This window comes from Monodelphis domestica, chromosome 2 (assembly GCF_027887165.1).
Source record: "Monodelphis domestica isolate mMonDom1 chromosome 2, mMonDom1.pri, whole genome shotgun sequence".
Taxonomy (NCBI): domain Eukaryota; kingdom Metazoa; phylum Chordata; class Mammalia; order Didelphimorphia; family Didelphidae; genus Monodelphis; species Monodelphis domestica.
This window is the reverse complement of record NC_077228.1, coordinates 501,549,812-501,693,990: the sequence shown is the minus strand read 5'-3', so window position 1 is coordinate 501,693,990 and position 144,179 is coordinate 501,549,812. Positions and strand designations below refer to the sequence as shown.

Here is a 144,179-nt window from a genome sequence, read left to right as displayed (position 1 = left end):
TCAATGAGGGAAAAGCATACACAATCAATAAGTTATAGATATCTATCCAACCCTACAGGAAAGTAGGATGGGAAGGAGGTAAGAGAAGGTGGGGGGACTGGTAGAAAAGCCATCAAGGTGGGGAAAGTGGTTGTCAGAAACTAAACAGGGGTGAATATGATGGAGAGTAATACACAGAAATCATAATGGTACAAAAATTTTAGATGTCTCTAATAAAGGCCTCATTTCTCAAATACATAGAAAAATGAGTCAATATATAAGAATGCAAGAAAAAAAATAATAGTACATACCTCCCAGATTTGTTTTGAGGATCAAATGGCATATGTAAAGTGTTTTATTAACCTTATATATACAAATATAAAATACATTTATTTATATATAATGGCATGTTATATAATATAAATATAATACTTATTATGTGTATGATTATTATTTATTAGAATTTATGGACAGAAATCACCTTACTATAATCCTATGACTAACAGAAATATTACTAGCACTTATCTCAGTGCCATTGGCTAATGTTGAATGAATAAACCTCCTTTTAGGGTAGCAAGGGACTGAGAGATAACCTAAGTATAAACCAGTTCTTAAGAGCAAAAGTAGCTCTGTTGCTGCTGCTGCTCCAGTGTCTTCACTTGAGGTATGGATCCTGGGCACGTATAGAAGCATTGAGCTAAGGATGCAAAGCAGTGTAAAACAATTATTGACTTTAAAAATAGAAAGATTCATCAAGACATTGTGGTATGAAGACCAGGAGGCCACTGGGTATGGGACACGGGTTAAAATCATGGAGGCAGAACTAAAAATAACCTTGAAAGTCATCTAGTCCAAATCCCTTCTTTGACAGATGAAGAAGGTTCAGTGACTTCTCTGATACTATGCCAAAGTGTTCTATGCCTGGTGGTCTGAACCTGGAAATAGCCATCTTCCCACTGTTCACCTGCCTTAGAGGAATGAGTGCCAGATTGAAAGTCAGAGAACTTGGGCTCACATTCTAGCTCAGCTACATATTATCTATATGGCTTTAAGTAAGTCACAACCTTTCTTGGCCTCAATGTCCTCATTTATAAAGTGAGAGCACTGGACTAGGTGTCTTCTAAGGTATCTTCTAGCTCTTAACTCACGATCCCATGACTTACTATATGAACATGGCCAAGTCATTTACCTCCTAGATTCTCAGCTATTTCATCTGCAAAATGGAATATCAGTAAGCACAATTGTTGATTTTTTCTGTCATTTCAGTAATGTCTAACTCTTTGTGATCCCACTTGGGATTTTCTTGGCAAAGATTCTAGAGTGGTTTGGCATTTCTTTCTCTACATTGTATTATAGAAAAGGAATTGAATCAGATTTAGGTGACTTGGCCAGGGTCACATAGCTTCATGCCTGAGACCAGATTTGAACTCAGGAAGATGGGTAAGTCTTCTAGACTCCAGGATCTGTATTCTATTCACTGCTCTACCTAGTTTCCCTAGTAAGCACAAAACTATCTATTTGTGTGAAGAAAGTGCTTTGAAAACCTTGAAAAACCATATGACTGTACTTTATTAGTGTCATCTAATCAATATCCTTCATTTATAGGACCTTAGATAACATCACTGAGTCTAACCATCTTGTTTTCTGAAAAAGGAAACCAAGAGCCAGGGAAATTCAGTGATCTAGCCAAGAACATATGACTAGTAATAAGAGAGATGAGATTTTTAAACTAGGTCCTCTGCCTCCATATCGAGTGTCATTTCCAAATCAGGTGTTTTGAATCTAATTTCTGGCTTTTCCCAAAATATCACAGTCTCTTGATCTGGTATTTGAAGGAAACATAAGTTTAGATCAAAGGAAATGTTCTTGGGGAAGTGGGGCTAAAAGTGTAGCATATATAGAGAATAGTGAGATCAGACTGGGATAGCAACAGTTTCCCTTGTCTTCAATTTAATTATGTACACATGTTCTGTTTCCCTCTCCTCCAACAGAATGTAAACTTTTTTGAGGGAAGGATTGTCTTCTTTATTGTTATTATTATTTTACCTTCAGACTTTATCAGAGTGCCAACATGACCCTTAGTCTTCTTCAGGAGTTCATCATCCATAAGATATTTCCTACCTGTGGGTATTCCCCAAGGTTTTCTTGTGGACCCTCTTCTCTTCTCACTCTATATTTTCTCGTTTAGTCACATCATCTACTCCCATGTGTTTAACTATAAGCTCTATGCAGACAATTACTGAATCTCCATATCCTTCCCCGGTATTTCCCCTGACCTTCATCAGTCCCTCAATTGGAGTTGCCTTTTGTATGTGTCAGATTCAGTATCTGGAAATATCTCAAACTCAGCATGTCTAAAACTGAACTCATGATCCTTTCCCCAAAACCCACCCCTCTTTTAACATTCCCTGTAGAAGACATTTAACATTTATGTAGAAGAGATCATTGTATAGTTGGAAAACTTTGAACCTTTGAACCACATTCCCCAGAATTCCTTTTGCATTTCTCAGCATCCCTTTCCCTGCATCCTCACGTTTGAGTGGTTGCGTGATTGGTTATAAGTTTTTGGGAACTCCTTCCTCTTCCTCTCTTTCTTGCAGCTTAAGTGAGTTAGCTCCCTTTTAAATCTATTTTTTTAAATTTTAATAAATCTTATATATGTAATACTTGAGTTATTGTATATTAATTTTAATTCTCATAGCATTATCTTTCCAGTCTCCCAATTTCATTATCCTGAATGATAATTACTCATCCTATGAATCCAATCAGTTGCCAACTCTTGCCATTTCTAACTTCATATCAGTCTCCTTCTCTCCACTCCTACAACTACCACTGTAGGTAATGCCCCTCATCATCTCTCCTCTCTGCCTCAACTATCTCTCCACTCCATCCAGCTTACACCCGTCTGCTTGTGATTCCCCTGCTCAATCAATTCCTGTCACTTCCTATGATCTCTAATTTTTCTGCTTAGATGATATGGTCTAACACATCCACACATGGAGTCTGGGATCCCACCAAACCTGCCTTCACTCTCTTCGATGGTCTTCCCCCATAACTGGAGTGCACTTTTACCCAACCTTCATCTCAGAATTTCTCTCTTCCTTTAAGATATAGCTCTGACACCATCTTCTGGATGAAGCTTTTCCTGACCTATCAATTACTAGTGCCCTCTTCCCCAAACTCTTTTATATTTAACTACTTTGTGTGTATGTGTATATATATATATATATATATATTTCCATTATTTTTATTTTATGCTTTGTATATTTTATATGTAGATACACTAGATAGAGCACCAGGCCTAAAGTCAAGAAACCTCCTCTATCTGAGTTCAAACCATGCTTCATACACTTACTAGCAGTGTGACCCTGGCCAAGTCATTTAACTCTGTTTGTCTCAGTTTCCTCATCTGTAAAATTACTTGGAGAAGGAAATAGAAAACTACTCCAATATCTTTGCCTAGAAAACCCTGAATGGGGTCATGAAGAACCAGACACAAGTGAAACAATTGAGAAACAGTAATATTTTTATATGTACTTATTTCCTACGTTAGAATGTAAGTTCTTTGTAAGTTGGACTTGTGTCATTCTTTGTACTTATATCCACAATGGCTAGCATAATACTTGGATCATAGTAGATAGCACATAAGCACATCATAAATATTTGATTGATTCATTATAGTGAATAGATACACTTAGAGTCAGAAAAACCTGGGTTCAATATCTGTCTCAGACATTTCCTAGCTGTGTGACCCTGGAAATATTACCTACCTTTTTTGGACCTCAGTTTCTCCATTTGTAAAATGAAGGGGTTGAACTGGATGGCTCCTAACATCCCTTTTATCTCTAAAATCTATGATGCTGTGATTCTAAAAGACTGAATTCTACACATCCTAGTTGGAGGATGTCATCTCCAGGTTAACTGTTAGGAAACTTGGGTTCCATTCCAAGCCTGACACTTAAAACAAACTAATATATATCTGAAGCTTTGACCCTTGCTTCTGACCAGATCATAACAGTGTCTGAATAAACGGGCAAACTTCACAGACTTCCAGATTCATTTTTAGGTTTTCATCTTCCCCAGAAAAGTGACATGGCCTCTTGTCCCCAGAGGTTCAGAGAAGACTCACTTATTTGCTTTCTATACCTTCAAAATCCCTGTGCTATATATTCAGAGAAAGAGAGAGTGAGAAAAGGAGGGAGGGAGTGTGAGAGGAGGGAATGTGGGCAGAGAGAAGGCTAGACAAGAGAAAAAAGCAAAAAAGAAAGTCCATTTTCCCCTTCCATGCACTTCTATTTCCACCAAGGAAGCTTAGATTCAACTGTACCCATTTTTTTTCTTTCAGCTCCCAAGTCATCCAGGCCATTTCCCACTGGCCAAACCCTGCCCTTCTGCAGCAGCTCTCTCCTGCAATCTGAGTTCTCATGGGTTTCTTTGTGATCAGAGCTACTCATAACAGGACCAAGAATTTTCCCCCACATATCCCATCCTGACCTGCTTCATTCCACTGGGACCCAAATCCTGCAGTCAGTGACAAGATGCTTTGTCTGTATAACTGCCTGGCCTGATTGAAAGTCCTCAGGACGGGGGCTTCTGATGTAGCTCTTCCTGGAAACCGTTGCTATGGAACATACTGGGATGTAGCATTTACTGTCAGAACTAATGAAAGTCGGTGGAGAGCTATTAAGAATTTTTTCCCTCCCCCTTGTGCATAATTCCTCATGTCAGGGAGTTTTCTTTTCTTTCTTTCTTTCCTCTTCTTCTACTTCTTTTTTTTTGTTGTTTGTTTTGTTTTGCAGATGTTAATTGCTGGCTCATTGTCATTCCAAGTCTTTCCCCATCATCTCAACCCAATTTGTGTTCTAAAGACTAGGAAGCCTGGACCTTTCTTCTCCTTAAACCTGATGATGGAGAGGCAGCTCCTTGCCCCATTGCTACTACTACTACCTTCAGGGATAGTGTGCTCTTTGGAGGAGGGAGGATGTGACTCCTTTTGTCTGTATATGTCTACATGTGTTCACAGATGACTAAGTGCCTTTTCACATAGATTAGGATAATTCTGTGGGAAGGTTCCTGTGTCCTTCTTGATGGAGACATTGGGAGATCCTTGGATGACCAGCATGGCGCAGAAGACACAGCAAGGTCCCCTAGGAGCTCATCCCAGTTGATATTTATAGAAAAGTAATTAGCTCACTTTATTCATACCACTTGAGAGTAGAGAAGGGAAAGGAGGAGACAATTGGAAAATCCTAGGTGGGGGTAAGCAACGTGATTGAACAACCATGTGCGTAAGGGAGGGGGAAATCCCATAGCTGAAGTTCCAGTCAGTCATACCACTACCCATTATCTAACAATGGCATTTCTTCCATCCATCCCAACATGATTAAAATCTGAGATGAAGTGCCATGGCTAATTGGTAGGGTCTCCCCAAGAACAGACATAACTATCTCCACCAATCACCTTAAGCTTAAACATATTTTGCTTCTCAGATTCTGATATGTGATGAGAGAAGACAGGGTTGAAAGATGATGGGACATGGACATGGAATATGTGCTGTAAAGTTATTTGTTTAGCGGGAAGACATTGAAACAAAGCCTAGACATCAAACTCCATCTTTACTCACACTTAGACCAAGATCTTCTACAAAAAAGGGAGGGGATTGGGGGGATATGAATGGGGATGTAGACTCTAAATTAACATCCTAGTGCAAACACCAACAACATGGAAATGGGTACTGATCATGGACACATGCAATACCCAGTGGAATTGCATGTTGGCTATGGGAGGGGTGTGGGGAGGGGAGGGAGGAATAGAAAATGATTTTTGTAACCAAAGAACAATGTTTGAAGTTGACCAAATAAAAAAATAATGTCAAAATGAAAATAAAATAAAATAAAATTTTAAAAAGGGAGGTTTGGGAGTTCACAACAGGCAGCTTTCGTTGGCTACAAAGTTCTTGAGGTAGGAGAAAGTGTGGTAGTATAGAAAGAGCATTGAATCAGAGGACTCTGATACTACCTATATGACCTTAAAAAAGTTATTTAAACTCTGTGCTCTTGATTTCCTCGTCTGTAAAATTAGATGAGGGCTACATGGCCTCTGAAGATTTTTCCAGTACTAAATCTATAATCTCATGATCCCAAGGGTATAGAGTGTCTAGTCTAGGAGATATTTATGGGAAGAACAGACCACCCTCTATCCTAAGGATAGAGTGCTGGACCAAATGATTTCTATTTCTAAGATTCAAAAATCGAATGAATTTATTTACTTCAGTAACCAAGAAAAATACAGACCAGGCCTTCATCAAAAGGCCAAGATAATAGAAGACCCCTTCTACACCTCCCCTATACACACCCCAAGGCCATGAGAGATTTGGGGTTATGGAGGCAAAATGAAGTGGAGCCTGCCCTCAAGGAATTTATTTTCCATACGTCTCAAAGATAACACATACAAATATAAGTGTATTTTCAGCCCTGACTTATTATATACTCTACCAAAACTCTTGCCTCAGATATTTTCTTTTAAGACCATGGGGTTTAGAACACCACCTTTTTCTCTAGGTCTGAATATACTGAAATTTTCTGTTTGAAAACTGTATACAATTTCTTTAAATGTGGTTTAAAAAAAGTACAGAAGCAAAGCAAAAAAAAATACAGCAACAATAGTGATCTCAAATGGAAGACATAGTTCCTTTGGAAACAAGCAATGCATTTAGAAAGATTTGGGGGCCTACAGAAGTTGATAAAGGAACCAAGTTTTTTTGTGATTTTCAGATTCCTGATGGGAGGAGGTGTTAAAGAGAATCAGCAAGATTGACTATCAGATAAACTCATGACTAGAAAAATATGGTCACACAGTGTGGAAACTCACATGAAGGGTCCATCACTTTTTTGTTTCTTTTTCTCTTCTTTGCTCAACATGATCCAGAGAAAATATGGTTTCTTGAGTCTTCCAATTGGTAGGGTCTTTCCTGCCCTTCAAGAAAGCATGATAGATGAAGGAGAAATAGTGGTGCAGGGAAATAAGTGTCAGATTTGAAATTAGAACATTTAGGTTCAAATCCTATCTCTCTTACTACTTTGTGATCTTGACAAGCCCCTTGACTGTTCTGGGACTCATCTGCTTTATTGAGGGGATTAGACAAAGTATATTCTAGCAATAAGGACCTATGATAGTATGAGATCATATAGAACATTTTGTTTCCTTCTTTTCCCCATATCATGTTAATAACTCAATAAATATTTGTTAACACCTTCTATGTACTGTATATTGTTATGATACTTGGGAAAGGCCAAGTTAAAACAGTCCCTGCCCAGAGCTTACTTTTCCTGAGTCTTGGAGAAGATAAAATACATATAAGTATATATGAAATATTTATAAGTAAATTAAAAGTAATTTGTGGGGGGTTTCTCATAGTTGGGGAAATCAAGAAAGACTTTATGCAGGATATAGTTCTTAGGCTGTGTTCTGAAGGAAAGGAGGGATAATTATATATGCAAGTGGGAAATGGTACATGCCAGGCATGATGACTAGCCTAGATGGAGATGGAAATGCAGTATGAGATGACTAGCAAGTGAGCCAGCTTGACTAGGTCACAGGGTATGTAAAAGAATAAAAGTAATGTGCAATAAGTCTGGAAAAATAAACTTTAGTCAGGCCATATAGGGATTTCTATCCCAAAGAGAGGACTTAAAGACAGTATGAATCCACAGAAGATTCTTAAGCAAGGGGCTGATTTAGGCAGACCTGTGCTTTACTATGATTACTCTGACAATTGTGTGGAAGATGGATGGAAAAGGAGAAAGATTGGATGTGAGGAGAGTTATTGCAGTAGTTCAGGGGAGAAATGAAGAGGTCATGGACTGGAGTAGTAACTTTATGAATGTAGAGAAAAGAAGAGAAAGAAGAGATGTTGTGGAGATAAAGATAATGGATATGTAGAATAAAGAAGAAGGGGAAGTCAAGAATAATTAATTCCAAGGTTGGGAATCTGGGTTCTTGGAAAGATAGTGGTATTCGCCAAAAAAGTAGGAAAATTCAAAAGACCACTATTGGGATAGTAAGAAAATCAATTCAATTTTGGACATCAAACAACAGGTAGTAAATACACAAAAGCCCATAACAAATGGGCTTTTGTTGCATTATAATTATTTTTGCATGTGTCAATCATCCTTTAAAAGTCTATGCCTGAAGAGGGCAGGAATAACTTCTTATCTTTCTCTGCCTCTGTTTCTCTAGTTCTATGACATTTCTTACTATATCTCTATATCTAATTATTTTTGCTTGTACCATATCCTCTTACTAGATTCTATGTCCTAAGAGGGCATAAATAACTTAACTTTTTCTCTCTACTTTTCTGTCTTTCTCTCTCTGTTTCTGCCTCTATCTTCATATTATGCCTCTTTCTCAGCTTGGGGAAAAGATAAATTTTAATGTCAACTCAAACAGGTAATATAAAAGGAATAACAAGCAGGGAAGAATGGGAAAGGAATATGGGAAAAAGGGGTCCCTGTCTCTATCTAAACCCTTCTCCCTCCTCAAGTTTGGGGGAACTCAGCCTTTGGCAATCTGAGCCCCCTGAGAGAAAGTCAGGTTGACTCACCCTGGGTTTGGCCCCTTGGCCACAGTTCAGACTTAGGGCAACAGGAGCTGAGGTAGAGTCTGTTCAGGTTTCTCTTCATAAAGTCCCTTCAATTGGGAAGTGTTGGGAGGAAAGATTTCCAATCACCAGCAGAGAAAGTGGGTAACCCTCAGGAGAAAGTCTTTTCCCACCTTCTGTATTTGACTTCTCAAGATTGAGAGCAACCAACTCCTCTACCAGCTCCAGTCTTCTCCTCCTCAAGATTCCCATCTCCTGGGGCCCCTCCCATGTTGAGGTGATGAATTTCACACACTCTCCAGCCTGGTACTTATCATATGTGCCAGCCTCTGCCACATAATTTTTTCTCTCTACTTTCTTGTCTTTCTCTCTCTGTTTCTGTCTCTATCTTCATTTCTGCCTCTTTCTCTTTCTTCTCTACTTCTTTCTCTCTGTCTCTCTGACATCTGTGCCTCTGTGTCTCCTTCCATCTCTTTCTCTCTTCTGTCTTTTTCTTTGTCTGCATCTCTGGTATCTCTGTGTCTGTCTGTCTATTTCTCTCTCTCTTTCCCCTCTCCCAACTGTCTAACCACTTTTCAGTCTCCTTTGCTGCATCTTCATCCTGGACAAGTTCACTAATCATGAGTGTCCCAAGAGTCTCTATCCTTTCTACATACAAACCCTCTTATGTGGTGATTTTATCAGTTTCCATGTGTTCAATGTCATTACTATACATGGGATAGCCAGACCTACATATCCAGCTGTAGGTCTCTCTAATGCCTATTGGACATTTCCAGTTGGATGCCCTAAAGGCATTTCAAATAAAATATGTCCAAAACAGAATTAATTGTCTTCTTTCCTCCTCCCTCAAACTTATCCTTCTTCTGGAATCCCTTGTTGCTATCAAGGATGCCACCATCTCCTAGTCAACCATGTGTCATCTTTCACTATTTGTTTTCGTTTACCCCATCTATCAATTCCCTTCTCTAATATTGTTCTTTCTACTTCCACAATATCTCACAAATATATCTTCTTCTCTCTACTCACCCTGCTACCACATTAGTAAAGAATCTCACCAGCTCTTATCTGGACAGGAGGAAATAACTTTCTAAATGGCTTCCCTGCCTCAAATTTCTCTCCATTCCACACAGTTCCCAAAGTGATTTTCTTTAATCCTACAACTGGTTATGTTACCCCCCCCACTCCCTATTCAGTTCTCCAGTGGTTTTGCATTTTGTCCAGGATCAAAGATAAATTTCTCTCTTTGACATATAAAGCTCTCCACAATCTGGGCCCTTCCTACCTTCCTAATCCTTCTTCAATATTGTCCCTTTTCATGAACTACTCTGTGCCCCTGCCATACTGACCACACACTGTTCCACACACAAGATGTTAAGATCCTGTCTCCTTGCTTTGCACTATCTGTCCCCCCAACCCCATGCCTGGAAAATTCTTCTTCTTTACCTCTGCCTTTTAGAATCCCTGACTTTATTCAGAACCCAGCTCAAACTTCATCTTTATAGGAGGCCCGGCATTGTTCCCCCTTCTGAGGTTCTCTTCTATCTATTCTGTTTATATTTTGTTTGTACTTTCTTCAAAGTATGTCTGTCCAATTGGAATATAAGTTCCTTGAAGGGAGGAGTATCTATCTATCTATCTATCTATCTATCTATCTATCTATCTATCTATCTATCTGTCTGTCTGTCTGTCTGTCTATCTATCTATCTATCCATCCATCTATCTATCTATCTATCTATCTATCTATCTATCTATCTATCTATCTATCCATCCATCCATCCATCTATCTATCTATCTATCTATCTATCTATCTATCTATCTATCTATCTATCTATCTATAGATATATGATTTTCTTTGTATTGTCATAGTTTAGCACAGCCCCCATCACACAGTAAGCATTTAATCAATGGCTGTTGATTCCAAATTTAAAAGGCTTAATATTACCTTTCCTTAGAGGGTCTGGAAGGAGGTAATTGAACTTCTATCCTATTAAGGAGAGGATTAAAGGCTGAATGAAATTTGTCTATAAGGGTTTAACTTAACTACCCTGAAAAGCTTAAATGCCTAAGCCAGAACCAAAACTGGGAGTCTCGTGTAGGATCAGGGAGCTGTGGACTTTTAGAAAAGTTTCCAATCAAATGAAGTTTCATTCCTGCTTCAGCCTGAAAGAATTGGGAAAATTCTAAATAATTAATGATAAAAGTTGAAAATTTTGGAGTTCTTTGATACCACTTAGGTATATATTTCTCTATATCTTTTGAGTATCACATGTTATAATAATATTATTTAATTCTGAAAGATCATAGACCTAGGACTTAAGGAAAAAGTGTTAGGAGACCAATGGTCTCCTTTTAGAGCTGAGGGAAGAGGGATAAGAATTTGATTAAGTTCTTTCCATTTTATCAGTTAACTAATTAGTAACTGGTAAAAAATATCTTTTATTACATTAAAAAGAAGGGATTCTGTTAATTGGAAAACAAAATTCTCTTTAAATATCTGCTAAATTTGTTCTCATCTTTTTGTCTTTCTATCTCTCTCTGTGTGTCTCTATCTCTCTCTTGTTCTTTCTCTACCTCTGTGACTCTGTTATGCACACCATTGCTAAGCCCAATCTTTTTTTAACCCTGCATCTATTACCCAGATGCCTCCTAGGTTTTCTCTAAGGAAATTCAAAAACTTGATTTCAATTATATTGCATATTCCCCTTCCTCCCAACTTCAATGAAATTCACTTAAAATAGTATAAAAGTATTAGACTTGGAATCAAGAGTTCAAGTCCTGTCTCAGAGTCTTCCTTGTGACCAAAGGCAAGTTTCTGAATTCCTTCCTGCCTCAGTTTCCTCATCTATAAAAGGAAGATAATAATAACCGAGACTTGAGGATTAAAGGAAATTATATAGCATGTGTACATGACTATATGTATATATTACATGTAACCACACATATATGGAGGTATGGCTGCAAACCTTTAATAAAAACTATGAAAATGGTAGCTATTACCTAACATTATCCAAGATAACCCTACAGGTGAAAAGGTTTGTGTAGAAGACAGGGGGATGGAAAGTCCCACACGCTTTATCTTGGTGAAAGGGAAGAGAAATGGTTAAAACTGTGGTAGATTTAATATAAGGCCCCCATCCTGTTTTCTTTCTTTCTTTTTTTGGGGGGGATTAAATAGCACTATTTCCTCCTACCCATCCCTTGCCTCCCTGAGTCAATACTTATTGCCCATCCCCACCCTCCCAATAAATAAAAATAAAAGCACATAGAGCAAGGGATTGCTGTCCTAATTTGTTATCCCCTAGGGCCAGCTCTGCCTGGCTCCACTGTGAACCTGATAACAGCTACCCAACTGCAGGCACAGTACCCAGCCAGACACAAACAGGGTTCGCAGGGTTGGCCTTGGAAAGCTGTTTTCAGAAAGTGATGGCAAACACTGCCCTGCTTCCTCCCCCCATCTTGTCCACCTTCCACTGCTTCTGTTTCTAACAAGTTGAACAGAGAATTTTTTTTCCTGTGATGGTGCCAAAGAGCCAAATCACTTCCTGCAGAGCAGAGCAGAGGGACAGATAGTAGGAGTCTCTGGCCAGGTGCTGGATGGGATGAGATGGCTGGGATCTGCTGGGAAGGCAAAGGAATAAGTCCCCAGCTCTTCTCCTAGGTTTTGGCTGTGTGGTCCTCCAGTCCACCCCAGGCCCTAGCTCAGCTGAGAAAGTAAAGAATGATGTAATCATCCTGGGAGAATTTAGGGCTTATTCTAGAGGACCTCCTTCCCTCCCATCATCCATCACTCTCTTCTACTCCATCCTAAACACCCTAACTAAAATACGTATTCTTCAACATTCTGTCACTGTTATGAAAACACAGAGTTGTCAACATGACAGTGGAAAAATGCAAAGAATGGAACGAAAAGATCAGAGAGGAGGCATACAAACAGGGCAATTTTGTCACTCCCTTGTTAAATTTGATGCATGCTTTAAACAAAGCTGTATTAACAAGTTCAAGCATTTATTCAAGCCTTTTTCTTTTCTTTTAAAAATATTGGAATGTTTCTCTGTGTGTATTTTGTGTGTGTGTTTCCTTTTTTTTTTCTTTTTAATTCTTGGAATGCTTGTTTCCTAGGGATTAAGTTCATGATAAAAAAGAAAATTAAAACAATCCCCCCCCACAACACACACACACACACACACACACACACACACACACACACACACACACACACACACACCTGTGGAAGGAGATTTAAAATCATTATATACAACCACTCTCCCAGTCTCAGGATCCCCTTTGTAACTATGCTTCTAGTTTCTGCTTGAATACTTTCAGTGACAATGGACCTCACTATCTCACAAAATGGTCTAATTCAAGTTTCAGATCTAAATTGTTAGAAAATTCACTTTTACTTTGAGCTAAAATATGTAACTTTCACACCTGGAGTGTTAAAGCCTAAGAATTCGAATCAAAGGACCTATGTTCAAATCTCAGCCCTGCATTCACTATGTAATCTTGGGTGAGTCAACCCTCCTGGGGTCTTGATTTCCCCATTTGTAAAATCTGAGAGTTGGACTAAATGATTTCTTGCTTGTGTGTGTTTTCTTAGACATCTTGCTTCTTCTGGAGCTGAGAGTCTTATAAAGACCAAACAAGGAGGTGCCTACTGAGGTTTTTATAAAGTGAGTCAGAACCCTCTGGGCTCAGTAATTATTTTGCTGTCTTAAACGTTCTGCCAACTCCATAGAAATTGATGAGGCAAGGGCCCTCTGACATTGACAAGCCCCTGGATCCCCTAACTCTCGATTTCCTGGAGGCAAAAACTGAGTGCAAAAGGAACAAATTTGTATTGATTCTACCCCTTCAAATACTCCTCCCCATCCTCCCTCTCTCCCATGCCTACTAACTCCCACTTGGTACAAAGCAGATCATAGCAAACTGTTCCCTTCAAATGCCCTTTTCATCTCATCATCCCAGCTCTGATCCAGTATCTCCCAAGACCTTCTAGGCACTTTCTCAGTTTCCTGTTGCTTTCACCTACTCTCTCCCCAAAGCTCCTGGGTGAGGGGTCCAGACCATGCATAATAAATGCTCCAATTAAAGAGAAAGTCACAGTTGTAGCTGCAGCCCCTGGCTGTGCAGAAAATCAGGCTGTGACTTAGGTCAGTTTATCTCCTGCAGGTTAACCTATCCTAAAACACAGTTCTTGACAGGATAGCCCCCTGGACTTGAGCCTCTGCGTCTCATCTCCCTGAGATGGCTTTGCTCCAATCTGGAATTACAAAGGCAAGTCCTCTTTGTACAAGAGGGTTGGCTAATGAAGTTGATTGGTCAGCCTGGACTGTGTGTGTGTGTGTGTGTGTGTGTGTGTGTGTGTGTGTGTGTGTGTGTGTGTAAACATTCAATAATAAATATTTTAATTGAGTTATACCATGAATATAGATAGGTAGAAATAGATTATAGATATGTCATTCTACAAATCAGCAAAGTTTAATGAGTGCTATATTTGTGTCAAACACTGTGCCAAGTGCTGGGGATACAAAGGAAGTTGAAAAAAAAATCTTTGCCCTAAAGGAAACTATATTCTAATATATAATGTTCTGGATATTTGCAGTGCATATAAAATATGTATGTGCATATTTCTGTATATTTATATTATAATTATACACAATATGTGTTGTTCAGTCAGTTTTTAGTCATGTCTGATTCTTCATGACCCCATTTTGGATTTTCTTGAGAAATATACCAAAATAATTTGCCATTTCCTTCACCAATCTATTTTACAGATGAGGAAACAGGCCAATAGGGTTAAGTGATTTGGCCAGAGTCACAAAGTTAGTTAGAATAAAAGGCAGGATTTGAATTCAGGAAGCTGCTTTCTGACTCCAAGCTCTGTTCTCTCTCCATTTTACTACCTAGTTGCCCCATATTATGTTTTTTATATATGGAGAGAAAAAGAGAGAGAGAGAGAGAGAGAGAGAGAGAGAGAGAGAGAGAGAGAGAGAGAGAGAGAGAGAGAGAGAGAGAGAGAAGAAGAAGAAGAAGAAGAAGAAGAAGAAGAAGAAGAAGAAGAAGAAGAAGAAGAAGAAGAAGAAGAAGAAGAAGAAGAAGAAGAAGAAGAAGAAGAAGAAGAAGAAGAAGAAGAAGAAGAAGAAGAAGAAGAAGAAGAAGAAGAAGAAGAAGAAGAAAGAAGAAGAAGAAGAAGAAGAAGAGGAGGAAAGGAGAAAAGAGAATTATTTATTTGCATATCTATGTACTTGTCTTCCTCCCAAAGAGGCATGTATATTTCTTCTTGACAACAGAGACTATTTCCAATTTTACTCATATTTCATTCATATTTCTTCGCACCTAGCACAATCTTAGTTACTTAGCAGTCTCTTAATAAGTGACTATTGACTTGAATTGAACTGCGGTTAGGGGGTTCTAGTGACTATTCAATGCTAAAAAGGTAAGGTTCATCAAAATGTAGGATTTGAATCCAGGTCCAGTGGCTTAAAACCCAGTGTTCCCAACCATTAAGCATAAACTCAGTGAGGTGCACTGTGGTAGGGGCTGATGGAGGTACCTAAAATAAGTCCTCTGCCATCATGAAGCTTACAGTCTGGCTTACAGTTTACAGGGGACTATGCCTCACACAACTCATACACAGTGGCATGTGCCAAATTTATTAAAGAAAAAAGTATCATTCTCTGCATGAGATTATCAGTAAAGGTCATTGCTGACTGGGGGAAAAGGATAAGATTTTGAATAACAGGTGGCCTTGGGACGGGATTTCAAATGACAAGGATAAATTCAGCAGCAGGTTGAGGAACAGTGTGGGCAAAGTAGAAGAGACAGAAAAGCACAGGGCATGCTGGGGGAAGATCAGGTTTGGCTAAAGTACAGAGTGTATGGAAGGGCCATGGATGAAGTAAGGATTATGGAGGCTCTGGAAAGTCGGTGTAAAGAATTTAGACTTCGCTTGGTAGGCAAGCAACATTCTTTTTTTTTAATTTTCAAATCCAAATTCTCTCCCTTCCCCCTCCCTTTCCTCCCCCGTCCCTGACAAAGCAAGCAATCTGATGTAGATTTTACATATGCAACCATGTGCAACACTTCATAGGCAATTAGAAACTCTAGGAGAGCTCTGAATAAAAGGAAGCCAGGGGGTCCATGGATAAAGAACACAAATCTTCCATCATCAACAAACTACTGTAACTGGTTTGTCAATGGTCACCAATGCTATCTTTTTCCCACTAAATCCTTATGTTCTGTCTTAGTATCAATACTATGAATTGGTTCCAAGGCTTCAAGAGTGGTAAGGGCAGGCAATGGGGGTTAAGTGCCTTTCCCAGGGTCACACAGCTAGGAAGTGGCTGAGACCAAATTTGAACCCAGGACCTCCCATCTCCATGTCTGGCTCTCAGACCACTAAGCCACCTAGCTCTCTCCTACCAATGCTATCTTAAAAATACACGTTGGTGTGTTGGTGTAAAAGATGGATTGAAGAAGTAAGAGAGTAGAGGACTAGTTATAATTTCATTGGAATTACATCAAGATGTGGCAATGTGGATCTCTGTTCAGATGGTGGCCGTGAGAATGGAGAAAAGAATTATGAGTTATCATTAAGGCAGAAAGGACAATACTGAAAGGCAGGAGTGGGCAATATGAAGCCATGAGGGAAAGAAAAGAGAAAAAATAAAGCCAAGTATTGAAAATTGGAGACTTGTTGAATGACACCACTGAGATGAAGTTACAGCATGAATCTTGGGTATGTGTGTGTATATGCACATGTGAATGTGTGGGCATCCTATTTCCTCCTATTCCATATACACTCACACATTGTATGTATATATACATATATGAGTTATGTATGTGTTGAGGGTTTAGGTAGGATGTCCAGAGAGGGGCATCTTAAAGGCAAGGGATGGAATTCATGAGGAAGAGTAGGACTAGAGACACAGACTTGGGAGTCATCCTTTTAGAGATGACAGGGAAGCAAATGCTATGGGCAATGGGCAGAATTGCAGAGAGAAATTTAGGTTTGATGAACAAATTAATGAATCAATGGATCTTGCTTTCTATACGCTAAGCACTGATGACAGAAGCAAATGTATTATTGGACTGATCCAAAAGCAGAATGATGCTTTTCAGGAAGTAATGGATTCCCTCTCAGTTGAGTTCATTGAGAGAAGGGGTGACCACTAGTTGAAGATATTGTAGAAAATCTAGGTTTGGTCTAGATTCAGTGATCACTGAATTCCCTTCCTATTCTAGGATTTTGTGAGTTTAACAAAGAGGGTTAAGAACAGAACTTTGGATAACATTAACTCTCTTGGGTTGAGGAAAGGATGCAGGGTCACCAAATGAGAGAGAAGGAGGATGGTTATGGAAAAGAAGTAAGCTTTCAGTAGTCCAGGTTTATCTTGACTAATACTAATTCAATAGCCTCCTAATGAGTTCCAGTCTTTCCCTGTCTTCAATCTATCCTTCACATCATTGGCAAAGTAATTATCCAAAGACAAAAGCCTAGAGCTGGGAGATGGTGTGTGGTATATGTTCAGTTGGTTTCAGTTGTGTCTGACTCTGTGCGACTCCATTTGGGGTTTTCTTGGCAAAGATACTAGAGTGATTTGCCTTTTCCTTCTCCTGCTCATTTTATAGATGAGGAAACTGAGGCAAACAGGGTTAAGTGGCATGTCTAGCAAATGGGCAATATACTGGAAGGATCAATCAGTCAGCACAACTGAGGCAGAGAATGTGTGATAATACAAGGAAATAAAGTAAACACTGTGTTGCTGTTAGTGTCCAAAAGTGAGCCTTTAGCCAGTCCCCATGGGAAAACATCAGAATGAAAGCCCCTCATCCATCCCTCCAGGGTTATTATTTGACAAATGAGTTCACTCTCATATTTGATTTGTCAGGGAGAAGCAGAGGAAATGGACTCCAGGCTTCTTTTGTTATTTTCCTTCTCCGAGTTGCAACCTACCATGCTTCTCTGGGAGACCTAATCTCTGGCTTCCTCTAGAACCTAAATTATAGATGGCAGAATCCTAAGCAGTTTTCAGTTACCACTTAGAACTGACTGATACATAGGCCAAGTCAATAATTGCTTATGATATGTAGTTTCAGACATGAAGCTGCAAAGTTGTCACATGTTGGTGAGCAAATCATGAAAGCTTACCTTGATCTTTTCCTTTCTTTCCTTCTCTAGTGGAAGATGGTTTTCCCTGTCTGAACCCAAAGATTTCAGGGGCCATAATCCTCCCACAGATAGGTGGCCCAGTGAATAGAGGACCAGACCTATAGTCAAGAAGGCTGAGTTCAAATCCAACCTCAGACCCTTATTAATTGTGTGGCATTGGACAAATCACTTAACCTCTCCCCATCGTGGTCTCCTCATCTATAAAATGAGGGTAATAATAAACCTACCTCCAAGACCATGTTTGGCACATAGTACGAATTATATAAACATGAATGATTATTATCACTATTATATCTATTATCTCTGGGATATCTGTTCTGAACAGCCAACCAACTACTCTTTCCATTTGGGAGGAATTGAAAACTACAAGGGACAGTGAGGACCATATAGGAGGCAACTAGGTATAATGGAAAGAAGACTGAATGAATCTGAAGACCTTGGTTTGAATCTCACCTCAGGTGCTTTTTACCTATGTGATCTCAGGCAAATTGTATCACTTTCCTGGGCATCAATTCCATTATCTGTAAAATGAAAGGGAGGCCCCTTGAGATACCTTCAGGATCTGTGATCCTCATTCATCCCTCTCACTTTTAAGCTGAGAAATCTTGGACCCAGAGAAATTAAGGGATTCATTCAAGGTCATCCAAGGTAGTAATTGTCAGAAGTGGGATTGGAACCCAAATCCTCTTACTCCAAATGCTTATTCCAAATCCATCCCACTCTATACCTCCTAAATCTAATGAACACCTCGATGTCCAAAGCAGTAAGCCTGCTCCCAGACCTTTTCCAAGTTGCAGTATCTTGAGAGATCTGAAGCAGAGAAGTTGGTTTTTAACTATTTTATCCCAGCTTATCGGTTCATAACAGTTCTGACACAAGTCCCGAGCCATCAGGAGCACGGAGCTTGTTTCTATAAGCCTCCATTATTTCTCATCTACTCCATGGGCATCAGGTTTTCGACAGACAGGTATCTGGCACTAATCTCTGAGTGAGAAATCTCTGCTAGAAAAGGAGAAGATTTAATTCCTGAAGGACTGGATGAAATATATGGCTCTCTTGTCAAACTAGGAATGTGAAAGGAACCTTACCCCATCAGTTTAATAAGCCATAACTCCTGACATGGATAGTCAAGGAATGATTTAGGATGTTGGGAACTTGAAGGGAAAATTTAGAACTTTTTAATCTTATTTAGGAAAATTTAGAATTTAGATTTCATGGGACCCTGAAGGGAAAATAAAAAGATAACCCTTCAATCCTGCTTTAAAAAAACATAAAAAAATCTCCCCTTTTGTTCATTGATGCTTAAAGACATTCCTTCACAAAGCACACATCCTTTGTTCTATAGTTAGAAATAAGGTTTATTCAAATGTGTCTAAGAAAAGGAATGTGGTGTTTGAGATAACCCTGAAGAGCAAATTGTGTATATCAGAGCCCTTCTAGGATCATAGACTTATAGCTGTATGAGACAAAGCTTAGGCATGGTTTAGATTGCCCTCCCCACCTACCATTTTACAGATGAGGAGACTAAGCATCACAGAGATAAAATGACTTATACAAGGTCACACACTTATTAATGTCAGCAGTAGAATTTGAACCTAAATCCTATAACTCCAGTATCTATGTATACTTTGATGAGATAGCTAGATGGCACAGTGTATAGAGTGCCAGTCCTAGAGTAAGGAAGACTCCTCTTCCTAAGATAGAATCTGGCCTTAAACATTTACTAAGTGAGGAGCTCTGGGCTAGTCATTTAGCCCTGTTTACTGCCTCCACTTTTTCATTTGTGCAATGAGCTGGAGAAAGAAATAGCAAACTACTCCAGTATCTTTGCCAAGAAAACCCCAAATGGAGGTCACAAAGAGTTGGACATGACTGAAATGACTTAAACAACATCTTTTGATGGGGGGGGGGGTGATATGAAGTAATTAGGAGATCACAGAGAGCCTCAAAATATAGATAGGGTTAGAGAAGAAAGGTGGGCGTGTTGAAGGGAGACAAGAGATTCTCAGCCTGGGTTTCTTGGGAGCTCAAACATCAGTAGACCAAGAAGTCAGGAGGTCAATCAAATAAGGTGAAAGGAAAAGGAATTTGTTGGAATGCTAAAGAAGACTACTTAATGGTAGTAACTCTAGCTTCCTTGGGTACAGATTGGTTTGACCTGTTTATAAATAAATTCTCTCTCTCTCTCTCTCTCTCTCTCTCTCTCTCTCTCTCTCTCTCTCTCTCTCTCTCTCTCTCTCTCTCTCTCCCTCTGTGTGTGTCTTTGTTTCTCTGTCTCTTTCTGTCTCTCTGTCTCTCTCTTTCACTAATAATCATGCCTTAGTGTTTTATTTTAAGCAGTTTGCACTCTAAGGAAAGTTAGGATGGGTGCCACTTATTTCTATAACCTGGCAATTTTAATTAGCCTCCGATAGGCTTTGCTCTTAATAATGATATCTGTTAGAACTTTGGGAACAATGGTAGCAATAGCTGGGAGGGAAGCGTTGGAATAAAGGAAAAAACTGGATTGAATTAAAACAAAAGAAGAAGAATCAGGAGTGGCAGTAAAGAGAAAAATTGGTAGGTAATGAGAATAAGAGAGAAACTGGACCAAGGGATGAGAGAACATTTCAATAAGACAATGAGAAACATATAGAAAGAAGGAGAGGTCTTTGGATTGTTGATTTCTAACTAGAAAGGACTTTAGGGGCCATTTAGACATTATTTCATCAGTCCATTCATAGATGGGAAGGGACTTTTGGAGTTCTCTAGCACAAATTTTATGTTTTACAAATTGCATATTGTTCCTCCCATTAGATGGTAAGATCTTGAAGGCAGAGTGTCATTTGTCTCTTTTTGTTTTTCCAAGGCTTAGCACAGTGCCTGGTACATAGTAGATTATTTTTTGTTTTAATCTTAGCTTCTGTCTTAGAATCAACACTATGTATTATTTCTGAGGCAGAAATAATGGTAAGGCCCAGGCAATGGGGGTTAAGGTGATTTGTCCAGGATCATACAGTAAGGAAGCATCTAAGCACAGATTTGAATCTAGTACTTTTCATCTCTAGGTCTAGCTCTCAATCCACTGAGCTTCCTCATACTAGGTTCTTAATAAATGTTTATTTATTGATTAACATGAGTTTCTCCTTTACAAATGAGATTAAGCAACTCACCGTCATGCAGGTGTAAAGTAGCAGAAGTGAGATTTGAACCCAGGTCTTACTGAGTGATTCTTTCAAGGTCATTTCAGATGTCAGGCTCTATATAAGGGCTGTTTTGCCACACTGGTTCTTTAAAAGTAGATGAAGATGAGGCTGTTAAGTGGCTCAAGGGATTAAGAACTAAGTCTGGATATGAAGATCCTTAGTTCAAATCTGTCCTCAGACACTTCTAGTTGTGTCACTAATTGGCTAGCACTTACCACTCTTCTGCTTTGGAACCAATACACAGTACTGATTCAAAGGTGGAACATAAAGGTTTTAAAAATGTTGATGATGAAGTGAGAATTTAGGGGCAAATACAGATAGAGCTGGTGATCCTCACTACCCTTCTCTAAATCTATCCTCCTCTCCACCACATCTTAGAGAGAGATCAGAGATTCTTTCCTTCTTTTCATTCAGGCATCCTCAGTGCCTAACATAGTGCCTGGCATCCAGTAGATGCTTAATAATTGGGTGTTCACAGATTGACAAGTTGATTCCCGATCTCTGTACTTTTTCTGCATGCCTGTGCCTGAAATGCCCCCATTGTCCCTGCACTTTCCAAAGCTCTGGCACAATCCTCTCTAGGAAGCCCTCGCCCCCACCCCTGGACCACTCCAGTCTACTGTGATCTTCACCTTCTGCTCCCAATTCCTATACTACTCATATTCGCCATTTGGCAAGTAGTCACATGACATCTATTAACCTTGTCATGAGGTTTACAGAAGAACTTTTATTTATCTCCCATGTGGTTAGCTAATCCTCCACTAAAGTCCCCTTCTCATGTCTCTCCTCGTCATAGGGTTGACCAAGGGTTCTCGAAGATGAGCCAGAAAAGCTTTCAGTGCATACCCAGAGATTAACTCTATGCTTGCTTCCCATGGAGCATCCCAGATAAGCCCAAAGAGGCTCTACACTAGGAAAGCTTAATGGAGATAAAATCATCAATGAGGATTACTCTGGGAGCTCATAATCATCATCATCATCATCATTATCACGGCAACAACTCACATTAATGTAGCACTTTGAAATTAGAAAAGTGCTTTATATTGATTATTCTACTTGATCTCTCACAACATCCTTTTGAGATAAGTACTATTATACTCCTGCTTTTCATTTGAGGAAACTGAGACTGAAAGAGGTTAAGTGACTTAGTCAGGGTCATACAGTATGGAAATATGATGCAAATTCAGGGCTTTTTGACCTCCTATCCACTCTGCCAATACTACAAATATTTAGAAAGGTGGGAATTTCACAGGCAGGAGTAATATGTCCCCAATCAAATGATGAAGCCTTGGAGTGTCATCACTTGATTCTTTCCAGGTAGATGTTTTCTGCCCTATCCCCAAAACTAGACTGTAAGCCCTCCAGAGTCAGCTAACTCATGGGATCCCAGGATCAAAGTTCTGGGGCTGAAAGGAACCTTGGAGGCCATTTAATCTACTTGGCACATTTTACAGATGAGGAAAACATGGGGCTTGTGGTATGTCATTAGGCTTTCCAAAACTATGCAAGCTGAACCAAGCTTAAAAGGTTTTGAGTCCAGAATTGGTGGAGGGAGATGCAGGGGCATCTAAGGAGTACCCCTTTTTCATTCAAGACAAGGTAAGACCTCATGGGAAAGATAATACCTACTCTAACCTCCAAGGGGAGGGTAAAAAGTACTTTCCAGTTCTTTGATATTAAAACCAATCAATCAAGTAACATTTATTAAGCAATTATGTACAAGACACTGCAGGAGCTATAAAGAAGTTTTAGACCAATATCTACCCTGGGGTTTAGTTGGGGAAAACAAAATAAATACACATGGGAGCAGACACAGCAATACAAGGCTGACTTCAATGAAATGCCAAATCATTGACAGACACAGTAAGTTCCATAAGACTTTCAAGGAAGCAAAGATCATCGCAGACTTGTATAATCATGGTACCAAGGCACAATTCTTCTAACTCTGCCAGGTAGCTAGGTGGCATCATGGATAAAGAGTTGGGCTAGAAATCAAGAAAGCCTGGGTTCAAATATAGGCTCAGACACTTACTAGCTGTGTGATGCTGTTTGCTTTGGTTTCCTCATTTGTCAAGTGAGCTGGAGAAAGAAATGTAATCCACTCCAGTATCTTTGTCAAGAAAATCCATAAATGGGGTCACAATGAGTAGGTTTGACTGAAATGCTGGAACAATCATGGAAGGCCCCAGAAAAACTATGGTTCTAGAGCTGGGCTTCAAATGATAGCTAAGAAAAAGATAATGCTTGATGAGAAAAGGTGTTTATCTATCCAAGCCTAGTGTCAAGGCAATTGCTCCTCTGATAGAGGAACCCTGGACCAGCTTGTTGGGTGAGTGTCCTAGATGCCCACTCTGATGTCAATCTCAAAACATTAAGACTATCTTCTAAATCGAATCCAATTCTGTGTGGATTTATTAAGCACTTTACTATGCTTTAAGCCTTAGAATACAAAGATAAAACTAAAAACAGTCTTGGCCCTCAAGGGGATTTAGCACATAAACATGTAAATATGTCCATGACAATTGGAGAAGAGAGAACACTTCTAACTGAAGGAATCACGAAAAGCTTTATGTAGGAAATGCCACATGAATGGGACACTTGTGAAAGAAGCTCAGAATTCTAAGTAGAGGTAAGACATTTCAGATATAGGGATGGGGGACAGAATGACAAGCTTAAGGGAGAATAAGTAGACAAGACTGACTGGAAATAAAAATAAAATAAAAATAAATAAAAGCATGAAGGTGTAATAAAGCTGAAAATGGCATCCAGAGTTACTGTGTGGATCATGAATGGTTTAAAGGGATGAGCTGAGAAGTTCCATTTTTTTTTTCCTAGAGATAATAGGGAGTCATTGGTGGTTCTTGAGCAAAGAAGTAATATCAGTCTTGGCTTTTGAAGGATTATTCTTTCAGTTTTGTGAATGATGAATTAGAAAGGGGGAACAATAGAATCTGGGAGTCTAATTGGGAGGCTGCTACATTAATGCAGGTAAGAAGTGATTAGGATCTGACCCAGGGATGTGGCTGAATGAGTGGGGAGGAGATGATTCTTTCTTTACAGATGGTTAAGAAGAAGGAAGCATCCACTAATTTATCTAAAAGCTTCCTGAAGTATTTTTAGCATTGTGTCTTAGCAGTACATTACCTGTGTATGAAAAAGGCTAGAGACAGCAGTCCAGATTACTACTCAAGACAACATATTGCCTCACCCTCTTGAAGGGGAGAAGGTCCTCTCCGCAGGCGGCAGAAATGTTGAATGAGAAATGGCGAGAGGGAGATGAATCAGTAACATTTCCTTAATTTCACATTCTTCAATTTTTTATCAATCAGTGATTAATAGGAGTTGCTTTTCCCCTCTAATCCATTCTCAGAAGAGTTTTTATAATAACATGTTGGAAAGGTGTGGATAAACGGTGTTATGTGCCCTGGTTTATAATGCACTTTGTAACATCTGCGATTATGCATTCCAATATCATCTATCCCAGTCTCTATGGCGGGTTATGACACATCTCATCATAATTCTAAAAAGCAGTTGCTATTAATCATTCATTCATTATTAAAATACATTGTATTCATTTCGGGGGGCGATGTGCAGCCTCTGAAACAGACATTGACATTCAACATTTATCCAGAACATCTATATTCCACTGGCCTCAGCTATTCCCATACCACCATGATTGCTTGCTGTCCTTCTGCAAGTCCTGGTGGGGGAAGCAAAGAGTCTTCCAAGCTTGGACCAGAACTATGATTTCATGGGTGTGGGAGATTCCCAGTGAATTCTTCTAACAATTAAGATTGGTTCCTGCTCTACAATTTATAATATTAGGTGGCACTGGAGCATGTAGTAAAGAGGACCTGAGTTCAAGTCTGACCTCAGGCACATACTAGTTTTGTGATCCTGGGCAAGTCACTTAACCCCCTTTGCCTCAATTTTCTCATCTGTCAAATGAGCTGGAGGAGGAAATGGCAATATATTTGCCAAAAAATTTTTTTAAAAGGCCCAAAAGGGGTCACAGAAAGTCAGACATGACTGAAATGATTCCACATCATTTAACCAGTTTTCTTGTCCAAGGCCATACTCAGTATGCATTAGACTTGATCTCAAGCCTTCTTAACTCTCATTGCTAAACCTTAAAGGCTTTCTACTCTATAAAAGGTAAATGGACACATAATGTTGGTTCTTGTTGTCAAGGGTAGAGTCCAAGTCTCCCAGGACCCAAGTACCACTTGTTCTTCTGTGACCTCCAATTCCCCTAGCTGTGCATCTTTCATACAGGCCACAATTAGCCTTGGAACTGAAATTTCCTCTGCCCTGAAGTCCAATTCTGACCCTGTCTTCTAAGGAGAGTATTGCATTTTGAATGTGAAGACTTGGGTTCCAGTCTTCCCTCTTCTTCTACTACCTAAGTGACTTCAGATATATAATGGAAACTCTCTGGAAATAACAGCATGTCATAAGGGAAAGAGTGCTAGATTTGGAGTCAGCTTGAATCTTCTGTCAGATATAAGACTGCCTAATGAAGGATACAGGATCCAATTCAGGATTTTTAATAAACGGGTCAATAAAAGGAAGGAGGGTCATTCATGCATAAGACAGTAAAGGCTTAAGCGGTGTGAGGCTTGGAAAGTCACAATCTAAAAGGACTTCAATTTCTTCATCTGTACAATGGGAAAATAAAATGGTGCTATGGATAGAGTGCCATTCTGAAGTCAGGAAGATTCATCTTTCTGAGTTCAAATCTGGCCTCAGACACTAATTACAGGACCCTGGGCAAGTCATCTAACTCTGTTTCCCTCATTTTCCTCATCTATTAAATGAGATTGAGAAGGAAATGGCAAACAGTTCTAATATTTTTACCAAGAGAACCCCAAATGGGGTCAGGAAGAGTTAGACATGACTGAAATGACTGAATGACAACAATAACACAGAGTTGTTGTGAGGTGTGAATCTTAAAACTGCTCAGATTCTATTTCATAAGATTTGATTAAGCTATTCCCCATTTTTAACAATGGAGGTAATTGATCAGGAATGTATTGAGAGCTTTAAAAATTACTCCACCCTGCTCAGACAGTGCCTTAGGGGAAAATAAAGTTGTAAAATTCCTGATTGAACAATAAAAAGTCCTCAACTCATACTTATAGTGAAGCAAAAACCCTAAGCTAGGTCTATTTTTAGATCTAATACAAAAGGGTGCTAAGTACCTATAAAGGTTAAATTAGTCACTAAAAGGTCAAGCAACATACAAAAGGCAAGCTTAACAAAAGAGGTATGAAATACTCAGAAAATATAATATACCCAGAGAAGGTGAGAACTAAAGAGTAATGAGAACTAAGAACGGGCAGTCCTGGGAAAAAGCATCTACTGTGATTGGTAGATGTGAAAATTTAGGGGAGGTGACACAAGAGAAAATTATCTTTAAAAGGAGCTCTCTGAACTCAGTTCAGAAGGCAGGAGTTCAGAGGAGGGTCTCTGAACTTAATTCAGGAGTTGAGGAATTCAGTGAAGGATTGGAGATTGCTTGGGATGATCTTGTGGTGAGTGATAAAGACTGACTCACTCTCCCTTAAAGCTCAGGCTTAGACAATTTGGCTTGGGCCCTTTCTATTATTTTCTCTCTCTCTCTCTCTCTCTCTCTCTCTCTCTCTCTCTCTCTCTCTCTCGCTCTCTCTCTCTCCCCTTAATTCCTTCATTTGTATTAATTAAAATCTCCATAAAACCCAGCTGGCTTGGGTATTTTCATATTTGGGAATTTTCCCATGGCAACTACTTATTTTTTTTAAACCCTTACCTTCTGTCTTGGAGTCAATACTATGTATTGCCTCCAAGGCAGAAGAGGGGTAAAGGCTAGGCAATGGGGGTCAAGTGACTTGCCCAGGGTCACACAGCTGGGAAGTATCTGAGGTCAAATTTGAACCTAGGACCTCCCATCTCTAGGCCTGGCTGAGAGCCACTGAGCTATCCAGCTGCCCCTGCGACCACTTATTTTTAATATAAATCAAGACACTAAAATTATCTTTGCAGTTTGGCTGAAACCTTTACAGTTTTGTCAATTTACAGTCTTGGCAAAACCATATTTTCACGGTTACAGAGATTCAAATGAGCCTTGACCATGAAGCACTTTGCAAAACTTCAAGGGCCATATAAATACTAGTATAAAAAAATAATAATAATGATAATAATTATTATTATTTATTGTTAGGACAAGGTACTGGACCTGTGATTTCACTGGTCTTGGGAGCTCCCAAAAAAGGAAATGTCTTCTACTGATGCAAGTTAGTATCTTCTCTCTTACTTAGAGTCTTAGAGAGCTGCGTAGACCAAGGTTTCTCAAACTGTGCCATAAGAAACTTAAAGACTCCAGATTTTTTTTTTAAATGAAACATGTTGCTTACTTAATAAACTCTGCAGTCTGTGAGTTGTAGTAGTTGGCCACTATTTTCATTAGTCATAGCTAACAATCACTTCATCTGTCCTCTAACCAGCCAATTCAATTAAATCCAACGAATGTTTAAGTGCTCACTATTTAAAAGGTGGCACAGTGGATAGAGTGGCAGGTCTGGAATCAGGAGAGCTCATCTTCATGAGTTCAAATCCAGCCTCAGTCATTCACTAGCAATGTGATCCTGAGCAAGTCACTTCACTCTGTTTGCCTCAGTCTCCTCATTTGTAAAATGAACTGGAAAAGGAAATAGCAAACCACTCCAGTATCTTTGCCAAGAAAAACCACAAATGAGGTCTTGAAGAGTCAGACACAACTAAAATAACTGAACAAGTATAAAAGGTGTGGTAGGTCCTGGGGATACGAAGTCAGAAATAAAAAAGGCTATGTCCTTATGAAGCTTATATTCTAGGATGGGAACTTGATCACATGTATTAATATATGTAAGTATAAAGTAATTTTAATGATGGAGAAAAAGCATAAGCATTTGGAGAAATCAGGAAAAATGGGATCATTTAGGTGGCTCAGTGGATTGAGGGCCAAACTCAGACATAGGAGATCCTAGGGTCAAATCTGGCCTCAGACACTTCCTAACTGGGTGACCCTGGGCAAGTCCTTTAACCTTCATTGCCTAGCTTTTACCATTTCTTCTGCCTTAGAACCAGGAAAAACCTTGAATCATAGGTGACACCTGAAGAGGTGACATCCACTATACCTGGAACAACTTTGGGTCAATCTTTTTCTTGGTGGTACTCTCAGAAGCTTCCCTTAGGCTGAGTGGTCAATTCCTGGTTTCTGAGGTATGCCAAAAAATGGCATAGGGAGAATCCAGCTGTCAGAATGTCTCGCAGATGTCATCCCAACTAGAAAAGGGGATGGGAAAGGATTCTGTTTGAAATATTCTCATCCAGGGAATCTCTCCTCTATTCTCAAAGATCATTGAAAAGGAAACTTTCAACATTTTCATCAACCACCTCTTTAAAGAGTTATTGGCTCTTCCCATTTGAACTTGCCATTTGCTCAGAGGATATTGGATTCATCTGATAGAAATTGATACTGGAATTCACTTCACTCATCATGGAGGTGGAGATCTACTGGTATGGAATATTACTGTCAGACACAGTTGAGGTGATGAGTAATTTCTGTGAAATTATTTTCTCTTATCTCTCTGAAGTTGGGCTTTTCCAAAAAGATGGATGTAAAGAGAAAGGGCATCCCAGGCATAGAGTTTGGTACCCCTAAGTTTTCCAGAATCAGAGCTAGAAAGGACCTCAGGGGCTGTCTAGTCCAAACCATATCTGATCAGCAATCCTTGATGGAGCATCACCATTTGATCCTCCAACCTTTGAAGGTCTCCAAAAAAATACTCCTATTGTCTCTTAAAGCATCCCATTCTTCTTATAGAAATTTTATAGTTGGGGAAACTAAGGCATGGAGAAATGAAGCAATGAATGCAAATTGTAGTGGCAAAGGCACATTTATAACTTGCAATACTGAAATGACTGGTTTACTTCCTTGTGTGGGAGTCATTCTACTTTAGCCTACCTGATGTGAGGTTTGGGGTCAGCCTACTGTGCCTGCAGTGTAGGTGAAACAGAATTAAATTGTGATGTATCTTGTGTTACTGAAAACATGTTTTACACTAGTGATATCAAGTTAAAATAAATGGAAACCAAGAGCAGCCCAGAAGGGAAAGGTAATTGCAAAAAGTAGCTTAGATGGAGGAGAAAGGGAGACTGTATAGCAAGAAAAAAAAATTCTGGAGCTTTGTTTACATTTTGATGTATAGTGGTAGTTTATGGAATAATTGTATGTGCATGAGCCACTGGTATACCTTGTCCACTAATTGCATCCCAGGGTCATTGCTCTGCCTCAAGTAGCGCAGAAAATAATTCCTGGGAAGTACTCAGGATGAGAGTTCCATCCTCTATACCTGGAATAACTTTGGGTCAATCTTTGTCTTGGTAATACTCTCTGAAGCTTCCCTTAGGCTGAGTGGTCAATTCCTGGTTTCTGATGTATTTTGGATGCTAATCATTAGCTCATCATTAGCTAGTCATTAACAGCTGAGACAGCAGCAGGCTGGGGAAAGACCTGTTATCTTGGGCTACAGCTGCCAAAAGATGGCATAGGGAGAATCCAGCTGTCAGAATGCCTCGCAGATGTCATCCCAACTAGAAAAGGGGATGGGAGAGGATTCTGTTTGAAATATTCTCATCCAGGGAAGCTCTCCTCTATTCTCAAAGATCATTGAAGAGGAAACTTTCAACATTTTCCTCAACCACCTCTTTAAAGGGTTATTGGCTCTTCCCATTTGAACTTGCCATTTGCTCAGAGGATATTAGATTCATCTGATAGAAATTGATATTGGAATTCACTTCACTCATCATGGAGGTGGAGATCTACTGGTATGAAATATTATTGTCAGACACAGTTGAGGTGATGAGTAATTTCTGTGAAATTATTTTCTCTTATCTCTCTTATCTCTTCTCTCTCTACTCTTCTCTCTCATCTCTTACAATTATGGTGACCAGAAGTGAAGCTGAGAACTCTTAATTCTCTCTGAGTAGATTAGTTTGAAAAGAAACCATGTTTCTCCTGCCAAGGCTTTTCACCCCCTGCACCCCAGAGCTGCCACCTTTGCTGTGGATCCAGCCTCCGGCTGCTAACTTCCTGGGTGCTCATGCCTTTCCTGCCATTCCTACCTCTCCTGTTCCTCTTCCTGTTGCTGCTGCTGGTCCATTCTCCAGAGTCTGGGAAAGTATAAATTCCTTTTTTCCCTCAACATTGCCAACAGCTGAGTGCTGGCTGGATGCTTGCCTTGGAAACTCTTGTGTTTCCCTTAGACATCTCTCTCACTTATTTTTCTTATCTCTCTTAAATCTCTCTTTCTCTCTTATCACTCTCTTATCTCTCTCACTCATATCTTATCTCTCCTTCTCTCTTATCTCACTTACCTCTCTTGGTTATCTTATCTCTTTTACATTTCTTATCTCTCTTTTACGTCTCTTTATCTTTCTTATCTCTCTTATCCCTCTTATCTCTCATCTCTCTTAACTCTCTCATCTCCTTTATCTCTCTCTTATTTCTTTAATCTCTTTCTATCCTTCCCTCCCTCTGTCTCTTTGTTTCTATCATTCTTTTTTATAAATTATTGTTTCAAGGAATAGCTCACTGGGTAGGGAAGGAGGAGGAGGGATATATTTGGAAATGAAGGTGATATTTTTAAAAAGTAAGATTGTTTTAAATGGTGGCCATTATCTCTTCCTCATGTTTTGCAAGAAGGCTCTGATCTACTTTATGAATATCTTCTAGCCTCCCTACTAAAACAGACAATCAACTCACTTGGGTTTATTATTATCTGTGTTCATTTCTTAATTTCTTTACCCCAGATGATCTTGCCCTCTTTTCTCCATATAGGATCAAGAACTTAGAAAGTATATTAAAAAACATAATCCTCAACTTCCTTATTTTGGATATGAGGAAATTGAGACCCAGAGAGGTTAAGTGACTTGTCTCAAATCACACAGGTAGTTAACATCAGAAATAGGATATGAACCCAAGTTCTTTCACTATATAGACAGTGCTTTTCATACAACTTTCATGTTTTATTTCCTGATAAAATGTAAGCTCCTTGAGAGCATGATCTCTCCTTTTGGTTTGTCTAATTCCAGCACTTTTTTAGTGCCTGGATCATGAGAGAGAGTTAATAATTACTTATTAGTAGATTGAGGAATTAAAAAGATGCCTCTTCCCAATATATAGCAAAATGTTTCTAATGGCATATTTGTAGGAGAGAAAGGAAGGAAGGAAGGAAGGAAGGAAGGAAGGAAGGAAGGAAGGAAGGAAGGAAGGAAGGAAGGAAGGAAGGAAGGAAGGAAGGAAGGAAGGAAGGAAGGAAGGAAGGAAGGAAGGAAGGAAGGAAGGAAGGAAGGAAGGGAGGGAGGGAGGGAGGAAGAGAATAACACAAAGAACATATTGATTGGGGTCTAGATCATAGATTTAGGATTTGTAGTGATCTTGCAAGTCATCAGGCCCAATTTCAGCATTTTGCAGATTAGGAAACTGAAGTCCAAATAGGTTACATTAATTCCTCAAAATCACAGAGGGAATAAGTGAGAAAGAAAAGCCTTTTGATTCCAAGTTCCTTATTCTATCCACTTTATCAACTGGCTACTCAAAATTAAAGTAAAAGTTCTGTGCCTTCTACCAGTACACACACAAATACAGTTCTTTCCTAATTTGCCTTAACCTTCTCATTTCTGCATGAATTTTCCCAAAATATAGGAGGCTCAGCAAAACTGAGCAAATTGAAAACAGATTGTCAGCAAAACAAACCAAAGCCAGGAGAATTTCAATCAAATTCCTCCAACAATTTTTTTTATAATTACTGTCTGATGGCCCTGTGTATACAATATCTCTCTGCTCTTAAGAAGCTTACATCTTACTGGAGAGATGGATAAATATAACAAATAAAAAATACATAAATGAAAAGTAATTTTACAAGAAGGGAAAAAAGTTTTACAATGGTAAAATACAAATTACACAAAAATAGAAATTGATCAAAGAGACAGCAAAAGAGAATTTCTAAAACTCTGTCTCTCCTTTCTCTTTCTTGTTTTTTCTATCACTTTTTAAAATTTCTTTTTTTGTATAATTTGTATTTTACCATTGTAAAACTTTTCCCTTTTTTTGTAAAATTACTTTGCATTTACTTATTCTTTTTAAAAATTTTCATATTTCTTCCCCCCCTCCAGTTATAGGAAGGGGGGGTGGAGATTGAAGGAGTAGGAGGCTCAAGAAAGATGGCATCTCTATTGTGTAAGAAGGAAGCCCCATACAGGAGACATCATTTATACAAAGATGAGGAGACTGGAGATTGAATGTCAAGCACAAGAAACAGCTAGCAATGTTGTCTGGCTGAAAAGAGAATATATAAAGGTGAGTAATATGAAACAGTACTAGAAAGATTCATAGTCAGAGGTCAGATCATGGAGGACATTAAATGCCAAGCTAAGGACTTAAATACCTAAGGTATATATGCTATATTAAAAAATCTACAAAGGTTTTATATTTAAAGATTTTGTACTAAGGGTAATTGTGAGCCCGTGAAGATTTATGCCATGAGTTTGAATAAATGAAGTTTTTTATTCATTGTCCAATCACTCCTTTGAAGTTTAAACAAAAGGTTGATCAGATGGTTACTGGTATTTATTTATTTATTTAACATTAAATTAAGAAGCATCTACTATGTGCCAGGCACTATCTTTAGCACTGGCAATATTAAATGTGTAAGTGTATATTTATGGAGATGCTTGTATAGATAATATATATTGCAAGTTAGTGTGGTTCAGTCTTTTCCAGTGGCTTCCAACTCTTTATAACTCCATTTAGGATTTTCTTGGCAAAGATACTGGAATGATTTGCCATTTCTGTCTCCAGTTCATTTTAAAGATGAGGAAACTGAGGCAAATAGGGTTGAATAGCTTGCCCAGGGTCATCCAAGTAGTAAGTGCCTGGTCCAGATATAAATTCATGAAGAAGAGTCTCCCTGACTCCCAGTCCCTCACTCTATTCCATGATGCCAACTAACTGCCCATATATGTACATATACACATATGAGTATTTCTACATGTGCATAAATGGTCTGGTGTGTGTATACATACACATGTTGGACAAATTGAAGTGGGTTTATTTCTATATTTCTAGAATAGTTACACATTCATTCTTGTATAAATACTTTGTCTCTGTCTCTCTGTCTCTGGATCTGTCTCTCCCTCTCTCTCTCTTTACCATATGTTGACTTGTCTGTACTCAGAGTTTAAAGGAAGTCAGAACTCCGAAGAAAAGTAGCTTAAGTAGTTGCATCTTCTATTTAAAAGACTGTTATTTACTGAAGAGATATAGACACTAGAACTGTTGTCTAATTGGACAAAGAGCTTTTGTTTGATCATAATCTGAACTCAAAAAGAAGAGCAGAGAAAAAGGTAAAAGGACCGATAACAGAACTTCATCAGCTAATCAGCTAAGTTCCATGGCTATGAGAGGGAATTCATTCTCACACTGGCTCAACATAGCTTAGCATTGGAAGCACCTATTCATATCTTTATTTAGAAATCCTGTCTATTGAGGAACTTCTATCAGACAGTTCCTACAACTGAGAATTTCAATTAATTTTACAGTTCTAAATTTGTGAGTTACTTTGAACCCATGGATTTTCCTTATTTATGGGTCTCCTTGGCAGGTTTTTGAGCATGCATTCTCCTTATTCCCATAGATATTGAGTGCACTGATGGAAGGATGTGATGAAGTTTAGATAGAGATTGTGATGAATTTGTTACTTAAATTTTGCTTTTATACATGAGTATCAGAGATATTTCTTTTGCTTTATTTAGTAAGTTGTCATGTTTAAGACCTAAAAGTGTTTCTATTATGAATGGCTTATGGTGAAAATAGAAAGATATCTTAAGGGCTTTACATGTCAGAGCAACGAGTAGGGGATGTATAACCCCTTAGAACAACTTCTGTAGGTTTTTTTTTTTTAAGCCAGACTATAGAGTAAGTAGATATTCATGCCGAAATAGGATAAGCCAAGTGGTTGTTTTAAAAAAAAATTAAAAGAAGGAAGGGATAGATGTAGTCCCGAGGGGAGGCTTAGACCCCAAGGTATGGAGAAGGGGGAAGGAGAGGAGAACCCCCTCAAAAAACAGGATTCAGGGGAGACAGTAGCTGTAACGGGTTGGCTCAGAGAGAGGAGAGGGGGTTTGAAGATTTTCCCCCTTCTTTCTTCCCTCCTTAGCCAACGCTGCTCTCCCCAATTCACTCTTGTCCCTCTTGTTCCCCCTCCACTACTTGAGACCGAAAGGTCTCCCCTTGATCTATTCACTGACACTCAGCTTGGGGAACAGATAACTTTAATGTTAACTCAATCAGATAATACAAAAGGAATAACAGGCAGGGAAAAATGGGGAAAGGAAAGTAGGGAAAAGGGGGGTCCTTGTCTCTATCTAAACCCTTTCCCTTCCCTCCTCCAGTTTAGGGGGAACTCAGGCCTTGGCAGCCTGAGCCATCTGACATAAAGTCAGGTTGACTCACCCCTGGGCAACAGGAGCTGAGGTAAAATCTGCTCAGGTTTCTCTTCAGAAAGTCCCTTCAATTGGGAAGTGTTGGGGTGAAAGATTTCCAGTCACCAGCAGGAAAAATGGGTAACCCTCAGAAGAAAGTCTTTATCTACCTTCTCTCTTCCACGTCTCAAGACTGAGAGACCCTCACTGCTCTCCCACCAGAGTCTTCTCTCCTCCGGAAATTCACTCCTGGGGCCCCTCCCCTGTCAAGGTGATCAATTTCACATACCCTTCAGTCTGGCACTTTTTCTCTAGTGCCAGCCTCTATCACATGGTGAGGATACCAAATCCAATCAATCAATATTTATTAGGTACCTACTATTTAGCAGGTATTGTGCTAAGTGCTAGGATACAAAAGATAGCCTCTGAGCTCAAAGACCTTACAGTCTCATATATAAATATATATATACATATATATACACACACATATATACATATACATATGAACATATATATTTATTTAAAATACACATTTATATACACATGGTAGGAATAATTATCTGTGGATACATATATACCTGTAGGTACATGTGTGTATATGTGTTAATATACAATTTATATTTATATATTAATTTATAATTAAGAATTATACATCTAATTATAATTATATACTAATTAATAAATATGTTAATATATAATGTTAATATGTTTGTACATTTTTATTTATCATGGTAGGAATAGTTATGTGTGTATACATATATACTTAAAGGTATATATGTATATGCTAATATATAATTTATATTTATACATCAATGAATATAATAATGTTAATATCTATACATTTATATATAGATGTATACATAATTATATGTGTATACATATATACTCTTAAGTATATATGTTAATTTATGATATATTTTTATATTTATATATACATGTTATGATAATTATGTGTATACATATATACTTAGAGGTATATGCAATATATTTGGTGGATATAAATAAGTAAATACAAAATGTATTCAAGTTTCAAGAAAGATCATGAACAACAGGAAGGATCCCAGAAGGTCTCATGTAGAAGGATGCCCTTGATCTCTGCTTTGAAGAAAAGCAGAGATGCTCAGAGGTGAGAAAGAAAAGCACATTGGAGATCATTTATCTAACATCATCATAATTGGGAAAACTGAGACCCAGAGAGGGTGAGAAATTTGTCCTTAGATTTCACTCCAAATTCATCCTTGTTTCTGCTGGACCACAATGTGGAGAAAGTCTGGACAAAGGCGTAAAAGTAGAACATGGAATGTGGGGGAAAAGAAAAAGCTCAAGGGCTTCTCAATCAGAGAAGATATGAAGGGGTATAATAGACAGATGGTTAGCAGAAAGGACAAGTGGGAGCCATGATTGGAATAGATTTAAATTCTAGGCTGAGGATTTTGTACTTCATCCTCAAGTCAATAAGGACTATATAGCATACTGCAGGTGCTCAATAAATGTTAACCAGTTTGGGTGCTAGATCTTTACATTATGCACCATGACCAGTGAAATGAATGGACTTTAAGGTATATACTGAGGCTAGTGTTTGGCAGGGAATCAAATTCTGCCTCTTACATTTGCTAGCCATTATATGAACATGGGCAAGATATTAAACATCTATGTGCTCTAAAATAGAAATGATAATAAAATAGAAATAATAATAATGCCTAACCTATGTGCCTTATGTACAGGGTTAGTGGAAGGTACAAATGAAGTCATGTATGTCAATTACTTATTGGAAAGAAATATGTATGTGGCATCAAAGGAATAGGGTTCAATTCCTATCTCTGTTATTGTCACTTTGTGACCTAAGTCAAGTCAATTAAACTTTATGAACCTCAGTTTGCTCAATTATGAAATGGTGTTAGATTAGCTGCCTTCTGACTTTAAATTTATGATACTCTATAAATAACAATCTAGTCTCCTTCAGAAAATGTTAAATATAAAGAAAAAATGAAGGACTCCTTGGTAAGAGCAACCAAAATGTTGAAAGGGAAGAGAAACATGTCCTCTGGGCAATGGTGCAAAAAGTGGGATGTGGTGAGCCTGGATAGGTGAGGACTTAAGGATGCTGAGACAAAGAATAAAGGACATTGGGCTGGAAGTCAAGAAAACTGGCTTTTTAGTGCTAGTTCTTCTACTTAACAGCTGAATGACCTGGAGCAAGTCACTGATGTTCCCTGGAGGAATCCTCTGAGTTCCCTTCCATCTCTAGGTCTTAATTTCTTTTTCTGCAAAATGGAGATAACAGCTATCATGCCTCATTCATGATGTTAGCATGAGGCTTAGTTGAGATTGTAGATATAAATTCATTCTTTAAAAAATGAGAACTTGTCAGGCTTTGTTATTATCGTTGTTGCCTTTAAAGGAAAAGATGGCCTTTAAGAGGGCGCTAAGACTTTCATTTGTCTGAATAGAGGAAACTGGACAGATGGAACACAATTCAAAACCGTGACCCAGCGATGCTCCATTTCTTCAGGTGTTTGTAGCACCAACAGGTCCTGGGATCCCAGATAGAAGGCCTCGCCATCCCACAGAAAAGAGAGCAGGCAGTTTCCATCCCTACACAAGTTCCAAACGGGTGTCTCTCCATGGGTTTATGGCCTCATGCAGACAATCAGGTGGGCCTTTATTTTTCAGGGAAGATAAATTGGCAACAGCTGTTCCTAAAAGACTGGTTAAAGGACCATCATTTAAAGCAGCAGGGCCAATCAAAGCAGGGGTTTTGTTCCATTAGCTGCAGAGTGCCTGAGAGCCAGGTGATGGCTCAGGTACCTGGACCACCAATTTCATCCGAAGTATCACAGGGAAGTATACAATTTTTTTTCTCAGTTGAATGAGAAATTCCATTGTTAATTATGATTCATTTCTTCTCCTTTTCCTCCACAGAGCAGATCCCTAATCAATGCTTTTCAACAAATTCTCTGCCACCCACTGAATGTAAGAACCCCAACCCCACTCCATCTACTTTGTGCCCTAAGCTAAAAGAATAGGACATCCTTTTCTCTAAGACTGCCTAATTTTTCCAGCCTTTCAGATGACTAGCTGTCCACTAAAAGTGATTAGGAGAAGGCTCCTTCACAGGGAAACAGACACTCAAGCCCTGGACCCATCCAGCACTCAGCCCATGGTGATTTTATCTTTATTTCTGGGGTCTCCCTCAGCCTGACCTAGTTTCCGGTGTGCTGAAAAATGAGCAGTGATTTTGGTTGCTGCAACAGCCTTTCAATAAATAATTAAGAGGACTTAAAAGGATCCGATATTTGGGCTGGGGTGTAACTAGGGGAGGGAAGTTCAGGTACCACCCAGTATAGGGCATCCGAGTACCATAATAATTTCTTTAATAAAAAAAAAAGATATTGGAGCTTGCTGCCTTAGACTGACTGCAGGGTATCGACTAAGAACCCCTTGCCCATGACCAGCAATTGCAGAATGGCCATGGAGCTGGGGTACAAGCATTAACCTTGAGAGGGATAGGGGTTGTCAGCACCAGGAAAGTGGACAGAGGCTTGGGGCACTGTGGGCAGTGTTCTGGACCACTTGTGGGATGATTACCCCTCCAGGTTTGTAATTACACAGAGTATAAAGTGCAGTGTTAGCAACTTGCTAAACACGAGTGACTGCAAAGGGACCAGAGGAGTTCTGCTGAGACAGTCCATAAAGAGCATATACAAGGCTGTTGGGGAGGAATGGCCTGAGACCTGGTCCAGGCCTCAGATTTGTGTCTGGAGCTCACCAGAGTGCTGGACAATCTGCCCCCTGACTCCTTTGTGTGAGTTATGGGGCTTCCTGTGGGTTCCATTTCTGGAACATTAACACCCCAAAGCGGAAGTGCTGCCTGTGACTACACTTCATGTGTGCATGGAGGGATAGGGATCCACATTGATCTCATTGGTCTGTGGATTGTGGGATTATACTGACTGAGAAACCAGAGTGAGTGATGATCATCAGGATCTGCCCAGACAGGGAAATGGCAAGTATTGACCTCAGCCTCTTCTGTGTAGCAGAACCTGCATATGTGATTAGTTCTAATGAAGTCTCTGTCTCTCTGTCTCTGTCTCTCTATCTCTGTCTCTCTCTCTCTTTCTCTCTCTCTCTCTCTCTAAAGTAAGACTATGAAAGCAGGGAGAAGCCATCCCAGAAGCCCCAGCTGTGCTTCATGGACATGTCCAGCTGGTGTTGATGTTATCACACACAGCACAGCAGAAACTGGCCAGTTCCTATCTCTACATCATCAGGTGAGGAATAGACTTTACTTCATCCCTTAGGAAGAAAGCACAATAGATAGAACAGCCTAGGCAGGAAAAGAGACAAGGTGACAATGCTGGCTAATGCCCTGTGCCTGAGATGCAGGCTACCAAGAGCTGAAGCTACAAAATCCAGTGTCTTCAGAAAGCTTCATTGTCCTAACCTTCTGCAATTCTCCTTTATCAAAACTATCCATGCACAAATTAACCATTGATGTTTCCTTTGAAGACAGAATAGACTTAAACAGCAGCAAGAAAGAATCTAGCTTAGGACAAAGGAAAATTAGCTTGGGATGTGCTCCCAAGATAGAATTTCCTTCTCCAGAAAAGTGATGTGCATTATTTTTGTTGCTTTGTTTTTTATTTATTTTTGTTGTTTTTATTGATTTTTATATCACCTTTATTTCAAATTATGGTCCTTTCCCCTACCCCCAAGCAAGTCAACTCTTGTAACAAAAAAATTAAAAAAGAAAGGGAGAAAAAAAGTAGTTCCTGAATAATTAACTATCTCACCAAATGATACTGGAAGTGTATTCAAGATCTCTCTCCTCAGCAATGAAAGGGGGTAAGGTACATGTTCAATATTTCCTCTATTTCTCTCTTGCATGCTTCAATTTACACAGTGGTAGTCCTTATGCACATTGCTTTCCTGGTACTATTTACTTCATTAAGCATCAGTACATCTAAGTCTTCCCATGGAGAAGAGTTACATTTGAGATGGAAGGAGGAAGAAGAAGCAATAGCCATTCCCTTTGTCTGGGAAATGTTGGTTTTCTCTCAAAGTCTTAATGAGGTAGCTTATAGCTTTATCATTTCTTTTCCTCCTTCTCTATCCTACTGAGTACTCCAACTCTAAGGCAAGATCTGAATCTGGTATGTTCTAAGGGAAAGGAATTGGTTCAGAAAGCACATTTGATGAGGCAATTTTCACTGACTTTCTGACAGGTTCATCCCCACTATGTCCTATTTCCCTACACTTCCATGCCCCAGACTCCCAAAATGCCACAAGCCTTCGAGAAGGGCCAATCAGATCCTTATAGCCATATGCCTTTAGTATGACAAGGTCCCATCTGGCTCTGTCCCTCTCCTAAGTACAATCTTTAAAAAAAAGTATGATTGACCAACTTCAAACTTCAGTCTTTAACTACAATTTCTCCCTGCTTTTATATGCTTGCTTAAGGCAATCCCTGAGCAAGAGAGACTGGTGCTCTCCTCAGGCAGCAGTCGCTACCATCCTTATTCCCAGTGTTCTTTATTTTGACACAACTTTCCTTATTAAGGCCCTCCAAGCAATTAAGAATACTTCCTAAAAGCTACCCTCCTAAACAGTAGCCCCTTTCTGCTTCTTATGAATAATAATTTATTTTTTATCATATTAGAGATTCCTACAAATTGCACTCCTATCAAGATACTGTTTTCCTTCATTAATTCTGAGCTCTGCCTCCTTGTTTCAGCTGAGGTTCTTTGCTATCCCCACATAACAACTTGCTGAGTCTCTTCTCTGTAGCCTGATATGATATTTCTCCCATAGATTCCCCTTTGGATTCATAGTTTCATATTTCAACCATGACTCTGTCTTTTTCAAAGCTCTGATTTAAAATTCACTTTCTAAATATCCAAAGAAAATAGTAAAGTGTTTTACTATTTGACTCAGAGTTTTCACTGGCAGATCCAAGGAAGTAAAAATATAAAGAAAGATCTCATTTCCACAAAAATAATTAGAGCAGTACTTTTTGTAATAACAAAGAACTAGAGGTGGGATGGGGAGTGGTTGCCCATTAATTCAGGATTGGATAAACTATTTGTGCCACATGAATGAAATATTAGTGAATTATCATAAAAAGTAGATATGAAGACTACAAAAAACTCTGGGAAAAAAATGAATTGATGCAAAGTGAAGTAAACAGAACCAGGAAAATAACCTACATAATAGTTACAGCTATATAAATGGGACTAACAAGTAAAAATAAAAGACACTGAGTGTTAAATAATTATAATGATCAAGTTTGGCCCTGAAGAAGAAATGAGAGAATTTGCCTCTTTTCCTTCTTTGCAAAGGTTGGAGTTTGGAAGATGGCATATGCTATTAGAATAGGTTGATATGTTGGTTACTTTTGCTGAACAATTTTTTCCCTTCCTCTTTTTCATTCTTTGGCAATGTCTCTTTTAGGATGGACCAGAGAAAATATGTATTTGGGAATAAAGGTGATATAAAAAGATATCAAAAATTGTAAAGAAAAAATAACTTCTTTATGAAGCTTGCTTTGAATAACTCTACTGGGCATAGTAATAATGATAGATGACATTTATATGGTATGGTAAGGTTTGCAGAGTGCTTTATAAATTGTATCTCATTTAATCCTTACAACAACCCTTTAAAATAGATACTATTATTATCCTCATTTTACAGATAATGAAACTGAGACTGAAAGAATAGGTGATTCACCCAAAGCCACATAAATATCTGAGAGAGGATCGGAACTGAGGTCTTCCTGACTCCAAATTCAGCACTATGTCACCTAACTGCCTTATGGCATCACCATAAGGACCAATGGAGAAGTCTGACGGTGTCCTCTGAATTCATCTTCAATATACTCTCTTCAACAGAGACTAAACAATTATCCCAATTAAGGTAAATTCCACTCTAGCCAGTTTCATCCTATTCAGTGTTTGTGAGCTCAAAGCCAAGGTCCAGATAGGTATATAGCTTGTTAGGTGTATTCATCATACAGCTAATTGGTGGCAGAGATAAGACATTTGAGTTCAAATGCTGATTTGTGCACTAAATTTAACTGTGACCTTGAGCAACTCACTTACCATCACTGTACAGTCAGAGATTTGTACTAGATTATCCCTAAGCTCTTTTCCAAAACCAGAATTCAATGATTTTATGATTCTAGCCAGATTTTAGCATGGATATCTTTGTACAAATCTGAGTTCATGTCTGAAAAAGTGAGGAAGCACCATACATGTTCTGAACCACTTTGTGTTTACTACATTTTGAGTTAGGAACTTTACAATGCAGACTGCCAGAAAATTTGGTCAGAAATGAATCTGGTTATGTTTCTGGTTCTTAACCTGTCTAGCTAATTAACAAATCCATAAGCCATTGGTTATAATATTGAGGGATTGAACTATAGGGCCTGGAGTTAGGAAATCATCGTTGAGTTCAAATCTGACATCAGACAGTTAATAACTTAATAACTCTGGGCAAGTTACTTAATCCTGTTTGCCTTGGTTCTTCATATATATATATATATAAATAAGCTGAAAAAGGAAATTGCAAGCTACTCCAATATATCTGCCAGGAAAATCCCAAACAGGGTCACAAAGAGATGGACACCACTGAAAATGAATGAACAACTATAGTTTATGTGTATAGCTCTTTATGTATATACACAGATACATATAAACACACGCAGATATATACATATATGAAATTTAATATTGAAGCAAAATGTCTGCTTTGTGTCCACTTCTGATTTTTTTTGATTCTGAGTATTTATAAATGTTTGATTGATTTTTTAACTTTTATCATTGCTCACTAACTCACTACCCAGTAACCCACCAATAGAAGCCTTTTCTTGAAACAAAACTATAGTCAAACAAGGCATTAGATACATATTAAAATATTCAGCATACTCCACACCTCTAACCAATTACCTCTTTGCCAAGACAGGCATCATGCTTCTCTAATAGTTTTCTGAGGTAATGAATAATCTGTTGATCAGTGTTCCATTATTGTTCATTCATTTTCAGTCTTGTCTGACTCTTCATAACCCCATTTGGGGTTTTCTTGGCAAAGATACTAGAGTGGTTTGCCATTTCCTTCCCAAGCTCATTTTACAGATGAATAAACTGAGGCAAATGGTTAATTAACTTGCTAGTAAATATCTGAGGTAAAATTTGAACTCAGGTCTTCCTGATGCCAAGCCTGGCACTCTATCCACTGCACCACCTAGTTGCGCATTGATCAATGTTCAATCTTTTGAAGATATATTCCTTTACAGTATAGTGGTCTCCATGTAAATTATGCACATGGTTCTGGGCATTTCACTTTTCATCCTTTCATATGTCTTCCTAGATCTCTCTAAATCAGGTAATAATTAAGAAATCATTTATCAAACACTCTTTAATAGGTACTATGCTGAATCAAGGCAGAGCTGAAATCATCGGCTTACATTCCAATACAGAAGGTCGTAAATATATTCATAGACACTCTCCTATGGCAGTCATAGTAGGGAGAATCCATAACTCTATGAAGCTTGCACCTGATCTCCTTGTTACCCTTTATACCTTGTTGCCTTTCTTGAATCAATCCAAAGAAGAACATGTCTTCTTGTTGATTCCCCAAAATAAAAGAGTACCTAGGAGCAGTGAAGCTGGTCAACAATGCCAACTAAAATAGAGAAATCAGGAATTTAGTAAAGGCCATTATATTTGACTAGTAGATCATTGATAACTGTGGAAAGAGAATTTTCAGTTAAAGGATGAGGTCAGAAACAGGTTAAAGAGGGTAAAAAAGTATGAAGAGAGGAGGTAGAGGCATTTAGTATATATGTTTTTGTCAAAGTGTTTGCTCAAGAAATGGGTGAGGGAAATAGGAAAATGGAAAGGATGGTTGGATCTAGTAGGTATTTTTAATGCAGAAAGTTGATAATATTCACAAATGAAATGATAGTCATAACTTCTTGTGACATAAAAGTATTTTATTATGTTCACATACCACAAATTGTTCACCTTTCTCCATGTGGCAGGCATTTATTTTGTTTCCAATTCTTAGGGACAACAAAAAGTGCCACTATATATAGGGATTCTTTCCCTCTTGATTTGACCTCAGTGGAATATAAACTTAAAAGTATTGCTGTGTCAAATAGTAATCACAGGTTGGTTATTTGGGGGCAGAGGATATTGAAAAATTGTCTTCACCAAATAAAATAGTTCAAAGTTTCACCAACAGTGAATGAGTATGTCTCTTCTCCCAAAGCCCTCTCCATCATTCGCCACCTTCTATTATCTTTGTCAATTTGATGGATGTTAGGTGTAGATTCTGGGTTTCAATTTGTATTTCTTTTATCAGTGATACATTTTCTTGTGCTTATCGATAGCTTGTATTTCTGCATTTGAAAACAATTTGAACCTTATCCTTTGATAATATATCTACTGGAGAACAACTTTCAGCTGTTATAATTAAGTGTACAACTACAATTCGACCTACACTTAACCAGAATATTTTGGAAATTCAGTGCTATGGAGAATTTTGTATTCTGCTGAACTAAACCAAAGAGTTTATTCCATTTCAATCTTTAATAACAGAAAATCAAAGTTTATAAACTGGATGATTCCATATTCCTGCCTTAGTAAATAGAATGCCATCTAATCTGTCTTTCAATTATAAGTACATAATGCATGCCTTAAACACTGAACTTCATTCTCTTATATACATTAGTGAATCAGTAGAAAGTGGATTATAATGTGGGAAAATCCTCTGGGTTTTCTGATGTAAACTTCCTTTGTTCAACAGACTCTCTAATCCTTAGTTCTGTTCTGTTCTTATATGTTTTCTCCCAAATCCTCCCCCCTCAGTATGTAGAAATGGCTATATTTGCACTTTTCTAAACTAGAAACTCCTGGGATCCTAACTAAATTAGTTCTCTGTTTGTGACCTCAAGAGTGGGAATCTAATCAGCCCTTAAAAGGAAAGACCATTACCCTCAAGGGGCTGCTAGTTGGCTCAGTGGATTGAGAGCCATGCCTAGAGACAGGAAGTCTCAATATATAGTATTGATTCTAAGACAGAAGGTAAGAATTAAAAATAAAAACTTCTCAGCATCTCTGAATGAGGATCATCAATGACAGTTCAGCTTTCATGACCCTTGACACTTCTTGGATCCTAAAGGCAGCCACGAAATATAGACCTAGGCGTCTCAGAGCATGATGGATTCTTTTTTTTTTTAATTCCATTATCTAAAGAAAATGGTACATGCATCTCCCCGATTACTGGCACATCTAGCTATATCTCTGTCTCTTGACATTCACACCATGGCATAGTGCTGGTCTATCTTCAGTGAGACTGTATTTGTGAGTAGGGAAAGTTTTGGAGGGAGTAGTCCAGCCCCAGTAAAATGTGGAGGGGAGAAGTACAGGGAACTGCTTTAATTTGGATTTGTTAGTCCTCAGCCTAGCATAGAGGAAGATCAATGAGTCTGCCTAGGATCTTTCCCTTGTATTTGCCTATAGATTCCTTGGGCATGTTTAGTTCAACTATAGAGCCTTCCTTTTGAGACTTTCATTTAAACCAAAAGGTTTAACCTTTCTTATGCCAAAGACCTCTTTGACAATAGAGTGAAACCTATGGACCCCTTCTCAGAATGTTTTTCTGTAATTGAAAAAAAAGACAAATTTCAATGGGAAATTAGTGAAAATAATGATGATTTCCTTATTTTTCAACTTCCTAGACTCTCTGAAATATATTGACCTGAGTACCCCAGATTAGGAACCCCTGCAAGTTTAAACATGCCAAATCAAAGTTCAGCAGTGACTGGTTGGGCTAATTCTTCTGGGAATCCCATTTGATTCCAGCAATAGAATCTAATGGAAGGTCTTAGAGACTGGAATGAATACAGATAGACTGTCTCCAGGACAGATCCTAGAAGCCATTTTCTGCTTTAAAAATTTTCTTATCTCAGGATGAAAACAATCAAATGAGAGATATAACAAATAATTAAAGTGAAATCATAAGTGGAAATGTTTTATTAGCCACAAGACTCTTATACAAATGTAAGCTATTATTATTTCACACATAGAACATGAAAGTCTTCCATATAGTCATGCAAAAATTTCTATTAATCACTTGACATGGGCTCAATGATTTGGAAATCCCAGTTACTGCCAAGGAAGCCATGGCCCCAGTAGAATCCCAGACGCTTGCTATGGCATTCAGAGCCAATGCCACAGGAGCAGAAAATAGCTTTGGATGAAGCAGGATTGAGAATGAACGTGGACAAAATGATAAAGTTGTCTGGATATCCTAGATGTTCCAATTTCCCTGTTTTATGCCTATATGGGATCATACTATCCAAACATCCCATTTAGGCTACCAAGCACCAACCCTTTAAAAGAATATTCTCAGGAGGCAGCTAGATGGCTTGGTGGATTGAAAGCCAGGCCTAGATATAGGAGATCCTAAATTCAAGTCAGACCCTGGATACTTCCTAGCTGTGTGACCCTGGGCAAGTTGCTTTATCTCCATTGCTTAGCCCTTTTACTGCTCCTCTGCCTTGGGATCAATACATAGTATTAAGTCTAAGATGGAAAGTAGAGTTTTTTTAAAGCATCATCTCACCAAAGAGAATGAAAGCACTTTGATACTCATGTATCCATTCTCTTCTTTCTATCCATATGGCGAATATCTAAAGTCAGACTTTCATTAGTGCTCATCTGAAACATTGCAATGGTCTCCTAATTGGTCTCCCTGTATAAAGTCTCTCCCCTTTCCAACTCATCTTCTATGTAGCTGCCAAAGTCATTTCCCTACAGTGCATTTCTAACCATATCCCTGTTCTCAGTAAACTTCAGTGGCTCCCCATTGCCTCAAGAATCAAGTAGGAAGGCTTTGATTTTCATTTTGCAGTCTTATTTCAATCTACATCCCTAGCTTTATTATACATCGCTCCCCATCACATGCTCTGTGGTCCCGTCAAAATAACCTTCTAGATATTCCTCCTACATAGTTATCTTGGTCCTTTCCTATATTTGTACTGGTTGTCCCCAATGCCTAGAACACATTACATTCGCATTCCCTGCTCCTCACAAGGCAATTTCCTTCAGATCTCTGCTCAAGGGCTAATTTCAGCATGAGGTCTTTTCTGGCCCCTCATTCTTCTACCCCCACTGCTGGTTCCTCCTCCTGTCCCCAATCACCTTCCATTTGTTGAATATACTAATATATATCTATATATCTATATCTATATCTATCTCTCTATATATGAAGCACTGGAGGGGGCCAAAGAGCCAGACTTGATGCTAGTAATGCCTGAATTTAAATCCCATTTCTGACCTTGGGCAAATAATCTCTCAGTACTACATGCAACTTTCTAAGACTATAAATTACAAAGAAAGGCATTGCATTGGTAGGAAGAATTTCCTCACCTGAGGGTCTCCATACTGATGAAATCATTGATCCAGTCTCTGTCTCCTAATTATATATGTATATGTTGAGAAAGGCATTATGGGGCAGTGGAAAAAAGTTGACCCAAGAAGATCTAGGCTCCGCTACCCCTGATACATGCTGACTGTGTGACCCTGGGCAAGTCAATCTCCTAGTGTTCTAGGCAACTAAGACTAGAAATTTCCAAGCAGGTGACCACACTGAAGGAGTAGAAGGATTCTCCTGCACCAATGAATTCCCTGGTCCAGTCTCTTTGATAAAGGTTATTGCTGCCAACAATGGGGAAGTAGGCAGGTAGAGATAACAAATACAGGAGAACTTTGGAAGGGAGGCAACTGAAGATCTCTCTTATCCCTGGGTGTTTTCCGAAATGGAAAGGGAAGAAGGCCTGATCTCTTATAGCTCCCTGGCACAATTCCTCTGGCACCTTCCTTCTTATCTGAAGAGCCAGTGTCTAGCCCTGGTTGAAAGAATCACAGTCTCTGATTTGTCACATTCAAGTGTGAGAGTGTGTGTGTGTGTGTGTGTGTGTGTGTGTGTGTATACACTTCTGTGTGTGTGTGTGCCTGTCAGGGGAGGGGCGAAATGAAAATAAACGTCATAAACACCAGCAGAGGCAAACGAGGAGTTATTTTATCTCCTCCGCACAGAACATAAACCCTGCCACGGCTGGGGCCCAGAGCTTTATTTATAGCTTGTGGAGGGTGACAGCATCCCAACAGGGAGGTGCCCAGTCCATTCTCCCTTGGGTCCTGGAGGGGGGAGGAGGGGTGAACAGAGTGAAAACACAAGCTGCAATGAGAGAGATAAATCAATTTTCATCTGAGCAATACTCCTGACACCAACCTGACAAATCAATATATTTTCTCCATAATGGAGTCACTAAAATGGCCAACAAGTCATCTGGAAATAGGGGGAGGGGGGAAGACAACCTCATAAAGAATATTGCAAAGTAATAGAATATCCAAATCTGAATTTCAATTATACACCTCCAAGGACACACTAATACCTTCAATGGAGTCCATCAAAAATTCATAGAGACAGACTTCAGTGCTTCAGCTCACAGTTTCTCTCATCCTCCTGAGCCATAATCATTCCAGGTTGTTGAACACTGCCAAGGAGTCATTGCCATCTTCCCAAGGGAAGCAGTGTGCTGTCTGGGATGGTCACCAGCAAAAGAGCAGGTGCAGGCTCCACTATGGGGAGCTGGCCCTTTGATAGAAGCTTATACAACCAATCTGGGCTCAACCAATTTCAATCCTTTGGGCCATCTGGTAATAGATGCTAGCCATGCTCATTTGGTGCCTTTAAGAGTATTGAGATGATTCTATCATGCAAAAAAAACTACTGGGAGCCTCCTGACTCAACCAAGCTGAGAGGACTTCCATCAGCTTTCTCTCGATGGATTATTTTTCCTTTCCTCCTCATCTTATGCATGCCAAGGGCTGTCTGGAGTTGGAGGGTACTGCCTGCAAAGAGATGAGACCCAGCTCTTGGCTGGACTGAGGCTTTTCCCTCTTCAGATGATGGACAGAGGCATTGCTCTTATCCAAGACTCTGGTTTATCTCCTTGAGTGGTGCCTCTGGCTGATGAGTAGGGATAGAAGCTACCTAGGGATGAAGTGGGAAATTCACTGGATTAAGAATCAAAGGGCTTGGATGGAATTCACAGCTCTGACATTTGGCTAGCAGTATGATCCTGGGCATGTCATTTCTCATCACTGGGTTTCAAAGTCCTTTTATATCACATGAGAATACTAAACCAGATGACTCAGAGGGAAAGTGCCATATTCTGGAGTCAGCAGATTTGAGTTCAAATCAAATCATCTGCCAATCTCTGCCTGTGTACCCAAGGTGAATTAATTTATCATTCGAGGACTTGACATTTCCTCAACTACAAATATGTAAGAGTAAGGGGGTGGGTAAGGAGATAGGAAGTGGATTAGATAACCTCCAAAGTATCTATGCCTCTGAATTTCTGATACTATGGGTCTGTGATGTCGAAAGTTTCTCCCATTTCTAAATCCTTTCAGCCCCACTGGACTTAAATACACTCTGAAATATCTCTAAATATCTCTAGATAAATATCTCTGAAAAACACAAATTGTGTCAAGAATCAGAGCAGCCTCAATTTGTGATATCAGGCAAGTCACTTAACACCTGTGGGCCTCAATTTGATCATCTATAAAATGAAGGAGGTAGTACTAGGTAGAAGAAAGGAAGAAAACAAACATTTATTAAGCACCTATTATATGCCAGTTGTTATGCTAATGAACACATTCCTTTTCTTAGTTCCTTCACAACAACCCTGACCAGTAATAACAAGATCTGTCTTACAAAGGAGAAGATGATTCCTTCTAGATCCCAATGTGGACTCCTGCTCTGCCAAGACTGGTCACTATAGTAAATAACTAATTCAGAACCAAAAGATTTCTCCAGACCAAACAATGGTGGAATTTTTTCAATGGGCTAGAGATGATCATCTCTCCCTCTCATCTCCAACCCTATGAAGTGGGTCTCTCTCTCTCTCTCTCTCTCTCTCTCTGTCTCTCTCTCTGTCTCTCTGTCTCTCTCTCTGTCTCTCTGTCTCTCTGTCTCTGTCTCTCTCTCTCTCTCTCTCTCTCTCTCTCTCTCTCTCTCTCTCTCTCTCTTTACAGTTGAAACAATTTAAGCATACAGAGAAATTACTTATCCAGGTTATCTCAGGCAAGATTTGAATTTGTCTTCCTGATTCCAGGACCAACACTGTTCAATGGCCCACCTAATTGTATAGATAGCTTCTAAGGTTCTTTCCAATTTTCAATCTATGATCCTAAAAGTCACCCTCTCTAGGCCTCAGTTTCCTCTTATGTTCAAACATGGTAGACTTTATGGCTTCTCAAGTCCTTTCTATTTCTATATATGAGATGATATGATTATAAGATTCTATGACTTCCCAACATAGAAATGACTCAGTTTTAAAAAGCATCTCAGGGTTCAGAAAGGAGCATGAAGAAACTTTATCTGCCTCAGTTGCCTGTTCTGTTCCTCCATATCAGGAATTATAGGAAGACGGGACTACAATGACTGAATGGCAAAGAACAGTTGTATGTATGGCATGCCCTCTATCTGGCAGGAAGATGAGGCCATATTTTCCTTCCCATTCAAAGGCATCCCAGTCAAAGGATCTACCCACATCCTCCAGCCCTCATCTGCCTTTTATTAGCACACAGAGTTGTTTGTGTCCAGTCTATTTAAAAAATGCCTCTGTAGTTTGGCCTGGAAACATTCTTTGGTTCTGACTGATTGCTCTCTGTAATGACCAGTCCATGCAGGACAGGAATCCACAGCAACATCAATGAAAAGATCATCTCCTCCACCCTACCCTAATCCTAAGGGTATCCTAAATCTCTAAGTTTTTTTTTTTCAATTCAGATCAACACATCTCAAGTATCTCTGGTACTTTGAATTCCTTGCTGTGGATCAGGGCAGATATATAAATTTTAGCTAAGACATAATCCCTCCCCTCAAGGAGCACACAATCTACTAGAGGGATAAAATGAAAGCACAGGTAATTGTTAGTTAAAATAATCCATGATAAATGCATCAAAGAAAGGATAAGTGAGATAGGAATGTTTAAATGATGATTAATTTAAATGATTTAAATGACGAGTGGTGGGGAAATTAGAGAAGACTTCAAGGATGGGCTGACATTTGAGTAGTGTTTTAAGAAACAAGTAAAGGAGGCAGCTAGGTGGTTCAGAGAATAGAAAGTCAGGCCTGGAGGCAGATGTCCTGGGTTCAAATCTTCCCTCAAATACTTCCTAGGTGTGAGACCCTGGGCAATTCACTTAACTTCTATTGCCTAGCCATCACTACCAATACATAATATTAATTGTGAGATGGAAAATAAAGTTTTTTTTTTAAAGAAAGAGAAATGGGTAAAAACTCAACAGGTCAAAAGGAATGAGAAGACATGAAATGGAAAATGGAAGCACAGGGCACATTCAAGGCCAGTGTGAATGGATCATAAAACACCTGGCAGGAAGTTGGATAATCTAAGACTAAAAAAGTAGGATGGTGCTAGGTTGTAGAAAGCCTTAAATGCCAGGAAAATCAGTTTAAACTTTAATCAGTAGGTTACACTGGACCATTGAGAATTTTTTAGAACAAGAAGCAATAAAATAAGATCTACACATATGAAAAATTAGTGAAGCAAGTGAGAGATGAACTATAGGCAAGAGAGAATGAAGCAAGCAATCTTGTTATGTGGCTGCTCAAATAGTTGAACAGGTTGCAAAGAAAGCTGCCCTAAGAGGAGCAGATAGATGATCAAGGTATTAGTCTATTGTGTGCACTTGCATTGTGTATGCATTGATTGATCCACTAAATCTAGCTACCCATCAATATCATTTGATGATATTGACCCAATGAAGAACCAATGAATTTTGGATTTTAGATTCTTCTAGGATTGAAAAGGATGAATAACATCTGAATGGGAGGGCTCAGTAGAGAGAGGATGAAGGAAAAACAGACAGATACAGTGAGACAGAGAGACAGAGATAGAAAAAGACAAAATGATAGAAAGGTTGAAAGATCATGCTAGAAGTGCATAGAATGACTTAGAAGGCCATAGGATTTCCCAAATAATAAAGTCTTTTTCCCAATACCATATATTAATATGAGATGCTCAGATATCTCAACAGACTTGTGGGACACTACAGCAGCTGTCTCTTCTAAGGTACAGTCCTATGTAGTTTGTCATTGTTGTTGTCCAGTCATTTCAGTCATGTCTGACTCTTTATGATCCCATTTGTTTTTTTTTTTTTTTTTTTGCAGACATAGTTGCATGGCTTGCCATTTCCCAGGACCAGGACTCTATGCACTGTGCCCCCTAGAAGCCCTTCCCTATATATTTAGAGTGTCTATTAACCCTATATACACCATTCTTGTCATTCTCATTTTTGCAGATAGGGAAATAGAGGCACAAGACGGCCAAAGTGATGCATTGCAAATTCATATTGCCATATAGTTACCTGTTAATAACTAACTGATAACAATAAAGTAGATTTCACAATGACATGAAAAGAGAATTAACTCAAATCAGAGGACCTGGATTTAAATCCTGCCTTTGAAACTTACTACCTGTTCCATCTTGGACAAGTTAGTCTCTCTGGACCTCAGATTCCTCCTCCATAAAATTAAAATATTCCTTGCAGCTCTAGAACCATGATCTAGAACTTGATTTCCAGAACCAGATTTCCTTCCTTTTTCTTTCTCCCTTTCCCATTTTTCCCAAACTTCCCCTAGAAAGGTGATGCCAAGGTCCTTGATCCCTGAATAGCCAGGGTCCCATAACTCTGGGACCAATACACCCTTAAGGATTGGGGATTGGCTCAGAAAGAATGTTCTCAGGGATGCAGCATATGCTGGCCCTGACCACATCTTGTCATCACTGCCTTTCCTCTGGGCATAGTTATACCAGCTCCCTTGGCAACACTGCCAGAAAAATATCCAGCATCTTGGGACTACAGCACCAGCATAGCTCCTGAAAGCAGAGCTACACATGAGTGATATGCCCTGGGCCTGGCCACTGGCTCCAAGCAGCTTAGCATTTACCCATAACCTACAACCCACAACCAAACCTCTGCCTCCTTACTCACCTCAAATTTCCCTCTTCCCTTTTCTCTCTCTACCACAAACCACTTGTCTTTCCCTTCTCAATTTTATCAGATGTGCTCTGGATACCCATAGATGCTACAGGAATTATTGAGTCAGTCAGCTTTTCTTTAAGGCTGTCAAAGGATAAAAGCATCCCCAGGAATTTTCTTGTATTTTCCTCTCCTCACAGACCTCGTAGTGTTAAGGTGACCTGACCAATATGTCACTCTAGACAAATACATTCCCTGAGCCTCAGTTTACAGTTCATCTATAAAATGATGACCTCAAGGGTCTTATTTAACTATAAAATTATGAACTCAAGTCACATTTCACTTACAAAGATGCCAGTCCTCTGTCCCACATGGATTTCGATCTTAGAACCAGAACCAAGTACAAAAAGGATCGACTTTACCACTACCTACATCACTCACCACCTCCTTATCTCCTTATCTCCCCCTTGTCAACATCTTCTGGTTTGGAAAATATAGAAGACCACCATGCTAAAGTGCCAGACAAATAGGTTCCCCTTAAGTCAGCTCAGTTACCAAAAAAATGTAATTTTAAGAATATAGATTTCTGAACATAGCACATCTTTAAAGCAAAAGGCATCATGACAATGTGGAAAGGGCTTTGGCCTGGGCTTCAATAAACTTGCATATTAGTTCCATCTCTGTCAAATTCCAGCTCTCCCCCCAACCACCTGTGTGACCTTAGGCAAGTCAATTAACTTCTCTGGGCTTGAGTGCCATCATCTGTAAAATGAGGGAATTGAACCAGAAAGGACAGTGAAGTCCCTTCCATTTCTACTCCATGATCCTATAACCATTAAGCTGTTCTATTTGACCTTGAACAATTTACTTCACAGTTTTATCCTCAGTTCCTCCATCTCTAAAAATAGGGAGTTAAACAATGTATCTATGGTCCCTTCCAGTTCATAGAATCAGAAAAAATAATCACAGGATTGTGGCATTAGGATGGACATCAGTGATCACTGAGTCCAACCCATACCAGAAAAAGAACACAACATATTTGACAAATGATCATTTGGGCTTTGCTAGAAGATCTCCATTTAGGGGATACCTACTACTTCCTAAGAAGCCCTTCTCACATTAATTCTGATATTTTTACTTTAAAGATCCGTGATTTATTGCTCTGGGTACCTATTCTATTGGCAGAGATCACAACTTTTTTCATATACAGAAAAGAAATTTTAACATTGAGGTCAGGTGAGATCAGAGCTTGAATCCTACCTTAAATACCTACTAGTTATAATTCCACAGGCACATTGGCTTTTTTAAACCTCAGTTTCCCTACCTGTAAAATTAGACTGCTAATGCAGTCAACATTTATGTCACAGGATTATTGCAAAGACCCAATAAGAATATATATATATATATATACATATGAATGTATATATGAATATGTGTATATATGCATGTGTATGTATAGGGCATCTAGGTGGCAGAATGGATAGAATGCCTGCCTGAAGTCAGGAAGACTCATCTTCATGAGTTCAAATCTGGTCTCAGACAGTTAATAGATGTATGACCCTGGCCAAGTCACTTAACCCTGTTTGCCTCAGTTTCTTCATCCATAAAATGACTTGGAGAAGGAAATGGAAAACCACTCCAGTATCTTTGCTGAGAAAATTCCAAATGGGATCCAAAGAGTCTGATTCAATTGAAATTACTGAACAACTACATACATACATACATACATACATGTACACATTCCATTTACATACACACATACACATACATATATAATATATTGATTAGAAAACTTTAGAGCAGGAAACAAATACTGGCTATGGTGAGGCGGAGGGGGAGCTGTGAGATGTGGTGAATTGGCCAACTCATTATTTCATTGGTGCAAAAAATTCCCTCTACTAACATAGATCTAAAACTGTCCCTGTACTAGAGTTGCCTGGAACAGAGAAGTTAAAAGATTTGTCTAAGAACTGACAGTCACTATGTATGAGAGCAGGACTATTGACCACTTCTTCCCAACTGTATTCACTGCACTCTACCAATGATGATGAGGAGGAGGAGGAGGAAGAAGAGGAGGATATCTTAATGACTTTGTTAACTGACAAAAAATCCCAACAACTATCTATCCCCCAGTGACCAGATACTCTATGAATAAGCCTCATTGAACTTGGTTTGATTGGTCTTTGGATAACAGAAGCACAGTATGCCAGCCAGCTGACCTGTACTTTCCAACTTGGTCAAAATGACTGAAATTCCTGTTCTTTTGGCCCAGTTTTTCAAACCCAGGGTCATCTCCTCTCCACAAGGATTTCAGATCCTTAGAAAATTCCCAAGATCCTATGAGGAAGGGGGCGAATGGAGTTCTGATATGTATTCAGAAAGGACATCAAGTTATAAGTTTGCCTGAAAAGGCAAAAACTCTCCAGGGCTGAGCTGGGCAGATGGGTTCGTAATGCCTGATCTGCCCTTTAGTCCCAGTCCATCTTGGCTCCCTGGCTATCTCAAAGATGATTAAAGCCCTTCAAGGCTCAATGACAAGGTAAGGAGATTATAAGAGAGAAGAGTAGAAGATGGGGATATAGGATCGTGTCTAGCTCATCATGCTGTCCCCCAGTTATAACAAGATAGTGAATAGAGCTCAGGGGCCATGTCAGTTATTAAGTAGTTATTCCAAATCCCAACTGACAACTCAGCATGATAGGTGCTTTGCTAAAAATGCCCTCACCTCCGGTTGTCTGGGCCACAGCTGAGCAACTCAGTTTCTTTAAATAATTATCTCTCATGCCAATGAGCAGGGAGTCTCTCATTCCCCTTGAACTGAAAAAGCCATTCAGGAAGAGGTAGCTTCTTCCTTTGGCATAACTGTTAAGCTTCTGTAGCTCATAGGCCTGTCTGTTTTCCTCTCCAGCACATTATCTCTGTTCCCCAGCTATGTATATTTTACTCTTGAGCTATATCTACTCTGCATCACCCTTTCACTCAGCCTCAGTAAACCAAATAGAATCAACTTCCCAGTAGATGCAAGCTCCCCTCATTCATATACTCTCCTGACTTTACCCCTAGAAAATATATTGACTGAATGGGGAATCAGAGAAAAGGAACCTTTTCTCTGTCTTGCAACATTTCTGTTGGATCTATGGGCTTTGCCAAGCTCAAGCTGCTCTAGAAGTGAAACAGCTGGGAAGATGTTTGGGCTGGAGATTTTAGAAGAGTCTAGCATGTGACTCTGTCATGGTCCCCAGAAGAGAGAAATAGCTGGAAACAAAGATCTCTACCATTTAGGAGGAGTTTTGTGAAGAGACAGTGTAGATACTGCAACTCATGGATCTGACCCTGGACAGCAGCCAGGAGATGGATGTTCTAATGGAAACTGGGAGTCAATCTTAAAAGAATCATAGGTTCACCCAGGTCAAAGGGACACAAAAGGTTAACTAGTCCTACCTTTGCCTTAGTAGATCACTCCTCAATAGAGTCTCTGAGCATTATTCATTCTAGCTAATGCTTAAAGACATCCAGTAATGAAAAACTCTTTACATTCTAAGGTAGCCTATTCAGCATGGTAGCAAGGAAAGAATTCTGGCTCTGGAGTCAGAGGAAATGCATTGAAATCACTCCTCGGATGCTTATAATCTATATGACCTTATATAAGTCACAGGCTGTTGAGCTTCAGTTTCCTCATCTGGAAAATGAGGTCCCTTCACTCTCTTTATCTGTAAGCTACATCTGGATGGCTACAGTTGTTAGCAAGAGTTTGTTTTTTTTTTCTTCCCTTCAAATCTGTCTCTCTGTGTCTCTGTCTGTCTGTGTCTGTGTCTCTCTCTCCACCTCCCACTGTGTAATTAATTTCTATACCCTAGAACTCCAATTCCCAGCATCCCATGTTCCTTCTCACACTATGTGCTGACTTAGGTAGGATATAAGTTTGGTGTAACCCTGCCTCTCTCTCTCTCTTTTGGTGATAGTAAGCTGTGGAGGTGGTGTGAAGTGAGTGGCAGGAGAATCTACTCATGTGACCTTATATTTTGGTCGATAATTACCTTTTTTCCTTTACTTCAAGTGATTATTAATAAACTTCATAAAATATAAGACTTGGAGTATTGGACATTATTCTTACACCACTCAACATTCTTAGTTATGTTCAAGGTTATCAAATAGAATAAATCTAAACTTTCTTTAATAATAATTGAAGACATTCATCAGGCACCTTCCTTATAACTTCACTATACTCAAGATTAGACATCTCCAGTTCCTTCAGTTTATAGCCATACAAACCTAGATTCCAATCCCATTGCAATTTTTGACTGCCTTCTCTAAACTTCCTCTAGTCCTTCATTGTCCCAAAAAGAATTTGTATATTTAGTCTGTTCACTAAATGTTGCCTGACCAAGGATAATGGAATTCATTCTCTTTATCACTGTTCTGGTAAGGACCCCAAGTAGGTAACAATGCACATATTCCAGTTTTTTACTATTTGTTACTTTGTTGTTAACCTGTTGATTTGGGTATTTTCTCCAGTGGTATAGATCACAAGCCATCTGTTCTTGCTCATCCTTTGAAACTCTTGCCCATATTCTCAATCCACCATAGGGTTTAAATAAATAAGCTTGTGGTAAAAAGAAACTTCTCTGTTTATTGGGGGAAATTATTATACTTGATGACCCAACCTAATATCTTGAGGATGTATTTAATGTTTGAGCTAAAATAGAGGAAATATTATAGGTAGGTCATTTGTAATTATGCCTCAAATTAAGAAATAGAATCATGTGACAAGTAAGAAAAGAGATTATTCATTTTTGTATGTTTTTAAACCTTAAAAATCTCCTTCCCCCATCCTTACTGTGAATTATGTGCCAGATGGAGAGTAATTACAACTAAATTCACATGAGAAAGAAAATGCAAGATACAACAATGTAAAACACTTATGAATCGACTTCCAATTAAGATGATAGTGTGAAAGTTTACAGAAAAGCCTAGTTCTCCCCTATATACTACAGCAAAGATATAAAAAGGACACTGGATTACATAACAGTCCCAAAATGCAAAGAGACAGCAGTAAATTCCTTCATCTAGTTTAAGAATGCACAAAAATAATGATTAGAACTATGTTAGAAAAAGGCTGCTACAAGGTCAGCCAATGCAACTGAGGCAAAAACATATGAAGTCTACAGCAACATTGTGGATACCCCTAAGAGCAGACCATAGGACCTTGGCTTAAGACACCCTATGATCACCACGGGCCCATAGCACTCAGATTACAAATGTCTCAGCAGAACTAAAAGACAGTTTCCTAAATGAAAATACCTCCAAGATCTTGGAGAGTCAATGAGATCTGATTAATTTTGTGGAAACGTGCCCATACTCCAAGTGAGATTCATCAGATGAAAGAAAAATCAGAGTCTTATCCACATCAAGGAATGAAGAAGGAGGCAGGGCATGATCCTGACACTAAGTCCCAAACTGTCAAAGACATGAATGACCAAAAGAAAATTCCAAATATAATAAATAAATAATATGGATCAGGAGATGCTCAAGAAGTCCAAGGAGAAGAAAATAATGCCACAATGACAAGTCAAATCATAGTCTCAGAAGAAAAAAAGTGAGAATGTGGGTGCTACAAGAAAGGCTGACAGAAGAAGCAAGAAATGAAAATTAAAATTTTAAGTAAAGTAAGAGCTGAGGTCAGGGGAGATATGTAAGGAAAATAAATAGTATAGAATCAAAGGTGGAAACTCTTACTCAAGTAGTAGACTTCCTGAAAATTAGAATGGTGCAAAAAGAACTAAATGACTTTACAAGATAAGAAATACAACTAAATCAAAAGATTGAAAAACATAGGAGAAAATGTAAGATACCAAGTATTTCAAGAAAAAAATCAAGGAATGATAAAATAAAAATCACTGTAATCCCTAAAAACATAACTGAAGATAAATAGTTCAAGAAATATTTCTTTAAAAACTTCCAGAGGTAGTGCTGAAATAAAACCAATCTGAAGAAATGAAATGGAATTAGCAATAATTCACTAATAATTGCCTGAAAAAAAATAACTGAAAACTCCTAGGAATGTCATAGCCAAAATTCAGAGCTTCCAAGTCAAATTGGGGAAAAAAATCTATAAACAGTCAGAAAGAAAAAGTTCAGGTACCAAGGAAACAGTGTGAGGTCCATATAAGACTTGGCAGTGACTACTATAAAAGAGAGAAAATCCTGAAGATGATATTTCAAAAAGAAAAAAAAAGCTTAGAATCAACAATAACTTATTCTGCAAAACTCAAAATAATTCTATGGGAATAGGTAGGAGAGAAGATTGATCTTTAATAGAATAAAGAACTTCCAAGCATTACTTATAAAAAAATTAAACTGAGTAGAAATTTTTAAATACAAACACTGGAGTGAGGAGAGAAAATTTAAAAATACAGAATCACAGATGATAAAAATATATAATCTTAATTATATAAAACTGAAAATTGTTACATAAAAATCAGTGAAGTTAAAATTAGAAAAGTATTAAATGGGAAAAATTCTTTGAAGAACATTTCTATCATAAAAATATTTCTTGGAATATGGTGGTCAAGTTTATATTCACATATCCATAAAGATATCTATGATATTTAGAGAATTAATATAAACAAATAAAAACACTTCCAAATAGATAAAGGATCTTAATAGGTAGTTTTCAAAACAAAAGAAGCATGCTATATAAAAATGCTCCAAATCATTAATCATAACAGAAATTCAAAGGAAAACGACATTGAAGCTCTGTATCTTACTCTGTATCAGACTGGCAAAGATAACCAAAAAAATCAAATGACAGTTGTTAGGAAGGTTAAAGGAGGACAGGCACACTTAGACATTGTTAGCAAAGCTGTGAAGGTCTGGAAAGCAATTTGGAAATTCAAGAAGTCAGTAAAGGGTGCATACTTTTTGAAATATCAATACCACTCCTAGGCCAATACCCTAGAGGAATAAAAAAAAAGAAAGAAAAGGTTTATATCTTCAAAAAAATTATAACACAACTTTTTTTGTTGTTGTAGCAGAGACTTGCAAACAATTTAAATGCCCATTGACTGGAAAATGTCTGAATAAATTATGACATGTGAGTATAATGGGATATTATAGTACCATAAGAAATAAAAATGAATGTACATATTTTAAAATAGGAGAACATTATGGTGATATGAGGAGAACCAGGAGAACAATTTATATGCCTCCTATAGCATTATAAAGAAAAGTACATGTGAAAGAATTTAAAACTATGTTCAACACTATGGCCAGTTACAACTCCAAATGACTTAGCATGAATCATGCTTCACATCATTTACCTGAGAGGTAAAGAGCTAGAAGAGTAGTCTGAGTCATATGTATGGTTTTAGATATAACCAATATGTGGATTGTCTGTATGTGATTATACTTGTTTATTACAAAGATGACTTATCTTCCCAGTTATTTTTTGGAAAGGGGCTAATTATGAGAGGACCAAGGGAAGTAGGTAGCAATAATTATGTTTAAAAGGCAGAAAACCAAGAAAAATACCAATGAATCATTAAAAAATAACAGAAGAGAGAAGAAGGAAGTTCAGGGCCACGGATGAGATGGGCTTTAACCTAGACCTACCATGTTAAAGTTGAATTTTAAAACATAATCTTTACATAAATAGAAAAAAGGCAGATAATCTATGAATAATATGTTCATAATTTCTAATAAATTTTCTTTTTTCTGTAAACAATAAAATTTTATTACTTTTGGTGTTTATTAAGTTCATAATAAAATCAATCCCTATAACATATTAGAACATTAATACTTAGAATGCTCCCTCAGTGCTGCTGTGATACCAGCCTCTCTGAGTCCATGGCAGTGAGCACAAGGAAACTTGAGAGCTTATGTCTCAAGCTTTCTATTGCAGTGATTCTGTGATGACTTCTCAAGTACATCCTCTGACATATCTTAAAAAGAAATAGAAAACATGAACTCTACCTAGCCCTGTGAGGGAAAAGAGGAGAGTGGAGAGAGGAATCAAAAAGGTGCTAATGTTGGCAACTATGTAAGACCTGAAGGAAAGGGGACTGAACCCCACTGGGCCAGTCCTATCCCCCCAAAATTTTACAAGTCGGAGGTCCAGGCCCAGAAATCCTACATTCCCAAATCTGTGAAGATCAAGCCAGATTTACAGTCTAGTCTTGGGTATATACTTACCAGGAGAAAAGAAAAGAAATGACTATGAGGAACTGTCTGAAACACTAAAGTTATTCAAAGAACTTTAATAAAAGTCTGGAACAATGAAAAATATATTATCCAAGAATAACCCCCCTTACAAAAAAAGATAAATTAATTTATCAAATAAATTTTTAGAAAGAATGAATATAAATCTGGTTTTGCTTGATTAAAAACTAGCTTCTTGTTTCTACTCTCTTTCCAAATATCTCTAATGGTAATTCTCTTATACCAGCAGACACTGAACTTTTACAGACTGATGTTGAACTTTGGACTTGCCTGCTGTATTTCTGTTTCTTTGTTTGTTCATACACAGTGAAATGGCAACAAGACAGTGACCTTCCGGTCTACGACTAAGGAGGAACCTGGCATCTTTAGAAGACGGCACCAAGAAAAAAGAATACTCTGGGATTTTGGCTAATCTCAAAGGATGGCCCATTGCACAGAGGTGTTTGATAAATGTTGAAAGGAATGAATAAAGGAAGATGCTAGTACATAAAAAATATCAAAGATATAACACAATTCTCAGTAAAAAAGTTAATATATATGAAGGAAGATGAACTAATTGAACCTAATAAAAGACAGAATTTTGTAAACTCTCCAGACAACAACAAAAAAAAAACATAAAAATTCAAGAATATTTCCAAAGAGAAGCAAATTCATTTTTTTAATTATTGGGGTAAGGGGGACTGTTAGGTGGATCAGTGGAGAGTCAAACCTAGAGATGGGATGTACTGGGTCCAAATCTAGCCTCAAACACTTCCTAGCTGTGTGATCGTGAAGAAGTCACTTATCACCAACTGACTAGTCCTTATCACTCTTCTTGGGTCTTAAAACCAAAATTTAGTATCAATTCTAAGACAGTAGGGAAGGGTTTTTTTTAAGATATTGGGGTAAATAAAGTTTGGAAATCAGAATTTTCACTGTAAAACTTTTTAAATTCTAGGAAAAAAACAATGTCTTAATGATAGAGAATTTGCCTAATCAAATAAAGTATAATTAACCAATTCAGAACAACCAAACTGAAGTAGAGGAAAATTTGGCAGAAGAAAAATAAAACAGAACACTTAAAGACACATATACACATCATTTATTCTATGCAACTCAAAGCAAATGACCTTGAAGATAGGTTGCCTAGAAATGAGTTAAGAATTGTAGGTCTTCCAGAAGAACATGCAGAAAGAAAGAAAAATAAATAAACCTATGAATACTGTAATATAGGGAAAACAAAACAAAATTGTGCAGAACTTCTGGATATAGACAGCAAAACATTAAGAGAATCCAAAGATTGCTGCCAAAAATCAATAGATAAACAAATAAACTAACAAGAATATTCCACTAGAATGAATGAAGACTGAGATAGGAAATGACTTCTAGAAATAATCTAATTAATTCCTCTACATGAAATTGTACTCAAATCATTCCAGAAAAGTTTCACACGATCCCCTCCATCACCTAGCATAGCACCTGACACAGAGCAGGTGCTTAATAATTGCTCAGTGATTGACTTATTGATTCTTTAATGATATACACGACTAAGAAGAAGATAAATGACATAAAAAATGGGCCAAGGGCATGAAGAGAGGAGGTAGGTGTTGGTGATGCTTCTGAAGAAGGCAGTGCTAATAAGGTGAACCTGCAAGATTGAACATGACACCCCAACTATGTCCTAGTAATGTGTCTGAGGTTTCCTGATTCCTAATTTGAGAAAGGAATCCAAAGTCAGTCAAGAAGTTACAGATAATTCAGGTGGAAAAAAGAAAAAGGTTTTTTCTGTGTTCTCTGACAAACAGTATTCAGCAATTCTAGTCAGGGAGATGTTATTACCAATTGGCCTTAAGCTACGGCCTTCATTCCCATTAACATCAAAGAGGGCAGACAGCTGGGGCTGAGGACAGCAGTGATTCTCCAAGGCCATGTGCCAGGTTCTCAGGAAGAGCAGTGAGTGGTAATGACTCTCTGAGTCCTGTCACCAGCCCCCCAGCTCTCTCCCAGTGTGGGCTATATTTGAAATTGTATTCAACAGATGGCCCAGCTAGTGGTTACTTTAATCCAGAATCAGCTCACTCTTATTAATGACTGAAGCACAGGAATGAGCTTTTAACATATCTCTTTCAAGGGAGAGCACCACCATTCTTCCATTTCTCCCAATTTAAAACCCAGGAGTTATCCCTTTCTCAGTATCCCTTAGAACCATGACCTGTCCAAGGTACCATCACCCCATTCCAAGTCATTTTTTAAAAATTTGTGTGTGTGTGTCTTTCCTGTACTTATGTGTCAATGATTATATAGTATCCTCCCAGAAGAGTAAAAGCTCCTGAAGGGTGGAGACTTGTCTTTTTTTTTTTGGTCTTTGTTCTCAAATCCTTTCAATCAATCAATCAACAAACATTTTTAAGCCCTTACTTTCTGTCTTAGAATGAATACTGTGTATTGGTTTCAAGGCAGAAGAGCAGGGACTTTCCCTGAGTCACACAGTTAGGAAGGATCTAAGGCTACATTGAAACCCAGGACCTCCCATTTCTCCCTCCTGGCTTTCTATCCACTAGCTGCTTGGCTCAATAAATATTTTGAAGGAACCTGTTATGTTCCAAATATTCTGTCAGACACTGAAGAGACAAAGACAAAAGTGAAATGGGGCTTGCCTTCGAGAAGCTTACATTTTATTGGAAGTAGATAATACAAACATAGAATTGTACATGTGTGTGAGTATGTGCATATATGTCCATGTAGGCACATCCACATATGTGTTCATGTGTATCGAGTATGAATGTGTATATGTTATATATTAAAAAGACAAAAAGGGATTGGAGGATAGGCAATGCTAGCACCTGGAAATCAGAGAAGGCTTCATCCAGCATAGCACTTTCTGGGACAAAATGGGCTTTTAAACTAGGTTTGTTGATTGATTGGAAAATTACCCTCTTGCCTCCTCTCTCTATCCTTCCCTAGGGGGCAAGGGGGAGCAGAATAGTCACCTATTTAACTCTTCACCAGTCTTCCTTCATATAAAACATCCCACTCCTTCCAAGAAGCCAGCAGGAGACAGGTGGGTACACAAAGGAGCTCAGCAATTGATTCATTTTAATGGTCAACTAAGTTCTTTTTCTCCCCAGAGAGGGCATGAAGCAGCAAGGCTTTCACCTCAATCCAGATAAATCACCGCAGAGCCATTTGGACTAAGTAAATGATTGTTCTCCAAAGTGAGGGTTTCCAGAGGAGTGACAATAAAGGCAGGAAGAAGTCCTGCATTCTAGGCTGGGGGAAGGTTAATGTGCTTGCTAGGGGAGGAACAGGAGATAAAGCTGAAGAAGTTTATGTTTTTTTTTGCTCTTCAAGCTGTTTCTTGGCTGCTTGACAAATGGCAGTCCAGTCTGTGTGATTGGCTAGCTTGCCCAACCATCTCACCCATCTCTCATGAGAAAAGCAGAGGTCTTCACAGAGCTGGAATGAGGGATTCTTCACTTGCCAGGAGTAGAGTGGAGTGGGAACCAAGGACAGTCAGATCATAGGTGGATTTGTGCCAAAAGAATTGGTACTAGAGGGTGCTGTGGGGAAAGAGTGCACAGCAATAAGACTCAATAAAAGTAACTCAGACCAATAGAGGACCATAAGGCTTGGTGTTGGGACAGCAGTTGACACAAGGAGGAAGCATACCCACTATCCCACCCAATACATTTATGTCAGGACCCTGGGAAAAACCTAGGTGAGCTGTAGCTATTGTCTTACAGAACTAAGTCCTAAGACACTTAAAAAAAAAGAAATTTTCCTAAATGCTAAACTTTATCCGAACATTTCCTCCCTCTGATTCCCACTTTCCTTGCCACAAAATGCAGGAATTCCATTTTTGAGGACTAGGATCTCTCTGATCTCAGGTAATATGGAAGAAGGAGGGATGGCAGAGAGGAGTTTGGCTCAAACAAGAAGAACCCCTTACTAAAGGTAAGGAATAGATGAGAGTAGAGCTTTTCCTTGACCCTATGTAACTGGAGATAAAAACAATGGAATGTGAATTTAGAGGCAGAAGTTATTTCATCAATCTAACTCCTTTTTTTATGGATAAGGAAACTGAGGCCTCAAGAGGAAAATAAAATAACTTGTGAGAAGTCACACAGGTAGTGGTGAATGATGAAGCTGGTCTTCAACCATGAATTCTCCTGCTTCAAATCCAGTATTCCGTCCATTGTACTATCTAGGCTCTAAAGACAGGTGTCCCAGGCTTATTTGTCTAGAAAGCAGAGAAGCTAACTCAAATGTTTGCAGTAACTAAGAAAACAGGGGTACACTGCCTTGAAGGAAGCTTGACGGGTATCTAGAATTCATTCCTGCTATAATTAGAGACTAAGATATGAAGACAGTAGGAAGGGTATAGTTCTTTAGTGTCTAGAGAAACTAAAGTGAGGGCTTGAATTTAAAGTTAGAATAAAGGGTCAAGGAGATGGATAAGAACCTAGAGCAGGGTTGGTGTAGGCTTTCAAGTTCATGTGCCCAAACTGCAACTTCCAGCTGCCTGTGAGTCCCCTGCATTACCCCAGAGAGTAGGGGGAGGAAAATGCTAGCTTTGGGTGGCTGGACATAGAGGAGGGACATGCTGAAATTGTCTTCAGTCACTGAGAAGGGAAATGGAGCAGCTCCCCCAGTTCCAGGTTGGTATACATGCCAATACTTCATCAACAGTGACCTAGACTCATGTTGGTGAACCTATGGCACATGTGCTATAGCATGCCAGAGGGACTGCTTCCTTCTCCCTCTCTACACATGCCTGAGGACATTTCTCCCAACACCCTATCCTTAGCCCAGCAGCCCAAATGAAGCTTTTCCTCTCTCCCCTGTCTGGGGTGAGGCTGGGGGCTCATACTTGGCATGGGGATTGCAGTATGGACATGATCTCTAAAAGGTTCACCATCACTGAGTCCTAGATTCATCTTCCTGAGTTCAAATATGGTCTCAGACACTTATTAGCTATGTGACCCTGGGTAATTCAATTTGTTTGTCTCAGTTTCCTCATCTGTCAAATGAGCTGGAGAAAGAAATGGCAAATCACTTTAGTATCTTTTCCAAGAAAACTCTAAAAAGCGTCACAAAGAATCAAGCATGACTGAAATGATTGAAAAAGATACCTTCGACTTCACTGGACCAAATCTTTTCATTTTACTGAGGCTGAGGTCCAGAGATGTGAATTAGCACTGTCCATAGTCATGAAGCTTCCTCCAGTCTTCCTGCCCCCAAAGCCAACAGACACTGAGAAATCAGAATCTTAGTAAAATTTGCTTTCAAATGTTATTCACAGTTTTAATTGGTTCCATGAGTAAAATGACACTATAAGGGGGCATTATCTTAATACAATATCTTAACTGCATGATATGACAGGCTCTGTTCTGGTTGTAGTTCATCACATTTCCAGGAATGATAAACTTAATTCAACAAGCAGTTACTTGGCATCAAATTACTAAGTGCCAGGCACTGTGTTATGCATGGGGAATTGAAAGACAAAAAAAAAACAAAATCCTGTCCCTCAAAATGTTTGCATTCTACTGGTAAGAAACAATATGTACATAGATTAGGAAGCACAAAATATATAAAAAGAACTACAAAGTTCTTTGTACGGTGGAGGGATAGGGTGCTGAGGAGCAGAATGTTAAGGGCACAGATGGAGAACAGCATCATATCATTGCTCATAGATCAGGAAACACAGCCTTCATCCTGTCCTTTCCACTAAATCAACCACAGGACCTTAGGCAAGCACTTTCCCCCACCTTCCACCCTGGAACCTTATTTTCTTCCTCTGTGAAAAGCCTAGATTAGGGGAATCTAGGTAACTCAGTAGATAGAGCACTAGGTCTGGAGATGGGAGGTGTGAATTCAAATCTAACATCACATGCTTCCTAGCTATGTGATCCTGGGAAAGTCACTTTACTCCAGTTGCCTGGCCCTTACTTCTCTTTTGTCTTGGAATTGATAAGAGGAAGGAAGGAAGGAAGGAAGGAAGGAAGGAAGGAAGGAAGGAAGGAAGGAAGGAAGGAAGGAAGGAAGGAAGGAAGGAAGGAAGGAAGGAAGGAAGGAAGGAAGGAAGGAAAGAAGGAAGGAAGGAAGGAAGGAAGGAAGCCTTATGATAGACTAAAGGATTTCTAGACCCAGTTATTTATGACTGTTCCCTTCTGTGATCACCCACTGGCCAAACTGAATGGCCTTTGATTTCTGTCCACATTTTTCATGATTTCCATTTTATGTTTGAAAACAAGAGCTCTGGGCTGGTAACAGAACTAAGAGAACAATTTACCCAATGACTACAATAATATAAAGGATGATAATCCTAAAAGTAGCCACTCTGAGGAATGATGATGACTGATCAGGAATCCTAGAGAATTTATAATAAATTATACATCTCACTTTGCAGGAGAGAAGAGGAGAGCTCCTGATAGAGAATGTAGTGTATGTTGTCAGACATAATTTAGGATCAGTTACTTTTGCTTGAACATCATCTTTTGTTACAAAGAGGTGTTTAAGAAGAAATGACTGTGATATAAAAACAAAAGGTGAGAGAAACAGAAAGAGGAAGGGAAAGGGGAAGGAGGAAAAGAAGAAGCCACAACTTGAATCAGGATCTGCCAAAGGTTCAGACTCTCCAATACCTCTAATTTCTTCCTCCTCATCGAAGCTCGGAAACCATGCCTCCTTAGAACCCATGTCCTCCTGCCTCTAGGCTTGACTTGCAATCCAATAAGCCACCTAGCTACTGCTGACCATTGGCTCTTAAAGGCTATATCTACTTAGCAAGCACATTCTTTGGAAGGTGTCACCAGGAAGAAAGGGCTTCCAATACAGGTCCTGGGATGAACTTTCAGCTTCTGTATCATCCAAGAACCAGCATAACTAAGACTAGAGATGTTTGACAGCAAATTGACTGCAAAATCCAAAATGTATCAGATTAATTATCTCCAAATCATGAAAGATTGGTGAGATGGGGGGCGGGGTACAATCAGCATTGATGGAGGAATAACCTCCCACCACTTCCCCATCAGTGAAATCAGAGATCCCCACAGCATTGTTCTGATGAAAAACCTCATGGTTGTAAGATTTTTATTATTTTTATTTTACTGAAATCTTTAGTTTTTATATCATCTTCATTTTCATCTATCCCCTATTCAGTAAGTCATATTTTGAAACAAATAATAAAGAGGGGGGAAAGTTCAGCAAAACTAACATAGCAATTGAGTTTGAGAGTCTATGCATAATATATATGGAAATGTTTATTTGTATGTGTGCATATATGCATGAATATGTGTGTACATGTGCTTCTAAATGTGTATTCCATGTCTATAAGCTCCCATCTTTGGAAAAGAGAAAGGTAGCTCTTTTTCAGGCAGAAGCATGGTGCCTCATAGCTTTACAAAGTGCTTTTCCTCTGAACAACTCTGGAAGTTAGCAATGAAAATTATATTGTTCTAATTTTATTATAATCGCTGACATTTAAAGATTGCAAAGTATTTTTATTTCATTTTGAGTCTCACAGCAATCCTGTACTATTATTATTATTATCTTTTTACAGATGGGTGACTGAGGCTTAGAGAGTTTCAAATGATTTGCCCATGGTTATACAGGAAGAATTTGAGCTGGCCTTCTGGTCTCTGGGCCTAGGAAAAAGCCTACATGGATGGATGTCTCCTAGCACCACAGCCAGCTCCCTATACAACATTGCTTCTCTTAGGCTTTGTGATGTGAATAATGTAACCACAACTGAGATAAATACTCTAAGAGCATCCTCCAACCCTTCTTGGCCTCCTTATTATCAGCATTCCCACTGGAAGCTTTTAACTCTGCCAATTGGCCCCCTTCCCAGCACTTCTTCCTAGCCCTCCCTTAATGAATACTGAACCATAGTGACCTCATGCATGGAGGCAGCATGATGGAGAAGGTAGAATTCTAGTAGTGACATTGTAGGACCTGAGTTCAAATATCTCTTATGCCACCTACTACTTGGATAACCTTGAACAAGTTTTCTAACTTTTCTGGGCTTGAGTCTCCTAATTTATAAAACTAAGGAACTGGACTAGATGATATTTGGGATGACATTCTAGAATTGTGTGTCATGTTCCTAAGGACATTATTTGCTAATCTTAAAGTTCATTCTAACAAACATTTATTAAATGTCTGTAGTGCAACAAACATTGTACTTAGCATTAAGGATACAAAGATGTGAGGGGGGAAGGAGGAAGAGGGAGGGAGGGGGGACAGAAAGACAGAGACAGAGAGAGCCAGAGAAGGAAGAGACAAGAGAGAGATAGAAGAGAAATAAGAAAGAGAGTAAGAAATATAAGAACAAGGGAAAGGAAAGAAGAGAAGAGAAGAGAAGAGAAGAGAAGAGAAGAGAAGAGAAGAGAAGAGAAGAGAAGAGAAGAGAAGAGAAGAGAAGAGAAGAGAAGAGAAGAGAAGAGAAGAGAAGAGAAGAGAAGAGAAGAGAAGAGAAGAGAAGAGAAGAGAAGAGAAGAGAAGAGAAGAGAAGAGAAGAGAAGATGTGAAGAGGAGAAGAGAGGGGAGGGGAGGGGAGGAGAGGAGAGGAAAAAGCACAAGAGAGATAGAAGAGAGATATGAGAGAAGAGAGAAGAAAGATAGAAAGGCGAGATTGAGAGAGATAGAAGAGAACAATGAGAGAGAGAGAGGAAAAGAGAGGAGGAAGAGAGAGATGAAAAAAGCAAGAGAAATAAGAGAAGAGAAGCAAAGAGAGAGATAGAAGATAGAGAAGACAGCAAGAGATATATGAGAGAGCAAAAGAAAGGAGAGAGAAGAGAGAGGAAGGGAGGGAGGGAGGGAGGGAGGGAGGGAGGGGGAGAGAGAGAGAGAGAGAGAGAGAGAGAGAGAGAGAGAGAGAGAGAGAGAGAGAGAGAGAGAGAGAGAGAGAGAGAGAGAGGGGAGAAAAGAGAGAGAGGACCCATGCCCTCAAAGAGTTTACATTCTATTCATTGCAAGATTTCCTCCCAGATTTCCTGCTTTGGAGGAGGATTACAGAGATATAATATAACCCCCTATGCTGTTCAGATTGTTGATGTTTCAGTTTGTCTCACTGGATCACTTTGATTGCTCCCCTCTTCTTTCTTTCTTCTAATTTTCATTATAATGGATAGCTTTCTGGTTAGGAGAGGGAAAGGAACATATTTGGAATTGAAAATGATTTAAAAACAAAAACTTTCCAACAAAATAACAATAAAAGAAAAAAATATAAAGCTCAAAAGCGATCTAACAAAGCCCCAGAAAACTCTGATTCTCTATAAGCCACTATCCCCAGCTGCCTTCTTATATCTCCTGTCAACATGAAAATATAGAAATCCAGAAGCTTCTCCCAGGATATCACACCCTCCTTTCAAGGATCAATCTCAGGACCTTCAGCTTGCAAGACTGAAGCACTACCTACTGAGCCAAATCTGCAGTGGATGTCATTTGTCTGGTGAAGTGGGACCTTCCCTCAGGGGGAAAGGTCTCCTGTGACAAGGTCAAAACCTGGAGTTTCTACCTTTAAACTAAGTAAATTGGGGATTTCTATATTTGCATGTTGACACCCCCATCCTGCAATGGATTGGATGTTCCAACTGGCCTGGAGTTGCCCACATTGCAAGATAGCTTGCTTAGACCATTGGTTGGCTTATATAATAAGCATTATTCCTCCAGCCAAATGGAGATGACCTATAACACAAAACTAGTCTGGCAGCTTCACAGATAACCCATTGGGAGTCGTTTTCTATCACTTTCTTCAAGCACATATTTCCCTTCCAAGGAGATTCTGTCAGAAAGACACAAGATACCGATTAATGAAGAATATCCCTAACCCAGAAGTTCACAAAGAAATCCCATTTCTTCATAACAACTCAGTAATATCAACCCTTGCCTCAAGTGAATTCTATTCTTGACAGACGGGAATTGAAAGACAGTTTATTGCATCACCCTGGCCCACACCCCCCCCTCATCCCAGTATGCCTAATGCTTAACTCCTGTACCATTCCTAACTGTTGCACATGGGAGGTAGGAGAGAAGAAGACTGTGTGGCACAGGGGGTACAAAGCAGGGCTTTTCAACCTTCCTTAGTGCCCTTGACCTCTCTAGCAAGCAAAATCTCAGAAAGCTTTTGGACCACTCTCTGAATTTTAAATGGAAAATTTTGGAATTTTATGGAATTAATGGAAATGGAATTAAATGGAAAATTGGAATTTGGAAAAAATGGAATTTTAAATGGAAAAAATTAATAAAGTAAATCAATTATATTAAAATAGTTATGAAAATATTCTTTAAAAAACCAGTTCCATGGATCCCTAGAGAAATATTCTTCTAAAAAACAATTTTGTGGATTCCCAGACATCCTATGGGTTAGAATACAAATTCCTTAGCCTGGCATTTAAAGCTCTCCAGAATTTAGATCCCATCAACCTTTCCTGCTTTATTTCATAATATTCCATCTTCTAAACTCAACTTACCATCTGAAGTGAACTATTAGTTATCTCCTGATCTCTTCTTGGGGGCAGCTAGGTGGTGCAATAGATTAAACACCAGGCCCAGAATCAGGAAGACTCATCTTCCTGGGTTCAAATCCAGCCTCAAAAGCTTATTTGTTCTGTGACTCTGGAAAAGTTACTTGACCCTGTTTGCCTCAGTTTCATCATTTGCAAATGACCTAGAGAAAGAAATGGCAAACCACTCCAGTATCTTTGTTAAGAAAGCCCCAAATAACATGTGATACCCAGTGGAATTGAGCCTGGGCTATGGGAGAGGTGGTGGGAGGGAGGGGAGGGAAGAAAAGAAAATGATCTTTGTTTCCAATGAATAATGTTTGGAAATGACCAAATAAAAATAAAAACAACAACAACAAATAATAATAAAGAAACAACATGCACCAAAAAAAAAAAAGCCCCAAATGAAGTCACAGCATCAGACACACCTGAAATGAATGAACAACAACAATGATCTCTACTTACCTTTCCCAGTCTTATGAAGTGACTCAGGTTGCTCCCATTCCTCCACTTCCTCATTGCCTCCTGTTGAAGTGCCTCCCTTCCCTGAAGGCTCAGTTACAACCTTCCTCCCTAAAGCTTTCCTTTGATCTTTCCAAATCTAGGTATTCTCTTCCTTCTCATTCTCCATTTTTTTAAAAGCACTTCACTCCAGACATCATTTTTGTTACTGTCCTCTTCATTTCATATCTGGTAAAATACTTCATTGTAAATCTATTTTATCTTCTCTTTTAGACTGTAAGTGGTTCCAGGGCAGGAACGGTGCCATTTTCCATTTCTACACTTCTAGGGCTTAGAATAATTAGGCCTGGCTAATTAATAATTTTTTTAAACCGAAATAAACTAGGTCTTGGTCAGTGGTAAGATAAGTCTGTCAATAAACATTTACTAGCTCCTCTTCTGTGCCAAACACTGGATACAGACATTGGTGTTACAAAGACAAAACATAATTACCTCTGCCTTTAAGAATATTTCATATAATAGGTGCTTGGAAGGAGAGGAGAGAAGGGGGGCTAGACCTGTGATTTCATTGCTTTAGAAAACTCTCATCAAGGAAAATCCCTCTCTCAAGGCAGAATGGTAAATATTTTGCAACTGTAAGTCTTAGAGGGTTGCCTGAGGGACTCAATAGCTTTTTTACTTCCTTTTTTCTTTTTCTTCCTTCCTTTCTTCCCTTCCCTTCCCTTCCCTTCCCTTCCCTTTCCTTTCCTTTCCTTTCCTTTCCTTTCCTTTCCTTTCCTTTCCTTTCCTTTCCTTTCCTTTCCTTTCCTTTCTTTTCCTTTCCTTTCCTTCTCTTCCCTTCCTTTCCCTTCCCTTTCCTTTCCTTTCCTTTCCTTTCCTTCCCTTCCCTTCCCTTCCCTTCCCTTCTCTTCCCTTCCCTTCCCTTCCCTTCCCTTCCCTTCCCTTCCCTTCCCTTCCCTTCCCTTCCCTTCCCTTCCCTTCCCTTCCCTTCCTTCCCTTCCTTTCTGTCTTAGTATCAATTCTAAAACAGAAGAACAACAAGGATCAGGGTTAAATAACTTACTCAGGGTTGCACACCTAAAAAGTATCTGAGGCCAAATTTGAACCCACATCCTTCTGACTCTAGGTCTGGTACTCTATCCACTATGCTACTTAGCTGCTAACCTCAATAGCTTTCATAGAGTCATAGAACCAAGAAATGTTAGAGGCAGGACTTGAATACATGATTTCCTGTATCCAAAATGGCTCTCTATTCACTATAGGAGGCTGCCTCCCTTTCCATACTGGGAGGATTAAGGAAAGGTGTACTAAAACTCTTGGTCTGATGAAAGCTAGCATTTCTAAGAGGCAGAGGTGAGGAGGGAGTGCATTTCAGGTAGAGGAGACAGCCAGTGAAAAACTCAGAGAGACAGAGAATCGCATAGAGAGGTCAGGGAATGGCTGGGACCCAGAGACTACACAAATCTGTCAGGACAGAACAAGCCTTTGGGGACCATCCAAGCAGCAGGGCAGACAGGTGGATGTCAGGGAAATAAGGGATGGGCAGATGTGCTGACAAATGGGAAGAAGAGAACACAGGGAATCTGGCAAAGGACGATGGGCAGAGATCCAAGCACTAGTTAGTGACAAAGAGGCTTGGCCAGTAAGTAGAGGGGAGCCAGTTTCAAGACATGACTGAGAGATGGAAGTCCAGGCCAGGGGGATGATTGGATGAGCAGGGGAACAATACAGATCTCAGGTCCTCAAAGAACTGGGTGACAGACAGGGAAGCAAGGCGATGGTTCTAACCCAAAGAAAGTAAGACAGAAAATGACCAGAATCAGGGATTAAAGCAGGGACTTGGATGTACAGAGATTACTTCCAGAAACTGGGACTGCAGGATAAGAACTTGATGCTGAACCTTTGACCTGTGCTCTCAGGAGTCCTTATATTCTCCTTAGAGAGGAATCCTAGAATTGGGTCACAAAGATCCAGGTTCTAGTCCTACTTATGTCACATGACTGTGAACCTGGAAAAATTATATCACACTGCCTATCCCCTCAGGGAGGGAAGAAGACAATTTAGAACTTAAAATATTTCTTAATATTAAAAACTGTTTTTACATGTAATTGAGGGGTGGAGAAGAACCTAGGTAATCACTCTAACCCTTAATGTTCTCTGCAATTATCTTAGAGCTGTAAGTTGCAGGAAGTTCCCTATAGAAATGGAATAACAAGTCCACTCCCTATCCCTATGTTTTTAAGATCTGACTCCATTCCAAAGCATAGGGGAAGGCAGAAACCAAAGAAAGGGGTGAAGTATTCCATTTGAGGGAAAACGAGATGATCCAATGGATGGAGCACTGGACTTAGAATCAGGAAAATTCATCTTCATGAGTTCAAATCCAGCCTCTGACACTTACTAACTGTGTGACTGGGCAAGAAACTTGACCTTGTTTCCTCAGCTACTCATCTGTCAAATGAGCCAGAAAAGGAAATGGCAAACCACTCCAGGATCTTTGCCACAAAAACCACAAATTGGGATCTCAAAGAGTCTAATATGACTGAAACAATTCAATAACAACAAATTCCATTTGAGAGGATGAGAGGCAGCAATGCGATGATCCAGAACAATTCTGAAGGGCTTAGGATAAAGAATGCTATCCACTTCCAGAGAAAGAACTGCTAGAGTCTGAAGCAGATCAAAGCATACTATCTTTTGCATCAGTTTATTTATGGTTTTATTGGGGGTGTTGATTTTTTATGAATATTCTTTTACAACAATAACCAATGGAAATATGTTTTGCATGATAATACATATGTAACCTAGATCAAATTGCTTACCATCTCCAAAAGGGCGTGGGGGAGGAAGGGAGGGAAGAAGATTATTGAATCTTATAATATTGGAAAATGAATGTTGAAAATTATTACATGTAATTGTAAAAATGAAATATCTTTATAACCCCCTAAAAAAGAAAGGATGAAAGAGGCAAATCCAGTTCAGAGATGTCTGAGTAAAGTGTCAATAGTTTAAGTTTATAAATTTCCCTAAACTCCCCAATATTATTAGAGTATAAATAATTTAACCTATAGAAATGTTATTAAATATATAGTCTCTAGACTTTATTAAATGTTTTCTAAATACATATTTATTGTAGCCTTCATTAAAATGTAGTCTATGGTCTTGATTCAAGCATAGTCTATATGCAGTTATTAAATAAAATGTAATCTAAAGGTTATTATTATCTTTAAAATAAGAGAATGAGACCTTAGATACTATCTTTAGCCTAACCTCCCCATTTTACAGAAGTGGTTTAAAAATGAGGACTAGAAAAGAGAACTGACTTATCCAAGGTCACATAGTAGTCTTTGAACTAAAGCCTTTCAATGAGCAATTTCAAACTGGAAGTGTCAAGCCCTATCTAGTTCTTCTGGACACTTTATAAATCTCAGTTCTCTTAATTTGCAACTGGATACCCAGAGGATGGAAAATAGCCTGAGGGATGGGGAGGGAGGAAGGAAGAAAAGCTGTATTGGGACACCTGCAGGACAGAAAAGGGACATGAAGAGTGAGAGGACCTGTGTCTGACTCCTGCACTTTCCATTTACTCCCTGGGTGGCAGGAGAGAAATCATTTCATCTCAGGTTTCTGATTTGCAAAATCTGATGGTTGCCTAGATGATTTCTGATGTTCCTGTCCCTTCCAAGTCTAAAATTATGATTTTGTGAGTAGTGTTATGATGATAAAATAAAACTCTCCTAGTAAGAAAAAATAAAAAAAGCTGCCCTGATCTACCTGAACGTTGGCCCCCTCTAAAGGATAAGCCCAGGATCAGTGCTATTATCAAAGAGCATCATGGGCCTGAATTTAAATCATTTCTCAAATACTTACTACATCAATGATCCTGAACCAGTCACTCTCCCATTTTTGTTTTCATTTGTAAAATGAAGACTGAAACTATGCAATTTCTAAATCTCCTTCTACCTCTAAGAAAAATTAAAAGACTCTGGCACTCCCAGGGCCACTGTATCATCCACTCTACATAATTGCTGTGGACATTTACAAAGTGCTTTAATAGAGTCTCTCTCATTTAATTTTCATTATAAGACTCTTGTGATGGAGGTATTAGAATTATGATCCCCGTTTTACAAATGAGGAGACTGAGGATGAAAAACATGAAATGACTGATCCTAGGCTACACATTTGGAACATGATGGTGAAAGGAATTGAACCATCCTTGTCATTGTTCTTATGGCCTGCTATAGTGGATAAAGAATTATTCTCAGAGTTCAAGTATTGCCTTCAATACATCTTGGCTGTGTGACCCTGGGCAAATTGCTTACCCTCTTTGGAATTCAGTTCCTCCTTTATAAAATGGGAATTTGAAATGGATGATCTCTTTGGTCCTTTTCAGCTCTAAATCTCTCATTAGGTCCAGTGTTCTTTCTGCTAAACCCATTAAGGAATAAAGCATAGGTTCATTTAGAATCATCCAGTTCCCTAATTAAATTTACCCTTCTCTGAGCAATCCTTGAGGTCATCTTCTCCAACCATTCTCTTTATTTATAGAGAAGGAAAGTGGGGTTCACTGAAATTCACCAGATGCTATCCTACTACCTCTACAACCTTAGTCATATCAACCTTCTAGACCTTGGTTTCTTCATCTGAATGGAAGTGAAAGGATAGGTCTAAATAATCTCTGAAATCCCCATCTTTAACAAAATCCTATAAAATCCAGGGAGGGAATCCTAGCAGTCAGCACTAATCACTGCTCAAGAGAGATTTAACTCTTCTACCTAGCCTGAGCAGAATACATTCTCTTTGGTCTACATTTCTTCTTCCTTCCTTCCTTCCTTCCTTCCTTCCTTCCTTCCTTCCTTCCTTCCTTCCTTCCTTCCTTCCTTCCTTCCTTCCTTCCTTCCTTCCTTCCTTCCTTCTTTCCTTCCTTCCTTCCTTCCTTGCTTGCTTGCTTCCTTCCTTCCTTTCTCTCTTCTTTCCTTCCTTCCTTCCTTCCTTCCTTCCTTCCTTCCTTCCTTCCTTCCTTCCTTCCTTCCTTCCTTCCTTCCTTCCTTCCTTCCTTCCTTCCTTCCTTCCTTCCTTCCTTCCTTTTTCTTTCTCTCTTCCTTTTTCTTTCTCTCTTCCTTTTTTCTCTTTCTATCTTTCTTTCTATCTTTCTTTCTTTCTTTTTCTTTCTTCCTTCCTTCCATTTTTCTTCCTTCCTTCCTTCCTTCCTTCCTTCCTTCCTTCCTTCCTTCCTTCCTTCCTTCCTCTCTTTCTTTCTTAGTATCAATTCTAAGATTGAAGATTTTCCAGAGTTAGGCGATTGAGGTTAAGTCATTTACCCAAGATCATCCAGCTAGGAAGTGTCTGAGGCCAGATTTGACTCCCAGACTGGTGCTCTATCCACTATACTACCTAGCCATTCCTAAATTTCTTTTTAATAGCATATTAAAAATGCTATCCCTATGGTATAGTGGAGAATAGCTTATCTGTTACATTCCTAGCCCTCTGTCTGCCAAGAGTGACCCTTCACTCATAGTCCCACAAAGGAACCACCTTCCATAGTAAATCAAGTTAGCATATATCTATTATGTACCATTTACTATATGACATCCAATACCAAATATGTATGGACTTGTGTTAAGAATGGGCATAGCATACAAGTCCAAGTTTAAGGAAGGATCAAAAATATGCCTAAGAATCATAGACTGTCAAATCTGAAAGGGACAATAGAGATCTGGTTCGCATATGAGGAAATCTTGTTACAGAGTTGAAAACTGAATAGCCCTGTTACTTACACAGCTTATATAAATAGTATAACCAGCATTTAAACTCTTGTCTTTTAATGTAAAAAAATATCAGTGTCCTCAATTGCCTGCCATTGAAAACCATAGAGTCTTAGAACCAGAAGAAACCTCAAGGCAATCTGATCCAATTTCTTCATTCTACTGAGGACTATAGAAGGAAAGTTTGACTTGCCTAAAATTGCACAGCAAAGTAGAGATAGAAACTTGTGACACTAAGACTGTTGTCCTTTCTTCCTATAATAGGTCACACCCAGAATATCAATCTGGAATGTGAAATTATGGGAATTCAAATCCTTCTATCACTATTGCCCAATTGTGGACATTTCTGGGATCCCCAAATGCTGTATTGGCATTCACAAAATGACCTCAAGCTATGAAGGCATAGACTCAGACTCTGAAGGTGGGGACACTCCATCTCTGTACTGCCACATCATACGTAGACCAAGTCTTCCCTGATGAAGGGAAGCAACTCCTCCAAAGTCTCATCCAGGAGCTTCAGCTTCATTTCAAGCTCAAAGCTTAAGATGGTCTAAAGGTTATTTACAAATCCACTACAAAATAACAGACTCTTTGAGTACCTAAATAGGAGAATGGCCTAGACCAGTCTCATCCTATCTACTTCTTGACTGTAGGACTAACACCTGCCTCCTCTTATTCATACTCCCAAGAAATCTCTGGCAGGGTCCCAAGTCAAGCCAAATTTCTGGAAACCACTATGCCACCAAAATTATCCCAGGTCTAATCCTGTTCTGTTAGTTGACTCCAGACAATATATGGTGCTCTTCTGTTCTAATTCACTGGGACTCACTCTGACTCTGGATTTAGGGACAAGTGCCCAGGAGTCTCATGAATGCCAGGTTGGCGACATACCATATGGCAAGAAGGCACTAATTCTAGTGACCATCATGCCTAGAATAACCTCTGATCATAGAACCAGCAATTTAGAGCTAAAGGAGACATTAGAGGTTATCCATGGAATCTGTCACCTAGTCCAACCTTTTCTCCTCCCATTTTACAGATGAAGAAACAAGAATTGAAAGATTAAATAACTTGCGCACATCTTTTTTTTTTAACTTTATACAAGTGTTCTCTTACAAAAATGAACAATATGGAAATGTTTTGCATGATAATATATATATATATATATAAATATATATATATATATATATAAAACCCATATCAAACTGCTTGCCATCTCCGGGAAGGGAGAGAGGGAGATAATTTGAATCTTATAACTCCTGAAAACTTATGTGGAAAATTATTATTACATGTAACTACTGGTAAAAAATAAAATATTCTTTAAAAAAGAAAAATAATAATTTTCTCACAGTCACAGAGTAAATATCAGAAGTGGGTTATAAACACAGTTTTTCATGATTCTGAATCTAGTCCCTAATTATTTGGATATCAGAATATCAAGCTCATCCTGTAAAGTAGCTGCCTGAAAACTGGAAAGACTATTTTTTACTGTGAAATCTAGAAAAATTGTTCAAGAAAGTTAGTGTCCTCTAGAAAATGGGAAGATAGTTTAAATTTTCCAGATATAATGTAGTATAGTAGTTTCCCAACCAACAGATAAAAGATATGTGGACTATCACATCTTAGCCTTACTTGGTGGAATTTGAAATCTGAAATCTATCGTCACCACACTACCCATGTCTACAGACCGCCATGATTTGGATTGAAGAAAACAAAGCCTTTTCTCCTAGGGGATTGGGTGATTGAAATTCTACTCATTGGTTAAGTTTGAATCTTATAAGACTCCATGCAAATTGAGTTTATTTGATACCTAAAATACTTGTATAATCAAAAAAAATTAGAAAAAAGTAAATGTCCATCATAGACATGGGGAACAGACAAAAAATACAATACATAGATTAATGGAATATTACTGTGCCATTACTATGCCATTGTTGAACTCGTTTTCTAGATTGCATAGTCAAAAGTAATCTTTCCAGTTTTCAGATTCATGGAATATTACTGTGCCATACCCTGAACATGAATCAATCAATGAACAAATATTTAATAAGTGTCTACTATGTACCAGGTACTGTGTTAGAAATAATATAGAGAATCATAAGAAGGTTTAAATGAACATGTATAACTATAATTTACAGTAACATAGTACGATTGATAATGACCAATACCAAGTGAGTAAGAATGAAGAAAATAATATACACAATGGCCACAACAATGCAAAGAGAAAGAACAAAAACAAAAAAGAAACTCGATACTGGGTAATTCTATTGACCATGTTTGGTCCCAAAGAAGAGATATGAGATTGGATCTTCCTCCTTTGCAGAGATGGGGGATTACAGGTAGGGAACATTGAATATATTGCTTGATTCAGTTGATAGATTGGGTTATTTTGCTGAAAAGTGGGTATTTTTTGTTGTTTTTAATTTATTCTTTGTTAAAAGGAATAGCCCCCTGGGTAGGAAATAGGTGTTGATAGATTTAGAAGAAAGTAATGTAAAAAAAAAATAGAGATAGCAGTATTTTTTAAATGTTTGGGATAAATATTAAGTGTATTATCTATCTTATACTTCCCCTGCATTGTAGTCATGAAATTAGGAATAACCATCAAAACTGCCTTCCATTTTCTGGATGAATTTTCTTCAGTGGCAGTCTAAGCTACATAATTCATGAGTAGCACTCTGGTTGAGTTTTTAATAACAAATGTCTCTAGGATGCTCTAACCCTAGGCAAAGAACCCTGCTCTTCCTCTAGAAGTCTGCCAGGCAGAACAGGCAGCAAGCTATTCCTAGAAGAAAAGTGGCAGCATTTATCCATCCTTACACTGAAAATCCCGTTCTCTCTCACCCAATCCCCCAAACCGTCATCCTGATTCTTTCTGATCCCTGATGCAGGGTGAATATTCCAAAATTCTTTGAAATCCTGATGTATTTGTACAACTGAGAGAAGCAAAAAAGGCCATCACTGAGGGAATGGTAAGGGTCACAGTCATGCAAATTTGGAGATGTGTCAGCATATCTGACAAGCAGAATATGAAAATGAAAGGAGACTATCCACCTGCCCTGAACCTCCATGTCCAATACAATTTTGCTATTTAAAGAGAAAGAACATTATCAGAGTGCACCCTTATGATTTCATGGGAATATAGGTAATCTATCTGGAACTGTAAGGAATATTAGAAGTCACTCACACAGTCTAATTCCCTCAATTCACATATGAGGAAACTGATTTTCCAGAGAAATGAAGTGTCTTTGCTCAAGGTCCTATGGTCAGTAAGGGACAGAGGCAGGATTCACACTCAGGTTGTGAGACTCAGTTGCAGTGGTCTTCCACTGCCTTTTATTTGGACTTCTAAACAGAAAAGCTTTTATGATAAAATATTTTCTGACCTACCTAAGGCAAAAATTACATTTTCCTTCATTCTCTTGACACCAAAACCATAAACAAATATGGCAGATCACATGTGAGCTGTGCAGCTGACCAGGGCCATAATATACAAACACAGAAATTTGTACAGATGTCAACATAGAGATATGAAATTGCTTTTAAAAAAGTCATAGAGTATAACACAGATCAAATTGCTCACCAGCTCTGGAAAGGAGGGAGAGAAGGAAAATAGGGAGGCAATTTGGATCACATAACTTCAGAAAAGTTATGTGGAAATTTATTATTTCAGGTAATTGGTAAAATAAAACATCTTTATAATTTTTTTAAAAATCAGATATTTAGGAATGGCCATACAAATTGTGATGGGTATATGTAATAGAATATTGAAGCTCCCTTAGAAATAATGAATGTGTCCTTAATTAATTAATTAAATTTAAAAATTAAATTAAAAAATATGAATATGAAAAACCACAGAGAAACATCAAAAATCATGTATCAAATCAAACATCAAAAAAACATGGCCACAGGAAAACAACATATACATAAAAGTTTGAAGAGAAAACTAAGCAGTAAGTTTGTTCTTCTATTTAGCCTTCTGTTCTCAAGTCTTCTTGTTATTTTAAAGTGATTTCTTCTGCTTTGATTGGGTCTCTTCTTGGCACAAAATGGGCCCAATTTTCATGAATTATAGTGTCTCAGAGTTGGAAGGGACCTTAACAGTCACCTACTCCAATTGATGTATTAAACAAAGTTCCCCTCAACAACATACCTGAGAAGTGGCTATACAACCTCCACTTAAAGACATTCACTAATGGAGAGCTCACTATGTCCAGAGGCAGTGCATTCCCTTTAGGGGTATTCTAATAGATTATTCTTTATAGCAGTACACGTTTTTATTTTTTGCTATTTTGACTCATTGTTGTGACAAGGTCCATGGAAAAGGTTCTGAATTTGAATCACTGAACATAGGATGATTGGACCTGAGTTTGAATTCCAGTACCGAAATGTACATATGACCTAGGGCAAGTAATTTTCTTCCCTTCTCTGGGTCTCATTTCTTCATCGGTAAATAAGGAAGAATCAAATTAGATGATCTTTAAGTCTATGATCCTGTGTCTCTTACTTCTGCTATCTTGGGATGTGTCAAAGAGTTCTAATTCTTCCCCACAAAAGGCCTTGAAATAATATGGCATCTTCCCTCAGTCTTATCTTAGTCTTCTCTATTGTTTCTTCTCCCTTTCTCTTTTCACCATCTCCAGTTTCTTATTCCTCAGTGCAATGGAGAAAGTGCCAGATCTGGAGTCAGGAAGACTCATCTTCCTGGATCCAAATCTGGCTTCAAACACTTACTCACTGTATATTCCTGGGTATATCATTTAACCCTGTTTGCCTCAATTTTCTCATCTGTAAAATGAGCTGGGGAAGGAAATGGCAAACCACTCCAGCATCTTTGCCAAGAAATGGGGTCATGAAGAGCTAAAACACAGTCAATGACCTTACTGACATTTAAAACAAAGTCTAATCCTCCAAAGTTAGTCTAACCAATCAAATACCATCTAATAATTGCTTTCTGTTCTCTGTATTAGATATTCAAATACAACAGGGAGATAGACCTTGACCTCAAGGAGGGAGCTAGGTGACTCAGGGGATCAAATATTGGGTCTGGAGTTGGAAAAACTTTAAGTTCAAATTGGGTCTCAGACACCCTGGGCAAGTCATTTCATCTGCCTCAGTTTCCTTAATTATAAAATAAGAATAACAACAGCATCCACCTGGCAGAGTTGTTGTGGAGATCAGATGGGATAGCACTTGCAAAATGTTTAGAAGAGTGCATGGAATATCATAGCTGCTTTCTTTATAAATATTTTCCCTTCCCATTTCCATGTTCACCAATAAATAAATAGAGGATATATTCAAAGCATGGGATATTGCTTCCCTCACTTTCTCCACTGTGTCTCTGAAGTGCAACCAGCCTAAAACTGCATTGGCTTTCTCACCATATCACACCATTGACTCATACTGAGTTGGCATACCAATTAAGCTGGTAAGGACGCTAATAAAGGTTGAAAGCCTTATTTGGAGGGAAGAAGCAGGGAAGGGAAGGGGAGGGCTAGCCTTGGGAACAGAAGGCTAAGAGAGAGAAACAAGGCATTAATTCCTGATAGATTGTTCTTTCCTCATTCCAAACATTAGGCAGAGTTGGCTATTTCGCTACAGCGGGCAGAACCGGGCATACATACTTATTCCCTCCATTTCCACATGAATGTACTTTTTAGCACATCAGCTGAAATCATCAGGGTTTGTGTCTGTATTCACTTCCTGGGCTCATTAGCATGAAATTTAATTAGTGATACTGTACCGGCAAAGACAGAGAGCGTGACATGCACACGGAACACTTGTCCTGTTCATTCCAAAGCACCAGGTGAATGATCCTGGGGTTGGGAGGATGAAGGTACAAGATGGAGTCTCACTGGGAGCAGCCAGCCTTGCTCTCCACTGTAAATACAGTAAGCTTTAAGACAAATGAGGCTTCCATGCACTTCTTGCTTCGGCTCCTAAAGTAGAGGTCCCTTCTCTTACATCCTAGCTTTTCAATTAAAACAAATCAAGGAGAAAACAGTTTCACCTCCATTGATATGATGTACCGAACCACAGGCAGATGAGGAATTTCCTGCATGAATGCTCTAGAGTTCCCTAGACATTATGGGTAAGATGAGGATCAATATGGCTGGGTGCATAGTACATCACTTGCATGAGAATTTGGGTCTCTATAAAAATAAACTACATTTTTGTAGTGATTTAAGGGTCAGGCTGATGAGGTAGGTCATGGAAGAATTACTACCCCCATTTTACAAGTGAGGAAAACTGAGGCTCAGAAGGTTTAAATGATTTGCCCATAGTGTCCAATAGAATAAGTTCTCTTCACTCCAGATTCTATGTTTCCATGTTTTCTCCATTGCTTGGCTATCTTTGTCCTGAGAAGGCTCTAGGCAGATGGAGAAACATCCTGAGGCATTCCCAGTAGGATCATAGAGTGGCACAGATGGAAGAAATCTTAGTTAAGAGCATTTTGTCCACCTCCTTCACTTCATAGAGGAGGAAAATAAGGAACAGAAAAGGAAATATGATTTGACCAAGGTCACTCAGGTTAGTCAGGACAAAATAAATACCAGAATCTACATCTCCTAACTCCTGGGTTGGTTATCTTTCCATTGTATTAATCAGGGAGTCTCACACAACCCTCTTTATCCAGAATGCTAAAGGAGTTCCACTATGTGACCAACTTTTCTCCATAGTCTTTATCTTTTCTCTTGATAGCCTGAGCACGATTCTTTCATCCCCCACTGCTAAACTCAAAACTGGTATCAAAATCTGCCTGAAATACAAAAATTTACTTCTGTGTATTGTTTAAGAATTTAATATTTGAAAACTTGCCACAGGCTTCCACCATGGGGACACTGAGGACAATAGGACTAGAATTAATAGAAATAGCCATAGGGGTGTAATTGTGGGGAATTCAGAGAAGTATAGAGACTTTACTGATATAGAGCAGGAAGGGATCATGAAATAATTTAATCCAACCTTCTCATTTTACAGATGAGGAAATTGAGACCCAAAGAGATCAAATGGTGTGCCTAAAGTTATGTAGATCGTGAAGAATTCATAGCCTGAACAACTTGCTTTGAATCACTGTGAGAGCAAATTTTGCCCTTTTGGGGGGGGGGGCATCTACTCCAAGTCCTCTCATATTTTTCAGATGGCCAGAAGTCAGTTGACTTACCCAAGATCACATAGCAGGGATTTCAACCCCGGTATTGTGAATCCAAAAGCAGTTCTCTTTTCTTTTGCCATACGTAACTTCTAAATAATGACTCTTTAATTTAATGATACGGTGTCTAGAGAGTTCTCATTCAACTTACTCCTTAATCAAAGTCATAGAAAAGCCCACCTCACTTTTCATTTTAAAATTAATGTTCACTGATATTTAATTTACAATAAATAACTAACACTATTACTATAATTTTGTTAAGCCCATTTCACTGATCATCATAGGAGGCATAGTTATACACATGAAACCCAAGGTCTGGTGCAAACCCTCTAATCTAAAGCAGCATCTTGGAAAAGGAAAAGAGCCAGGCATCATGGCAGGCTCTGGTTACTCAGTGCAGTGTAATGAACCTGCCACCCAAGCAAGGTGTAGAAAATGCATGAGTTATGTGCTTCCTTCAAGAGGAGGTCTCCAAGGTCCCTTACAGCTCTAAAATTCTACCATTCTATTATCAAATGATAATTTTCTGGAAGGCTGTGACATCAGCCTAGATGGGTCCTTCTCTACTCTGAATTCCTGAATTATTTCTTTCTATGTTTGCTGCCTGCTTAGGGTCCAAATAAGAGCTCCCCCACCTATCCCCAAGAGATGATGCTTATTCTCCCTTTTATATGATTGCTTCTATTCCTATGGATAGATTTTGATAATGATTTAAGGATTTGGGATTGCTTTCTTTGCAAAAAAAACTATGATGCAAGTCGGACAAAAGCTTTTGGGTGTTGATAAACCTGTTGGTCCATGTGGTCTCTTTAGGAGAGTCCTCCCTCCTCAAAGTCAAATTAACATCATCATTAGCACTAGCAGCAGCTAACATTTAGAGAGAGAGAGAGAGAGAGCACATTAAGGTTTGCAAAGTTCTTTTCCTATATTATCTGATATTCTCCATGATATAAAAATAATCAGAAGAAAAGCTTATGAAACCTTCTATTAGAGGAGATTATGTCATGGTTACAAACAAGATTCAGGGTTCATGGAACCATTTGACATTATGGTGAAGCCAATGGATTCATCTTCATAATAATCTCTCTAAATGCAGAAAATATACAAGGTTAAGAAGGAAAGCAATTATATTGAAATATGCTTCCCCTCTAATTTCGTGGACCTCCTGTAAAGTAGGCAGAATATATATATTCCTTTTTCCTCATTTTACAGGTGACAAAATTGAGACTTAGACAAGAGAGTGACTTGTCCATACTAATGCATCTCATGTGTCAGAGTCAGTACTCGAACCCAAGACTCCCAAATACACTCCATCAGGCTGCCTCCCATTATACATCATCCTTTAAGTTTGAGTCAGTCAGAGAAAAGTGCCCCCATGCATCATTGGGATGGGCTTCCAGATGAATGTCCCACCTTCCTTCCCTGTAGGATGGAAGAAAGATGATGATCTCCCCAAGGGTTAATCCGGCCCTCAAAGAACACAGGTTTAAGAATACTTCCCAGACTTGAATGATAATATTTACCAACTGAAATCCAACCCCTAATCCTAGAGAACCCTAGAGCTCAGCCAAGCTGCTTCCCAGAAAACAGTGCCCCCATGTTTGTTTAATCCTGGTCCATTGTAGTAGCCTTAACAGCACACTGAATTCACTTGTTATTCATGTGAATGTCAGTCGAGCTCCCAGAGGTTTGCTGCCATAATTCAGCATTTGTTAATCGCCACTTAAAATGTCCCTGAAATACCTATCAGGCTCAGGGGATATGAGATAATATACAAGGCCAGGAAAGAAAAAAGACAACAAATAGCATTCCAAGGAGGGGGAAAGGAGGAAATGCAGGTGCTCTCAGGTTTTTAGAACTGGGCTTGCCAAGTCCTATCCTCATAGATTACTCACTGGTTCCTTTCTTATACCCCATAGAAATGTTCCCTGCAGCAAGTCATGGATTTCTGTCTGCTTTGATTCTGTGGATGAGATGAGATGGAGCCATGTCCTTCCCACTGACCATATGGCAAAAACTGTTCATTATCTTTCTTTTCTTTCATCAGGTTATGGGTTTCCCACCTGCAAAGAACTTTAAAGGTCATTGAGTTCAGCTGTTTTATTTTGAAAATAAGAATACTAGAGTTCAGAGACCCTAAAGGATACATCCAAAGCCACATAGGTAGTAAATGATTGGGTGTAAATCCCAGTCTTTTGACACTAAATCCAGGGCTCTTTCCAGAAACCACACTCCATTCCACATCATTCATTCATTCATTGTCAGTCAATCAGTCAACAAATCCTTTCTGAGTGCCTCTCCAAAGATGAAATAGATTGCCTCAAGAGCAGCCTCAAGCCCCCCCCCCCCTCCCTTTTAGAGGTCTTTAAGCAGAGAATAGATGGCCACTTATTGGGCACGTTATGGTGGGGATCTCTTTATTTTATCAATTGGATGTGATGGCCACTTAGTGGCTTGCCCATAATGACTTCCAATTCTTACATTCTGTAACTCTGGATATATTTTAGGAGCTCTGGGGGCATGTGAACATATATTAGTCAATGGCTTTACTTTCAGGGAGGTTATAATAAAAAGAGATAATTGTAATGCAAACTATAACCTGGTAGGAGTTATGAGAATACTGTACTGTAGTGAGAGTTCAGATGAAGAAAAGAGCTCATATGATTAGGAGAAAGATAGAGAAGCCCTGGTGCCTAATATCCCAAAGTGCCTGGTGGCCCTAAACACTCATCTCTTGGGGCAGAAGGTCAAAAGGAACCTTGGTTTCTATGATTAAGATAGGCAGTGTTTGAAGGCCTTCCATCCATTCTGTATTTATCTTAGCTATAATGGATTATTTACATATTGTTTCCACAATAGACTGGCAGCTTCTTGAGGGCAGGAACTGTGTCTGCTTTCCTTTGGATCCTTAGCACTTATCACAGTGTCTAGGACACATTAGATACTTAATAAATCCATCTTGACTTGACATCATTGCTTCATCATCCCTTGTTCTTCTCTTCAGGGACTGGCCATATGGTTTCTGAAGCAACAAAAGCTTCAAACCTGGACAGGCACAAATGTCAGGCACTAATATCTCAGATTCCATAATGATGATACAAGGAGAGGAGAAAAAAGTCCAAATAAGGTAGACACTACTTCCCTCCATCTCTCAGTCTCCAATGCTACTTCCCTATCATACATGCCTTTACATCTTATTCAAATACTCTATCATCAACCTTATCAGATTCAAAGAATAAGGAAGTATTAATAATCAAAAACAGTGTTCCTTTTTATGGGACCCAGACTCATAGACCAATGTAGATTTTTGAAAGGAAATGGCATAAATGGTGCAATATATGTCATTACAGGTTGCAAAAATTCAACACCTACCAAACACCTTGGGAGATATGATCTAGTAATCAGAATAACATACAAAAAATTTATATTCTTCATAAAACAACAGCTGACAAATTTCCACACAATGAATGCCAACACTCAAATATCCTTGAGAATTCAATAAATAAATTGTACTGTATTGGAACATTATTATAGCTAAAATCATTGCCTGCTATCATCCAGATATAACATCGGCCAACAAAAAGATTCAGAATAGTGTTTTTAATATACGTGGTCATATTGAACACTCACAATCTCCAAATTATGGGGGGAAACTCTCAAAACATCAGGACCTGGCAGAAGAAATCAAAATGTGTGGGAACAGGATGAAGTTTCTATCATCCCCATCATCGAGTCTGCTACCGAAGTCACACTGAGGATGCTTTCGAGTGGGACCACAGAAGATGAGTTAACATCCCAACATTTTTCCTGAATTGCAAAAGGCAATAATTTTATTTGCATGTATGAGTCCATTGAAAATTAAACATGAAATAAAAATTGTAGGATTGAAACTTAGCCCCAGAGCCATCTCTAATTGACTCGCTAAATATCAAATGAAAGGAATGGGAAAAATAACGATAATGAAGAATAATAGCAGGATAGCTACTTGTCCCAGGACTGTTTCTATTTAGGCTCTGTGAAATATAAGACGAGAAGGATGAGATAATAACAACAGTAATGATAATAATAAAAAGCTAACCTTTGTATAGCCTTTTAAGCTTTATAATGTGTTTTCTTCACAACAACCTTGTGAAAGAGACAGCATAAGTATTATTTCCTTTATTTTGCATGTAAGGCAAATGAACCTCAGAAAGGTGAAGGAACTTACCCAAAATAACACAGCCAATAAGGATGAGAGTCAGGACATAGACACAGATTTCCTGACTTCAATTCAGGCAGTCTTTCTATCAGTAGAGATGATCCAAGCTTTCCATACTTACTAAGCCAGTCTCCTGCTTATTCTTTGGGATCCTTAAACATTCCAGTAGAAATACCAGTCCAATGACTGCTCTCCTTCATAACTGTTCCTACGGTGCCCAGAGTTCTAAATGTAGCTTTCCCTCTAGTCAGCTAAGAAGCATTTATTATGCAGTTACTATATGTTGGAGACAGTAACTCTATGTATACAATGAAAGGTAACAACCCTGCCTTCCAGGGACTTACATTTTAATGGGGGAGAAAACAAGCAAACAACTTGGTACATATAAGAGGTATACACTGTATTGGCAAGTAATCATTAAATAGTCTCCTGAAGCCAATTCATAGTCTCTGCATACTACGATAACATCTTGAGAGCCTTCTATTTATTTCCTCCTGCCCCAGAGATGTGCTACCAAAACAAGCCCACTTTTCTGGTAAAGAAGAAAATAAGTTGGTGCATGACCAGAAGCCTGAACTGGGTCTCTCCCATCGGCAGAATGGCTGAACATGGTGCTTATAAAGGATGATTGAGCAATCCATTCTTTTTGAGACAGGACACTGCTCCTACCCAAGGCCTTTCACCTGCTCTTTTGGGTTTAGTCCAACTTGAAGACAACAGCCAAAGAGTTCAGATTCCTGCTCTTGCCACCTGGACACTGGCATCCATCTATGATCCACACTGAGGTGTTCTGTCACACAGGGATAAGCTTGATATGGAGAGTGACATCAGGGAAGAACCCTGACCCCATTTCCATTCTGGCCAGCTTCCATGTCCTAGACGCCTTGATGCTAAGTTAGCACTTGGAGGTAGTAGGCATTTAAAAGACTAAAATCATGATTATAGATTTAAAATTGGAAGGGACCTGAAAAACCATCCTGGTCAATTCCCCCACCTCTTATTTAGATCTAAGGAAACTGAGACCCAAAGAGATGAAATTAGTTGCCTAGAGCCAGAAATGGAGTGTAGGTCCTCTGGTTTTAAAGCCCAAGCTTTCCATTGAGACACATTGTCTGAATGGATTTCCTATTCAATGTGGCTGATGTCAGAGGGCAGCACTACAACGTGCTACGGTAAAATAAAAGGGTTAATGGAGCAACTAGTTAGCACATTGGATAGAGCATTAGGCCTGGAGTTCAGAAGTCCTGGGTTCAAAATTTAGCCTCAGATGTTTCCTAGTTGTGCAACCCTTGGCAAGTCACTTAACCCCCATTCCTTAGTCCTTGCCACTCTTCTGTCTTAGAATTTATATTAAGACAGAAAGTAAGAGTTTAAAGAGAGAGAGAGAGAGAGAGAGAAGAAGAAAGAAAGAAAGAAAGAAAGAAAGAAAGAAAGAAAGAAAGAAAGAAAGAAAGAAAGAAAGAAAGAAAGAAAGAAAGAAAGAAAGAAAGAAAGAAAGAAAGAAAGAAAGAAAGAAAGAAAGAAAGAAAGAAAGAAAGAAAGAGAGAAAGAAAGAAAGAAAGAGAGAAAGAAAGAGAGAAAGAAAGAGAGAAAGAAAGAGAGAAAGAAAGAAAGAAAGAAAGAAAGAAAGAAAGAAAGAAAGAAAGAAAGAAAGAAAGAAAGAAAGAAAGAAAGAAAGAAAGAAAGAGAGAAAGAAAGAAAGAGAGAAAGAGAGAAAGAGAGAAAGAGAGAAAGAAAGAAAGAAAGAAAGAAAGAAAGAAAAAAGAAAGAAAGAGAGAGACAGAGAAAGAAAGAAAGAAAGAAAGAAGAGAAAGAAAGAAAGAGAGAAAGAAAGAAAGAAAGAAAGAAAGAAAGAAAGAAAGAAAGAAAGAAAGAAAGAAAGAAAGAAAGAAAGAAAGAAAGAAAGAAAGAAAGAAAGAAAGAAAGAAAGAAAGAAAGAAAGAAAGAAAGAAAGAAAGAAAGAAAGAAAGAAAGAAAACTTTCAAGTTAAGGAAATACAAGTCTTCTTATCCCAGCAGCTCCAAATTTTTGGTCCTGGAAGGGAGTTAATCAAATATCCATTGTCATTATCCCTCCATTCTGAGAGATGAGGAATGGTTTGTTTTGTTTGAAAAAAATAATAGGTAGTTTGGGGTTCAGCCTCTTAATAGCTAACATTTACATAGCATTTTAAGTTTTGTAAAGCATTTTATGTCTATTATTTTATCTTTGTTACAACCTCTTTAAAAAGATGCTGTTAATTATTTTTATTTTATAAATGGTGAAACTGAGGCTAACACTGGTTACATGACATTCCTAGGGTCCCACAGCTAGTAAGTGAAACAAGATTCAAACTCAGGGCTTCCTAACACCAAGCACAGAATTCTACATACTATACCATCTAGCTGGTTCAGTCAGAAGCATTTGAATGGAGCTTGGAGCCAAATCTCAGCTTTTGTTGTTGTTGTCTAAATTCTTACTTTCTGTCATAGTAAAAATTTTAAGACAAGGGCAAGGTTTAGGGTGGCTAGCCATTTCCTTCTCCAACTCATTTTACAAATGAGGAAACTGATGGAAGGATAAAGTAACTTGCTGATGATCATACAACGTGTCTAAGATCAGATTTGAACTCAGGTCTTCCTGACCAGGTCTAATACTCCATCCACTGAGCCACCTAGCTGCCTTTCAGCTTTTTTGCCAGTCTTGTACATGACTATTAATCCCCTTCCAGGGAAAAAAAAAAAAAAGCTGGGGATTCTGACCCACAGCCAGGACATCTGCATTCACAAAGATCCTGGGACTGAGCCTGGAAGCTTGCACAGTGCCTCCTTCATTCTTTGTACTAGCTGTACAGCATCCATTGAGTCAGCCACATGCCAATTTTTTGAGCTAGTAGAGTCTAGATTGCTATGCCAGGGACACCCAAAACTGCCTTGTATCCAGCCTGGGGAAATGAGAAGAGCCACGGATTGGATGCCAGAGGTCTTTGGTTTGAGTCCCAGCCCTGTTATTTAACCTGAACTCCATAAGCTTGGCCCTAAACAAGAGAGAAAAATTGTGCCTCTCTCCCTTCTTTGCAGAAGTGGGGCCCTATGGATAAGGAGCATTATATAAACTTGATCATTTATTAGTTTTTCCAAACTTTGTTTTTCTTTGTTCATTTTCTTTTTATTAGAAGGGATGGCTCTCTGAGGAGAGAAGGGGCAAACCTCTATTTGGAAGTAAAAATGATGTAAAAACAAAAAACATAGGGACTGTACCTGTTATTTCCTTGGTACCAATGCAGGTTGGAAGCTCTGTAATTTATAATCTCAGAGAGTTGCTCAGGACACTGAAAAGTTCACATGCCAATGTGCATCAGACATAAGATTTGAACCCAAGCCTTCATCTAGGTCAATAGTCTATTATATTGCATTGCCTCTACAAAAGATGTCAAGAAAATGTTTGAAATTCTAAAAATAAAATCCTTCTGCTCTTAGCATCCTATCTATATGACCTTGGACTAGTCAATTCCTTTCTCTGGGTTTCATTTCCTTATGAAATGAAGAAGCCGCTAGAATTCTAAAAATCCTTCCAGCTCTAAATCAACCAGCTTTGCCAGATTTAGCAGGTCTGACACAATGGAAAAAGTGGCCAGTTACACAGCCCTTAGAGGCTTTCAAAAGAATGTAAATGGAGTACCCTACATGAGGAAGACCAAACCATGTCCCTAGATCATGGAGTACTTGGAAAGGAGAGTAAATTGTAAGAAGATGCGGAAAGGGGAAAATGGACTGAACTTTGAAGGGCTTTAAAAGCCAAAAAGAAGGGGTAGCTAGGTGGATTGGTTTGAGAGAGAGCCAGGTCTGGAGTTAGAAGGACCTGGGTTCAAATATGACTTCAGATACTTCCTAGCTGTGTGATCCTGGACAAGTCACTTAACCCTGATTGCCTAGCCCTTACTACTCCTCTACTTAGTAACAATTCCAGGATACAAGATAAGAATTAAGAAAAGGGGGGGAGCAAAAGAAGATTTCATATTTTTTCCTGAAGATAATAGGGAATCAATGGAGTTTACTGAGTGGGGGCAAGACATAGATTTGTGTTTATAGAAAATTACTTATGGAGCCTAAAGGCTTGCTTGGGCACACAAACTCTAGAGTAGAAGTACCTAATTTTTTTGTTTTTAATCCTTACCTTTTCTTTTAGTGTTAATTCTAAAACAGAAGAGTAGCAAAGGCCAGAAAATAGGTATTAAATGACTTACTCAGAGATACAAAGCTAGAAAATGTTTGAAAACAGATTTGAACCCAGGTCCTCCTGACTCCAGGCATGCTACTCTATAAACTATGCTTCCTAGCTGCCCCTGAGTATCTAACTTTTTGTAGAATTCCTTATCATTTTCCTGAACTCTTGAGATGAAGAGGGAGTCAAGCTATCATCATGTTCTCCCCTTTGTACAGAAAAATCCTAGCCAACCTCAGAGAGGAGCCATGGTTGGTGGTGGCAATGAGCTTGGAGGGCTGCTACATAAGGAAGGCTTCAAGATCTCAAGGGGTCTCTTCCTCTACAAGAGGCAGAATTGGCTCAGCCATATTTTTTGTTTGTTTGTTTTTGGCTTAGTCACATTTCTCAATCAACTGGCAAGATTTGAAGCCACAGTTTACAAGGCTATGTTCTTCTACCATAGCTGCTAAGTTTGGTAGAAAATTAGCCTTGTACATTGGGAAGTGCACTGGACCTAGAATCAGAAGTCATAGACTCAAATTTCAGTGTCATCTTGGACAAATTTCACCTTCTTGGGCATCATTTTCCTCATCTATAAAATGAGGTCAGACTAGGTGGCCTCCAAGGTCCCTTCCAGATTGGAATCTATGATCTAATGATCTTGGCTTTGCTTCCACATGAGTAGATTACTCCAAATGAGCTCTGCTGTAAATAAGTCAATTTCCTCCCCTTCAGCAGTAAGTCTCGGTTTTGGTTGCACTCACTGAACAAACGTGAAATCAAAAAAATAAATAAACCTTGATTGAGTTAAATTATATCAGATGCATAGAACTGGAAGGGGCTTAAGAGATCATTGAGTAAACCCTGTCATTCTGCAGATGAGTAAACCAAGGACAAGAAGAGAAAAGGGGGTACATTTTTACTGTCACCCATCAAGCTCTATTGGGGGAATAAATCCAGAAAGATGCATTTCCTATCTGTTTCATGCTTTTCTTTCTACTGAGTATAAATTTCAATGGTCCCTGAGTTCCTTCTCAATAGGAAACATGCCCAAGAAATGAGCACATGACTAGTGGGAGAAGTGCTGAAGCTTTTAGCAGGCAAAAGATGAGTCTTCTGGGGAATATAGCTCAAGGTAAAACCCACCTAATAGACAGGCTAGTACCACGTGCCGTGAATTTTTCAATCCAATTCAACAAAGTTATTGTGTCCCTACTACCAATAGAGAGAGGCAGTCAGGGCTGTTTTCCAGATGTGGACAGTATCGTATAATAAACCCAGTGGCCACCGTGATTACTCTGTTTTGAGAAGTCAATTTGTCCAGTCCATGTCAAAAAGCTGATATATAGAAATTCAGACTTGGAGAACCAGTCAAGTAGGGGACTAATTCCTGCTGTATCACTTGGAGCCATGAAGTTATGGAATGCTCAGACTGTCATAAAATTTAGCCAAAATGATATCATGGAAAGAACACCAGACTTAAGAATGCAGCATCTCACTTTCAACTTTCACATTCTAGCTTTGTGACCATGGATAAGTCATCTGACCTTTCTGAAGCCCAATTTTTTTCTATGGAAAATGAGAACAGTAATGCTTATACTACTGGTGCTTCAGGGTTGTCTTCCAGAAAGTGCCTTGCCAACTTTGAAGTGCTTTGTAAAGGTGAATTATCATCATCATCATCATCATCATCATCATCTTACTAAAGTTACCACTACTACTACTACCACCACCACCACCACCACCACTACTAGTACTACTACTACTACTACTACTACTACTACTACTACTACTACTACTAATGCTACTACTGCTACTACTGCTACTACCAATTACTACTACCAGTGCTTCTACCACCTACTACTACTACAACATAAGTTCTTATTGGCACCTACTGGAAGCATTTGCTATTGTAATCCAGATCTACAAGATAATCTAGACAAAAAAGTGGTGAATTTAGAAAGTTATGTGAATGGAGTCAGTGAATTCCTAGGGACCTTAGAATTCCTGTTGTCTGAGAAAAGGAGCAGGAGCCATGAGTGGCAGTGAGAGAATGAGTTTCTCTTGCAAGTGAGACAATAGGATATCAGGAAAAATCCAAGCTTCAATGAGTCTCCTCCCAAGGATAACAATTCATCTAGCCCTATTTTAGCAGAAGTTTTCAATTCAATCTGTTGGGAATGTTTTCAGTGGAAATACCAAACAAAAATTTATTAAGTATTTGCTACTTGCTAGAGATTACAGGAACAAAGTCCAAAATGAAATCATTTGGTACCCAGAACATCTTTTTTTCTTCCTTATCTTTTTTTTAAATAGAAACCAGTGAAAAGATAGGATCTACTTTATAGCAACATTCCTGGACCCCATCTATCTCACCAGAGTGAGGGATTTCTAATGGGTAAAACTAAGGAAAAAAAAACATGTCCCAAAAAAGGCAACAGGCTAACCAGTTGTCTTTTTCATCTGTGAGGCCTACTGGGAAGCAATGCTGTATGAAAGAAAGAGCTCTGAAATGAGATTCAGGAAGGACTGAGTTCAAATTTTATTTCTGGCCCTAGTTGAGCAACTGAAGAAATTAATTTAGCTGAGCCCCAAATTTATATGATTTTTACCATTACCATGTTCTCAGTGATGAACTTAAAAAAATCATTTACCTTCCATTTTAGGATCAATACTAAGCATTGGTTCCAAGGCAGAAGAGTGGTAAGGGACAGGCAATGGGCATTAAGGGACTTGATCAAGGTCACACAGTTAGGAAGTATTTAAGGCCATATTTGAACCCAAGGCCTCCCATCTCTAGGCCTGGCTCTCAGTCTACTGCACTACCTCACTGCCCCTTCAGTGATGGACTTTTGAGCCATTCAGTTGATTAATATATCAGATTCCAAAACACCTGCCTCACAGCATTGTTGGGAAGAAAGTGTTTTGCAAACCTTAAAACATTTCATAAAATGATCTATGTCTTTAACGAATAATGCTTGGAAATGATCAAATAAAATATATTTTAAAAAAGCATTTCATAGATATCAGTTGTCATTATTATTATTAAAGATAGAGCAGCACTGGCATAAACAGTCCAGTGATCTGTATAATAATCTGGATCGTTTCTCAGCAAGTTGGAAGGCTTTTGGAACCTATTATTGGTCCATTTCCAAACTCTACTTCTGCTCCTACTATCCTTCCTTGCCCTTTATGGCATAACACAGGAAATCAGTCCTTAAAAGATTCCATTCCTAGCAGGCCTGATCCCCAAACTACTACTTCTTCCAAAAAAAAATTAGCCATCACCAAGATTCAAAAGAATTTGTCCAATTTTCTAAGTCAAATCATGTTATGTTAACAAGGATTTATAAATTGCCTACTATGTGCCATACAAGGAAAGAATACTAGACTTTAGCCCATCATCTCACTTTCAACATAAACTATCTTTGTGTCCATGGACAAAATCATCTAATCTTTCTGAAACTCAGTTTTCTCATATGGAAAATGGGAATGGAAATGTTTATACTACTTGTATTTCAGGGTTGTTTTGCAGAGAGTGCCTTGTCAACTTTGTAAGGGTAAATTATCTCCATCATCATCATCTTCCTCATTATTACTACTACTGCTACTGCTAAGCACTGAGGATTTAAAGAGTCATAAATAGTGTCTGTCCTCACAGAGTTCATAATCTAAAAAGGGAGACAACTATGAGCAAGAACTGTTTCCCTTTGACTAGTCACATCAGATTGCCTTAGAATTTTTGACAAAGTCCCTGAAAGAATCAAGGAAAGAGGAGAGGCTAAAGAAAGCAACAGGGAAAGAGAAAAGAGATTAAATCTGCTATTAAGGCAGTGTGGGGAGGGGAAAGGAGGAAGGTCCTGAGGATAGAAATATGGTTTGAGCATACTCTGAAAGGCCTAAATTCTGGATAACAGATAACAACTCTGGCTTATGCTCCCCAAATTATAAATCTGTTCTCTATAGGTTTAGATAAATACACGGGTGACAAATCCAGAATGAATCTTTAGAGAGCTGGGGCTATTTGCTGTACATGCCCAATTGACTTCAGAAGCTGATAGCAAAAAGAGTACCTCCCAATCTCTTTTCCTATAAAACATGCCCTGGGGCCCCTGTCAGAACAGTTCTCACATCCATCCCCTTCTCTTCACTCACCTAGTCACCACTCTTATTCAGACTTCATCACTTCTCTAACTTAACTATTTAAAAAACCTCTTAATTGGGCTATTTGCCTATAGTGTCTCCCTTTTCCAATATATTCTTCCCACAGCTGTAAAGTATCAGGCATGAAAAGCCAATGATCTGGCTCAAGGAGGCTCTTGGTCATATCCAAATTGTATTATCTAGAGATGTAGCAAATATCTTCCCAAACCAAACTCTGAAGTGACGCTAGGAAAGGAGTCATAATTCAGGGTGGTTGCAGGCTGATGAAGGGAATTAATTTCTAGATTAAGATGAAGTTGACAGACTATAGAAGAGATGAGGACACTGTTGATGCTATTTAGGGTACCAATTTTCTCCCTGTCATTAGCGATTGGCTTCTGTTCTAATCCCCACAATGAGCACGATGAGAGTGGTTAGTTTAGAAACACAAGAGCCAATTTTTTCTAGCCAAGCTGGACTACTACTCATTTCCTTCAAACACACCTCAAGTGTTCCCGCCCTATGCTTTTATTCTCAGAATTCCTAACACAGCAAATGCCTTCCCCATTTATGGAAACTAATTATCCATCCATCCATCAAAGCTAAGATCAACTGCCACTTCGTTCAGGATGTCTTCTGTGATCTTCTCATCTAGAGGTGTTTTTTCCTTTATCTGAGCTCAAACCCAGGTTTTCCCTCCACAAGCAATGGTTCCAAAGCAGCCAACAATGCTGACTCGATCAATTAATCAATCATCCAATTTTTATTAAATACCTACTATGTGTTTAGGAGGTATAGTGTGCTAGGTGATACATAGATGGAAGTGAGACAGGTCCCTTCCTTAATGAGATTATTATTATCATTATTATTGTTATTTTGCCAAAGGAAATAGCATGTATGTGTGTGTGTGTGTGGATATATTGGAATCTGTATACAAAATCCATACAAAGAAGTGATACAGAGAAAGGCATTGACAGTTGGGATGAGGATGGGGAACCAGGAAGGGCCTTATGTAGAAGGGAAAGTTTTAGTAGAGTCTTGAAGGAGACTATGGCAAACTAAGAGATGGCAATGAGAAAAGTGAAATTCTAGGCATTAGAGATAGACAATACAAAGGCCTGGAGGTTAGGAATAGAGTAAACCATAAGATAGCTGATTTAGACCACTGGAAGTATGAGTGAGGTATAGCTAGAAATAAATAGTTGGATTCACATTAGCATGGTTCTCAAATGTACCTCCCACCCTACTACATGTAATGAGAAGAATGAGGCAAGTCCTACTCTAAAACACCTATGGAGCAGAAGCAGAAGAGAAGGCACTCCAGGCAATCTAGAAATTGAAATGTATTTCCCAGGGCAGGATAGGGGTTTCCTGGCAGTATACTAGGATATACTTTTTTTTTTAATTTGGAAATTTTTATTTAATTAATTAATTTAGAAGATTTTTCCATGATTACAAGATTCATGTTCTTTCTCTCCCCTCCTCCCACCCACCCCTCCTGTAGCCACTGCGCAATTCTACTGGGTTTAACATGTCATTGATCAAGAGCTATTTCCATATTATTAATATTTGTATTAGGGTGATCATTTAGAGTCTACATCCCTGATCATATCCCCATCAAACCATGTGATCAAGCAGTTGTTTTTCTTCTGTGTTTCTGCTCCCACAATTCTTTCTCTGGATGGGGATAGTGTTCTTTCTCAAATCCCTCAGAATTGTCCTGGATCATAGAGAAGTCCATTACATTTGATTGTACCACAGTGTATCAGTCTCTGTGTACAATGTTCTCCTGGTTCTGTTCCTCTCACTCTGCATCAATTCCTGGAGGTCTTTCCAGTTCACATGGAATTCCTCCACTTTATTATTCCTTTGAGCACAATAGTATTCCATCACCAACATATACCACAATTTGTTCAGCCATTCCCAATTGAAGGGCATCCTCTCATTTTCCAATTTTTTGCCACCACAAAGTGCAGCTATGAATATTTTTGTATAAGTAGGACATTCTTATAAAGCAACAACCAGGAAAGTATGTAATTATATGACCAACCTCTTCTTCCATACCTCCAAAACAAGTCAAATATTAAGGCATTAGTCAATGTAGTAAAGGGTTCACTAAACTAGATTGTTCCACCTAAATGGGAGGTTGATTATTAATCCCATTGCCAGACCTTAAACATTGGTAGACTGCAGTATTCTAATCAAAGAGTGCATGTCATATAACCAAAAGTTAGACATAATTGCCCTGGGTTCCAGGTTGAACCTAAGGTAGAGATTTCACAGGTAAAATAGAAAAAATAATTCCCATCAAATCAAGAATTGGGTCTTGGGATAGAAGTGGTGATAGGGTTGATAAACAAAAATAAGGGATCCAGTGTTAAACAACAATAAATAGTCAATTGAGTTTGTTTGTTTTGTAGTTGTTGTTGTTGTTGTTGTTGATCTGGGATGTGGGAGGAATTTGAGGATTTGCTTTGTCCCACTAGAGGTACTACAGGTCTGTTCTCCATAGCATGTGATTTTCTGCCTGTTCCCCCTGGGCTGACACCTCCAAAGGCCTTTGGTAGTTATACTGTTCTCCTAGCACCTTCCCTAACCACCATGACCTCATTGTTGTCTTCCACTCTCTGGGTCTACTCTCTAGGGAGTAGGATCAGTCTATTTCCCTACCAAGTTGCCCCTCACTAGAGAATTCCTTGTTATGGTTCTGCCAATGAGACCCACAGGTGGGCATGCTGATTACCTGATACATAAGCAACCCATGGGAGATTCCATCTCAGAAGCTGTCCTGGAAAATTGCATCCATTCACCTCTCCCAAGGGAACAAAGTGAAACTGCAGAGGAGCAAATAAATATATCCTCTGTGTGTGTGTGTGTGTGTGTGTGTGAATATACATAAATATACATATGCAGATATCCCTTCATACATGTTAGGGGTTAGGTAGATGACACCCTCATGATCTGTAAAATTCACATAAAACTTTTTGTCCCCCCCTTTAAGAAGTCTATATGTTTTCTTTTTCATTTTATGGGGTGTTTACAGTACTTTGTTAAATATTTGATCATAGACTTTATGTAGGTCATTATTGTTAAGATATCTCTACATTTCTAGCCTTTGTGTATTGCCTGCTATCTTTCATATTCTTTTGTCAAATTTTAACTTTTTAGTTATATTAACTTAAAAACTGTGTATATTTCTGACATCAAAAGATAAAATATATTAACATTATATCATTAAATACATATATTCTATGCATTTGTGAGTTCCTAAGCTTTTTCTATATCCTCTGCTAGCCTCTGTTTGTCATCTGTAGCTTCCAGAAAACTCCTCCCAAATCTCATATAAATGGATGTTTGTGTGTACATATATAGAAGTATATATATGTATATACATATACATGTATATGTATACATACATGTATATGTATACATACATGTATATGTATACATATATGTATATGTATGCATATATGTATACATATTATTGTTCTGTTAGGTTCTCTTTGATCCTTTGTGACCATAAATGAGTTCTTTTAGCAAAGGTATTGGGGTAGGGGAAGTTAGGTGGCTCAGTGGATTGAAAGCCAGGCCTATAGACAGAAGGTACTGGGTTTAAATTTGACTTCAGATACTTCCTAGCTGTGTGACCTTGACCAAGTCACTTAACCCCCATTATCTAGCCTTTTACTGCTCTTCTGCCTTAGAACTGATGCACAGTATTGATTTTAACAAAGAAGATCCATTTTTAAAAAAAAAAGATCCAGAAAGTTTTGAACATTTCCTTCTACAGTTCATTTTATAGGTGGGGAACTGAGGCAAAATACATTAAGCAAACTGCCCATGTTCATACAGGTAGGAGGTGCGTGAGGTCAGATTTGAATTTAAGAAGATGAGTCTGCCATCTCCAGACCCAGTGCTCTACCCACTGTGCCACTGAGCTGCCCATATAAATATGTATATATCCTATGGTTTTATAGCATACATACATATGCACAACCATATATATTTGTGTGTATACACATGTACACATATGCACATGTATAGAGACTGTGCATATATTACATATAGATACACATTGTAGCTTTAGTGTGTATGTATGCATGTATATATTTTGTGTAGATAGCTAGGTGGTACAATGGATAGAGTGCTAGCCCTGGAGTCAGGAAGATCTAGTTTCAAATTTGGCATCAGATACTTACTAGCTGGGTGACCCTTTGCCAGTCACTTATTCCTCTTTGCCTCAGTTCCTCATCTGTCAAATGAGCTGGAGGAGGAAATGGCCAACCACTCTGATATCTTTGCCAAGAAAACCCTAGGTGGGGTCACAAACACTCAGACAGGACTAAAAATGACTGAACAACAAAAACATGTGTATGTGTGTGTGCGTGTGTATGTGTACATAAAAAGCTAAAACTATAACAAGGTCTCTATATAGCAATATCTGTATAGTGGTCTATAATTTTAACACACTAACACACAAGCAGGGGAGCAGTCAGGCAGTGGTCAAACTCCAGGGATGTGTAGGCTCCAAGCCTGAGGCTAATCACAACTTTCCCCTGCTAATCTTCAAATAGGGGACCACAGAGCAGCTTGAGTATCTTAGAAGTTTCTAGCTAAGACCTTCTGACCTGATTTACCCACTGATGTTGCCTGCTTTTGTGTTAATGATGCACAAACCCTCAATGGCTATTGATATGAGTGGAGTCCCAGTAATTGTTTGGAACTAAGGATCAGGAAGAAGTACAATCCCTCCCCTCCAACACACACTCCTTAACTGTCCTATCCTATCACTAGAGCAGGTGATTCTCATCTAAATGTTGATTATCAAGGAAAGAAGGACCTCCTGGTGGAATGACTATCCTATCCAACCTCCCAGCCAATGCTGAGGATTCATACTTAAGATGAAAAAAGCTCCTGACTGTCCATGAGGGATTCATGCTGACACATTTGAGATCATCTTTGTTGTGTCTGAAAAACTAAGTGTCTGTGTGTCTGTGTCTCTGTGTGGGTATGTGTATGCATGTGCTCGAGTGTAGAACGGTGAACAACAGAGAAGTCTACATTATTATATCTCTGTCTTTCTGGGGACTTCTTAGCCTGGATAAATATTCCTCTCAAGCTCTGATTAAAATTGTGGACCATTCGCTAATTAAGGTATATTACACACTTCACTGCATACCAGTCATGAACTTGGAAGAGGAAAGATTGTTCTAGATTATCAGTCCTAGAAATGTCACTAGATGAATCTCTATGGAAAAAGGGGAAAAAAGAAGCCAGTTCCGTCCCTGACACCCCCTCCCCCATACTTAACTTCTGTAATAAGGCAGCTTTATCTCTAGGAGAAAGAAGCCACGCGGCATATTAAAAACCCAGATTGAGCTTGTTAAATAAGCCACACTGGAGAGGAGAGTGTTTAAGCAGAGACACTGAACATGAGGCAGAGCTAGAAGCCATTCTTCTCCCTATAATTCTGAGTTCACCTTTTTTTTTTCCACTCTAGTAGAGGAAGGGGCAGGGGCTTCCTGGATTTGCAGGCTGGGATAGGAGCCTGAATGAGAGGGGTCTGTGACTGCATTCCCCTCTGACCCTCCCAATACAATGCGCACACATACACACACACACACACACATATACACACACACACATACACATACACACACACACATACACACACACATACACACACCCGGGGGGGAGCGGGGGGGACAGATGATCAATCACCCTTACTTGCTATAATAAGGGGAGCAGTCAAACTCCAGGGATGTGTAGACTCCAATCCTGAGGCTAATAAAAACCTGACCAATAGGGGACCCCAGAGCAGCACAAGTATCTTGAAATTTTCTGGCTAAGACAATTTGACCTGATTTACCCACTGACTGCTTTTGAGTAATAATGCACAAACCCTCAATGACTATTGATATGAGTGGAGTCCCAGATAATTGTTTGAAAATAAGGATCTGGAAGAATTTGAATTTTTGACTTGATTTTGGACCATGAAAAATGGTTCCTTCATGAGGAATGTCATTAGATGGAGGTTATGTGAAAATGGATAAATTCTAAGATTATAATGTATGTTTCTTAAAGATTTACCAGAGAGGGAATAACCAATGAAATTCACAGAAATGTGAGAAAGAAGACACTAGCATCATCAATGATTTCCCACAAAAGATGGGTATAAGATCAAGCATACCCAGGACATCTACTATTGGTCTACTCAACCATGTCCAACACTGAAGCCCTGTGGGAATTGTCTCCATGCTCAGAGACCATCTGGGAAAATTCAGTCAAAGACTCCACCAACCCTAATTCTCTATTATTTTGCCATTAAGACCTAGAAAAATTTCACACAGCTCAGACCCCAGACTTTTCTTCAAGGGATCAAAGACCACTTCCTACAGGTTGAACTTGGTCACTGTTTCAGTAAGTCACATATTTCACATAATATCTTCAAGGTATTTCCAAAGCTCCATCCCAGCCCATTACTACCTGTTACTTAAGTTTTTGGAAAGTCAAATTATCACTATTTCCCCATCCTAAGATTGCATTAGCACACAGGTATGCCAATTAACTTAGACATGTGTAGGCAAACCTACCCACACATATGCATCAGGAAATGTTCTGTATGCAGTAGTGAAGCTAAACTTTGCCATGATACTGGTCTAAACCAGAAGGCATGAGAGAGTCTCAGTTGAACACATGGTATTTTCCATTCTTGGAGGAGAAGATATTTTTCCATTCTTCCTCCCAGTCACAAGAAATAGATTTTGTGTGTGTTATGTTGCTGATTTTTTTTCTGGATTTAGAAGAAATGCCCAAACTCAGTCTTCCTTTCCCTAGTTCAGATTCACATGAGTCCTCCATTAATTTTAAGGAAATAGCACACTATCTTCCCCTGCCCCTGTTTTTCTCTCCCCCCCCTTTACATTTAAAAAAAAATCAAATCAAATAAAAAAATTCCCACCGGAAATCAAGTTTCAGCAGACAAGACTAGAAATCTATCTGGGTTTTTAGAGAGTCACTTGGTTCAGGGGAGTTTCCCAGAATCAAAGAGTACAAACAGCAAACATGGGTACTCTTAGCAAAAGCTAAGGTGATGTGAAAGAAAATATTTATCTCTCCAGGAGTAAAATGTTGGTACTTGGTGAGTCTGAGTGAGTCACTTGGTGGGGGAGGGGAAGAAAAGAAAAAAGATGGACCAGGGCAGGGGGCAAGTGAGGTTTTTCAGGAGGATATCCCTTAAATAAGCAGAGAATACTCCCCAACACACACACAGACACAGACACAGACACACACACCTTGGATGCCAAAACAAATCGTGGTGACAGCATCCACTCCCATTTCGACTCAAGCACTTGGTGTTCCAAAAAACCAGCCCAGTCTTAGCTCAGGGAATAGCAGCTCCTAAAGCTTCTGATCTTCCCCAGTACGGCCGAAGGACCACTGCAAAGCTAAATCCCTGGATAACCCTCAGAATGGGGGCGATTCATAGAGTGAAAGCCTTCTGACCGGCTTCCGTTCAATGAGATTCCTGCAGCTTTCTTCCCAGTGACCTATTCTGAGAATAGATGCCTGGCAGTCTATTACCACGGTAATCAGAGGATGTTTCCCAGTCAGAGTTCACCCCTGTCGTCCCCTCCCCCTTCCCACCTCACATCCACAGCCCCCACCCCCCTCCACAGCATCCCTGCTTTCCTCTGCCTTCCTCCTCCCCCTCCCGCCATCACCTTCCTGAATATGAGAAACACCCCCCTCTACTTTTTACCCTATTCAGCTCTGTACTCTTCCCTGGTCCTGCACAGTTGTCAAAGCCCACCACCGCTTTTTCGTTTTTTCTTCTTCCTATCACGTTGCTACATTACAGTACATACAGAGGAGAGGCATCAGACTGAGCTCCGGGACCAGCCAGAGCTACTCCACCCTCAGAGGAGATCTAAAGTGAATAGCCTTCGCTTTAGTCCATGCCTGGAAATTCTCTCTCTGTGTCCTGGAGAATCCCCTCTATTTGAACCTTGCAGCGGATGGAGGGAGGTCTGGATGCCCTCTCCCCTCTCTCCTCTTCTCTCTTCTCCACCCCTCTCTTCTCCTGTCCTCTCCTCTCCCCCCACATCAAGCTCAAAATTCCATGCAGACAAGAAAGCCAACGATCCTTATATTCTGCCACATCTCAGCATCATCTAGGTGCCAAGGCAGAGATGCCACTTGAACCATCCCCTCAGCACCAGGCCACTCTCCTTGTGTGTTCTCCTACTGTGCCCCCTGCCCCCATGCCCAGAAGCTCCAGCCGATTCTGCCTATGATTGCTGCCTCCTGACTGCTTCCACTTCCAAGCAGAAAGAGAGAGAGAGCTACCACATCACCCACTACTGAAGCATTACAGTCAGATTCCTCAGGCACCGAGGGGCTTCTGGAGAGCTAGTTCAGGACTCTTCCCTACCAGAGGGGTAGAAGGGCAATTCCACATTGCCGGGGATGCAGTGCCACAGAGATCCTCTCCAAGGCAGAGGTCCTCTGACCTCCAGCTCCCTTCTGGACTCCCTTCATAGACTACAAGATTCTGGACAGAATGCTGGAACTCCGCAGGCTGCTCTCCTTTCCACAAATCTGGTAAATGGCAAGCTAAACTCTGCCAAACTCACCTGGCTGCCCAACTGGCCTGGCCCTGCTCACAGCTTTCACCATAGGCATGGCCTACCACCCTGCTCTAGCGTATCGGCGGACCTCAAAACCAAACCAAGTCATCAGAGCTCCCCAAGAGCCCTTCTTGGCCAAGAATGGAAAGCCCAAAGAGAACTGAAAACCAAGTTACTCACGGTGGTGAAGTCCTGGTGGTCGCACTCCTGTCCTTTGAACTTACAGTAGAGCATCATATCCTTCAGGTCATGCCCAACCCGCTCCAAGAACTCTCTCATGCTGAAGACCTTGGGTTTGTAGTGCTTGAAATTGGCCTTCTCCCGTAGGGCCTCCAGTACGGTGGGGTCAGCCAGGTGTGGATTGGGGATATTCATGTTGACGTCGAGCAGGGCCAGAAGCTCTCCAGCATGGTACAGGTCATTGGTGGTGAGGCGGGAGAACCGGAAGCCATTGAGATTGCAGAATGTCACAGCCGGGAAGGCCAGGCTGTGGGCAACTACTTCATCCACCTTGGTGACATGCTGGTAGGTTAAGTAGAAGGAGATGCGCTCCGAGCTTTCCACCAGCAGCAGGCCCAGCGAGCCCATGAAAGCCAAAGCCCACAGCACGCGGCGGATGGTCAGGGGCCCATACACAAAGATGTGCCGGATGCCATGGAGGGTGGACGTGTTGGCAAAGATCTGGATGCTGGACGGCTGCAGGCTGCCTTCACTGGTGCTATCCTTGAGATCCATCGGGACCTGCTTGGAATCCTGAAACTGAGTTCAGGTTGGTGAATTGAGACAGAGGGAGAGTTTTGAATCCCCCTGAGTATGTTTAAACCCTTATTTGTGAGTGGAATGGAGTGGGGTAGGGGAAGGGAAGGGAGGGGGAATGGTGGGGGGGAGGGAGCAGAAAGAGAGAACCAGGCCAGATGCTGTGAGTTTATCCTGGGAGCTCAGCGGTCGCTTGGCAGGGTGAGTGTTTATATAAAATCCATTCAAACTCTACCTCGTTCCTCCGTGCGATAAGGAGGGCTGGTTTTATTTGGGGGAGACACCAAGGTGATGTGGAAGAGATGTGGGTGGGAAGGGAGGGCTTAGCCAATGGAAATAAAGTCCTTCCCCTGCACACACACACACACCACTAGAGACAAGATTAAAAGCAAGCAAGAGAGAATGCTTAAAACAAGTCTCTCAGCAGCTCCCAGCCTGTTAACCAGTGCATAATGCCCTGTGTTAAGCATCTATAGGGATGTCAGCCTGGATGCACTGATGTACCGCAGAGCATCAGCACAGCCCACGGCAGGCAGTGAGACCGGCTGGATTCGCTCTATTCCCCCCACCCCTGGTTCTGGACTCTGGAACCCTGTTCCTTTCCCTGCTCATTCCTTGGCTCCCTCCCTCCTACCCAGCTTCCTCTGATGGGCAGTGTTCCAAATGCCAGCAGGCAGCCTCCTCGGAGACGAAGGAGGGCTGCTGATCTAGGAGCAGGGGAGAGGGATGCAAGAGGCTCCAAAAAAAAAAAAAAATCATAATCGTAAGCAGGGAGAGAAGGGATCCAGAGACAGAACTCCCTAGCTAGCGCTCCCCTCTACCCACTCCCACGCAGCGACTTGGGGAGGTGGGGAAAGGGAGGGATTTCTGGTTATGGATGCTAGGCACAGGTAGAAAGTTTCATTTTACCTTCTTTCTGCCTCTCCCCCAGGAAACCGAGTAGCTACGAGATTGAGGTGGGCAACAGTCAGCCCGTGGTGAGCACTTTATTGATTTCTTCCACGGGATGCTTGCCTAAACGGAAGGGCTTTGGCTCCAGCCTTTTGCAAGGGGACTGGATCTAAGTTGGGAGACGAGGTCAGAAGCACCATTTTGTTCCTAGCAAAGATCCTTCCCCTGGGTTTTGGGAAGAATGGAGCTAAGGAGAACAGACCAAAACCCAGTCATGCTCAAGAAGGAAGAAGTTGACAGATATCCCTAGCATTGGGGGGAGGGGTCAGGTTCTCCCTCCTTCCTCCCCTTCATAGCGGGAGACATCGCAACAGGTGGTCCCCCAATTCCCATTAAGGATCTGGCAGAAGAAGTGGTACCTGAAAAAGAATGTGACAGCTGGGGATCCAGGTAGGGCTTAATGTACTCAGCGTGTGTGTGTGTGTGTGTGTGTGTGTGTGTGTGTGTGTGTGTGTGTGTGTGTGTTTTCCTAAGGATTTGCCAGATGGGAGCACAGCTGTGGATTGAAGAGAGGGATGAGGCTCTGATTTGACCTCTGGGTTTCCAAAACTCTATTGGCATCAAGTTCCAGCTGGCAAATGGGTGCTCCTTGCTCCATGCCAGGGCTCAAGAGTGAGGAGTCAATTCAGACAGATCTGGCAAAGTGTTCCTGCCTCCTTGTTGCCTTCCAAGGGAAAGAGGAACAGAGAGGTTAAACATCCAACCTAAGGTTGCACTGCCAAGCTTAGAAAGAAATGCCACATCTCCTATCTATTTAACTCTATCCATATCATAGAGATATAGACTATATTATATAGAATAGGTATAATAGATACCTAATGGATAATCTCTCTGGCCAACCTGACAGCCTCTTCCCAGCCTTTCTAGGGCATTCTTTTCTAAGGGTTTAGGCTCCCCTCTTAGCTGCATCCAAGACCTCACTAACAGTCTTGGAAAGATGCTTGAAGAGAGAAGAGCAGCTGAGATCATTTCTCTCCTTGCTTTGATCTGCTTTGGAGTGTCTTGGATCCAATCTGGCCTTTTTCTGAAGTCAATCCAAATAGGGGATGGTTTTCAGTCAGTTTTTGGAGCGGCAAGTGGCATTGTGTGCTCAATGCTTATTTATTGATACCAAGTTTGCTAATGAGAATGATAACACCCCCAGCAGAACCAAGCAGGAAACTCCCCCTGTTTGGCCTCACATACACTCCAAACAGACCATGTGATTTACTGGCCCATCTAGCCTCTCTCATCTTTAATGTAAGGCTGAAATTTGGGGCTAAGTCTCTTTCTATGGATGTGAATTGAATTTGTCTATTCTTTCTCCTTTCTTGACATGCAAGTTCTGTTAGAAGTCCCATATTAATTTTTTTTAAACCTTACCTTTGAATCAGTATTGATACTAAGGCAGAAGATTGGTAAAAGCTAGGCAATGGGGGTTAAGTGACTTGCTTAGACTTAAACAGCTAGGAAGGGTCTGAAGCTAGATTTGAATCCAGGACCTCTTATCTCTTGACCTGACTCTATCCACTGAGTTGTCCCCCATATTCATCTCTTAATATGATTTTCTATGTTTTAAAACTAGATTTGTGGTTTGATTTGTACAAGGAACTTCCTTGGAGAAGCTCCCTTTACAACTTCAGATGAAGTCACCTCCTTTAGCAAAGCAGACCAGAAGCTTTTCTACAACCAATGATCTCAGAAAGTTGATTGGGGCACCTAGAAGTAATATGGCTTGCCTGGGTTCACCCACCTGTTATGGCAGAGATGGACTTTGAATTCGGGACTTTGGGACTCTGAGACCTATTTTCTGTTCACTACATTCACTGGCTGTCAAGTGCTAGATAACTTCAATGGGGTCTCCATTCCCCAAGTCCCTGATATGTTAAAGGATTGGGATGTGTATGGAGATAAGACATATAAATGGGGACTGCAACCAGATCATAGAGGGATCTTAGAAAAAAAAATCAAGTTCAAAAGCTTTGTTTTCTAATGGATAACACTGAGGTTCCTAGACCTGAAGGGACCTGTCCAAAGTAATAAATAGGTAACTGAGGGAAGATTCAAACTCAGGACAGCTTATCTGAAATCCAATGATCTTTCCAATGTGCCAGGTTAATTTTCTTTTCATAAGAATGTGTTTTGGGGCTATGAGCTTCTGTTGATCACAATTATGAAATGATTCCTCTCTGATATCTAACTAAGAGTACCCAGAAACCCAAAGGTTTTTCTCTGATGGCCTGATCTTCTTCCTACCCTCATGACAATTACCAAGCATTTCTTTCCTCTTTCCTTAGTTTTGAACTGACTTTAAAATTTTTAAATAAAATTCTACCTATATCAAGAAAGAAATGGCTCTCCTTAAGTTGATAGCCACTGGGTTTATAAATTGCTAAGGTCACTTTGAAAGGTATAACAACATGGACAAAATCTTCATGGCAGCAACTACACTTCTAGCCAGAAAGAGAGTGTCCATACAGATCCCCAATGCAGTTCCCAAGAAGATATGACTTCCTAACATAGACTATAAAAAAGTCTCACAGTCACAGGTCATTTTTTTTTATTATTTTTCAGTTATTCCCATTGTATCTGACTCTTCATGATCCCATTTGGAGTTTTCTTGGCAGAGATAGTAGAATGGTTTGCTATTCTCCAGTTCATTTTACAGATGAGGAAACTAAAGTAAACAGGATGAAGTGACTTGCCCAGGATCACATTGATAGTAAGTGCCTGAGGTTAGATTTGAACTCAGGAAGATTTGACTGAAAGACACACTCTTCAAAAGAGTTCTTGGGATTAAGGTGACTTAAATTTCTTCATCCCCATTTCAAAATTACAGGTTTTCCTCCTCCAATCCCCATTTCAAATCTTTTTACCTTTTCTGTTTCTCAGAGGAGTTTGAACCTGGATGCTAAATTGGCCAAGTAAGTAACTAACCTCTTGAAGCCTTGCTTTTCATCTACCTTAAAGATTTAGGAATGAGAGGCAATGTGATACACATAAATCTGAGTTGTCAAATTCTTGGCCTACAGCCCACAAAACCAGAGGTTAGCCAGAATGATATTAAATGATACTAAAATATAATTGGGGAGTGTTTAACAAAATAAATAAAAATAAAACATAATGATAGAGATAATGTTAATTTGTGGTTTTCTAACTCAATATGCAGCCACAAAGGATCTATTTCTATTTGTTGACACTATTGGTGTAAACAGTGCTAGAATTGTTATCCAAGGATCTAGATTTGAATCACAATATTACCATTCAAGACTTGGGCATGTCTCCTTCTAATTTCTCCAGAACTCAGTTTCCCCATCTAGAAAATGAAATGATTGGATAAGATGACCTCTGAGATGCCTTCTAGTTGTTAATCTATGATCCTATTTATGCTAAGATGGGGAGCTTAAACCTTCAGAAATAAGGCAGAAAAATTTTTAATGTTAATGGGTCAGGCAATGATGGGATTAATTAAGCCTTACCTCATTATTTAAGGGATACCACAAGATTTAGAGCTAGATGGGACCTTAGACTGAGATCATTTTAACAACCTCATTTTGAAAACTAGAACACTGAGGTCTAAAGAACATTCCCAACTTTATAGAAATAGTAGGTCTTCTTATATTAACTCCAATGATTTTTCTACTACTAGAGGGTTATAGCTGGGTAATCATGGGAATCAAACCTTCCTTTCTTTTCATTTACTAAGCATAGCAAAGATTCTAGAAAAAAGACTATAGGAGTGGCAAGAGTGGAACTCTATCCCCTTTCTCTGTGATCCCTTGACTCTATCCTCATAATGATGGCCATCTCCCCCTCTAAGATTCCTAAGCCCAGCCATTTTCCCTTTTCTTGAATTCACCAACCTCAAGTTAAAATCACTTGTTATAGGGTCAAGCAGAGAAAATCTAATCCTTCTTCTATCTAACCTCCATTTAAATACTTGAAAACCTGCTACTATATCTCTCCCTCCATCCTAGCTTGTCTCCAAATCTTCTCTTCTCCAGATAAAAAATCCCCAGTTCTTTCAACTAAGCATTTTTGTAATCTGGAAGTCTTCTACAATTCTGGTCACTCATTTCTGAATACAATCTAGAAAATTAAATATGGAGTGCTCAAAACCAAATGGAGTGCCCAAACTGAACCAAAATGCTCCAAATGCAGGGCAGCTAGATGGCACACTGGATAGAGCACTGGATCTGGAGTCAAGGAACACAAAGTTCAAATCTAACCTCAGACACTTATTAGCTGTATGACCCTGAGCAAGTCACTTAATCTCATTTGCTTTAGTTTCCTCCTCTGTAAAATGAGCTGGAGATGAAAATGTCAAACCACTTCAGTATCTTTGCCCAAGAAAACCCCAAAAGAGGTCACAAAGTATTGGAAATGACTGAACAACAATTCCAAATGGGATCACAAAGAGTCATAAATGATTGAACCACAGCTCCAAATGGGGTCACGAAGAGTCGGAAATGATTGACCAACAACTCCAAATGGGATCAGAGTCAGAAATGATTGAACAATATCACCAAATGGGATCAGAGTCAGAAATGAATGAACAACAACAACTCCAAATGGGGCCACAAAGAGTTGGAAATGACTGAACAACAACTTTAAATTTGATGTAACCACTGCATAAGACCTTCCACTCCCTACCATGAAAAATTATTATGCTTTTAATACAGTCTTTGATCATATATTTTGGAACTACCAAATTACACTGTGGAATCATGTTGGACCAAGAGCCCCACTATAATGTATCCTGCATTTTCTTTCAGACAAGGTATCTAAGTCAGATCTCTGATTTCTCCTTCATATCCAAGATTCAAGAATAAAAAATAAAATTAAAAAAAAACTCCCACAGCCCTGATTTCTCTGTCCTATGATGGTCTGTCTTTCCGCTGATAGTCAATGAATGACCCTAGTGGGATCAAGTATGGCAGAAGGTTCTGAGACAAGCAGTGGGAAATGTAGATCTGAAATTAAGTCTGAATTACAGGATATTTTAAGAGGAATCCAGTTTTATTACTGTCTAAGACATATGGTAATTCAAGCTAATGGTTCATAAAGAGTTTCCAAGAAGCATTACTTTAGGTCCTGTTTTAATGAATAGATAAGACTCATTTGTAATTAGCAGCAACCATTTACATACAAACAACTCCTCTAAGTCCTTAAAAAGAGCTTATACTCTTCTCTAGGTTAAACATTCCTCTCAGCAATCTAGTTTGTAATATTCATTTGCTTAACTGACTAGGTCTTCTGGAGCAGTTTACAGTTTCTAGTTCGCTCTTGGCTGCTAGGGGGCGCAGTGGATAAAGCTCTGGGCTTGGACTTGGGAAGACTCATGTTCAAGAGTTCAAATATGGCCTCAGACACTACCATGTGACTCTGGTCCTCAGTTCATCATCTGGAAAATGAGCTGGAGAAGGAAATGGCAAACCGCTCCAGTATCTTTGCCAAGAAAACCCCAATTGGGATCACTGAGATTCAGAAACAATCAAACATACAGCCTTTACCAGTAAGTAGCTATGTCACCATCCTCTCTGGACCTCAGTTTCTCTTTCTGTATAATCAGGTATAAATGATCTCTAGGTTACTTTCAGCTCTAAAGTGAGGCTCTTCTAATTCTGGTCCTGGTCAAATGATTACAGCTTCCATTGTTGTAGGGTCCCCATTAAATGAGACATTATTTAACAAACTTCATACCAAGAGCGCGTTCTGGGATTCTTACTTAGTTTTTCCTCAGCATCACCAGGTTAGTGAGTCCTCTGTTCCCTTGCATCTGTTTTAACGCTGAAGCTTCCTCTGTAGCCATTAACATCCAGGAAGGTTTCTATATGAACCCAGGTTTCGTGCTTTGTCCTCAAATAACTTCCCCTACCTCTCTCCCATTCTTTCATAGACCAGGGCTCTGTCATCACCTCAGCCTCATGCTATGAGCTATCCCAGGGACACATGACAAGAGGGAGTCTGTCTGGAAGAATTGAGATGCTTGGTGATGATATAGTATTCTAGGAGCTCTCTCTCCATGTCCCACCCCACTCCCATCCCTCAGACCTCAGCAATGCAGGAGGGATGAGCTGGCTGCACTAAACAGAGTGTGGCGGGCTGGTTCCGTCCTCCCAACTCCCACATATTCTTGTAGCATAGCAAACAGTGAAGAAGTATATCTCTTTAAAATCAACTATTTTCCAGAGACTCAGCCATGGGAATTAATTTCTCTCAAATTTGAACAGAACTATAACTAGAGGTAGCCATGTTGCCTAGGGGACAAAATATAGGGGCATAACTTTATGATAATTCTTTTCATAAATGGGCATTGTTTCAAAGCCATGAAAATTCTGTTCTCAGGACCATCAAGTCACATCTGTTATCAGTAGAACACAGAGGATCTTAGCCACAGGAGGTCCAATTTTCAAGCCAGGCTGGAGGCACATAAATGCTTCATCACAACTCTGAGCCTGGAATAACCTCCCTGGGAAACCAAGGAGCAATCTAGGCAATGTTGTGTAATGAGAGAATGTTGGACTTGGAGTTAGGAAGAGTTGGGTTCAAATCCCACTTCCCACACAAACTCCATGTAGGATCACAATTTAACTTCTCTGGACCTCAATTTCCTAACCTGTAAAATGGGGATAATAATAACTGTGACACCTACCTCACTTGGTCATTGCTTAAGGTGCAAATGAGATTATATAAAGAACTTTGCAAACCTTAAGGTAGTACATAAATGTCAGCTATTATTATTATTCTCATTCCAAAATTCTAAAGGAAGTCAACGTGGCAGTGTATTGTTTTTCTACCTTTCGTTTCTTCCCTCTCTTCCTCTGATATGTAGGGATGCCAAAAAGGTAAGTCACTGTGGCAAAAGCCAACCAGGGATATAACAGTTAGGATGCATCAAGAGCACCAGATTTCAAGGGAAAAAAAACTTGAGTTGAGTAACCGTACAACTTTGGACAAATCAACTCCCCTTCTTGGGCCTCAGTGTCCTCAGCTGTAAATTGAAGACATCAATTACACAATTTCTTTGGTTCCTTCCAGTATCAAATCCTGTGATCTAAGTGCAGTGGGAATAGTCAGAGAAACTTCCTGAGTTGCTGGCCTCAACACTTCTCATGGAGCTTGGCAGGATCTCTGGGTCCTTCTGGGGGAACATGCCTTCTGATCCTTTGCTAAAATGCATGTACAACCAAGAACTCCTGGTCTATTCTTTGGTCCTTATGACCTGGAGATTTTATTAAAGATGAAATCATGAAGAACAACTGACTCTAGGCTATTAGACTGTACAGAGTCTCCACCTATTCTCCTTTTGAGGTTGTCATATTAATATTCTGCTAGTGATCCCTGGGACTTTCAGTAAGGCAGAAAGGGGTTGTCTTGTTCCTCACCTCCATCCCTGTCTCTAGACACAACAAAAGCTCCAAAAGCAACAACAACAACAACAACAACAACAACAACAACAACAACAAAAAGAGCACATGGTAGTGAGAATCTGAGCTAACCTGGATCTCAGACTGGATCTCAGCTCCCTGGGCTACCTCTCCAGGTCAGAGAGCTTCTATTTGAACCATTCCTCCACTAGTAATGGAGAACATAAATAGCTGTCCAATACCTGATTTCTACTTTGCATATTAGAGAAAATAAATAGCTGTCTAATACTTGATATTTACTTTGCACATTGAGTATATTTTCTAAAAGGAAACCTGTTAATCCCTATTGGGAAACATCCTAGATATGAGTCATATTTAAACTTTGTTTTTAGAGATTTTCCCCCTGGAGATCTACTCTAAGATGAGGGTATTATGACCTAGAGAATGGTTTTATGATCTCATGTTTTATGTTTATGGTTTATTTGATTCATATGACTTCTATGTTATATAATTATATGTTTTTTATGAGAGTATTATGATCCCTTTCTTTATGATCAAGCTCTCTCTAGGTCCAAATCTAGTTCCCGTGAGTCCAGGTTCCATTTTTTGCTCTCTTTCTGGGAAGGACCTTTCCTCTCTGCAGTTAACAGAAGAATACAGTTACTGGAAGCCCTTGCTGAAAATCTTTGAGACTCAGAGATTGCATGCAAATACAGTTAAAGCTCCCAGAACATAGTTCTTAAAAAACTCAAGACGGAGTTCAGTTTGAATCTTCCTTCCTTCCTTTCCCAGGACTTCAGAATGTTTTCTTTTTTACTTCTCATTAATCTGCACCCAGAAGCAGCTCCCAACAGTAGAGTTTTACATTTTTTGGCATCACTAACCTTTGTCATCTAAAGATCTTGTGGGGAAAAAATCAACAAACAACCTTCCAGTGGAGCTTTCTATTTAAAGGAACGATATTATGATTTCTCTTTCAAATCAAAGAAGTCTTTGTAAATGGGAATGATCACCCCCTAATTTATAGGTGTAAGAAGTTGAGATTTTCTTCCTTTGACTTTTCTTAAAGTGAGACTCCATTATTGCCTATAAGACCATAGAATTGATAATAATTTAAAGTAATGGTGATAATAGTAATAGAAGTGACATTTACATGGGATTTTAAGGCTTGTGCAATGCTTCACTTATTGAGTTGGATCTCCACAGCAACCCTAGGAGACATGCGCTATTGGTTTGTTCCATTTCATATGTGAGGAAATTGAAGCCCACAGAGGTTAAGTAAAGTAACCCCCCCCCCCCCTTGGTGGTATAATTACTTAATGACTTGAGGCAGGATTTGAAGCCCAAACTCCCTGGCCCCAAGTCCAGCACTCACTCTGCTCAAGCCTACTGTCTCTTGTAGATCATAACGTCATAGATTAGAGGAAGAAGGCACCCTAGAGATTTTCTAATACAACTCCGAAATATTACCAATGAGGGAAGTAAGGTCAAGATGTCAGTGAATTGCTCCAGGTCACAGAATTAGTCAGTGGCAGAACTGGGAATGATTAAGCAATTAAGGTCCCTGACTGGAAGATAGATAGATGGGTGTTAGATGATACCTGAACTCCATCAGAATAATACATAGATGGAGAAATGTAAGGAGCCTCAAAGAATTTCAGACCGTCTCTTACCGTGGTTGTTCAATCTTTTTCAGTTGTTTCTGACTCTTCATGACTCTGCTTGAGGTTTTCTTGGCGGAGATATTGAAGTGGTTTGTATTTTCCTTTTCCTTAAGTGACTTGCCCAGGGTCACACAGCTAGAAAGTGTCTAAGGCTGGATTTGAACTCAGGAAGATGAGTCTTCTTTGACTCTAGGTCCCACAATCTGTGCACTATGGTGTCACCTAGCTGTCCCTCAAACCTTCTAGGAACACTTTTTTCATAATTCTTTTTTAAATAAATGAACATAACTTTAATGGCCAGGAAACCTAGAAGGATAAAATGTTAGAGCTGTTAAAGATCTTGGAAATGTTTAACTCCAACCCCCTCATTGTACAGACAAGGAAACTGAGACCTGGAGCCAGCATGTGAGTTTCCCAAGGCCCTGTGAGTAACTTGCAGCTCTGGAATTTAAGCCAAGTTTCCTGGCTCCAGATCCATTCCTCTGCCAGCAGGTGGGTGATTCAGGATTGCAGTCTGTTTCAGAGAGTAAGCGGTCTCAGGCAGAATAGAGAATGCTTGGCAAGAGTCAAGGCTTTTGGAAGGTGGATCCAGCTAAGGACTCCAGTGCTTGGTTGGTGAATTTTACTTTTTCATTCTATTCTTCTCAGAAAGTGAAAAGTTCTATTTATCCAACTTCATGAGAATATGGCTTTAAATCCCTCCTTAAACGTTTACTTAGTGTGATTAGGGGTATAGGGAAAGAAAGGAATTAGGCATTTACCTAGCACCTACTATGTGCCAGGGATTTGGCTAATAATGTTTTGTAAATATCCCATTTGATCCTAACCACAACCTTGAGAGATAGGTACTACTTTAATCCCCATTTTACACATGGAGAGAAACTGAGGCAGACAGAGAATAATTGACTCCTCCAAGGTCACACTGCTAAACAAGTGTCTGAGGCTGGATTTGAACTCATGTCTTCCAGAACTAGCACTCTATACACTGTGCCACCTTGCTATGGGACCCTGGGATAATCCTTTGACCTCCCTGTGTTATTTTACAGATGAAGAATTATTAATGGACTCTGAGATCTTTGCTAGCTCGAAATTTACAGTCCTTTCCTTCTCTCTCCCCCCTTTCTTTATTTTAATCTATAACCCCTCCAAAGGAAGACAAGCATTGCACATCTGTGGCTTTCCCCCTCAAAGTCAAAGGTCCATGCAACACATTCAGACTCCTGAGGCCATTGGTCAACAAACAGGGTTTAAAGTATTTTATTAAAACACAAGCGATGTGCAGTCCTATGCTAAAAAAATTAAAGGGAGTGGGGAGGGGGGGGAGGAGGAGAAAGTATTTAAAAGAGATAATACTAGGGCAAGAGAAGTTTCTAGCTGCCTGGATTCTCTATAAATGGAACTTCCTCTCCCTCTTGTGTCACAAATTAGTAGTTGCAAGAGTATCCTTCCTTAGAATTCAGTACTTTCTATAATGGCAGCATTTCTAGATGCTTTGCTAAGTCAGTCACTCTTTCTCTTATCCATCCCAATGTCCAATAGCTATTGGCTTTCCTCCTGTTTTATATCCAGTCCTGATTGTACCGCCTTGCTCTGCTCCTTTCTGTACATTAATGATAACAATCATATCGACTACATCAATAATAATAATAGCTAGCATTTATACAGCTTTTTAAGGTTTGCAAATTGTTTTACTAATTTAGCTCATTTTAATTCTCATAACCACCCAAGGAGGAGATTCTATAATAATTGTCTCCATTTTACAGATGAAGAAACTGAGGAATGTAGAGATTAAAGAAGGGGTAGGAACAGATTGAGGTAGAGTTCAAGCAATTATAAGCATGGCTGTACATCCAGATAAGGTGTACAGAAGGCTCTAGGCACGTTTAATTAGCTTGGTTGAAAGCCACAATGAGTCTGGCATGGAAAGCATAGACATTTAACGACTTCGCTCAAAATTGTTGTGCAGTGTGGCTGGACCTGACTTCTCCGTTAGAGCTGGAAAGCATTGATTAAAAGATTACTGGGGGGAAAGGGGGATGAAGAAGAAGAAGAAAAGATGAGATTTGGGCTATTGCTGGGCAGGATAATTATAATATGTTACTTGCCAAGGGCCAGGCAGCTCTTAAATGTCTAAGGCTAGACTTGAACTCAGGTATTCTTTACTCCAGGTCCAATACTCTATTTATTGCACTACCTAATTTCCAATCATTCTTGGAGTACATACAACTCAGATTCCCATCTCCCCATACATCTGTCAACTGTATCTCACGGTCTATCATTTTTTATCTTAATCTGATTTATATATTTTCCCTAGATGAGCAATATATTTCTAGAGGGTAGATAGATTTGATTCTAGTCTAGTATCCCCAGTGTGAAGATAGTAGACTGAACCAACTTTGTCATCTCAGTCTTCTGCTCCCCTCCTGGAAGACATGAAAGTCTCCCTTGCAGAGACATGGATGAAAATCTAGCGATACCTAGTCATATCTCCCTGGAAGGTGAATTTAGATAAACCTGAGTGGACATAGATATGACCTTCCTGGCAATGCTCACCCATAAATATACACACATACACATAGACTAGACACATTTTTTCTCTTTTTTTCAAATTTTAAAATAAAAAAAAAAGTTTTAAGCCCTTACCTTTCATGTTAGAATCAATACTATATTGGGTCCAAGTATTGGTTCCCAGGCAGAAGAGTAATAAGGACTAGGCAACAAGGGTTAAGTTGCTCAGGGTTACACAGCTGAGAAGTATCTGAGGCCAAACTTGAATCCAGGACCTCCCATCTCTAAGCCTGGCTCTCAATCCCCTGAGCCACCCAGCTGCCCACTATTTTCTCTCTTCCCTTTCCAATTTAACAATTAAAAGAAAAACCTCCCATAAAAATATGCACAGTCAAATGATATATATTCCCTGTATCCAAAAATTGTTTTCCATCAAGAGATGGGTAGCATGTTTCATCTTCAGTCCCCCAGAGCCTGCCTGGTCATTACACTCAGTTCTTCTTGACTCTGTCTGTCATACCATCCACCGTACCACACCGCCTCACCATTCCCTTCCAGTTCTAATGTTCTAGAATTCTAAGCTTTGAAACTATAAAGTAATTAAGACTCATATGTATGAGGCTTCAAGGAACCATCTCTTCCATGTCCATTGATTGATCAGAGAAAGAGATGTGAGTAAATACTGATCAAAATAGGGATGGCAGGCATGGAACCTAATTTGGGAAAAAATGCAAACTTGGCTTGGAGGAGATCTCATTTCTGGGAAAAAAATATCAGGCAATTGAGGTAGAAACAGATCGAGATAGAGTGCAAGCAATTACAAGCATGGCTGTACATACAGACAAGGGAGGTGTACAGAAGGCTGTAGGCACGTTTAATTAACTTGGAAAGCCACAGTGAGTCTGGCATGGAAAGCATAGACATTTAAGACCATCACTCAAAAGTGTTGTGCAGTGTGGCTGGGCCTGACTCCTCCATTGGAGCTGGAAAGCATTGATTAAAAGATTGCTGGGGGGTGGAGAGGAAAAGATGGGATTTGGGCTATTGGTGAGCAGTCCTTTCCTAGAGGGTAATTATAATTTTGTCAGGTTAGTGTACTTAAAAATGGTGTGATGGACCATCCTGCTTCATGTTTCCTTTGTGTACCCCACTGCACTCCCTCTCTCTGCCCCATCCCAGGGTGATGCCCTACTATGCGACTCCTGACACACATAATGCCTAGCAAAATACAGGGAAAGTGGGAGGAGGAAAGGAGTTGCCCAATGAAGGTATTGCATTCTCTGGTCCCCACCACACATACTCTCACTCTCATACCCAAAGCAAGGTGGCATAGGAATCAGGAAGATTTGAGTTCCAATTTTCCCACATAGGTAGGAATGTTGTATGACCCTGGGGAAGTCAAATAAATTCTCGGACCTTCAGTTTCTTCATTTATAAAATGGGGAGGAGTGTAATAATAGCACTTATAGGGGGCGGCTAAGTGGCTCAGTGGACTGAGAGCCCAGCCCAGAGATGGGGGTGGTCTTGGGTTCAAATACAGCCTCAAACACTTCCTAGATATGTTACTCTGGGCAAGTCACTTAACCCTCATTGCCTAGCCCTTACCACTCTTCTGCCTTGGAACCAATATACAGTATCAAGTTCAAATCAGAAGTTTTTAACAAATAAAATAATAGCACTTATATAGCAGCTATGTAAATGTCAGCTTTTTTAAGTGAAACCATAACCTAGATGGGCTGAGGATCATCGGTTGAAAGCTGGAAGAAGCCTTAGTCCAAATCCTACATTTTACAGTTGAGATAATAGAGCCCTCAGAGGAGGAGAACAACAACAATAATAATAGCTAGAATTTATATAACATCTTAAGGTTTGTAGAGCACTTTATAATACTAATTGATCACTTTATTCTTAATAGCATCCCAGATAGGTAGGTACTATTATTGTCCCATTTTGTAGATGAGGAAACCAAAGGCAGGCAGAGGTTTAAATGACTTGCCATGATCACACACGTAGCAAATGTGTAAGACCACAGTGGAGCTCAAGCCTTCCTGATTACAGATCCAAACCCATTGTGCCACCTAGTTGTTAGTCAACTTGCCCAAGACCACATAAGTTTGGGTAGGTGTTTAGATGATTAATCCTCCACCAATCTTTCCACTATACCATCGAGCCATGAGTGGTATGGAGTCCCCATAGGGGAGGGTAAATATGGAAGGCAGAGGAATCAGAGTAAAAGAGAGAGAGAGAGAGAGAGAGAGAGAGAGAGAGAGAGAGAGAGAGAGAGAGAGAGAGAGAGAGAGAGAGAGAGAGAGAGAGAGAGAGAGAGAGAGCAATGCATCTTTAGAGGTCAACTAGCCTGGCTCCCTCACTTTACAGAGGAGGGACTATGAAGAGACTTGCCCAGGGTCACAATACTGTCAAGTGGCAAACCCAAGATTCAAATCCAGGTTCTTTAGCTCCAAATACAACACTCTTCTTGTCAAACCTTACCATATGTACCGCATACCAATCATCAGTGCTTCATCTAAATAAGAAACAGTTTGAAAAACTGCTCTTTGGGATTGGAAGCATTTCACCTCATTTCTACACTGCTCAAATAAGTCACCATCATCCTTTTGCCAGTAGTCATCTTCCCTGATGAAGAAAATCCCCCGTCTAATGTTGAGCTTCAGCTGATTGGGGCAAGACTGGTCTGAGTAGAGATCAGAGAGGGTAAACAGATCCAGAGTTCAATGAAACACAATCCAAATGACAAAGTAGAATCTTCTAGCAAGGAAAAAGCACAATAGGGAAGAGCAGAATTCAGCCAAAGGGAATGTATGACAGTGGACAGGAAGGGACAGGTGTTAGTTAGCACTTTGCCCCACTGATCTCTCTCTTTCCAAGTGAATATTCTTTCATTGAAGATGCGCAATATAGAAGCTCCATCGTCCATCCAATTCCTCAATAGCAATTGCTGGAGAACAGACTGTAAGCAGCTTCCACTGAACCCGAGGGCACAGAGTCATCACAGGCTTCTCTGGAATGGAGCAGGATATCACAGATTAATGAGACTTGGCTATGAGAACATGTGCCATGTGCCACCTGTTGCCTTCCCGGAGGAACTAACAAGCTAATGACTCACAAATATCAATGGATCCAATACCACCGTTGTTGTGATGCCTTTCTGTGGCCAGATTGCCCTCCTTTGCCCATTCATTTTGACGACAATTCTGAACATAAAAGGTAGCAGGCTAATCCAAAGGTACCTGCGGTATCAGTGGTGTGTATCAGTGGTGTTTCCTCTTTTATAATACCCAATCTGAATTCAGCCTCAGAACTCTCAGAAATACCCCTCCACCACTCATGGTCCCACCCTGTCCTGGCCATCACCATGGACTATTTACAGCATGTAGTTACCTCCATCAAAAAGGAACCCACTTCCTCCTGATGCAAAACATTTCATTTTTAAAAAATCACCCGGGTTAAATTTCCAAGTATTTCAGCTTTCCTCGGTCCCTACAAGCACAAATATTTCTGGTTCTTTAGATTCTTAAACAGTAAAAACAAAGCAAAACAAAATCTCATGGAATTAGGGGCAGCTGGGTAGCTCAGTGGATGGATAGCCATGCCTAGAGACTGGAGGTCCTAGGTTCAAATCTGGCCTCAGACACTTCCCAGAAATTACTTTTCTAAAGTGAATGAAGGTAAAATTCCCCAAATGTCACTCCTGCTTTCTCCCCAATGCCTCCAGAACCTATCCTCATAGATATCTGATTCTCCAAAAACAGTCACAAAGACAAAACTTGTTGCTTCTTTCTTCCTCAGAAATGTCCAACCTTGAAGTTTCCTCCTCCATCTTAGACCTAGACTTCCAATCAGGGCTCAGAGGAGCCTGAGGATTTTCCATAGGATAGTAGAGACCGGCTCCCTTTGGCTTCCTTCCCTGGGCCTCAGACCCCAGAGCTTCTGCCTTTATCTATTGTGTGACTCTGGGCAAGTCACTTGACCCCCATTGCCTAGCCCTTACCACTCTTCTACCTTGGAGCCAATACACAGGATTGGTTCTAAGACAGACAGTAAGGGTTTAAGAAAAAATCTCATGGAATTGAGTCAGAGTTCTTCCCCAGTGTGGTCTTCTATCCTCAAAGGACTGGGATATTGAAGACTGGGTAACCTGATGGAGGAAGCTGAGGGCAATGAACCAAGTCATAGGGAGGTGGAGAATTCTAGGGTTGTGTCCAGGAATTAAGGTTGAAAGTACTCTGCTTATTTCTGAAAATACTGTGTAATTTGAATTTTGTACCCTAGGACTCCATTTCCCAGAATCCCATTTTCATCCTCCCATTACATTATGTTTTAGAGATAAAGTTTCTATGACCATACCCCCTCCTCTCTCTCTTCTCCTGCTACCATGGTTGGGAAAAATCTCTCTTTACTCAGCTTTACTTTTGCCTAGTTCCTCTACTTCAAGTGATTATTAATAAATCTTATTTAAATAAAATACTTGGAGTTATTGTATATTAATTTTATTCTTATACGTAGTCAAAGGCAGAGCAGCCATGAGACCATTTCATGTTTGTACTTTTCTAATTATTGTTCTGTCATGTCCAACTCTTCATGATCCCATTTGGGTCTTTCTTGGCAAAGATATTGGAAGTTTCCCATTTTCTTCTCCTATTCATTTTACAGATGAGGAAACTGAGGTAGAGTACTTTGCCCGGGATCACATATCTAGTAAGTCTGAGACTAGATTTGAGGTGCTCTGTGCTCTCTCTACCACACCATCTAGCTGTCCTTTCTATGTCAGGAAGATTTATTGACATCCAGCATAAATCTGATTCCACCCATCCCTCCTAGTTCTCCTTTAGAGGACTAAAAAAAAACAATTTTAATCCCTCTTCCACAGGGTAGCTTTTCAAGTAGGAAAATATAGCATCACATCCCTCCTAAATCTTTTCTTCTCCAGACTAGACATCCCTAATTCTTCAGATGATTTTAGAACTGAAGAAGATTTGACTAATGGCTTCTTACTCTTCCTCAGGCTTTGCTCTTGACTTTTGTACTTTCTATTCTGTGCCACAGAAGTCATCTTACATAACCTCTGTACTTCTCACAATGGAGTATATGTTGTCCCTCCAGCCCTTTCTCTAATTTATTGACTCCTCCAAGAACCTCCATATTAAGTGCCTAGACCCCCATGCCTTCATTCCTCTTCAGATATCACTTCAGATTCTCGTATTTAACTATAGACTCTCTCTGACATCCTCAACACATACTTCCCTTAGCTTCTTTTTATGGGGTATCTTCCCCCATTAATATGTAAACTCCTTGAAGGCAGGGGCTGTCTCTTTCTAACTCTATTTGTGCTTAGCAAAGCACCTTGCTGGCATATAGTAGATGCTTTAAAAATTCCTGCTTACTTGACCTAAACTTGAGATCTCTTCTGGTTAATAACAATAACTAACATTTACGTAATGTTTATTATATGCCAGGCACTTTGGTAAGCACTATACAACTATCTCATTTGATTATCACAACAACTCTAGGAAGCAGGTGCTATTATTGTCTCCATTTTACAGATGAGGAAACCGAGTCAAACAAAGGTTAAGTGATTTTCCTAGGGTCACACCACTAGTAAGTATCTGAGGCTGATTTGAACTCAGGTCTTCCTAATTACAGACCCAATGGTCTATCCACTACATCACTTGGAGAGCCCTGAGTTATGCTCTGAACTCACCTTCCCCCATCTCAACAATGTCTGATTTTTTTCCTCTTTTGACTGCCCTAGCTTTTTAATCCCTTTTCAACCCAGCTGAATCCCATGACTTTTTCATGCAACCCATGACCCTACTTGGCACAGTTTGCTCATTTTCATGAACCGTCTTAGTCCTCATATCTGTGTGTTCTCTTCTGACTCCCATTTCTCATTTGTTCCAACCTTTAGGAATCACCTGGTCCCTCTTGCCATCTTTTGTGACCAAGCATTTGCAGAGTCTTATTTTAAATATCCAGGATGGCACTTGTCAAATGGCCCAAGTCTTCTACCATGTTTCCACATTTCTATCACCACCACCTGGAAACTTGACTTCCCATGGCCTCAGTATGGAGATATTTCCAGGATTTTTATAAGTCAATATCTGCCCAACCTTGGAAATAGAGAATAACCTTGTGAGTACAGATGGGCACATTGTGAGCTCATGGAGTCTTCTCCTTATTAATGGAGATTAAATTGATCGATAGGGAGTATATCAAGGAGTAATGATAAGCTTCCCACTGTCTCCTCACCATGGCCTACTCTCCTACCATCTCCAACCCCTGTAAAGCCTCACTCTCTATCTCTAGCTTAGATAAGTGAACCCTTTCCCTGATTTTTCTTGGATCTAGGCATCAAAAAAAATTCTATCTCCTTGCCATGTCCCCAGGAATGCCTGCTCCTACTTGTGTATTCTCTTTTCTACCTTTCTCTACCATCTTTTTCTATATTTTCTTCCTCCATTGGAATAGAAACAACTGGAGGTCAAGGGTTGTCTTGCTTGCTTGTGTTTGTTCCCCAGAGCTTAAGAGTGTGCCTGATTTTTTAATAATTGTTAGTAATAATTGTTCTATCTATCCACCTATCTATAAACTCACTGGTTGCTTCTGGTCACATCTTAACCCAGGGCTAAAAGAACTCAGCATCTTGATATGCCTTGGGAAATGCAAGGTAGTTGTTTGGTTCTTTTCTCTGTGTCCTATTCTAGCAACAAGATTGGGGGAAATGGGGCAGAGGAGTGAGTGATTGTGTTGGTTGACAAAAAAAAAAGCCAGATTATTACTTGTCCTCTGACTTTGATTCTTTGAGAGACATCATGTAACTGAGAAACACAGTTAGGTCTGAGGAAAAAGGTAGCCCTTTTCAATCCCATGTCATTATGATTATGCCCATGTAGTAACTATGGGTTTATTGTTTTTTCAATCATTTCTATCTCTTCATGACCACATTTGGGGTTTTCTTGGCAAAGACACTGGATTGATTTGCCATTTCCAACTTTAAGGTAAGGAAACCAAGGCAGAGTTATATGCCTTGCCATGGGTTACATAGCTAATAGGTATCTAAGGATAGATTTGAACTCATGTCTTCCTGACATTAAGCCTAGCATTCTACCCACTGTTCTACCTAGCCACCCCTGCAGCAACTACAGTATGGTACTAAGTGAATAAAACTTGTACTAAATCCCAGATTGATCTTTTTCTTCTGTGTTTCCTTTCCTGAGTAGGTGATGAAACAGCATTATCAGAGCGGATATGTACTGGCTTAGAGGTGACCTTGTAAATTCAAGAGGTCTGGAGGTCTGAGTTCCAATTAGTAAAGGCAGAAAGAAATGTCTTAATTAGAGATGACCATCAGCAAGAGTTGTTTGGACAGTACAGTACAAGAATGAGGTAAAACACAACATTGCCTAAACAATAGTACTTCAAACTGTTTCTTATTTACATGAGGTTTATATATTAGCATCATAATATACTGTAACAGTAATTAAAAGTTATGCTGGTGACATCTATTTTAGGTCATTCTGCCAATGTGTATTTTGAATGTTCTTTTATTCCAAGGAAAATTTTTTATTTTTCTCTGAATTGGAAAATGAGGGGGTGTCTCTCGATTGGGGAATAGCTGAACACATTGTGGTATATGATCCTGTTGTATATGATATATGTATCATATATCATATGGTATATGATACTATTGTGCTATAAGGAATAATGAACTGATAGATTTCTATAAAAAATTGGAAGACCTCCATGAACTTATGCAAAGTGAAATGAGCAGAACCAGAGAACATTGTACACAGTAACTGAAACATTATGGGATGGTCAAATGTAATAGACTTTGCTATTAATAGCAATGCTAAGACAATCCTGAGGGTCTTATGAGAAAGAATGCAATCCACATTGAGAGAAAGAACTGTGGGAGTAGAAATACAGAAGAAAAACATATGATTCATCACTTGCTTGTTTGGATACAGGATCTGGGATGTTGGTTTTTAAAAGATTATTACAAAAATGAATAATATAGAAATAGATATTAAGTGATAATACATGTATAATCCAATGGAATTGCTTGTCAGCTCTGGGAGGCGGGAAGGAAGAAGAGAAGAAAATATGAATCATGCAACCATGGAAAAATACTTTAAAATAAAATTTTAAAATTACAAAAGACAATTGTATTTTAATTACATATAAAAATGATCATTTATTTAAAAAAAACTTACCTCATGTCTTAGAACAAATATTGTATATTGGTACCAAGGCAAAAGAATGTTAGGATCTAGAAAATAGAGGTTAAGTGATTTGTCCAGAATTATATAATTAGGAAGTGTCTGAGGTCAGATTTGAACCCAGGACTCCCTGTCTCTGGACCTGACTTTCAATCCACTGAGCCACCAAGCTGCCCCCTTAACATTCATTTTTAAAACTTTTGAACACTCCTTGACAAGGCAAGCAATTTGATAGATTCTGTCATGCAAAACATATTTCCATATTGACCATGTTGCAAAAGGAAATACAGACCAAAAAAAAGTTTTTTTAAAGTATGCTTCAATCTGCATTCAGACTCCATCAGTTCTTTCTCTGGAGGCGAATAGTATTTTTTTTTATCATGAATCCTTTGAAATTGTCTTGAACCATTGTGTTGATGAAAATAACTACGTCATTCATAGTTGATCATCGTACTTATTGTCATTGTATACTATGTTCTCCTAGTTCTGTTCACTTCACTTTGCAACAGTTCTTATAATTCTTCCCAAGTTTTTCCAAAACCATCCTACCATCATTTCTCATAGCATGATAGTATTCCATTATAATTATATACCACAACTTGTCCAATCATTCCACAACTGACAAACAACCCCTCAATTTCCAGTTCTTTGCCTCCATAAAAAGAAGAGCTGTTACAAAAATATTTTGTACATATTAATCTTTAAAAAACAGACCTCTCTGAGATACAAACCTAGTAGTAGTATTGCTGGGTCAAAGGACATACACCATTTTATAGACCTTTGGGTATAATTCCAAATTTCTCTACAAAATGGTTGAATTAGATCACAGCTCCAACACATTAGTGATCTAGTTTTTCCACATTCTCTCCATTTGCCATTGTTCTTTTCTGTTATATTAGTCAATCTAATAGGTATGAGGTGGTATCTCAGAGTTGTTATAATTTGCATTTCTTTACTCAAGAGTGATTTAGAACATTTTTATATAACCAGATATTCCTTTTATTTTTTCTGAAAACTTCTTGTTCTATCCTTTGACCACTTACCATTTGCAGAATGACTCGTATTCATATAAATTTAATGCATTTCTCTATATATTTGAAAAATGAGACCTTTAACAAAGAAATGTGATGTAAAAAATATTTTCCCTAGTTTCCTGCATTTCTTTTTAACTGCATTGGCTTTGTGCAAAACCTTTTAAATTTTATGTAATCAAAATTATCCATTTGACATCTTATAATGCTTTCTGTCTCTTGTTTGGTCACAAATTCTTTCCTTATCCAAAGATATGACTGGTAAAATATTAAGTGTTCCACTAATTTGCTTAGGATATCACCCTTTATGTGTAAGTTATATGCCTATTTTGTCCTTATTTCAGTATACAGAGTAAGATGTTGAACTAGGGCTAGTTTCTGACAAACTGCTTTCCAATCTTCCCAGAAATTTTTGTCACATAGTAGATGCTCCTTTTGAGGTAGAGAGGGCACTGTTCCAAGTTGTAAGTTGTTCATGCTGATGTTGGCAAAGGTGGTTCTGGATCTGTAAGTTTTCAGTTCTTCCAAGGTGGTGTGATCTAAGGAGAGGTATCATCACTGATTGGCTGACCTATGCTTCCCTAAAATTGTGATCAGGGTCCCTCTTCCCCTGTAGCTGCAAGCAACCCAAAATGATGTTTGGGCAATGCGATAGAGTTCTACCCCCACTAGCAGCAAAAGGTCCCCTGTAATCTCTTTCTAACCAGTTGTCCAACCCCCTCATGCTCCATGGACTGAGATTTTCTACAGCCAAAGCTACCACTAATACAGTCACCCCAAAGACCCATTATTGACCTTTACTGCACTGCACTCTGGGTCTAATCACCACCCTGGTTAGACAGACCTTTCTTACTAACATCCTAAACTGTCTTGAGTTAGAAAATTGTTTCACCCCAACTTTTTGTTGGTTCTGCCACTCCAGAATTCAATTTGAAGCACTATTTTAAAGATGTTTGGAGGGGAATTTGAGAGATCTCAAGTGAGTCCCTCTCCTCCACTCCCATTCTATTCTTTAGAATCATTTTCTATGTAAGAAATAAATACATCTTTCATATTTAATTGATACCAAACATTAACCTTTCTAGTTAGCCTTTGGAAGGCTCTAGACATGAGGCACAATCTAACTCTCAAGAAATTTAACTTTGACTTAATAGGATATATTGAAGACGACAAAGACTAGGAACCAAGAGGCTAGTTAGGATTATTATAATGTCCAGGAAAAGTGAATGAGAAGCTCAACTAGGATGGTAACAAGGTATATGGAGATAGTAATTAGACTTGGATGATAGTGAAATTAATAGGAAGAGGAGAGATTATCCAAGAAAGATATTGAGTTCAGTTTTTAATATGTTGACATTGAAGTGGGTACAGACTGTCCAGTAGACTGTTAGAATCACAGGATTAAAAGAGAGGAAAGAGACTGATTAGATATAGAGATCTGGGACTTTCTTGTCTGAAGAATACATAGCAAGTTATATACAGAATAGTAGTAGTAGTAGTAGTAGTCTCTTGGTGATCGAGAATGACAATTGTCTTTGTGCATTATCATCTATTGATGTACCCTCATGTGGCTTTGGAGTCCAAAGGCTGAGGCGCACAGTTTGTGGCACATGGAGCATGGGACACCCCATGTTACGGGAGGTGCGGGTGTGGCCTGGTGTCGGCGTTCACACGCAGCGGCAAGACGTCGACATCGCTCATCTTCAAAGGTGGCGGCGGCATGGTTAATGTGGGTTCGCCAGCTGCTTCTGTCAGCGAGTTCTAGTTGCTTTGGTGTATTGCCAGCCCACTTCAAGTTGGACTTTAGCTGATCCTTGAATCTTTTCTTTGGTCGGTCTTGTTTCCTGAGTCCAGCTGACAGTTCACCATAGAATACCTGTCTTGGTATTCGCTGTGGGTCCATGCGGATGACGTGTCCAGACCATCATAGCTGGGTTTTGAGGACCAGGACTTCGATGCTGGTGGAGTTGGCTCTGTCGAGGACTTCCTGGATGGTGATTCGGTCCTGCCATCGGATCCTCATGATTGACTGGAGGGAGCGTTGGTGGAATTGCTCCAGCTGCTTCATGTGCTTCCAGTACAGTGTCCATGTTTCACAGAATAAATAAGAAATAATTATCAGGAAGAAGGCACTAGAATTAGCACACATAGGTTAAATCTTTGGAAGTGACAAGATTCCAAGAAAGAATGTAGAAGGAGAAGAGAAGGTGGAGGGAGGATAAAGCTTTTGGCAATATCTACACTGAAAAAAGATCAGAAAGATAGCAAGGGAAACAGAAGAGTGCAGTGTCACTCAATAAATTCCGGTGGCTCCCTAGTGCCTCCAGTGTTCTGTTTGACATTCAAAGCCCTTCATAACTAGTTATCTCCTACCTTTATGGTTTTCTTACACATTGCTTCTGAAAACATCCTCTTTTACCCAGGAAACCTGGCCTGATGTTCCTGAAGAAGACACACCATCTCTCCACTCTAGGCTGTCCCCCATGCATAGAATGCTCTCCCTCTTCAGCTTCACCATTTTTATTTCCCTGACTTCCTTTTAAGTCACAATTAAAATATCACCTTCTACAGGAAGCCCTCTTGATTTTTCTGCCTTAGACATTTCCTAGCTGGGCAAGTCACTTAACCCCCATTGCCTAGCCCTTACCACTCTTCTGCCTTGGAACCAATACTTAGTATTGATTCTAAGATGGAAAGTAAGGGTTTAAAAAAATAAATAATTGTTGACTGATTGTCACAGAGAAAACAATGGAGGGGATGGTGTTAGAATAAAGTGATCAACAATCTCAGTTTCTACAAAGAACTCAAGGAGAATGAGAGCTAGGGAAAAACGACACTGAGCTTGCCAATTCACATATCATCAGAGATCCTGGAAAGAACAGCTTCAGTAACTCTTCATGTAAAATCCTTCAGAATAAAAGAAAAAAATAAGCCCACTATACACAGTAGATTTCTATGAGAATAAAATGGTTGGAAACAAATTATTTCCATCAGAAAGATAATTGGATTGGTTGTGAATGCTTTTAGGCAGAGTATCTTGTAAAGCTAACAAAAAAAAATTACCATGTTAAAATCATATTAAAATTTAAAGACATTACTATTAGCTTAAGTCTATAGCTTGCCAACCGATGAGAACTGAAAAAAAAAACAGGTATAGTATGAAAAGTCTTAAACTTTTACAATTTTCTATTTTAGTAGTACTTTATTAGTAATAATAATTGTCATTGGATATATGTACATATATATAAATATATAAAGGGTAGTTGTACCTGAATCGTGCATATATGGATTAAAAATTCACAGCAAAGCCACTACTACCTTGTATTCTATTATCAAATGAACTCTATTTTAAGAGTCGAGGAAGGAGTATAGAGAGTAAGGGATACATCTGTTTTTCACTTGGGCTAAGATTGTTCAGGCCTGAAATTCAGTTGTTTTTTTTTTTTTACATTGAAACCTCATTAATTTTAAAATTAAAAGTCAAGTTATTCTGGTCTCATAAAAATTGATCATTTCAAGGGAAATAAATGTACTCCTTAATAGTTCATTTCATCTTATATCTCCTACTTTGTCATTTTAAAAGTTTTGTAGCAGTTAATGAGCATCTATTAAGTGCCTGCTTTATACCTGGCACTAAGAACACAAGGACAAAGAATGAATTAATCCTTTTTTTTCACAAGGAAATTACATGCTAAGGATATATATATATATATATATATATATATATATAGAGAGAGAGAGAGAGAGAGAGAGAGAGAGACAGAGACAGAGACAGAGACAGAGACAGAGACAGAGACAGAGACAGAGACAGAGAGATGGATAGATAGACATTTAGGCATATATAACATTTATATGTATTTATATATGCATAGATAGATTTATATGACAAATATAAAGTAATAGATACAAGGTGACATAGTGGGTAGAGCTCTGGTCCTGGAATCCTGAGTTCAAATGTGTTTTCAGATACTTGCTACTTATGTTCCCCTAGGTAAGTCATTTGATCTATTTGCCTGTTTCCTCATCTGTAAAATGGGGATAATAATGCCTACCTCCCATGGCTATGGCGGGAATGAAATTAGATACTTGTAAAGAGCTTCGTAAATCTTAAAGTGCCATTTAAGTGCTAGCTATTATCTTTCTCCTGCCTAAAGGGAGCTTGGTGTCTTAATACAGAATGTGCTGTGCAGTCAGAAAAAGCTGATTCCACATATGACTTCAGACATTTACCAGCTATGTGACTGTCATTGCTTTCATTTTCTAAAATATAAATTAAGAATAAAGGTAATAGCACCGACTTCCCAGAGTTGTTGTCAGGACCAAATGAGATGATATTTCTAGCATGTAGTAGGCACTTAATAAATGCTTATTTCCTTTACACCTTCCTCTCATTTGAGGTCATACTCTCCCATGCCTAAATACAATCTGGAATAAATCTGAGCCCAGAGCAGAGATGCTCCAGTTTCCTGGGCTCAGCAGAAGTTCCTACATGTTAAGCATCCACCTACCGACTTTGTGTTTTGTTTCTTCCATGGGAGAAACTGATCATGAGAATTTGCTGTCAGTAAAAGCCGCCCCCCCCCGAAGAGCTGTGTTTCTATAGAAATGTGGGCCATATATAAGCCCACACTTAACTAGCACTTTCAAGTTGCCAAGCTCTTTGTATATGCTACATCATTTGATCCTTCCAACAATGTTGTGGGAGTAAGTGCTATTTTTGTTATTGTTGTTTAGTTGATTAGTTATATCTTCATGATCCCATTTGAGGTGTTTTTGGCAGAAATACTGGCGTGGTTTGCCATTTTCCTCTCTAGCTCATTTTCAAGAAGAGGAAACAGAGACAAAAAGGATGAGGTAACTGGCTCAGGGGCACAAAGCTAGTAAGTGATTTGAACTCAGGAGGATGAGCCTTCCTGACTCCAAGCCCAGTGTTCTAACTACTGTACCACCTGATTGTCCAGTAAGTACTATTATCATCTCCATTTTACAGATGTGGAAACTGAGTCTGAGAAGTTAGACCTACAAAGGATCCCATAAATAGTTGCGAAATGTTTGAGCCAGGATTCAAATCCAGCTGCCCAAGTGTAACTCATCTCCCGACACCACAATTCCTCTCAGATGTCATCTGGTATTGTATGTCAATGACAGTGACAGATAGACAAATAGACTCAACAGAAGAAAAGTCACTCAATCAATTATGGTTTATTAAGCCCTTATTGTATGCTAGTGGCTCTGCTAAGTACTGGGGATTCCAAGAGAGGCAAAAATAGTTCCTGCTACCAAGGACTTGATAGTTTAATGGGGCAAATAACATGAAAACTATTATTTACATACAACATGTACAGTATAAACTAGAACAGAATCTCTAGGCAAAGCATTAAGATTAAGTTTAAAAAAATTTACCCTAAGAAAAAGACTTGTTTTTGCCTTTATTCATAAGAAATACCAGGCCTTTATGCAGAAAGTTGTTTCTTGCAGAGATAGCACATAGCTTATTAATTCTATTGCAAAGACAATTTTGCCAATGACTGGTGGATGATATAATATTGAGTGGTACTCCAAGGAGACCATTAGCTGCCTGCATAGCTGCAGGCAGACCATCTAAAGCAATTCTGTCCCTTCCTGACCATGATATCTTCTATTAAATGGATTATCGGAAGATGGGGTCAGAATCATTAACCTCATATGAGCTTGGCACAACTTCCTACCAGAAAAAAAAAAAAAACCTTTCTTATCATCTCAATACTTTCCATTGAGTAATATGTTGATCCGTCTTTTATTTAATTTCAGTAACGTTAACTATTCTCCTACCTCCTGCTTCCACTGCACCACGTAGTTGTCCTGTAAGTACTATTATCATTCCCATTTTACAGATGAGGAAACTGAATCTGAGAGGTTAGGAATTCTTCTTCCCATGGAACCATAGAATCTTGGAGTTGTCAAAGATCATCTCAGAAGTCATCAGGACTCTCTTTGATTCAAGAATCACTTCTATGACATCGTTGACCTATGAATCATATAAGATCTATTACATAAACTCCAGGAATGAGGAACTAACTTATTATTGCTCAATTGTTACTGTGGTGGTTTGCTATTTCCTTCTCCAGCTCATTTGACAGATGAGGAAATTAAGACAAACAGGGTGAAGTGACTTGCCCAGGGTCACCCAAATGGTAAATATCTGAGAATGGATTTGAACTCAGAAAGATGGGTCTTCCGGATGCCAGTTCCTTTTGATACCACTGAGCTGCCCTTTATAACCTCAGAAAAATGCCCATTCTACTTTTGGATTGCCTCTAATAGAATATTTTTTCCTCTTTATATTTATATATAAAATATATATAAATATATATTTATATATTTTATATATAAAGCTTCTTCTGTAGCTTCACACTGTTCTTAGGTCATGCCTCCTGGAAGAAAGAAAACAAATCTAACTCATTTTCTACCCAACAGCTCTACAAAGACTTAAAAACAGCAACAATCATGACTCCCACTGTTGTTTTTTTTCTTCCAGGCTGTACAATGTTAGTTCTTCCCTTTCTCAACTCTTCTCTCCATCTCTTTTCTGCTTCTCATTGTCTCCCCTTCTCTTCCTACATGATAGTGATAACTGATATCTCTATCATGTTTTAAACTTTGAAAGCACATTACACATATTATCATTGTATGTTTGTCCAGAGGGAAATATTTCCACCTCTCAATATCGTTTCTTTTATCTTTGCCTACTATCTTAGAATCAATACTATGTATTGGTTCTAAGGCAGAAGAATAGTAAGGGCTAGGCAATACAGGTTAAGTGATTTCTCCAAAGTCACACAGCTAGGAAGTATCTGAGGCCAAATTTGAACCCAGGACCTCTCATTTCTAGGCATGGCTCTCAATCCACTGAGCCAGCTAGCTCCCCCCTCTCAGTATCTTATTAAAACGTTACAAATAATCTTTTGAGATAGGTGCATCATTATCACATATGAGATAAAAATTATCATTTTTCCTAGAAAAAAAGAAATTGAGGCTCAGAATATAAGTGACTTTTCCTTGGTTATTAATTATCAGAGGTGCAATTCAAACCTAAGATTTGTCACTTGAAGTCCACCACACTGGAAGGAATGTTGGTTTGGAAGTCAAAAGATCTGGGTGCAAAACTCAAGATCTATTATTTTTTAAACAATGGAGCCATGGGAAAATTATTTAATTTTTCTGGACCCAAGTTTCCTCATAATGTAAAATGAGGGGTTTGGACATGATGAACCTTAATGTCCCTTCTAACTCTAAATATATTATCTACCTTTTCCTACTGCCTTTAATATCAGCCCATGGTAATCTGTAACACCCATTGGAATTGATTGACTTTCCTGGTGACACTAAGGTCTTAAGATCTTATATGGTGGACCAATAGAAAAATACATTTTCTGGGGTTTCTAAAATGTCATCCCCTGAATTCTGTGGTAAGGAGACTTGAAATGAATTCATATAACCTCATTGTACCCCCTCCCTCAATTCTTGACTTTTTTGTTCTTTTTTCTTAGAGGGTCTGTGACTATTGCTCATATCCACACAATGTCCAGAGACCACCAAAGAGGTTCATGATGGAGAGAGAGAGAGAGAGAGAGAGAGAGAGAGAGAGAGAGAGAGAGAGAGAGAGAGAGAGAGAGAGAGAGAGAGAGAGAGAGAGAGAGAGAGAGGAACAGGGAGAGAAAGAGAGAGAAAGAGAAAGAGAGAGGGAGAGGGAGAGGGGGGAGAGAGAGAGAGAGAGGGAGGGAGAGAAAGAGAGAGAGGGAGAGGGAGAGGGAGAGGGAGAGGGAGAGAGAGAGAGAGAGAGAGAGAGGAACAGGGAGAGAAAGAGAGAGAAAGAGAAAGAGAGAGGGAGAGGGAGAGGGGGGGAGAGAGAGAGAGAGAGGGAGGGAGAGAAAGAGAGAGAGGGAGAGGAAGAGGGAGAGGGAGAGGGAGAGAGAGAGAGAGAGAGAGAGAGAGAGAGAGAGAGAGAGAGAGTTAAGAATCCCTGCTGTAGTCAGTTATTAAGGGCTGTACCTGGAAAGGAAAGTCAGAGTACACATTATTAATTATCTAGAATGGATCAAAGGACAGCAGATTTAGAGATTTAAAGTTGAAAGGCAGCATTTGAGCTCTTCTAATTTTCACTTCCCTCATTTTACAGATGAGGAATTTAGGCCCATTAAGATTATGTTACGTGCCTAAAGTCAAATAAGAAATAAGGGAAAGAATTAAAGTTCAAACTTAAATCCTCAGTTTCCAAATCAAGCCACCCCTTCTGCCTCATACACAGATTATAAATACCAAGTTTATCATATAATTATAACAACTTAGATTTAGAACTGCAAGAAATCCTAGGAGCCATCTAGTACAACGTGTTTTACAGATATGGGAATTCAAGTCCAGGAAATAATCTGCCATGAGTAAAAGAGTACAGAAGGCAAGATTTAAGCCCAAACCCTTTGACTCAAAACCCTTTGACTCAAAATCAAACTCTTTCAGTTCATGTTACTTCACAAGCAAATCATAATAAATGTCATAAACTGTTGGTGCTAGAAGGGACCTTACTGACCACCCAAGTCATATAAACATAAAGCATGTGAGGCAGAAAGACCTTCAGAGACCATCTCATCTCATCTTTTAATATGATGGGAAAACCAAAACCAAGAAAAGAGAAGATCCAGAAGTACAGGAGTAAAAATTATTAAATACTCCAAGTATTTAAAAATATATAGGATTTTTAATAATAAGTCAAAAGAGAGGGGAAAGAAAAAAGGTTCTTTCAGTCAAGTGAGCAGAGCAAAGAGAGCCAGAGACTCACACCTGTAGCACTTTTACCAAAAGTATAAGCTCCCAAAAAAGAGCCCTGCAGCGTGGATCTTAGCCAAATATATAACTCCTAAGCATCCTTACGAAAAATGAGCACATAACTTCAAAGGATGCTGGGAATGTAGCTCAGGTGTGGCACATTTCCCATCTGCACAAAAGCAATGTCACATAGCCATGTATCAGTAAAACTGGAACAAGAATATTTTTCCTGATTCGGTTAATAAACAGACATTTATTAAAGTTACTATCTATTCACTAAAGTTACTCACTCACTCTCTCTCTCTCTCTCTCTCTCTCTCTCTCTCTCTCCCAGATAAGGCAGGTAGGTGGTACAGTAGATAAAGTGCTGGGTCTGGAATCAGAAGAACTCACCTTCCTCAGTTCAAATTTGGTCTTAGATACTTATTAACTGTGTGGCCCTGGGCAAAGTCACTTAACCCTGTTTGTCTCAGTTTCTCCATTTGTAGCTAAAGAAGGGAATAGAAAAGCATTTTGACATCTTCCAAGAAAACACCAAATGAGATCATGCAGAGTTGGATATGACTGAAAAATAAACATATGCTAGACATAATACTAAGCCCTAGGAATAGAAAATGAAGCAAAAATAATTCCTGCCCATGGGCAGTTCACTTTCTAATGTAGGGGATAACATATAATATACATATGGAAGAGATAAAAGAGGATGAGAATACACTAACTAGCCCCCTGGGTGACTAGGAAAGACTTCCTGCAGGAATTGAAATTTGAGTTGAGTCTTGAAGGAAATCAGAGAAGCCAAGAGGCGAATTTGAGAGCAGAGAGGGTTCTAGGCATGGGGGACTGCTGGTGCCAAGGCACAAAGATGGAAGGTAGAATATTGTACATGAGCAATAGCAAGCTGGCCAGTATGGCTGAGAAAAATTAAGGAAATGGAGGAGATTAGGACAGCAAATGATAGTGGGAATTGAGACAATTGAGTGAAACGCAACAGACTTTATATTATGATACAATTTTGCAGCCAGTGCAGGTTTTTTGTTTTTGTTTTTTTGCAATTAGGGATCTGGTCCAAATTCTGTCTTGTGAGAAAATGTTATTCAATTGAAGGAATTGGGAGAAAATCCTATTGCATTGTTTGAACCTAGGCCTGAGTGCTGGGAAACTGGACCACATCTATTGGTAGAGACAAAGGCTTAGGTTACATTGACAAGAAATAAAATGCAGTTGGATCCTCAGATTGAGGCAAGAAGTTTTCTTGTAATTGTCTAACTCAAGCAACACATATATCTTATCTGAAAATTGGCCCCATACTGATCAATCAGTTATTGTTTTCCATGTTCCTTTGATTTTATTTACAGATAATTGGGGAAGAGTGGGACATATCTTTTCCTGAATTTAGAGAATTGCACCTGTTCACTTTCCACATCCCAACTTGGAAAGTCCCTAATATTTCATCAAATTAGAAAGCAGATTATTTGACATCATATTGTTTTCTTGTTTAATTGGTCTTATTTAATCATTTTTAATGCATAAACGTCTATCTCCTTGTGTTTTTAGGGTCCAGCTTATAAGCTGAAGAAAGGGCCTGGTCCCGATTTATTGGGCGATTGCTATACATTGCTTAATAAACCGATATGCTCTGAAGATGGAATCTTTGTTCCCTCTATCATTTTGTGCTTTGCTCACCACATGACTGGATCATAGAGTTTTGGGATAGGTAGGAAGGGGCCATCCAAAGCTCTTCCCACTGTACTTCTGTGAACATGACAATGTATAACAGTACTTAGACAACAGAAGGTGCTGACATTATTTACTTTGGAATGGTTTCATTTAGAGAACACTACTTGACCTCGGGTTACATTTGAGAACACTGCTATGTAAATTAGCTAAATCCTTGCAGTCTGATGAAATGGTAAGAAAACCAGCTTTGGAATCAGTTCATAGTTCCAGATCTGCCACTTACTAGCCAGGTGTCCAGGGTGTACTGGAGCCATTTCAAGCTGACTCTTCATAGTTGACTCTTAAATTTTCAGTGTAAACATTTATATCTCAAAAACTTACAACTACAAATTAGGGCTTGATTTGTTGTTTTGTTGATTTCTAGACTGAAGAAAGTCGTAATAATTCAGATTAAACTTAAAAGTATATATTTCTACAGAGATGATTGTTAAACATTTACTAATATATCAATACTTTGGCCAAGTTGCTAGAAACTGGAAATCATACTTCTTGTACCAAAAGAAAGGAGTTCATCAATTTATAAGAGCATAGAACGAGACCTAGAATCTTGGGATCCTGTTTAGTTCATGCCTTTAAAAATATAGAAAGGTAGGTTAAGTGAAAAGGTGACCTATTGAATGTGAATCACTTTATAAGTATGAGCTTTCTTTGTTACTAAGATGATCAAATTTTCTTCTTTTTTAAACCCTTACCTTCTATATTAGAATCAATACTATGTATTTGTTCCAAAGTAGAAGAGCATAAGGGCCAGGCAATGGGAGTTAACTGACTTGTCCAGGACCACATAGCTAGAAAGTATCTGAGGTCAAATTTGAACCCAGGACATCTTGTCTCTAGGCATGGTACTCTATACACTGAGACACCTAGACACCCCCTAATATGGTCAAATTTAAAACGCATCCCCCCTTTTAATTTCATCTTATTCCCTCTTATTATTAGTGGGCAAATGCAAGACTTGCTGATGTGAAACTAAAGTCCTGCTGCTTGAATGATACATTTCTCTGCACCTATTTTTATATTTCCTTAGAAAATGCAGGACCTACAGCATTGCTGTCATTGATGTGTTTTCAATACAGTTACTCTATCTCAAGGGAAATTATATCTTTCCACCTGAAAAAATTATATTATATAGGTTAACCAAGAAAATCTGAGAATGTGATGGTGGAGAAAGAAAAACCTTTGAATAAATAAAACCACAGCAGTTAGACAAGTCTTGAAACATGAGAAAATTGCTCCCAGCAGTTTAGCTTCTTAGTTTTACTCATAACTCAACCTTGAGCATGGTTTTCAGGAATTATTAGTTCCCTGGTGCTTCTATCCCTGACATTAATTAGCCATGATACAGTAAGTAGGCCATTAATGTATTTATAAGGTACAGTATTAGTAATGAAAAACACACGTGTAATCAAATTGGCAACGATCATAAAAGAGAAATCATCGATGTTGGAGAGGCTGGAGGAAGACAGGTACACTAAAACACTACCCGTGGAGCTGTGAATTGGGGCAATTATTCTGAGGGGAGAAATGCTACAGTTCCTTTGAGATCTAAATTTGGCAAGTGAGAGGATTGGAGTATGGGAAGACTAGGAAAAGTGTGGGGCTCCAGAAGAATATGGCACATACTGCCCAAAAGGTTATTTTTCAGGTCATTTTACTTAAATGTTTTTCTTTGTTAAAGGGAGGGTCAGCAGAAGGAGAGAGCTTGAGAGGAGATGATTATGATAAAAAATAATCAATAATTAGGAAAAAAGTAAGGGAGGTGAGAGAAAGGAAGGAAGGAAGGAAGGAAGGAAGGAAGGAAGGAAGGAAGGAAGGAAGGAAGGAAGGAAGGAAGGAAGGAAGGAAGGAAGGAAGGAAGGAAGGAAGGAAGGAAGGAAGGAAGGAAGGATGGCAGAATGGCAGGAAGGAAGGATGGCAGAATGGCAGGAAGGAAGGATGGCAGAATGGCAGGAAGGAAGGATGGCAGAATGGCAGGAAGGAAGGATGGCAGAATGGCAGGAAGGAAGGAAGGATGGCAGAATGGCAGGAAGGAAGGAAGTTGGAAGGTAGGTAGGAAGGAGGGAGGGAGGGAGGGAAGGAAGACAGGAAGACAGGGAGAGAGAAACAGAGACAGAGATAGAGAGACAGAGACAGAGATAGAGATGATAGAGATAGAGATGAACTATGGATTTGTCCTAAGGAACCAGACTTTTCACATGCCAATACAAGATATGAGGCAGTGAAGTCAAGCAACTTTCTGTTTGGAGGCAGTTGGATGTAGCTAAAAGCAAGGAATAAATTGACACAGATAAGCCTGAAGGATGATCTAAGGACTTCTGAAATAGGAGTCAGGAGATCTGAGTTATTGCTACCATTAACTATGTGACTTCAGGCAAGTCAAGTCCCCTCTCTGAACCTCAGTAGCCTTGACATCTTCAGAACAATAATTCAATAGTCTTTAAGGTCCCTACCTTCTGATGGCTTTATTATTCTAATCTTCACTAGAGTAGAACCATAAGGAGCCAGGGTCTTCCATTCTTATGCTGATTCTTCATAATCACCACAAGAGAGAAGAGCAGAGAAGGAAAAAAGGAAAAAGAGTGGGAAGGACTTGACTTGTCTGTGGATTTGTGTAGACACAAAGTTAACATTCAAGACTATATATACTTTCCTATTCACTTATCTAGCATGCTACATCCCATAAAGAATGATCACCAAGGCATATAGTGGTTCTTAACATTTCCATGGAAAGGGCAATTAATGAAGTTTCCTCCATGCCTAAATGAAGAAACAAATCAACATATAACATGTCTTGGTGCCAATTTATGGATAAACAAATTGAATTTGGAGGTTGACAAAAGACTACCAATTGATCCAGAGTAACTGGTTTAGCCTCACAAAAATTGTGGATGTCATTCAGTCATGTCAGTTAGATCTGACTCTTTATGACTCCGTTTGGGGTTTTATTGGCAAAGATGCTGGAATGGTTTGCCATTTCCTTCTTTTGCTCATTTAACATATGAGGAAACTGAGGCAGAGTGAGTGACTTGCCATGGGTCACATAGTATCTGAGGCTAGATTTGGAATCCGGAAGATAAATCTTCATGACTATAAGCCAGACACTCTATCCATTACACCATGTGCAGCTAGGTTGTATAGTGAATAGAGGACTGGGTCTGAAATCAATAAGAATTGATTTCATATGACCTCTGTAAAATCAGTATCCACTTCTGTAAAATGGGGTGAGAAGGAGTTACTAGATGAGATCTCTTACAGTTCTAGATATAATACTTCTTTTCAACAAAAGGAATTGAAAATTCCTTTCATTAATGAATAGCATCTGGGCAATGTCACTGATGCTAGTTAACAAGATTAGTCATTTTAGCATGGTATCATTCTGCCTTGCCCCTGCTTCCTTTTGAAGATCAAGCAATTGCTAGGTCTGCTGGTCAACCTCAGAAGTGGGTGCATCTTGACAAAATCTTACTCTGATGGATGATATCGGCGAGAGGTTAAAATAAGTGCCCCATAAGAAGTCTGATGAGAAATGAAACCACAATTTCCCTCCAGCAAGATCAAAAGAAAGTGCACAGCATTCTTCAGATGGATACCCAGGGGACACTTTTGCAAAGTTTTATTTCCAATTGCTAATTAAGGGGTCATTAGTTCAGTGATTAATTTCTGCCAGTTTCCATGGTCACCCACATCATTGTAAATGTGATGACTTCCTGTTGCAATGAAAACAGAGGGCTGCTGGGGTTAGATATGAAACTAAATGGGACTGGGAGGTTGTTATTGTTTTAAACTTTTTTTTTAATAGTCTGTTTCTTGAATATTCAGTTCATTGTGCATTGCTGGGAATTCTGTTCCATGGAGAGGGAGGGAGGGAGGAAGGGAGGAAGGGAGGAAGGAAGGAAGGAAGGGAGGAAGGGAGGAAGGCAGGAAGGCAGGAAGGGAGGGAGGGAGGAAGGGAGGGAGGGAGGAAGGCAGGAAGGGAGGGAGGGAGGGAGGGAGGAAGGGAGGAAGGAAGGAAGGAAGGAAGGAAGGAAGGAAGGAAGGAAGGAAGGAAGGAAGGAAGGAAGGAAGGAAGGAAGGAAGGAAGGAAGGAAGGAAGGAAGGAAGGAAGGAAGGAAGGAAGGAAGGAAGGGAGGGAGGGAGGAAGGAAGGAAGGGAGGGAGGGAGGGAAGAAAAAACAAGTATTAAGTACTTATGTATCAAGCACTGTGCTAAATCCTGAGGCTACAAATACAAAAACAAGACAATTCATGCCATCATGGATGGATTTGACACTAATAGGGGAAGATAATATACACGGGAGAGTAACAGTCCGGGAAGGATATTTTGGACTACGTATTCAAAAGGGTGGGGAGTGGATCAATGAATGGGTCAATCATTTGAGATGCCTTTCCAGAAAAAAATTGTAGCAGTGGGTTTGATTGTGATTCTCAAACAATTGCCAGACACCAAACTCTACTAGCCATTTGTTGATAAGCCAAGTTGTAGTTGGTAAGGGTTTAATGTTATATAAATCTGTTATGATTAAAATTCCTTGGATACTATATATTAATTTATAATTATTTATTAGTAAAAGTTGGAGGGGGGGGCAGAGATCACTTGGCTGCTCTAACTAAAAGTCTCCAAGCTGTGCTATGCTTCCTTGTTTCTAGTTTCCAGCCACAGCCCAAACCAAGCAGCCCCAACAGAAGGCCTAGATCACCCTGTCAGATAAGATAAAGCCAATGCCTTCTGATGGTTAAACACTCTAGAGAAGACCAAGAGCCAGTTCTGAGCCCAAGAGGGTCTGCTATTGCCCAGTTCCTTTTCTTATAAGGTCAATGATGCCTCTTCTCTTGCATTTCTGATTGGCCAGGTTTAACTTCAGTCTAGCTCCCCAGTTCTGGAGTCTAGACAGGTCATCCATGGGGACTTCCCAATATTTATCTCTTGGTCTTTTACCGATCCTGCCCCCCTGCCAGAAGGCTACAGAGACTTTTGTGCCTGACCAGTCAAAGGTAGGTATCAAGAATCTGGTTAAATTAATTTTCCACAGTCCTTTAATGCAATGTTGGGAGTAGGGCAGGAGCCTTCTTCCTGGCCTTGGCACCCACTGTCACCACGTCTTGCCTTATAGATTTCAGTCAGTCTGCATAACTAAGGCATAGCCACTTAACTAACAGCTCTTCTCTCATAGGTCCACTATCTTCCTTCACTGTCCCTATAGGAATGAAGGCCATAACATCCCATCTCCTAGGTCAAAAATACCTATAGTACCACTGCTCTGTATGCTACCACTGCTATTGCCTTAACTGAGCTGGTTTTGCCCCAAGGAGAAAAAAATTGCAGTTATATCTCTATAGATAAGCCCTATTTAAGAGAATGACAGAAAGACAGAGAAGAGAGAGAAGAT

The 144,179-nt window shown here is 39.3% G+C and overlaps 1 protein-coding gene across 1 annotated transcript; it reads right to left on the bottom strand.

Moving 5' to 3' along the window:
- Window positions 1–105,273: 105,273 nt before the first annotated feature.
- LOC100022343 (acid-sensing ion channel 2-like) lies at window positions 105,274–106,629 on the bottom strand. The gene has a single exon (XM_007485541.3). It carries the CDS (start codon window positions 106,491–106,493, stop codon window positions 105,867–105,869), a length of 627 nt encoding a protein of 208 aa, XP_007485603.1. The 5' UTR covers window positions 106,494–106,629; the 3' UTR covers window positions 105,274–105,866.
- Between the last annotated feature and the right edge of the window lie 37,550 nt (window positions 106,630–144,179).

Excerpts from the sequence above, each read along its gene's own strand:
- LOC100022343 (XM_007485541.3), bottom strand. The coding sequence starts at position 106,493 with ATGGATCTCAAGGATAGCACCAGTGAAGGCAGCCTGCAGCCGTCCAGC.